The sequence below is a fragment of the Paramisgurnus dabryanus genome, chromosome 17 (genome assembly GCF_030506205.2).
Source record: "Paramisgurnus dabryanus chromosome 17, PD_genome_1.1, whole genome shotgun sequence".
Classification (NCBI taxonomy): Eukaryota; Metazoa; Chordata; class Actinopteri; order Cypriniformes; family Cobitidae; genus Paramisgurnus; species Paramisgurnus dabryanus.
In genome coordinates, this window is record NC_133353.1 from 30169027 (window position 1) to 30313205 (window position 144179).

A 144179-nucleotide genomic window follows, 5' to 3' on the forward strand; every position below is an offset into this window, starting at 1 on the left:
ATATGGTATTTTGAGCTAAAACTTCACGTACTCTGGGGACACCAACGATTTATTTTACAATACATCTTAAAAAAGTATTGTGAAATGTCCCCTTTAAAAGTAAGTTACCTGGTTGCCTGAACATTTTTAGTTAATTCAACCAATAAATATTAGTTAACTCAAAGTTGTGTAAAACTAATATTTTTAGTTAGGTAACTTGCTTTTTTTAAGTTGAACCAACTTTTTTACAGTGTAGGTACAGATATTTATACATTTGGTACCAAATATGTACTTTTGAGAGGCTAATATGTATCTTTTAGGGACCAGTATGTTTTCCTTGGTACCTATCTGTAGCTCTGAGGTACTAATATGAACTCTTTAGGTGCAAAGCTGTACTTTTTGAAAGGGAACTGCTACAGTGACAGCTGGGGTACATCTGAAAGTGGATAGTTCATTATACACATTATGAGACATTTACACTCACTTATGATGAAATAAAAGCAGAACGTTTCTTTACACAAATCAAACAGGTTTTGTATTGGAACATGTGCATATGGGGGAAATTTGCATAGATATTTGGTATATCTTTAAACTTGACTCGAGAGTTTGTGAAAACCAACAAATACAATACGATTCACTGAAGTGCAAAATTGTAACACGTTTACTACATTTACTAAATTTCTATTGATTATAGTTATAAAAGCAGGTCATTAAACGTGTCTTATTTATTAACACCACACTGTATGTAAGACCCTGATGTTCAAGGTGAGTTTGATTGTATTTTATTGTAAATTGATCAGCTTGTTTCCTTTCTACACTCCAGAAGGGTGCCAATATTTCCATATAGGCAACATAATTAATAATATATTTATAACTTTGGTCCTGACCTCCAAACATGACAGAAACTCAATGCTATTTTTAGGATGTCCTGTGAAGTGTGTTTCATTAAACCTTGTTCACCTCCAATCACCTTCTCCCACTGTAAATTAAGAAGACATCAAGGTCGAGTGTGTCAATCGAACACTTTTTAGTCACGTTAAAGAGCTGTTACAGTTTTTTTCTTTAATTATTGATGCTATTTTTACACTGTTAAACGTAGCTACATTTCTGTTTGTTGAGATTTGTTTATGGTGTATTTTATGCTTAAATGTGAAATGTGGGACTTTTACCAGCATCTAGTGGTAAGATTGTGAATTTCAACCAACCCTTCCTTTTTAAAACCACATAGTGAAGCCGCCACATGACAAACACGTCATTGTGTAAGCCAACGTAGTAACAAAACGCAATCTATAAAACAATTTGTCCGTTTAGTGCAGGGTTGTCCAAACTCGATCCTGGAGGGCTGGTGTCCTACAGAGTTTAGCTGAAACTTCCCACAATACACCTACCTGAAAGTTTTTAGTATGTCTAGTAAGACCTTGATTAGCTGGATCAGGTGTGTATGATTAGGGTTGGAGCAAAACTTTGCAGAGACACCGGCCCTCCAGGAGCAGGATTGGAGACCCCTGGTTTAAGGGTACATGACCACGCAAAATGGCGACTTCCATGTGAGGGGACCAGCTGTGTATGTACATACTTGCATATACAGCAAGGAAAATACGTATTTGACACATTAGCATTTTTATCAGTAAGGGGATTTCTAAGTGGGCTATTGACACAAAAGTTCCACCAGATATAGCCATTAACCAAATATTGAATTCATATAAAGAAATCAGAACATTTAACTATACAAGTTGAGTCATAATAAATAAAGTGAAATGACACAGGGAATAAGTATTGAACATATGAAGAGAACAAGGTGCAACATTTTAATGGGAATGGTTATAGGCGCATTTCCAGAATGCTGAATGTTCCTGTGAGCACTGTGGGGGCCATTATCCGGAAATGGAAAGAGCATCACTTCACCATAAACCGGCCACGATCAGGTGCTCCACGTAAGATCCCTGTCTGAGGAGACCTTACATCAGCAGGTACTGCTGTTTCAAAGAAAAATATAAGCAAGACAAAAAGCATGTTGAGGCTTGGTTAAAGTTTGTGAAAGAGCATTTGGAGAAGCCTGTGGATTATTAGGAGACTATAATATGGTCAGATGAAAGCAAAATTGAACTTTTTGGCAGAAATTCTACACACCATGTGTTGGAGAAGAAATGGCACTGCGTACCACCCCAAGAACACCATAATAACAGTTACGTTTGGGTTTGGAAGCATCGTGGTTTGGGGCTGCTTTTCAGCAAGGGGTACTGGCAAACTTCATATTATTGATGGCAGGATGAATGGAGAAATGTACTGGGACATTCTGGATAAAAATCTGCTGCCATCTACCAGAAAGTTGAAAATGAAAAGAGGGTGACATTTCAGCAAGACGATGATCCCAAACACAAGGCCAAGGAAACAATGAAGTGGTTTCAATGAAAGAAAATCAAGTTGCTTGAATGGTCCAGTGACAGAACTGAAGATCAAAGTTCATAAAAGAGGCCCAAGGAACCTTCAAGATTTAAAGACCACTTGTGTGGAAGAATGGGCCAGAATCACTCCTGAGCAATGCAGATGACTGGTCTCTCCATACAAGAGGCGTCTAGGAGCTGTAATCACTAACAAAAGCTTTTCTACAAAGTATTAAATAAAATGTGTTCAATACTTATTTCCTGTGTCATTTCACTTTATTTATTATGACTCAACTTGTATACTTAAATGTTCTGATTTCTTTGTATGAATTTTAATATTTGGTGAAAATTTTGTGTCACTTAGAAATCCCCTTACTGATAAAAATGCTGATGTGTAAAATACTTATTTTCCCCGCTATATTTAGCATTTGTATTGCAATATGCATATTTAATAATTGATAAATTAATTTAAATAATATAGAAATTACAAGTTTTTTCTTGTAAAAGTGTTTCCTACTTTTCTTACATCTTTATATCCTGAAATGCACTTGGAGGAGGTATAAAATGTCCAATTGAAGATAATTTACCAATTTATTTTTTCTGTCTATTGAATGTTTGTTTGCCATTGTACAAATCAACATGCCAAAAAAATCAACCCTTAAGCAATAAAGAATGGTTGAAAATAAAAGATCGCACAGTATTCCGTACATTCCGTTAAGCACTTGTAGCCAGTATTGGTAACAGATCCAGGTCAGCAGTACGTCATGCCACCAAGTCTCTCATATAACTCCCCTGGATTTAGAGGCAAGAAAGGACCGTATATTAATCATTCCTTACCTCAGTGATTGACTACTTTATACGCACTGGGATGCAAAGACAAATTTCTTTGCAATAGAAATGAGGATAGAGTGGTACCCAAGGAAACATTTCCATTAAAATGTGTAACCTCATGCCACTGGCAAGAAAAACCTTTGGGATCTTGATCAAATTTCATGAGAGTATAAACTGACATCATTGTCATGAGTGTTTGTGATGTGAGTATACTGGATCATGAGCCCCGTTTACTTCCATAGTAGGAAAAAAGAATATGAATTGGTTACAAGCATTCCTCAAAATATCGTCCTTCTTGTTCATTACAACAAAGAAATTTTACAGGTTTATAACAACCTAAGAGTAAGTAAACGATTTTTTTCATTTTTGGGTGATCTATCCCTTAGCATCATTGTATTTACGGTTAGGGATGTATTTACGGTGCCTGAGACCTACCTGTCTACTTAGCTCAATTCAAACTAGCCCTTTATCCAGTTTGAACTCTTTATTTTACAAACAGTTTAAGCTATCATCCACTTCTACAGAGAAAAGATCCTTGAACAGAGCTTTTGGCAATAGTCTACCTGTAGTGTGTTCACATCGCAGCGTAGACCTGTCAAAGGAGACGACAAGCCCCAAAACACAGGAAACAAAGCCATAAAATGTGACTCGGAGGCCACAATTTGTTTATGTGACATTTAGAAAAAGAGAACATCTCTGGCTTGTCTCTTTACATTGTATCTGAGCGGGCCAACTGCCAGATTGAGGAGAATCGCGGCGATGAAGGCAGACATTCTGGCTGTGACATTCTGTCCAACCCTGTCATCTCCTGCTGGACAGCACCTCGGCCTGGTGCCACCCTCTTTCCCCGGGCTATTGCGATCCACCAGGCCCGGTTTAGCCCTTAAGCTCTGTGCCCTGCTCACCCTGCCCAACACCCTTACGTTATCAGTCTGGCAGGAGCCTTCTCTCCCTTTCCGATTTCATTCACCACACATTGGGTAGATACCATATGAGTGCACTCTGGGGTCAAGCCTACTTACACCCTTATTAATACTCTTTCAGAGGGAATTTACATCACTTTGACTTCTTGTTGGATATCATGCGCACCGTGGGACTACATATTAAAATGTTTTTGAGACCCTGCAAAACCAAATGTCAGATCTCTTTAACAAATCTGATCTCAATGGTTTGTCATTAGATGGAGACTTTTGGTTAAATGGATATTTCTTCAGAAAATAAAAAGTGCACCCTGACAAAGGCCTGTTTGGGGTGAAACATTGTGGTGTTTTATATACAGCCCTATCCTAAAATAAAGACTCTTTCCCTTTTAAGTATGTGAGTGCCTGGATGTGGATTTTCTTGCCCACACCACTTATTATTTTGAATATTTTGTTCCCCTTCTGGAGCACCCATAGTTATGATTGTGAGTACCTGATGCACCCCTGTGTGATATATTTTTTTCATGCTTAATTTAACAATCTTCAATTCTGTACAATGAATTTACACAGAAATTTGTTCTGCTACTGTTTCATGAATAAGACCCATCACTGCCATTTTAATGAATGGCCTTCTTTAAAGGATCATCAGGCTTCCCGTAGCCCAAACTGTTGACTCTATTAAGCCGTGTTGTACCTGCTCTGCTGGCATGGGCTGCAGAAACACAAAGTGCTTACTCAAACACACTGAGGAGCCCGGGGAGGTGGAGAGTTACAGGAGCCGTCGAACCAGAGAGATGCCAAAGCACTTGGCGCGTGCCAAATCAGTTACATGTCTCCTACTTATCTCTCTCTTCAAATCTGTCTCTCCATCTCTCCTCCGAGATCCTCAATGCCAACCATCCTGCCAGTGCCATAGCGCTGATGCCAAGTAGAAATGACACCGACTCTCCCCACGGATTGACTTAATTAGACCGGCCGCGTCCCCCACGGTCTCACGGCAGCAGGGACAAAGGAAGTCTCTGTCATTTGGATGTGTGTGCATGTGTCTGTATGTGTTTGAATATCTCCAGCAGATGCTTCAAAGCATCCCATCTCTTTCATTGAGCTCCAGTATCATTAAAGTGTCATTGAGAAGTGACATCGCTTAATTTTAGCAGCTCCCAAAGCGCTGTGCCGCAGGAACGGCCTCGCAGGTGTATTTTTACATAGAGCTCGGCATTTTCATCAAACAAAGCAGTCGCATGGGAAGCCAAGGAAGGATTAGGTTCAAACCTTTGTCTCTTTTGATGTCTTGTTGGTATTTAATCTCCTAAACATGTAATAAAGGCATTTTTTGGTACATTGAGCAAAGTGGTGGCCTATGTGGACCTATTTTGGAATTTAGATCTCTCTGCGCCTGTACTCTGTTATTACAAAGTCTTAAGGCACGGTCCTTGACCTTGAACATCCTTCGGATCCTGTCTGATCCCGAGTCCCTGGGATATGAGATCTCACTAGGCATGTCAGAAAGCGCTAAACTTCTCCTTATAGGTATTAGAGCTCAAATGAGATGGATCTGTGCGAACAGCACAAGCAATTGACTAGCAATAAAACTTGACACAGTTTATTTATGAGCTATTCAGCGGGATGCCGAACGTATGCAAATTAGACTCCACCGGATGACTCGGCACACACCACTATGTACAGTGATGTCACAAAAATGACACAACGTGATGGGCACACGGTCTCTGTAAGACTGTCACACTTGAAGAGTGTGAGAACACCCTAATTGGGGTGTGACACGGACATCTGCATTGTCCAACTGTGCCATGACTTCCCCCAGAGCAGCGCTGCGTTCGATGAGGGTTTGGAGATTGACTGGCGGGACGTCTTCCTCATTTTAATTGCTCTCAACAAGTGAAAAGGACTAATTAAAAGATCATTTGACACACTGGATTTGGCAGCTAAGTTGCACAGACTATATTTGCGTTTCACAAGGCGTGTGATTTTAACAATAAGCACAGCAGGCTGTCATAAATGATGGATACAGAACAAGGACGTGATTTATACAATTAAAATGCTCTGATGTCAATAATCAATACAATCTTTCAACTATTTAAAAAAAAAGAAATAAAATTGTTTATCTTTATACTATATATTAAATGTTTATGCATTTGCCATTTTCACATGTTATCTAAAGTGAAATAAGTTTTACGTTTATGATAAGAATTGGAAGAAATTCTCTTTGTAATATTTATGCATTTATGCAAATGATGCAAGTACTTTCATTTGATCCCCTTTCATTATTGGACAATGATATTAAAGGTCCCGTTCTTTCTGTGTTTTTGATGCTTTGATTGTGTTAACAATGCGCAATTTAACATGTGTTCATGTTTCACGTGTAAAAAACGCAGTATTTTTCACACAATTTACTTATTTGTATAGCGCTGTTTTCACTGTCCTCAAAACATGCTGATGTCTTTCTTGTTCTATGAAGTCCCTCCTTCAGAAATGTGTATCGAGTTCTGATTGTGTAGCTTGTTTAGTGTGTTGTGATTCGATATCAGCTTAGCTTGCCGTTTGAGCTTAGCTGGCGACTGACGTATTCCTGTGGGCGGAGTTTAGTCAAAAAACTGTTCTACTGACGTCATTAAAGCAGGAAGTAGAGGGCTGTAGTCAGGGGCGTCATGCACCAATTTTTTTTAAGGGGGCACAGTGTGCAAAGCTCACAGAAATTTGCGCATACACATACATCAAACGAATTATATTATAGAGCTTTCAGTCTTTTCCATGGCACTTACATTTCTAACATTCTAAACGCCCCTGCCATTGTGCAAAAACCTCCAAAATAAAAGTGTTGACTAACTTTCATTTCAAATACTATTCAATCGGATTAATGACATATTGGCATCATATTTACATCTGAAACGGCATGTGTTCTATTTACGATTTGTTTAACGACTTGTTTAATTCTGTCATTAATGCATTTTGCACAACAACTGCATTATCCTATGAAATTAATGTAATTTACATCCATAAAGTATATAAACAACGAAAATGCCATAAGCTATAGCCACGTGATTGATTTTAATGTTCAATAATAATTTTAAAAAATATGTTTAGATACAATTATTAGAGGAACGGATTTTTGCATCAAATTTTACCTTATATGTGAACATGTGTGATTCCGCGCCCCCGTGAACTCTGGCGAACTTTGGCGTTGTGCCAAGAAGATGAATCTAGAAATCTCTACTAATCAGTGGCGGCGTTTCACGAAAACCTAGGCTATGGTATGGCAAAAATTCTTCGTACAAGAAGGCCATTCTCAAATAACTAATCTATAAAACCTCATATGTGTACATATTCCACCAACCTGTACAAAAGCATCCTACGACTGCACGGATGTACACTACTGACAACAATACGGAAGCAATACAAATGAAACAACAACAATAGAACAATAGAAATCATGATTATTTAAAATGCTTTTCAAATAATTCTTAACTAAGCACAACTCCAGCAACAGATAAACTAAAACAAGATAATATCAAAACAAAACATACTGTGACATCCCTTCACAAATCTTGTCACGACAACCGCCAAAACCACTTATAAACACACAATAAAGACTTTTAAATGATGTGATAGAGCACACATAGTTATCCAACACTAAATGAAAATTCTTAGTAAAACAGAGCTAAATGCAAAAACAAGTCTTACCTTTTGTCGTCGTGCAGTTTTTATTCCACAAGTGGCCATATTCAAAAATGCGCGCAAAAAAATAATACAATTCACTTCGGCTGCGTTACAATCCCCAGTGGAAGAGAACATATTTATTTATCCACAGAGCAAATCCAAAAAGGATTTTACTTGCGAAAATAAAGATTATAAAATCAGCGGTCATCATGAGACCTCCTGCAGCGCGAACCCCACTATAGATTGTGTTCGACTTCAAGCTGCGCTGTAAGAATGACAGACTGATGACGTCAAAGTACCGCGAGGGTGACTCGAGGAATCATCGGAAGAGTTTGAATTCAAACCGCTATCGCGGCACGTTGATGTCATCCGCTTGTTGGTTCCATAGCATGAAGTCGAACACACGTGTAAATGATACTTATTAGTGATGTACCAATGTTTAGATATGTTCTACTGAAAATATTTTAAATTATCTTTAATGAGCATCATTATAGCCTGTTGATTTCTGGTGTTTTGTCTGAATGCTAGGGTATGGCAACTGCCATACCCTGCCATACGCAAACGCCGCCCCTGCAAATAAGGTCGAGCAGCAACAGCTAAGCTCGTGAGCGCGCTCAGACGCTGACGTCTGCAGCTGCGCCGACTGCCGCCAGAATAAAGTAATGTACACGATCAAAACACTATCAAAACTCTGAAAAGTGACACGGATGCAGCATAAAATTGATAATTTGGGCATTTTAAACAGATTAAAAAGATTAATGGACGCTTTTTTTATTTTTGAGGTTGCTTGCAAAATCCATTTGGCTCAAAAATCCGAGGGGGCACGTGCCCCCTCAGTTTCAATGGGCATGACGCCTCTGGCTGTAGTCCAAACCGCCGTTCGCTGTAGGCTTTGAAAGGCGAATTCTGTTAAAGAAAATATATCGCCTGGCAGTGAACTTTGAGCTTTATCATTTTGCAGGTATTATTTATGCTATTATAGCAACATTACACACTAACAAGAGTTTAAAAAATGGGATCAGAAAGAATGTGACCTTTAAAGCCCTGCGATTTTAACAGTTCAACTTTTACCCTGCAAAAATGATTTTCAAGAAAAAAAACTTCTTAGTATTTTTGTCTTGTTTTCAGTAAAAATATCTAAAAGATCTTAAATTAAGATGCTTTTTCTTGATGAGCAAAACGACCCCAAAAAATAAGTCTAGTTTTTAGATCAAAAATATCAAATTTAAGTGGTTTTGTGCATAAAACAAGCAAAAAAATCTGCCAATAGGGTAAGCTAAATTTTATTGAATTTTTCTTGAATTTAGTGTTTAAGAAAAATTTTCAAGATTTTTTTGCTTACCCCATTGACAGATTTTTTTGCTTGTTTTATGCACAAAATCACTTAAATGTTACATTTTTGGTCTGAAAACTAGAAATTTTCTTGGGTCGTTTTGCTCGTCAAGAAAAAGCATTGATTTCTTAGATATTTTTACTGAAAGGAAGACGAAAATACTAATAATGTTTTTTCTTGAAAATAATTTTTTGCAGTTTATGCACATGATATGACATACATTTATTATATTTTAATAGTTTCTTTAAAATCTTGGGTTCACAGACACCCAGGGAAATATGTATGGCCATCAAAGTAGGTTTTAATTTTGATAATAATATTCTATTATGATTATTGCTAGTTACACACTTAACAGTTCAGAAATAATCAGGCACTTTTTTTTATCACCACTATTCTCATAATGGCTTTCGCCATGCAAAATTGTATTACACTGTAAAAGAATTCCGTAAAAATTGCAGCTGGGTTGCCGGTAACTTACCGTAGATTTAAATTTATGTTTTTTACTGGCAACATTTTGTTCAAAGTTAAATGAACATTTAACATTTACAAGTCTTTGTCTTTACAGAGTAAAACTAAAAAAAACAGCATCAAGCAAAACATTCTGGGAAACAAAATCTGAAGCAAAAAAACAGAAAAAGGTTGATGATGATTTCTGGTTCCCAGAATGCTTTGCATGAGGCTGTTATTGTATTGTTTTATTTTGTAAAGATAAAGACTTGTTAATATTTAAAATTTATTTAACTTTGAACAAACTCTTGCCAGTAAATAACATAAATGTAAATCTACGGTAAATTACCGGCAACCCAGCTGCAATAACATTGTAATTTCTACGGAATTTTTTTACAGTGTATGTATATATTTTAATAGGAGTATGGATATACAGAAATGGTCATCCTGTGCTTATTTCACACTACAATTTTTTTTTAAGTTAAGACCGCTTAAGACCGCATTTGGGGCGGCACAGTGGCTCAGGGGTAGCACTGTTGCCTCACAGCAAGAAGGTTCCTGGTTCGAGCCCCGGCTGGGGCAGGTGGCCTTTCTATGTGGAGTTTCTGCATGTTCTCCCTGTGTCAGTGTGGGTTTACTCCGGGTACTCCGGTTTCCTCCCACAGACCAAAAACATGCAAGTTAGGCTTTTTATTTTTTTCTTGTTTTGAGAACAAATATCTACATTTTTTCTCAATTAAGATGCATTTTCTTGATAAGCAAAATGACCTAAAAAAAAAGTCTAGTTTTTTGACAAAAAACATAAAATTTAAGTAAATTTGTGCTTAAAACAAGCAAACAAATCAGCCAATGGTGTAAACATTTTTGAAGAAATTTTTAACCTTTTTTTTAAATGCTTAATCCAAGAAAAATGTTCCTACCCTATTGGCAGATTTTAAGCACAAATTCAGTTAGATTGTATATTTTTGTTTAAAAACTACACTCAATTTCTTAGGTCATTTTGTTCATCAATAAAATAAATCATGATTTAAAATTTTTTAGATATTTGTGTACTAAAAACAAGAAAGTCATTTTTACAGTGAATACATTGGTAAAAAAATTCCAAAAATCATTAGGATATTAGGTAAAGATCATGTTTCATAAAGATATTTTGTAAATTTCCTGCAGTAAATACATATAAAAATGTATTTATCATTAGTTATATGTGTTGCTAAGGGCTTCCTTTGGACCACTTTACAGGCAAGTTATTCAATATTTCATTTTTTTTTTGCATATTTTTAAATAGTTGTATCTCGGCCAAAATTTGTTCTATCCTAAAAAAAACACACAACAATTCAGCTTACAAATGATGTATACATTTCAATTTAAAAAATTACCCTTATGACTGGTTTTGTGGTCCAGGGTCACATATATTGCAGAAATGCCAAAGCTTCATAACCTAAAGCTTTCTATCTTCCTCTTCCTTTCTGTAAAAGTTTGGTCTCAATGTGATGTGTCAAAGTCATTTTGCTAGTAATAATCTTGTGACCGTCAATTTTTTCCTCATTTTTTTTTTATTTTTGCGTGGGATTTAATTAATGAGCCAAAGACTTCTCCATTGTGATCTGAGCAAATGAATAATAAATCAAAAGGGGAGATTTGTCAGGGAAGGAACATCTGTTTCTTACAAGCGTTACAACATGACTGGCGCTGGCCTGCGTCGTGGCCGCTCGGAGACGGCAGGAGCCCTGTGCTCAGGAGCCTCTTCATTTGCTGCTCCAATGAAGGTGAACAAGAAGCTTTCTAATGGGCCTGTGATGTTAATAAAAAATGAAAAAAATGACTGCCACTCTCTCCTCCAATTTCACCGGAACCCCTTTCTCGCTTTTGGGTGTCACTGTCCTTACTCTATGGTTTGTTAGGCAGGGCACCCATACTGCTGTGTCAGTGCTTTACTGGATGATTAATGCAAGCGAATGCAATCATAAGACACGGACAATATGATCTCCTTTTCAGCAGAGTTGAACGGCGTACCCACTGTGTACATAAAGCCAAGCAGCCAGGCATAGGAGACCGGAGAGGAGGGGCCTTGCGCAGCGGTAAGTCATCAGGCCATTAACCGATGCTATTTCTCGTCTCCTGACGTCTCGGAGGTGCCAGGTTCGACAGCGGATGAGTCTTATTGTTAGAGGTTATTTTCAATTTCTCTCACCTGTGCTTTACTCTCATGTCCTGCTGGGGGGAAATAAAATGGGTCGCTAAAATGAGACATTAAAAATGTGCTTTCGTGTTATGCTAGGCTAAACAGACCCATATGCCGCCTGCGGATAATGCGCCGCGTGAGATGTCACACTCCGGTTGTGACTGAGAAAAGTACAGCCAAGCTGGTCTGGATTCAGTCAGGCTGAGAAAACTTTTGAAACGTATGCTTGTTATGTACAAGGGCAAAACCGTAGGTTCGGGGATAAAGTGTGACTAAATGCACCATGTAGCACTTCCTTGTAATATCTTAACCGCGAGCACTCGTGCCGTCCTTTGGCCTCTGCTCGAGAAGTGCCGTGCAACCACGAAGCAAAATAATTTTTTTTGCTTTAATCCCGGGATGTACTCTTTCAAGCTCCTTTTTACTCCAATGGAAGCTAATGTCCCCCAGCTCCCTTTCCATAGCTATTCATCAGCTTTCCAAGGGAGCGGGCATTGGTTCCACTCTCTGGTTTAATTGTTAATGCTAATTGCTATTTATTGGCTCAGATGCAAATGATAGGCCAGCCAAAGTGAAATTTTATGACGAGTGAACTCCCCCTTTCGCACAAATTGAAAAAGTGAAACAAGAGGAAGATGAAATGAGGCGAGAAGGGTCTTAATGGCGGCTTTTTAATGGGGAAGGCAAAATTAAGACTGATTTACGCGGCCGGATCCCCTGTTTTCCCTCATCAGCCCATTTGGCAAGAAAAATGGAAAAGTAATTGTTCGGCTTTTTGACGCAAGACCTCAAACCGTTATTTATTGACTGAAATTAATCGATGTTTATCCTGTGTTCGCACTGAATGAGCTCCATCAGCGTTATAAAGTTCAGCACCTCGTTTCACCACCTGCAATTTACTCAGGAGGAGGGCGGAGGCACTTTGAATTCTCCTGAAGCATGCCCTAATTTCCTAGATGAAGTGACTTGATACTGACCGTAAAGATGTAGAGTGTGTTATGCCACCTTAGCCATGCATCAGTTTAGTGCTCATTATAACATACAAAGAAAATGAATCATTCCAAGTCAACAAGCTGAACGACTTTTAAATCTATTTTAGGCTAACCTGTGGTTTGGGTAAGTCAGCCTCACTGAGATCGGAATGGACTAGACAACTCTTGAAAATGACTGTTTATTTTGCTTTTTTAAATGGGGTCTCCAAACATGCGCCAATAAGATTTAATTACTTTCTCCTTCAAAGATATCAGTTCGAGTGCCGTAATCACTTGCAGGTCGGTTTAGTACTGCATGAGCAAATGACCTAAATCAATAACATGTTTTATCTATCTATCCATCCATCTAGCTAGACTAGTTTGCCATTAAACAACCAAGTACTACCAAAACCTATCCATCCGGACTACTTTGCCATTAAACAACCAAATTCTACCAAAATCTATCCATCCGGACTACTTTGCCATTAGCTCTTTCCCCGCCAGCGTTTAAAAAAAAAAGTTGCCAGCCAGCGCCAGCATTTTTCATGATTTTCACAAAAGTTTAATGCCTTCCAGAACATGTTCTTCTTTAAATATATAAACAAACAATATATCAGATGAAAGAACAGACCCTTTGCTTTCAAACAAAAAAATAACGGTAATGCGGAAAGCTGGAAATTCTCGTCATTGGCGGGGAAGTGTTTTCTCTTAATTGACGAGATATCTCGTCAATGGCGGCGAAAAAGTTAAACAACCAAATTCTACCAAAATCTAACCATCCGGACTACTTTGCCATTAAACAACCAAATTCTACCAAAGTCTATCCAACCAACCATCCATCCATCTAACTGAGCTACTTTGCCATTAACTCTTTCCCCGCCATTGACGAGATATCTCGTCAATCTGCAATACCGCTATTATCCACCAGGCGCTCTTCCGCAACTTATAAAAACCGGAAGTATTGCCCTAGGGGAAACAGCTGTATCTCCGTGTATGTTTTAAAGATCGCTCTGCATCTGATCTCTATCAAAAGTCCTTCACAAAAATTTAATTATCTCAGCTTTTTGCTCAAAATGTGGTGTTTTTGATGAAACCTACACATATTTGAGAGGTGATAAAAACAGAACACATGAAGGTAGGATGAAACTGATTTTTTTGTTTGAAAGTAGAGAGTCTGTTCTTTTATTTAATATATATATATATATATATATATATATATATATATATATATATATATATATATATATATATATATATGTTTATATATTTAAAAAAGGAACATTTACTGGAAGGCATTAAACTTTTGTGAAAATCATGAAAAATGCTGGCGGTGAAAGAGTTAAACAACCAAATTCTACCAAAATCTATCCATCCAGACTACTTTGCCATTAAACAACCAAATTCTACCAAAATCTATCCATCCAGACTACTTTGCCATTAAACAACCAAATTCTACCAAAATCTATCCATCCAGACTACTTTGCCATTAAACAACCAAATTCTACCAAAATCTATCCATCCAGACTACTTTGCCATTAAACAACCAAATTCTACCAAAATCTATCCATCCAGACTACTTTGCCATTAAACAACCAAATTCTACCAGAATCTATCCATCCATCCATCCATCTGGACTACTTTGCCATTAAACAACCAAATTCTACCAAAATCTATCCATCCAGACTTCTTTGCCATTAAACAACCAAATTCTACCAAAATCTATCCATCCAGACTACTTTGCCATTAAACAACCAAATTCTACCAAAATCTATCCATCCAGACTACTTTGCCATTAAACAACCAAATTCTGCCAAAATCCATCCATCTGGACTACTTTGCCATTAAACAACCAAATTCTACCAAAATCTATCTATCTATCCATCCATCTAGCTGGACTTCTTTGCCATTAAACAACCAAATTCTACCAAAATCTATCCATCCAGACTACTTTGCCATTAAACAACCAAATTCTGCCAAAATCCATCCATCTGGACTACTTTGCCATTAAACAACCAAATTCTACCGAAATCTATCCATCCAGACTACTTTGCCATTAAACAACCAAATTCTACCAAAATCTATCTATCTATCCATCCATCTAGCTGGACTTCTTTGCCATTAAACAACCAAATTCTACCAAAATCTATCCATCAAGACTACTTTGCCATTAAACAACCAAATTCTACCAGAATCTATCTATCCATCCATCCATCCATCCATCTGGACTACTTTGCCATTAAACAACCAAATTCTACCAAAATCTATCCATCCAGACTACTTTGCCATTAAACAACCAAATTCTGACAAAATCTATCCATCCAGACTACTTTGCCATTAAACAACCAAATTCTACCAGAATCTATCTATCTATCCATCCATCTAGCTGGACTTCTTTGCCATTAAACAACCAAATTCTACCAAAATCTATCCATCCAGATTACTTTGCCATTAAACAACCAAATTCTGCCAAAATCCATCCATCTGGACTACTTTGCCATTAAACAACCAAATTCAACCAAAATCTATCTATCTATCCATCCATCTAGCTGGACTTCTTTGCCATTAAACAACCAAATTCTACCAAAATCTATCCATCCAGACTACTTTGCCATTAAACAACCAAATTCTACCAGAATCTATCTATCTATCTATCCATCCATCTAGCTGGACTACTTTGCCATTAAACAACCAAATTCTACCAAAATCTATCTATCTATCCATCCATCTAGCTGGACTTCTTTGCCATTAAACAACCAAATTCTACCAAAATCTATCCATCCAGACTACTTTGCCATTAAACAACCAAATTCTACCAAAATCTATCCATCCAGACTACTTTGCCATTAAACAACCAAATTCTGCCAAAATCCATCCATCTGGACTACTTTGCCATTAAACAACCAAATTCTACCAAAATCTATCTATCTATCCATCCATCTAGCTGGACTTCTTTGCCATTAAACAACCAAATTCTACCAAAATCTATCCATCCAGACTACTTTGCCATTAAACAACCAATTTCTGCCAAAATCCATCCATCTGGACTACTTTGCCATTAAACAACCAAATTCTACCAAAATCTATCCATCCAGACTACTTTGCCATTAAACAACCAAATTCTACCAAAATCTATCTATCTATCCATCCATCTAGCTGGACTACTTTGCCATTAAACAACCAAATTCTACCAAAATCTATCTATCTATCCATCCATCTAGCTGGACTTCTTTGCCATTAAACAACCAAATTCTACCAAAATCTATCCATCCAGACTACTTTGCCATTAAACAACCAAATTCTACCAGAATCTATCTATCTATCTATCCATCCATCTAGCTGGACTACTTTGCCATTAAACAACCAAATTCTACCAAAATCTATCTATCTATCCATCCATCTAGCTGGACTTCTTTGCCATTAAACAACCAAATTCTACCAAAATCTATCCATCCAGACTACTTTGCCATTAAACAACCAAATTCTACCAAAATCTATCCATCCAGACTACTTTGCCATTAAACAACCAAATTCTACCAAAATCTATCCATCCAGACTACTTTGCCATTAAACAACCAAATTCTGCCAAAATCCATCCATCTGGACTACTTTGCCATTAAACAACCAAATTCTACCAAAATCTATCTATCTATCCATCCATCTAGCTGGACTTCTTTGCCATTAAACAACCAAATTCTACCAAAATCTATCCATCCAGACTACTTTGCCATTAAACAACCAATTTCTGCCAAAATCCATCCATCTGGACTACTTTGCCATTAAACAACCAAATTCTACCAAAATCTATCCATCCAGACTACTTTGCCATTAAACAACCAAATTCTACCAAAATCTATCTATCTATCCATCCATCTAGCTGGACTACTTTGCCATTAAACAACCAAATTCTACCAAAATCTATCTATCTATCCATCCATCTAGCTGGACTTCTTTGCCATTAAACAACCAAATTCTACCAAAATCTATCCATCCAGACTACTTTGCCATTAAACAACCAAATTCTACCAAAATCTATCCATCCAGACTACTTTGCCATTAAACAACCAAATTCTGCCAAAATCCATCCATCTGGACTACTTTGCCATTAAACAACCAAATTCTACCAAAATCTATCCATCCAGACTACTTTGCCATTAAACAACCAAATTCTACCAAAATCTATCCATCCAGACTACTTTGCCATTAAACAACCAAATTCTGCCAAAATCCATCCATCTGGACTACTTTGCCATTAAACAACCAAATTCTACCAAAATCTATCTACAGTATCTATCCATCCATCTAGCTGGACTTCTTTGCCATTAAACAACCAAATTGTACCAAAATCTATCCATCCAGACTTCTTTGCCATTAAACAACCAAATTCTACCAAAATCTATCCATCCAGACTACTTTGCCATTAAACAACCAAATTCTGCCAAAATCCATCCATCTGGACTACTTTGCCATTAAACAACCAAATTCTACCAAAATCTATCTATCTATCCATCCATCTAGCTGGACTTCTTTGCCATTAAACAACCAAATTGTACCAAAATCTATCCATCCAGACTTCTTTGCCATTAAACAACCAAATTCTACCAAAATCTATCCATCCAGACTACTTTGCCATTAAACAACCAAATTCTGCCAAAATCCATCCATCTGGACTACTTTGCCATTAAACAACCAAATTCTACCAAAATCTATCTATCTATCCATCCATCTAGCTGGACTTCTTTGCCATTAAACAATCAAATTCTACCAAAATATATCCATCCATCCGACATCTATCTATCTATCTATCTATCTATCTATCTATCTATCTATCTATCTATCTATCTATCTATCTATCTATCTATCTATCTATCTATCTATCTATCTATCTGGACTACTTTGACATTAAGCAACTAAATTCCAAGCCTCACTAATCACAGTGATTTAAACGTTCATTTCCCATTCCCAGACGTGAGGACGTAACGCCCCTCCTGAATCGTGTCTCTAGGGAAGCTTTGCGTGCTATGCAGCATGAGCACAGATGCCCAACGGTTCGAGCATGCCAACACAACAGACCTATGAAAATGCAAACATGCACAAGCGAAAAGCAATTTTGGTTAAAGGCAAACCAAGCTGACCTTCCATAATCTAGCTACGACCCAACTGACCTTATCAGCTGTTACCTTTGTGTGTTTACCATATCTTTTCCTATCTCACCTTTCTGAAAGATTAAAATCTTCTCTGTGCTACTGCCAGGTGTACGCCTGACCAATTAAAATTCAATCCAATCGCGTGCTGCCCATAAAGGCCTCTGATTTGAGGAGAGAGAGCGTTTTGGGGGGGTTAATGCAGTTAGAGTTATTTCACAGTCCATTAAGAAGCTTATGTTGACCTCATGACCTCTGAGCCAACAACACCGAATCCATTATCATCACAATGGAATAGCTGCCGGTCCGGTTGACGTGACAATGGGCCCAGGAAATCCCACGTTAGCACTTAGCAATGGTGAAACGCAGACACCTCTCTCGCTCACTTCTCTCTGCTTTTGGGTTTGCCTATTAAAATAGCCAAACTGTAATTTGTATCATTATCATTCAAAAGGCACAAGGACAATACAATGGACATGCAAAGTGTCGAAAGCGCTGACGTACGGGGTTTCTGCAGCGTTTGATTCCATTAGGTGGAAAGCAAAGGCTGGTAAGTGTCGTACGTGACTGAGTGTGTGAATGTGACAGGACGGAGGCTTTGGCGTCGGATTTTAACAGCAGATGAAGTTATCATGTTCGGGGGGAAGTTGGTGACATGAACTTCCTGCTGCGTAATCTTGTTATGGTTGATGACAGCTCGGGGAGATGAAAAAGAATTGATTGAGGTCCATGCGGCCGAGAGCACTTTTAGGAAAAATTAATTGAGATATAAAAAGATTATCAACGAAAATGATATATGTTGTCACTTTACTGAAGGTGTTATTTTCAGTTTATGCCAGAAAACAAACCTGATAAAAAATGTATGAAATTTTTTTAATGTTGTATATTTTATAGATATACAAAATAATATTACTAAACATTCAGCATACCACTTAGCATAATAATACTATTTGATGAAAGTATTACTGATGAAAAATAATTAACAAAAATTATATTTGTGAAATGCAGCAAACTATTAAAACATTAAAAATGAAAAAAAAAACAATGCCCTTTTTCTTAAATTACAATACTGAAAACACCCAATTAAAATGTAATTTAATTAAAATTAAAATGAACTTTAATACATTTTTACTCTACTTTTATTGCTTTATCGTGTCAAAATCTTCACAATATTTATTATGAAATATTTAATTTTAATATTTAATATTTATTTAAAATAATTCATCTTTAACTTGTGGACAAAATGTTTTTAATTAATAATAATTTTATTTTATTCAGAATCTTCACAATATTTGTTATAAAATATTTATTTTTATAATATTTATTTAAAATAATACATCTTTAACTTGTGGACAAAATGTTTAGAATTTTTAATCATTTTATTTTATTCAGAATCTTCACAATATTTGTTATAAAATATTTATTTTATATTTAAAATATTTTTTTTAAATAATACATGTTGAACTTTTGGACAAATTGTATTATTTTATTTTATTAAAAAAAAAAATTCTGACATATACAAATTATTCACTGATCGATTTAGGCCTGTATTTGACAATGTTGCATAATCTTTCCAGTAACTAAAAGGGAGGAGGGTTGAATAAGTAATTTACGTTAATGCGGAGCAGTGGTGAAGCATTTTGTTTGCCTCCATAGAGCTCAAGCCTGTGACCATGACCTTTACCCTGGCCTCCATCCATACCTCTGCACATCTATTGATTGGCAGCAGGTGTAATGTCATATGTTGCTAACCAGACGGCGTATAAAGTTGATATGTGTTTCAGTACAATGGGGAAGTGGCCGCATGCCGAGATCACGCCACTGCAAATGTCGCCAACACTAAAGACTCCAGTATTAGCAACTACCATATTTAGCTCCAAGAGGGAGAAAAACACATTAACAAACTTCGCGTGAACCCGACCAGCCTTTCGAACCGCAAACCTGCCCCTCTCCCAATCCCCAGAGCCCTGATTGCCCCCACAAACCCCAGCAGAACTGCTGTATCCTCGCTCCCCTTCACCTCCTCCTTGGCGGTCTGCACTTCCACCAAACAGCACGAGAGGTTTGGGGTGGAGAGACAACGGCACGACAGCGAAATTGATATCCCCCCGTCCTCGTCCCAGGCAATATGTTGCCTTTCTCAGACTTATCAATGTGATTGATTGGAGGAGCAAGCAGCAGGAGGGACCCCTGCTTTAATCAAACCCACCACCCTCAACAAATTGGACAGTTGTGGACTAACAAGTCAGATACTAAGACCAAACCCCCCAACCCCCATTCTGGCTTCTACTGTTCGTAAAAGTTCTCCTTGGAAAAACTCCTGTGGCAGAAGGGATGGTGGGGAGAGATGAAAGATGAGAGGGGAAAGCATGAGTAAGCTACAGAACAAGACAAAAGATGGCAGCATGAGAACGGAGTAGCATCGTAAGCCTGAATCCGTAGGACACATTTGTCCTTATCAGAAAAACATAAACACAAAAGATAATTCTTAAAGTGACAGTTCAATTGAAAAATGAAGGATTTATTTATAATATTTTTTACTTCCCTCATGTCACTTCAAACACTAATGGCTTCCTAAACCACAAAAGATTTTGAAGCATCTTTTTGGATCCTACAATGAAAGTAAAGACTGCTAATATTTTGCCACCTCATTTTGTTTGTTTCAGGGAAAATTATACAGGTTTTGAAGTGAGTAAATGACGGCACAATTTTCAACTGTTCCTTTTAATTTAAATGTGAGTAATGCTTCCATAAACTGTCAAAATTATCCGATCCATGAATTATGACACATTTGTTTTTACATTAACTTTAACTTCAACTTGAATAGCAATTCATAGTCAACATTTAAAAGTTGAATTGCACACTGTAAATAATTTGCTGTAATTATGCAGCTTTTTGGCAGTAACTTACTGTAGAAGACATTTAACTTTGAACAAACGGTTGCCAGTAAATAACATAAACGTAAACTCTACAGTAAGTTACTGGCAATCTGCTGCCAGTAATACTGTAATTTCTACAGAAATTATTTACAGCTAGTGTACAGCCAATATTACTATGTAAAATTACAGAAAAAACTGTATTTTTGTAACACGGAAAATTTCTTTCATTTATTGTGCCCGTTATTTTATGGTATTTTCACAGCACCCCAGCTGCCGGAATTTTACTTTTTTTTTTCGGATTTTTACAGTGTACTTTATTCAAAGTGTATATTAGAGTTTCCATAACAAGCACTTAAAACACAGTAGTAACCGTCACTGAAAAATTATATGATCAGTAAGCAATTTCAACATATGTTTAACTCTATTTTATCTTATAAAATTACGTTTTAAATTGTTTTGTTATATTAACTCTTTATTAGGCAAACTTTAAAAAGGTAGGTTGAAATGATTTGCACAGCTGATTAAACCTAAAATTTAAGGCTGCAAGGATTTTTTTACAGTATTGAAAATGTAAGCTACATGAATAAACAAACTCTTTTTTTTATAAATTTTACAAAACAATTACACTTTTTTAAAATGTACAAATGTAAACAAATTGCGTACATATAATTATCCATAATTATTTTCATGTGTAAAAGTTGTTGGAAGTTGTTTAACTGTTTAAGAACCCCCCCACTGCCAAAGGTCCAGAATTTAAGTCGTTTTTTTCATGTGAATATTGTCAATATTGTTTTAATCAATGCTTGTGATAAATATTCTGGGTTGGTGTTTCAAATTAATATGATACATTATTGAAGATGGATGTGTGTGTGTGGGTGCTGCCTGTGCAATTCAGAGAGAGTTCTTGCAATACAATTTTCAAAGCAACGGTAAAGAGGCATCGCCTCTGAATGATGAGGGAAGGGGTTATATATATTTTTAGGGTTAGGTACATGAGGAAGCAATTTCACAACAATGCAGTAAATATTTTACGTGCACCAAATATTGTGCTTGTTAAGTTATCAGCAGACAAGATAATCCAGCACAAATTACTGAATAAAAGGTCACCAAAATGAAGTATTTGAACCTCATAATTAAATAAAAAAAAAATGCAAAAGGTCCACTTTTTGAAAAAAAGGTCCCCCCTTTCAATAGGCTGGCTATGGACCTGCATTACCTCATTTTAACTTGAAAAGCAAGCAGCAAAAAATGTATACGTATCTTTTTTACTGTTTAGTCAAAGACTCTTATGCATTTTAATCAAGATGAATCCACCCCTCACCTAAAACGTTACTATAAATGCATTTGCTAAGCATCATTCAAGAACAAATGACACTCAATATTTCCTAATATTCTGCACTTTTAATACTTTCCTCTGATGAAGTTACCCATTTACAGTAAATAATGTAAAATGTAGGCATGTTAATGTGACACCGCATCAGTGTGATAAATTAACAAAATGTACATAACATGATAAATCATTTGTCATTTTTCAGTTTGATACAGTAACCAGGCCTTGCCGGCATACGGCATAAAATGCATCTGTGCTTTGATGAAATGATTACGGAAACATCCATAATATTAATGATGTTACCGCAGCTGACACAGGGCTCCGTGTTTAAATTTGATTGTAAAGCGAGTCCATGGAGGGCTTTTCTTATTTAACTTCTCTCATTAATATTTCAGTAATATTGAAAATGTGTGAAAAATATTCACTTAGCTGGCGCCCCCGGGCATTTGATTTACTGCGGTACAACACCGGTCGCATTAGAATATTCATGCGTCTTTCTTCGGCTGTTGCGTTATTGCCGTCTGATTGTGTTGCTCTTTGAAAGCTCCATTCAGCTCTTCTCAATGCATGCTTGACACACACATCCGGATAGACAAGGTAACAAAGAGCAGGTAGTTTGTAATTCTCTCATTTGTCCTTCAACTGGCTCCCCATATTGACTTTGTCACAATCCCTTTTCCCTCGCTCTTATTTTCAAATTGTTGCTCGAACTGAACACAATTGCAAAGAAGACAGTTTTTCAATTCCTGCTCCAATCCGATTGATTACCAATAGCCTGACATACAATTCTGTATCATTCTGTTCTCTTCTTTGGACTGGGCTTGACAGCCATCTCTTTTGATTTAAGTATCTCACAGTTTTTTTCTTATTATCATAACAAACGGCAAAATCAATTAGATGCAAGACTTTGTTCTTGAGTGTGATATTATCTTTTAAAAATGATTTTTCTTCTGCTAGGAAGATTTTGTGCAAGGACATTTTCATGCTGCGTTCACACCAGCTGCAGTAGAGGCGGCAACGCGAGTGATTTCAATGTTTAGTCAACGTAAAGACGCGTTGAAGCGCGTCTGGAGGTCTCGTGCGCGAATGAGACGTTTAGTGCGGCACGAGGCGAACTAGACTTTAGAATGCCGCGAATTGAGCGTTGCTGCGGCAAACGCGCGAGTTGAAAAATTTGAATTTTGGCGGAAAAACGTGCCGTGTTAACCAATCAGGAGCTTGCTCTAGTAGTGACGTGATTACAGGAAGTGAGCGGAGTCGCAAAAGCCTATGGAAGACCCTCCCATGACGCAAATTTCTGCGTGAATGTCTCAATGACAAGAATTTCACACGCGAATGAAGCGAGTAAACTCAACATTTTCAAGCGGCAAACTAGATGGTGTAGACCTCAAACGTGGCTGGTGTGAACCCACGGTAAAAGATGTATAACAATAACAATTTTTGTTATTGTGGTCATCATTGCTCCTCTTGTCTAAAGGAATGCACCGATATATTGGCCTATAATTGGTATCGACAGATAAAAAAAAATTCCCCACTATCAGACATTGGCCAATTGTTAAAAAACAGCCGATGTTCAGGGCAGATTATGTCATGTACGGGTCAGGAGAGCATTAAATGCATGCATAAAATTGTATGCTCTTTACCTCCAGGATTTCACGGTGACGGTATCGGCACAGACATTTTGTCTATGGGTGCATCCCTGGTTTAAAGTACTTTTGAACATTCCCGAAAGTATATGTTGCGTAGCCGAATAGTAAATGTAATCAGCACAACAATTTCACAAAAAAGTCTCCTGCAGAAAATTTATACACATGTGGAATCTGGTTTAAGTAACAACTATTCAGCTGACCTAGCGGAGGTCACTTTATTCGCTTGGGAATTCGACCGCCCCTGCAGCTTTCGTCCGCAGATAGGCTTTGCTGGTGGTTAGATGGCAACATTTTTGTTTTCTCCTTCCCTGTCCATTTTCTCCTTGGTCACCATTTCCTGCAGTAAATAAATTAGAGGGGGAATGAGCGGAGAACTTTCCGGCGGCCGCCCCAGATGCCTACAGATGAGACCGGCTGCGGGTGACACGGGGTCTTTACACACTAACACGGGCCCCTCCGCACCTAACACACCGGCGGTATCTGAGGGAGCCGGGGCTCGACTAGATTGATGGGTACCTCCAACTTGGCCATTTCTGTGGAGAATGGCCGAGCTCCTTTGCCTAATGATGCCCCATCCATCCTGGGGTTGAGAGCTACAGAGGACCAGGGAAGATGGGTAACCTGCCTCTGATCACTCTTTATTTGGCAGTCAGCTCTCTGTTGAGTGGGAACCCTCCACAGCGCACATTAATATTATATATAGATACCCTTGTCAAGGATTTACATTCAGTGATCCGAAATCCAGCAGACAGGGAAATGTAAGGGGAGGGTGCTGATTGATTGTGTAGGACGTTGGAGACCAGAGGAAAGAAAAAAGAGGGAAAACACAGACTTAAATTTATCATGATGCTCCAAACATAATGTAAGCTGCTTCTCTTTGTTACTGTACGATAAAAAAGTTGTTTTATCTTTCTTTGCGGATAGACCGGCAGAATAATGTAGTTCCAGTATTTATTTAGGAAGAACAACAGATATTTTCAAGTATGTTGTTTCTATTATGTCAGACTGACATTGATCGTTTTTTGAAAATTTTAACTTTGAGTTTCAAACTTGGTTTGAAACTTCTATCTGTATCTTGTAATTTTATGTTATTAATTCAAAATATTTTAAACAGTGTAACAGTTGATTTGTATCGGCTATTGGACAGTAAATGTGACTCATCCAAATAGATTTCAAAAAAACTGTTTTCTAACAGCCATGCAACCATTAACATTTCAAAAGCTCTTATTTCTCCATTACATGGATTAATGATGTTGGGTTCTAACGTTAGTCTGACATTGGTATTTGACGTCACATTGATGTTAGATTCTGGCATCACATTGACATTGGGTTCTGACGTCACATTGAAGTTGAGTTCTGACATCACACTGACGCTGGGGTCTGACGTCACACTGACGTTGGGTTCTGACGTCAGTCCGACCTTGTGTTCAGACGTCAGGCCGACGTTGGGATCTGACGTCACATTGAGGTTGGGTTCTGACGTCAATCTTACGTTGGGTTTAGACGTCAGGCCGACGTTGGGATCTGACGTCACATTGAGGTTGGGTTCTGACGTCAATCTTACGTTGGGTTTAGACGTCAGGCCGACGTTGGGATCTGACGTCACATTGACGTTGGGTTCTGACCACAATCCGATGTTGGCTTCAGTAAATTGAACCCGACGTTGGGTTCTGATGTCACATTGACGATGGGTTCTGACGTCACATTGACGTTCTTCTGAAGTATATTTTCAAGTATGTTGTTTCCTTAATGTCAGAATGACAATGATCATTGTGATTGTGTTGAAATTCAAACGTTGATGCGCCTAATCTTATAGTTAGATTATGGGACTTTATCCTGGATTTCACAGACAGGGTTAAATATATGCAAATGTACTGTATTAAAAAGCAATCTGCTATAGTCTAACCTGAACATTTCACAACTTTAGATTTTAGTTTATTGAAAAAAGAAAATAGTAATAGTAATCAAGATGAAAAAGAGGAAATGCTCATTCTACCAATCATACATCTGTCATATAAATTGACTGGTTTTCTTAACCTGACTGGGCTTTGTATTGAATGGCATAATTCACCTTGAGGGGCATCTCTTTAAGTAATCTAATAATAAACTGAAGGTGTGAACAAGGAGGTGGAAAATCAATATTATTTGATGTTGAAAGACTTCTAACTACCTCCTGCAATTTTCTGCCTTGTTTGTGAGGACAATGTCATTCCTTATTTATGAATCGATTTTCATTTTACTTTCTCGAGATTCAGCGCGCTCGGTTAATGGATGTCTCCATCTTTCAATTAAGCCGGAACTTACCGCATCGCACGAACTGATAAAATGATATAAAGAAATGTGCTAAATGAATATAGCACTTAATTGTCCTCGGTCTTAAATGGCATTTTATTCAGGTCATTAAGCTACTTGCACAACTTCTCTTCCTGTTTCTATTCTTGTACTTCCTCAGCAAGGCGCTCGCCTCTCCGCGCCGGCAACCCCACCAGTGTGTGTGTTCGCCTCCTGCCAAGTTATTTCTTCCCAGCGAAAACATTCCCAACATTCCAGCCACCGGGAAGAGAAAGTAGGTGAAGTAGCCTGGCAGGCGCGCTGTGCTTCAATCAACCAATTAGATAATCAAGGGCTTTCACATTGAGCGGGCTGACAATCAACTCTGCCAATTAAAGACCCGTCTGTGCCGCTCGCAGCCCTACAGCACAACCCATTACCAAACATTCGCATTGGAGTGGGCCCGGCTGATCAAGAAAAATTATGCCCCTAATAACAGCGAAACGAAAGAAATTTGGACAAAACGACTCTCTGCATCACAGATTTTGTTTACTAGTGGGTAATTAATTCTCCACATATGTTGAGAACATCTGTCGCGATGACCTGCCATCGAATCAGCGAAACAACTGCTGTGCCGCTCCTCCTCAGGTCATTAGCACAACCATTCAAATTACTCTTCTGTCTCTGCCTTGTCCAAAAACGCTTCCAACTTTATTTTTAAAGAGCCACCATCCTTCACACTCAAAATCTTGCCTTCTGTTAGCCAAGTGGTTTTCAGATGCAGTGGTACCATCAAATGTTGGAAGATATGCTGAAAGATTGTGTGAGTTGGGAGGAGTGTCCCAGACGCCTTTATTCAAAGTGACCTACGCTGCATTTAGGCTATACATTTTAGTAGTAGTGTACATCTGACACTAGAGAGCAATATTCGTTTGAATGCAAAATACAATTTCACCACTAGATGGGGGAAAATTCTACTTATTGTCCCTTTAATAAACATATTCAATTGCAAAGTTTAATAAACTTACTTTCCTCACTTTAAAGGGTTAGTTCACCCCAAAAATACAATTGTATCATAAATCACTTACCCCTGTGCTATTCTAAACACAAAATTGTCTTTAAAACACAGGAGACGTCAGCAGCATGCGCCGTAGTCTGCTCGTGAACGCGCACTGAAGGACCAAGGAGGAGAACAAATTGTTGAATAAAATCGTTCGTTTTGTTTTCTTGGGCACAAAAGTGTTCACATCGCTTCATAATATTATTATTGATCTACTGATGAAACATGGATCTTTTTGGCAGGTTTTCATAGTTTTCTGGGAAAACCAAACTGCAGTCTACACTGAAAAAAAAGTATTCATTCAATTCACTAAATTTGTTTTAAGGTAAGTGGTTGCAATCAATTTATTTAAGCTACATTTAAACAATAGTTTTAAAAAATCTTTTTTTTTGTTTAATGTAGCTTAAATATACGGGTATGGGACAGTCACAAGCTTTAAAAATATCTAAAAATGTGTTCTGAAGACAATTAAAGGACTTTAAAACGACACAGGGGTAAGTGATTTATGATACAATAAAGCAATAAGCCCCAAGAAGCAGTGGGTTGTTAGGCAAGACGCGAAGCAGAGTTTTATAGCTGTTATAAAATGCACTGTAACCACACTGCTTTGCGGGGCTTATTGCTTTTATAAAACGGTTACTTCATATGCATAACGTTAGCAGGATTTCATCAAGTAAAACACAAATAAGTTGTAATTATATTAGTACAAATTTTAATCTTCCGCCAAACAAAGTAGTTCCTCAGAATCAAGAGTGGCTGAAACGGAGCGCAGTTCCCAACCAACACAGCCGCAGCAAAGACACAATGAAAATATGATTTAAGACTGTGGTGTTTATTTTTATAAATCAACAACATTCATCTAATTTATACATTAACATTTATATTGTGCAACTGTTGAAGTGATAATCAAATATGCGTGGAAGCATGCTTAACTTTAACTCTTTCCCCGTCAGCGTTTTTTTTTTTCAGTTGCCACCCAGTTTTAGTTGAATGGCTTCCAGAAAAATGATCTTCTTTAAAAAAACTAAAAATATATCAAAATTAGAACAGACGCTTCAAAAAAATAAAAAGTTTCATCCTACCTTCATTTGTCTTCTTATCACCTCTCAAATTTTCGTTAGGTTGTGATTTTACCTATGCTGGGTTGTTTAAACCCATTGTTGAGTCAAATATAAAAAAAAATTGTGTCAATTTAACTCAATTTGTCCCTTTTGACCATTTTTTTTTGCTGCTTTAACTGTTCATTTGCCAATCTAACATCATGTTCATATTATGATATGTAAACCAATGTGCATAATTTTGAAAAAATTATTTATTATTCTTTATTTTTGTGCAGTTTAGTCACATCAGACCTACACCTTTATGGTACGAGTCAAGAAACAAGGTAAGAGTAATTCTATAAGCAGCAACCAAAAACATTATTTTAAATATGGGGCCTTTCTTGACACCGTGACTTATGTTCAGGTCAATAAATCTATATATCAGAAAAAATGGAAAGTCAGCATAATCATGATCAAATAAGTGGCCGTGGATGAACGGGTCTTTCAGTGAAAAGATGCAGAGATAGAGTTTGTGTAGTGAAGAATGCACTGACAAGTGTTCAATTAAAGAAAATGGCTTTGATAGCTGACTGTAAAGTGACAGGTCTTGTGCCAAGAGGGGCTTTGAGCTCACAACTGAAGAAATAACAGCATTACAACACTGACCTTTCACATGGTGGGCCGCCCTCACGTGGGAATACGTTTTCTACCCATAAAGACTCATGAATTTCAGAAGCTTACGGTACAAGATTTTAAAATATTGTCATGAAGGAATAGCGAGTCTGGGAAATTGAGTCAATGAATTTTATTTTGTAAGCATATTGGACGGATTGAAGTGTGTTCTTTTATGTATTGATATTTGCTATACTGTGCCATACACATAAATGATTGGAAGAGGTGTATGATAACGTATAAAAGATATCAGACAAGTGAGCAATTTAACACCCTAGCAACCACCCAGAAACTGTAAAAAAAAATCCACCAATGCCCTAACAAACACCCAGAATACCCAACCATTTCTAGCAGTTCTGTACGGACAATCTCAAGACATTTCGTGCTATAGTCACAAAATACTTGATTTATTTATCCATGTTAATGGACACGATTTTCCTTTTTTCGTGTCACTCAGCACGAATTTCTATACTATATTGTTTTTTATTTGTTTTATTTTTTGTTTTGTGTCTTTTTGTATTGGTTTTTCTTTTTTTCTAGTTTTTTACCATTGTCGCTTGGGTTTGGAACCAAAACACTAACTCTAACCCCAGCCCCAAGCGACAATAGTTTAAAAATCAGAAGAACAAATAAAAAAACAAAAATAAAATGACATCCTAACCCAAACACCAAATCTAACCCCAATCCCAAGTGACAATGGTTAAAAAATAGAAAAAATGGAAAAACCAATACATGCTCGGGGACACGAAAAACAAAATACAAAAATGTGTGCTCCTTAACACGATAAAATAAGAAAATCGTGTTCAGTACCACGAATAAATAAATAAAATATTTTTGACTATAGCATGAGGGTCAATGACGTGACGTTAATAATTTTGTGTCCGTATGGTTAAATTAAATGTAAAAGTGTTAAAAATTCAAAATATATTTGCAGATTACTTGCATACATTCTCTTTTTTGAGGACCAAGTCAAAAATGTCTGGTTTTATTTCATTTTAAAAGATTATTTGGGGGATAATTGCAAAAATGTCAATGTGGTGTAACCAGTCTGTGTCAATTGGTGTAACTTATATTTTTTAAATAAAAATATAAATATATTCATAAAAAATGTGGAATAAAATATAATCTAGTTTAGTGTAATATGATTTTTTAACATACATTTTTACATCATTTGTCAAAGATTATTTAGAAAACAGAGCTGTTTTCAGCATATGTCAGGACAAATATAACAAAAACGCATTAAAATTTACATTTAGAAATAACTAATAAAGTTATATTTAATTTTTTTTTTTTTTGATGATTACGCTTACATGCCATCAAGCTGGATAAAATATTTAATATTTCCCATTCTTTGGCTCAATTGGCGGTTACACCATTTGACATTTTCAGGTCCAATCAGTCTTAACTTTCATAAAAATGGTGCAAATGTAATTTTTTATTGCATAAAATTAACATAAATACACTATGTGCATTGAAATAAACCTGATGCGTGCTTTTAAAACAAGTTTTTTAAAAAAGATTTTTGAATTTCTCATCTTTACAAACCCTTTTTGGCACTGACTCATGAAATACGTTTAGGTAGTATTGCATAATTCATATAGTGAATTCTAACATAAAATACCATGATTTTAATGCAAAATTTGCATTAAAGTGTGCATTTAAAGTGTAGAATACGGCAATAAAAACAATTCCTAATTCTGCGATATGAATCTAATCTCAGAACTACGAGTCTTAATAGTGTTTCTGATTTCTTGACCAACTCTTTGCTGAAATGTTTTAAGTGGCCATGAGATGTCATGGTGACAGGCAAGCGGGCCACTAGGCCGACACATATGGCCATTCCTGTACCGCGGGCCTGGCTGCCTGCTTAAGGGTGCATTTTAGAAGAGATTGAGAGAGAGGGAGATGGTGAGGTCATGATAAGTTCGGGTGGCGTTGTGCCGTAGGGAGGAGGGTTTGATTCCAGGCTGGAAACGAACACAGAGGTATCAGCGGTCAAGGTGAGATGTCACACATGATATCATCACCAGGTCCTGACAGCTGATGAACCAGTGACAGATAAATGAGCCATGAAAGAAACCTCTGTGTGATTATGGGCATGTGTCCCGTTTGCTTCGGATCACAGTTGAAGCTTGCATAGGGTAGAAACTCTAGATTACCATAGTGGGGTTTTTTGGACCACTTTTATTTTTTGCATCACTAAGAATATATTTTAGTCGGTTCCTCTTATAAGCTTTTATGATTCGTATGAACGAATTTATTGATACTTGACGGCTTGGCTTTTGGTGACTAACTATTTTGCTCAAAACTTCTTATTTGGCTCCCCCTGTGATGTCAGAAGGGGATAATACCGCCCCCGAATAGACATATTTAATAAACAAATGTGAGTGTAAAAGTGATTGAGGATAGTAAATAAAAACATTATTTAGTATTTCTTATCTTCTATTTATGCATTTAGCAGATGCTTTTATCTAAAAGAGACTTACTGTGCATTCCGTCTATACAATTTATCAGTATGTGTGATCCCTTGGATTAAACCCATGAGCTTTGCACTGTTAATGCAATACTACAACCTGTAAACTTCATACATCCACACCAACAGGTGTCAGTATAAAGTCAAATACAACAGGGAAGAAAAGAAGCCAGAAAGACATAAACAATAACAAACTGACCTTTAACAGCCAGATCCACGCAGTAATGAGTATCAAAGTGGATAGCCAAGTAGCACAACACGAATCAGAACCGCACGACGGAGGTTACAGTCATTAACCTTTCCTCCCCGAATCCTCGCAGACAGTGACAAACGCCCTCCTCTTTGTCACGCCTGCTCCCCGAAACATCCTAAGCCCCCCATCGAATAAACACACCAGCAGAGATGGCAGAAAAGTCTGGAGTTTACTAAGTGGCAACAGTATGCGTCCAAAATCTGTCCCCGCTAATTTTATGCGGAATCAATTAAATCGTTTTGGGGGCGGAGCAGAGGGGGAGAAATTCCCTCTACGTGATCTCATCTGTGCTTTAATGCAATTGTCCACTCGGAGCCGTGCCGCACAGCACATAATAAAGTAATAAGGCTAATCTTGTTTTTCTGTCGCCTCTCCGGATCGACACGGCAGTTATTGTATTAGATCCGTAATGAGATTCTGCACTCCATCAACACGATGGTGCGCCAAGGGGGTGGATGCCTCTTTACTCAGATAGAAATTTTGTCCATTTACATGCTATCATTAGTTTTATACAAATGTGCCCTTGAGCGCTATGCACCTCTGCACCGTGCTCGTTTGCAAACACTTTACTTTGGCAGCAAATAATCATCACCGGCTTTTCCACACACACACACAGATGTCTTTCTTTTGGGAGCTATAGGTAAGCAGGACGAAGAAGACAAGGGCAAACACGCTGTAGTTTGCTGTTCTACAGAGACAGCTTAATGTAATGTATGCCTACACATAGGCACGACACAGATATGTTGTCCGATGGGACACGCTCATCTGACATGATATAAAAAGCAAAACTTCAGGACGGATTGTCTCTGTCTTTGCATTGTTATATAACCTGACTTTAAGAGCAACTTAAATATACTGTCTAATAAAAGTTATTATTTGTACCTGAAGCTCGTTGATAGAGCATTGCATTAGAAATACAGTTGTGAGGTTGAATCCGGGAAACATACATATCGAAATAAAAAATGCATACCTTGAATGCACTGTAAGAGGCTTTGGATATGCATAAATGTAATGTAAATGTAAAGCAAATTTTAAATGGTATAGAGCACCGCAGGGATGACGTATTTTTGAAGCGAGTTAGCATTTTAGCCCTTCCGGTTTCATCGTCCCAAACCCATTGGGTTTTTTGAATGTGATTTTGGTTAAACGCCTCAAATAAGATCTTGGATTAACATAAACCCGAGATATTTGCACGTTTTATTCTGACACACCAGTAATACCCTCACACATGACTTTAAAAATGTAAAATAAATCTTTGGTGTCCCCAGAGTACATATGTAACATTCTAGCTCCAAATATCATATAGATAATTTATTATAGCATGTTAAAATTGCCACTTTGTAGGTGTGAGCCGTTTTTAAGGGTCTTTTTAAATGCAAATGAGCTGATCTCTGCACTAAATGGCAGTGCTGTGGTTGGATAGTGCAGATTAAGGGGCGGTATTATCCCCTTCTGACATCACAAGGGGAGCTAAATTTCAATGACCTGTTTTTTCACAGTTTTTTTTCAAAGAGATTGGTTTACCAAAACTAAGTTACTGGGTTGATCTTTTACACATTTTCTAGGTTGATAGAAGCACTGGGGACCCAATTATAGCACTTAAATATGGAAAAAGTCAGATTTTCATTATATGTTCCCGTTTAAATGTTGGTCATCACTCATCGAAGATCTTAAAAACAATGCAACATGGGCACAATTCCCAACAATGATTCATCCACAAAGTATTTCCTTAACAGGAAAAGTTTTTAAATGTTTTTAATAAAGTTTGAAAGAGCTGTCAGAAGAATTATCTTGTTGTACAAAACGTGTTAGCGTCATACACTTTTGTTAAACACAAAACTTATTTTTTTGTGATTATCCAAAAGTCTATGGGGAAAATAATTGTCTTCACTGCAAAAAATGGCTTTCTTACTTATTATTTTTGTCTGTTTTTCAGTAGAAATATCTAAAAATTCTTATATTAAGTCTATGATTTTTCTTGATGAGCAAAATGACCTAAGAAAATAAGTCTAGTTTTTAGACAAAAAATTTACAATTTAAGTAAATTTGTGCTTAAAACAACCAAAAATATCTGCCAATTAAGGTTTTTTCTTAAACAGTTATTTAATTTTTTCACCCCATTGGGGTTGGAATCACTTTCTGTTACATTTTAGACATCCTAACCCAAACCCCAACTCTTACCCAAACTCCAGGCAAGAATATTTTAAAAGCAGAAGAAAAAAATGTAGAAACCAATACATAAAAGTACATCCAAACTCCAAATCTAACCCCAACCGACAATGATTTAAAAATAGGAAAAAACTATGAGAAAACAATACATAAAATGACACGAAAAAGAAAGTCGTACCACGGACACGAAAAACTATTTATTTTAGAAATTTGTGCGAGTGTCATGAAAAAGACATTGGTGCTCAAGGCACAAAAAAGTTGAATTTCGTGCCATGGACGCAAATAAATTACTACATTTTGCGTGACAATATCACAACTTTCCGTGAGACCATGTTGTTTGTTTGAGTAGATTCAACTTTCACTTTTTACAGTGTAGAGAGTTTACTAAAACATTTATCTACCAGTGGGAGAAAAGATAAGAATAACAACAAAATCCCTCAAACATCATGCAAAAGATAATATTTCAAGGTAGTAATGTTAAATATGTAATTATGACTTTATTTGAACAAAACAAGATTGTACTTAATAAGCAAATTACCATGATAATAAACTGTCTGGACGGGAGCCAATCTGAATATATTTGGTGGAAACATCTTTACCCCCTGAAATAGGAAACTTAAAGCAAGAAATTTTCAAAGACACAATTATTGTTCTCTTTGAGCCACTGACAGATAAGAATCAGTGGAGGCAATGAGCATGATCATATAACAAACGTTAAATGCATCATGATCTTCTTATTGTGGGTTGAAAGCAGACTCAGGTGGTAGTGCTGATAACTTTGAAGTCATTTTTAAAGGAGAGTCAATACAAAAGTTGTTTGACACTTAACTGTAAATGAAGATGTGCAAATGAGATGCTGCCTCTTTAAGGTTTTGGAGAGGCGATAGATCATATCTAAAATAGAGTGTTTGCTCTTGGTGCAGATGCCATCATTACTAACTACTTACCGGGGATCCTTGAAAGCTAAATCGTTTTGCGATGCATCATTGAGCGTTTACTTGCCTCTCCAGCAGATGGGTCCTTGTGGTCCATCTGTTGGAAGAGATGTCTTCAACAAGCCCCCTTCAGCCGAAGTGATAAGAAGACGTTTGAATATTCATGCGATCGTACGGGCCTCCTGGTGGGACCGGGGTCAGTGATGCGGCCCTTCTTTTGGTCACCTCAGGTCACTAAACTTTGGACAATGAGTTAAGGGTCTCCCACCTGCTCCACCTGCCCATATGAAGCACGTATAGACTGTTTGTATTTACGGAGGAACAGGTGAATGTATTAGAATGAAAATAAAGAGAGCTTCAGCCATGCTCCGCCATCTCCCCTGGTAATAAAAGAGGCCGCATCTGTTAAAACATCACAGCTTAATGTGCTCATTAATTGTGTGCTATTTTAAAAAGTTCATCTGGTCCAGGAGGGCATATTTGACGCACAAAGACTTTGTTTAACTTTCATTCTGAGCTAAATATATTAACTCTTCATTTGATCAGGTAGCAGTACAATTAAGCTGATTTTATATGCAAATTTTATTTTAATGATATTTGCAGTTACAGTCCAGCTCTGCAGTTTGGTTATTTTTGATTATGATGCGTGTGCAACACGATAAAGGCCAAAGTTGGCAAATTTGTGGTTTGCATTTATGCTTTGGCAGATGCTTGCAACTGACTCCGGTCAGGATCCGGTGTGGATCCGCACCAGAGCTGCTCACTTTGGCGTGAATCCAACCCAGAGTCGTCTGCTGGGAATCGAATCCACAAACTTTGTACTGCTGCTCTACCAGTTAAGAAATATTTGTTTAAGCCATGTACTATAATAAAATGCTAATAATAATAAAATAATAATTTATTTACTTTTATATTGTATATTTCCTTACCAGTTAAAGTAAAACACCACCGTTTTTCAATGTTTTACTATTTTCTTACCTCAACTAAGACAAATTAATACATACCTATCTTTATTCAATGCGCGCACTTAATCTTTGTACAGCGCGTCATGACTTTGTTAGCATTTAGCCTAGCCCCATTCATTCCTTAGGATCCAAACAGGGATGAATTTAGAAGCCACCAAACACTTTCATGTTTTTCCTATTTAAAGACTGTTACATGAGTAGTTACACGAGTATGGTGGCACAAAATAAAATGTGGCGATTTTTTAAGTGGATAAAAATAAGAACTATATTGTATAGTGGAAGTTTGCAGCACTTCGACCTCGGCGGGCAGTAACATCACAACAGTAACATTTATCTGCTTAAAAATCCGTTTCATTTTATGCCACCATACTTACTCGTGTAACTACTCATGTAACGGTCTTTAAATAGGGAAAACATGGAAGTGTTTGGTGGCTTCTAAATTCATCCCTGTTTGGATCCTAAAGAATGAATGGGGCTAGGCTAAATGCTAAGACATTAACGACATGCTGTACAAAGATTAAGTGCACGCATTGAAAAAAGATAGGTATGTATTAATTAGTCTAAGTTGAGGTAAGAACATAGTAAAATATTGAAAACGGTGGTGTCTTCCTTTAAACCGTATTGGTATTACACACGAATGTGATTGTTAGTCGCTTCGTAGTCCTGGAATACCCGTGAATTAAAAAATGCCACGGTCCTCAAAGCAACACTGGAAAATGACTCTTTATGATCATATCCTTCTAGAGTGTCACTATTTGAAGTCTCATCATTTGTATGATTATAAAGCACTGACAATAGACTGACCGCACGACCCTAATTTTAAACAGCGTTGCATTATTCCCATCACAAGGCCTTTCAACTCTACTTCACTCTTTGGCTACAAATTGATTTCTGCATACACTACTCCTGCATTTCCATGTGGCATTACCCCGTGTCAAGATCTCGCTCCATATACATGCAATGTTTTACATAAGCCATTACCATGCGATGTCACTTGTGTTTATTTCCAACACACGTCTATGTTACATTGATATTTGACATGTACTTAGTAAAGGGAGAGGGGGCTCAGACTGGGACGCATCCTTTTCAGCTCCACCTGAACCGTCGTGTGGCCCACCGCCAATCTAATGGAGCTGTTACAGTGTGGAGACTGACAGGTTAATTATCTTTTATGAAAGTGGGACAAATTGAACTGTGTCTTTCCATCAGTTTTTGATAGATCAGAAGGCTGCTGGAGTTCCTCTGGCACTTCTGGAGTGAATCGAAAAGCTAATCCACTACAGTAGACACCACCCTCCCCTTCATGACACACCCTTACGAAAATTAACCATGGGTTTTCTACAGTTAAAAAAACAATGGTTACTGTAGTAAAACCATGGTTTTGCTAATAGAAATCAATCAACATGATCTCACGGAAAGTTGTGTTATAGTCACGAAAAATTTGATTAATTTATTCGTGTCCATGGCACGAAATTCTTTTTTCTTTTTCGTGTCAGTGGCACAACTTTCTTTTTCGTGTCATTTTATGTATTGTTTTCTCATTTTTTCCCCATTGTTGGTTGGGGTTAGATCTGGGGTTTGGGTTAGGATCATGTATTGGTTTTTTTCTACATATTTTTCTTCCGCTTTTAAAACTATACCGCCTGGAGTTGGGGTTAAAGTTGGGAGTTTGGGTTAGGATGTCTAAAAATGTAACAGTAAGTGAATCTAACCCCAACCCCAAGCGACAATGGTAAGAAAATGGGAAAAAACAATACATAAAATGAAACGAAAAAGAAAGTCGTGCAACGGACATGAACAACTATTTATAGAAAGTGACACGAAAAAGACATTCGTGCTCAAGGCATGAAAAAGCAGAATTTTGTGCCATGGACACGGATAAATTAATAAAATGTATGTGTCTTTCCCTTTTCCAAAATGTGTCCTGCGTGTGGAGAAATCCTGTGTGCATCACGTGTTTTGTCAAAATAAGTGCCTGCTGCAGATGCGTCAAAACCGTTTATGATAAAAGAGACGCTCACGTTCCCTAAATACATCATTAAAAATTTTCTCCAATTGTCGATTTTTTTGCAAAAAATAAACACGAACTAGTCCTAGGAGTTCAAATATGAAAAGTTATCAAAACATACGTTTTACTTTTGACTTACCATCGACACGCCATGCCCAAACGCCTGAGGTGCCCAAAGCTGCTTGGACTTGATTGGCTATGACTGGGGATATGAATGAGGTATCAACACCAAATATGGTACATAAATACATGGGCCTATTCTCGGGTCATGTGCAAAAAATGCGCTGACTGATCACTAGTTGGCGCTACTGCAGTGGCAAACGCGTTGATGCTCATAACTGCCACAGTTCGAGTCCAAATGTCAAGTGCTTTAAATCACTGGAATCCTTGGCTCAAGACGAACAAAATGTTTATTTCTAATTTCATTTCCGTCATGAAAGATTTTTCGGTGAACTATCCCTTTAAGGATAAGTCGCTTTGGATAGAAGCGTCTGCCAAATGCAGTAATACTTTACAGTATATCCTGATCCTTTGATGATATTTAAAGAATGTATACAATTAAAATAATATTTCCAGTGATGATCATTTTCATAAAATGATAAGACATATTTATGACAAGTTATGATGCAATCTTGAAGAGTTATATTTTCAAATTTGAATAAAAGAAAGAAATTGGGGCTTGTTTATATGATTCAAACGTACAAGTCGCCAAACATCATAGAGACATGCTGGTTGGTTTATATGATTCATACTGGGTGTCAAGATCCTAAATTCCTTGAACCCCGTTATACGCTGCTTGCAGCTATATTTACATATTTTTATGCTTGTTTGTTTTAAAAAAGGCCACATGGAGAGATAAGAATAAAAAATTGAAAAAAGGAATATTTGACTCTATCAAATAAATAACTCTATACATGTTTGTGTTACCTGCACTCTCAGATAAAAGGTACAAGAAGGTGCAAAAGTTGGGGCGGTACCTTTTCAAAAAGTACATATTTGTACCTCAAAGGTGTAGGACCGTCCCAGTGACACCTTTTGTACCCTTCTTTCTGAAAGTGTGGGAATCGAACCCATTACTTAAGTGTTGCTAGCACTATAATCTACCAGCTGAGGTACAGGAAACGGAATAAAACATAACATTGCTGTTTTATTATCATGGTTACATTGCAGTATAATTTCTTCACGTAGGGTGTACCAAAAAATATCTTGCTCCCTTCTGAGTTCTCTGCCCTCAAGAGTGAGTCGGGCACAGCAATGCTCACATTTCCAATCGAATTTGCCCTGTGATTTCTATTCCCCCTTCGTACAGTGTATCTGACCCCTACATCTCACTCCGATACCCCCTCCCTGTTTCTCTTTCCCAACACACAGGCTGTGTTTTGATGCCCATATGTTACCTGACAGGCCCGGCTCTGTAAATGATGGCTATATCTAAATGTTGATGAGAGAGAGAGAGAGAGATGCGGACAGCGACTGTGTTTGTAAATGGAGTGTTGTTTGTACGAGGAGGCTGGGGAGTTAGAAGCTAGCTGGCAGATGTCAAACAGCGGAGGAGAACGAGAGAGAGAGACACGCTCGCAAGACGACTTGACAACTCTCTCAGTGGAAAGCCAGTAGATGGGCACCGTGGAAGTGGCCTTTTACCTTTTCGCTGTGTGACACCTGACAGTGGAGTATTGGTTAGTCGACAGCCCGGAGACATCACTTAGTCTGATGCCCCAAATATGGTGGAAAATAGGAATATGTTAATGAATCGGTGGTCATGGGGTCAAATGGAGACACAGCCCGAGCCTTCCGGGGTTCCCAGTATGAATTTATAGACTGCTGATCATGCCTATTTAAAACAAGGTCATCAAGTGGGACTTTGATCGGTACATTTATCAGTCACATTTTTAGAAAGCCATTTGTGTTCAGACATAGATCATGAAGTCAAAATGAAACGTATACAGTATACCAAGTGAAAAGGCTTATGAGATGAAGAAAAAGGTGGGGCTTGACTTAAATTCATCCATCGTGAATTAATTAGATCTTTGGAAGTTGAGTCATGTTGCTATTTGCTGCAATTTTTTCCTGTGCCCGGCCCTCCTGCCATACCCCGTAACCGGAAGTAAAGCGAGATCGGCTGTGTCTCAATCCATTCCCGAGGTCATGAATCAGTATATCGTGTATGCAGGTTCAGGCACTGGTAAGGACCCTAGCTAGGTCACATGATTTTCAGTAAGGGAACGTAGGGACCATCAATGCTCACTGGTTTTTGCATTGCATTATGGGAATTTTTAGGGAACGAATGTTCCACTGCACTGGAAGGATTGTGCGATTGAGACAGCCCTTAAAATGTCCGACTCCCTGATCAGTGCCCAGACTACTGAACAAGGGAGCTGACTGAGACACAGCCATCGTTTCGAGGAGGGGAGGAGATTTGCAATTTTGATGAAAGATTATGAGGCCACATGAATTAAAAAAATAATAATAATGAAGCTCAGAGATAAGTCATGTGTAAATACCACAATATTCCCAAAAAATTTAGTTTTTAATTTAAATTTCATTGTGACTTTATAATAGTCGACCTTTACAAAAACTGTTCAAAATGGTCTCTAGTTGTCACTGTGGTGGCACCCTTCCAAAAAGTACATATTTGCATCTAGTTATATTAGTATAAAAGTACTTCAAAAATGCACAGTGCTTCCAAATGTATACATTTATGTACCTACATGGTACATATTGGGACCTTTTTAAAAGGGGTGTAGGGACTATTTTTGACCATTGCTTCTGACAAAGAAATGATGTATCAGACTTTGAAATCCAACATGACATTGAATGATTACAATAGTCATGTGCCATTGTATTTACATGGTATTGCCATGTCCAAAAAGCAAGTTATTGTCATCCATGGTGGTGAAAATGATGACCAGAGGTGACAAAAATTGCTCCAAATACTTTGTGCTCCAAAAATGTAACCACAAAATGTGCACCTATGTGCATCACGTGTCATGTCAAAAAAGGGTTCATGATAAAAGAGACGGTCACATCTCGCAAGACACTTACTTAACACTATAGTAGCGAAAAACTATGATTATACATTAAATTAAGTGAATATCTACAGTAGCAAACGTGAGCCTCTTTTTAATCATAAATCCTTACTGTGTGTTCACACCAGACACGGAAGAGGCAGCAAAAACCGTAGTTGGACGCTTGAAGATTTTGAGTTTACTCACTTCATTCTCACATAAAAGTCGTGCGTGAAATTCTAGTCATTTGAGACATTCACGTGTAAATTCGCGTCATGGGAGGGGCTTATATAGCTCAAATTGAGTAAATTTACCAGATTGTTCGACCTCCTCACCAAACAAGATCCTTTTAATTCCTGTAAAAGTACAAAGATGTCTCGTGTAACGATGATGATTGGCCTCCATTGTTGTTTTGTTTTTCTGCCTCCGCTTGCTTCCTGTAATCACGTCACTGCTAGAGCAAGCTCCTGATTGGTTAATGCAGCGCAAAAATCCACCAAAGTTCAGATTTTTTAACTCGCCCGGATCACGTGGCAACGCTCAATTTGCGCAGAATGCGGCATTCGCGCTTACCACGCCACAGGGTGCCTATTCATCTCTTTGCATTGACTTAACATGTAAATCACTTCCGCTTGCCGCCTCTTCCGCGTCTGGTGTGAACGCACCATTAGGAAACGTCTGTAGCAGGCACGCATTTTAACATAATGCGCAATTCACATAGGTTCACACGGAACACATATTTTGACATGATGATCCACACATGAGAGTGTTTTGAAGAGTTTTGCGTTCGTGCTTCCTCGGAAAAGAAGTCACGAGCCGGCACTGATAAAATCTGGACACAAGTAACACAGGACTATTCTGGGGTTTTTCTTGTTCAATTAAAATACAAACCACCAATGCTCAGTGAGTGCACATATTCAAAATTATACATTTATCTTTATAACCAGTAACACCGCACATCTGTTTGAGGTTTTTTAAACAAATGGAGGCAGGTCACAGACCAGACGGCAGCAGCCACTGTAAGACCGAGTTAGTTTTCTTTTTGTGTGTGAGAGAGTGTGATCGACTGGAAGGCCTATCTTTCCTCATAAGGGGGGCCGGAGTAGAAGCTCCGCACCTCAAGCTCATCGGACGCCCGTAGGCTGCGCAGGCATTAGCACCGTCGCCCAGGTGACCGATAGCGTCGCGCTAACCGAATGAGCCGCGCTTTTTACCTCTCGGACCATCTGGTCCCGCTGTCGGAGCGGCCTCCCCGCCTCCTCCCCGGTGGGCTTCTGTCTGAAAAGAAGAAGCAGGACGAGGGGCTGATGAGCGAGGCCTTGGGGCCCTCCATCACTCCTCGCCACCAGGAAGGCACCAGCTGTCTGCACTCATTTGCATTCTCCCCCCCCCAAAAATAATGAAATTAGCCACAAGTTTCCTGAGGTGATGCAAGACACAGACTTAGGCAGGACGTGTCAGTGGTTGGGAGGATGCGTGTGTGTGTGCTACGGGAGCCGGAGAGAAGAAGGTCATGGTGGCTCTGATAGTGAATGGGAGAGTATTGAGAGAACATGGATGATGGCGTGGTCCACCATAAGAGGCTATAGAGGTGTTTGTTGGTTGTGGCACTATCATAGACTATAACAGAAGCCTTTTTTTTTGGAAATCGCTGTATTTAGTGTTGTTACAGGTATAAAGCTTGTAAAAAGTGTAAAAAGCAGTGGAGAGAGTTGGGATTGAAATATGCTGGTTGTTGTGACCTCAGAGGTAGATTTTACATATTAGTACCTCAAATGTACATATTGGTTCCAAATGTATATCTGTACAGTGTCTAAATGGTAAATGGACAACCACGTAAAGTAAAAGTAAAGACTTTTTCTGTTGGGGTGGTTTCTTAGTGTTGGTAGCAGAAGCGAGCAGTGTCCCGGTGGGAGCGTCTCTCTTTGCCTCTCCGTAGCTGGACTGTCTGCTCAGGTTAGTCTCTGACAGCTGGGCTGATTGATTCTTTGAGCGGAGCCAGGCAGGGGCGCGGCCCTCGCAGTGAGCAGTACCTGTCCACCCCGCCAGAACACGGGGTCGCCTTAGGGCCTGGGGTCGCTCAGTCTGCTGACATTTCTCCATTGCTTATTAGCATCATCTTTATTTTTTGTTATGTCAGGTCTACCAGCTCAGCCAACTGGTGTATTCTGACCATTAGTAATCGACTGCTGTCATGCCAATGACTAGACAGACTATTATACGGTCAGGTTTAGTGCTTTGTCCATATTTAGGTTTCAAAGGTAGTTTCTTTGTTTATGTTCCCCCTCTTTGAAAGCACGTCAGCACATCCTATCTATCAATAACGCCTTGTCACTCAAATAGCTGACAATCGCCAGAGGTACAAATCTGTCAATACGGCTGTTTAAGATAGGCACCTGTCTCTTCGTGATGCAGCGGGCTGAACAAACGCTTGTCAATACCTCTTCTGATCGGTATTCATCATTGCCTTGCCTGTTGGATTTCATTTATATCCTAATGTGTGGAGAATTCCTGTTCATTTGGACTTTGAAAGTGAAAACAAAACAAAGGGCTTTTTGTGAGTGTCCTATACACAAAGACTATGTTGTGTGAGACATTTTTTGGGCCTTTTATTTTTAGTCATGTTCTCAGCCTTATATCTACATTTGTGCATAGTGTTATTGTATAGCATTTTTATGGTCAGTGGTTCTCAGGAAATAACAAGAAATCCTAGGGGGTAGTGGGCTGGAGTGGTGGGTAGGGTGGGTAGAGCAGGAACGGGAGCGGCAAAAGACACTGAGCCAGGATTCGGGTCTATGAAAGCATGTCTGCGCCATAGATTGTTAAAAATATGGACGTAATGTCCATGACGTCACCCATACAGTAGGGTCATGAAGAGCGAAGAGTTGGCGTAGCCTGCCGTCACCATCTTGGCAGCATGTTACCACGCATCACTTGCCAATAACCCATAATGGGTTAAGAGGCGGGACGTGGGTAAAGTTGAGGTGGCTGGTTGCTAAAACCACGCCTGCTTAGCGCGACTGTATAGTGACAGCAGTGGCAGTTCACCCGTCACTCAAGTGGCCACACCCTTAATTATGAAGAACTTTAAGGCTTAAAGGGATAGTTTGGCCAAAAATGATATTAAACCCACGATTTACTCACCCCAAGATGTCCGAGATGCATATGTCCATCATTTTTCAGACAAACACATTTTCAGTTATTTTAGAAAATGTTTAAGATCTTTCAGTAGATCAAATGTAAAGTCACAGGGTCCACGTCCTTCAAGTCCAAAAAATGTGCATCCATCCTTCACAAAATAAATCCAAACGGCTCCACGATGATAAACAAAGGCCTCTTGAGGGTAATCCGCGCCATTTTGTTGTAGAAATGGCAGCGTTACCGGAAGCTAGTTATTTTGGTTTATTAAGTTTTAAATGTGGATATTTCTACAACAGCACCGCATGGATTACCCTCAGGAGGCCTTTGTTTATCATCGTGGAGCGTTTGGATTTATTTTGTGAAGGATGGATGCACATTTTTTGGACTTAACTTTACATTTGATTAACTGAAAGATCTCAAACATTTTCTAAAATAACTGAAAATGTGTTTGTCTGAAAAATGATGGACATATGCATCTCGGACAGCTTGGGGGTGAGTAAATCATGGGTTTAATATCATTTTTGGCCGAACTATCCCTTTAATATAATTTAAATAGATGAGTAACAAAAAATTCACCCCCCCTACAGTTTTCATGAAGGATAAAATATAGACCAAAAAGTACCAGGCTGTAAAAATATTTATTTCTGCTGTAAAGTTGGAAATTTTTACATGGGGGTCTGTGGGAATTAACTCCCTTTTGGAGCCGGCCTCTAGTGGCCAGTCGATGAATTGCAGTTTAAGTCACTTCCGTGATGGCTTCACGATAGAGATTCGAAGGTTGCCCTTGGTCTGCGCTATACCAGAGGTTCCGATGGCTCCTTTATTTTTAACAGCGTAAGTGAAAATACCACAAAAACCAAAACGCAGATTGATCATAGACCACAAGCATCTGTTGCTGCTTGCAGCTGATGCTTTGTAACATATAAATCAATAGCATGATGTAAATCACACTCTCTCCTGTCACAATATTATGCATTAGTCTGAGGGAAGTCAAAGAGAGGCCGAGGCTTTCGGTGAAGCAGCATGAAATGCCTGCTCGTATCTGCATGCGAAATGTAATTATGGAATCACCCAAGTGAGCTGAGCCACACATCTGCCACGGCATCTGGCGGGGTTCTCATCTTGACTCGCCCGCTCCGTTCTGTACAATTCAAATTCCATGCCTACAAGCACATTAACGCAGATTACAAAGCGCTCAGCCTCTACTTAAGGTTCATTCTCTGCTCGGGGGACGATTGAGGAGATTTGTGTCTTTTAATTTTGCAGATTGCTGCGCATTAGTCTCAAATGAGATGCATTTGCATGAAAGGCTGCAAACTCTTTCCAGGTTTTGGAGAGATGGATGAAAGCTGACGCTTTGGTGTAGGTGGCAAGCACAGATTCTGGAACACTTAGCAGTGGATTGAAGCTGACAAAATCTCCTCAGAATCACAAATGCGTGACTGATTGTAAGTGTTAGTTAAAGCTTTTGAGTGACAGTATTTACTATGTACATTAGATGATTCACCCCCCTCCCCAAAGAATATTAATTCCGAAACATCAATATAGATTTCCAACAGATGGTATGGTACATTCTTAAAAATTAAGGTACTTAAAAGGTTTTTCACAGTAATAACATATATGCTACTGTAAAAAAAGTTTGTTAAATTTAAAGTAAGTTACCAGTTAAAATTTTTCAACTTAAAAATATTGTTGACACAATTTTTACACCACTTTTTGAGCCAACTAATATAGTAAAAAAGTCGAATAAACTCAAAATTTTAAGGCAACCAGGTAACTTACTTTTTTAAAGAACACCTATTGTCCAATTCACGTTTTTACACTTCCTTTGGTGTAAAAATTAACCTTTTTTCGACTTCAATTTTAACCTAAAGTGAAATTTTAAGTTGACTAAATGTAAACTTTTTAGGTGTTACAAATTGAAGTATTTTTTTAAGTTGATCCAACTATTGACTTTTTACAGTGTAGAAAAAGATTTTTATGTAAGGGATAATGTAGAGGCAGCCGGTAGTTATTGGGAAATAAGCCCCGACAGTGTGATCAGGACCCGACGCGAAGCGGAGGGTCTTGTATCACGCTGAAGGGGCTTATTTCCCAATAACTACCGGCTGCCTCTACATTATCCCGCTTATTACACGGCTACTTGCCACATAAGAAAAAAAACTGGACATGAATATGAATTTTAAACATTTTATTGGCATATTTGTTTTAAATTAACATTTTTATCCTTCCGCGAAACTTTGCACAGATGCATAAAATGATCGTAATACCTTATTAAGATCCTCTGCTTTATACTTGTCTGTCTTTGAGAAGTTTTAATCCACATTTTGTATTTTTGTGTGTGTTGGCTTCGTAGCTGTCATGCTCTATTTTGTCAAGTTCAGTCTCAGTAAGCTGTCTGTGTCTTGTCGTGGTTGTCCAGTGTTTGTCACAAGATGGCGCCAAACCGACAGTAATCTTTATTGATCTTTATTGGCGTGGAGCAATTTTACTCGTGCAAGTTGTCCGGCTATGCGTTATTAATTTGGAGCGGTTATTATTTGAAAAGAACGAACCTGCAAATGTCTCAACTGACCAATCAGAATCAAGCATTCCAAAGAGCCGTGTAATAAATATATATATATATATATATATATATATAAATAAGGGTGAGTTTTTAAATTTTGGTGAACGTTTCATTTTACCTAAGCAAAATTATCTTTCTTTTGATTTGGGGGTAAAATGACATGTTCTTGCTAGGTTTCATAAACATCACCCCTAAAGTTGAAATTTAAAAATCATACATGTATTTTGCAGTCAGGACAAACTCCAGGCTAATTACAATGTTACCGATTCTTTACATGAGTTAAAAAGCTATAAGGGTGGATGGACAGGTAGGAGGAGAGCCAGCGCGGGCAGTGAGCCCACAACTCTGACATGTCCTGCTGTGGCTCAGCAGTGAACTAAGACAGCCCATCACTTTACTGTCAGCACTCTGACCCTCTCTCTCTCTCCAGCTCCCCCACAAATATGAACCATTGGCCGGGAGTCTGAAAAGGAGGACTTCCCACCCTGTGTTTCCGGACCCCCCTTTTCAATGTGAGTGATGGTCTGAATGATGACTCTGACCCTAAACCTGGACCGACCCAGACGCTCACCGGCCTCACACGGTTCTCTCAAAGCCAGAAAGAGTGAATGATGGCTCTCGTATTTTAGAAATAACTTTCAAGGTACACTCTTAAAAATTATGGTGCCGTAGATGAACCATTTTTGGTGAAATGGTTCCATAAAGAACCTTTCTGTTTTTTTATCAGATTATAAAAAAGTTCTTTAAAGAACTTTTGACTGAATGGTTCTTTGAGTACGTTGGCTACGTTCTTTGAATGGTTCTTAGGTACTACAACACTGCAGAATAGTATATTGTACTCTGTCCAAGCATTAAAAAACCAAAGATGATATCTAAATTATGTATACGCTAAAGTGGCAAAAATAGTTTATACCGTTGTAAAATTATATGAAAAGGATATGAAGACTTTTTTCATATTTTCGCTGTCTCTACTCATTAGCAGGCTTTACCACTCTTCTCCATTCTCCCCCCACCTCAGCGGTGTGTCTTCTCTCTTGCATATGGCTTCACTCTGTGAAGAGGACGTCCCGCCGTCAGTGTGTCTCATTCTCATTCCTACATGTTGGCTGAGCTCCACTACAGAGCCGAAGCCAAGACCTGTCTAGATAGCCCATCAAAAAGCACTCTATGTACACCTAACTCCATGAGTACCGTTAGCGAGGTGGTACTTCTGTGGGCCTTGCTTCATTATCTAATAAAGAAATATCTAATTAACTTCATTATGTGTACAGGTCATGTTACGCGTCATTGAGGAAAAGAAGCGTGCCTTTAATACTGCAACAATCTCAGTATCACACTCTTCTTTGGCATAAGCAGAGGTTCCCAGAGGTGCATACAGGGCCGGCGTCATGGGGGGGCATTCGCGGGCAGTGCCCCCCCGAACAGGTTGTTGTGCCCCCCTACAAAGTTTTTAATTACTTTAAAATATATATAGAATAATAAAAATAAATTAAACATTGAATGTTTCATAATGTAATCAAATGAGGAAAATATAGTTGATATATGTTTTCTTTAATTAAAATAGACCAGTTTCTCTGATTGGATGTATTGCCCCGTCTCACCCATCTTACGTCTTTAGCATTTGTGACTTGATACTAGCAACGTGTTTTTTCGCGGCATTTTATGGATCGTGTAAAATATGGATATTAGAACATTTAGAATGAACCAGCACCGCCTGCTCCATCTTCATGCAAACACAGACTGGCTCAAACTCAGAGATTAGAGGTTGAGGTGGAATTTACAAATCTACAGGACACTTTTTTAAGGAAGTCTATTGTTCTTACACGCCGTCTTCAGCTATTTCAAAGGTAAGTTAGCGTTGTTTTAAATTACGTAAGCTTAATGTGAAGTGTGGCTATAGACCGTTAACTGCATTACGAAGTGATTATGGTAAAGCGGCTTTTTTTAAAGCTAGAATGAGAAACTCATTCATTTCAATGGCTTGCGCCGCGCGAGGGCGGTTTGTTGTTGCGTCGAGTGAGCGCGAGCGCAGCGGAGCTCAGCTTGCGCTCACGCCGCGGTCGAAGTTCAATAGTTTTGCGCATAGTTTGTGGTCTTACGGGAAATGAGCTGACAGTCTGTACCAGTTGTATGAGTGTGTGCTTGCTGTATTTGTTGTTTTAATGTCTTGTTTTTGCAAGTTATTGTTGCTATTGCGTGCCCCCCGTTGGAAGCCGAGTGCCCCCCTGTTAGTTATGGTCTGGCGCCGGCTCTGGGTGCATAGCAGTAAATTTGAAGGAACTTTATTGATGGTAGGTGTTATTTATTTATTTAGCCATAATCTTTATAATGTAGCATCATGCTAAAAAATGACCAAAGAGTTTTGATATTTTTCCTATTTAAAACTCAACTCTTCTGTAGTTACATCGTGTACTGAGACAGACGGAAAATTAAAAGTTGCGATTTTGGCAGCAGCCGTATCTTTCAATAGCAGGGGACTATTTTCGGGCACTACGTAATATCATTGCGCCTCCTATAGCCATGTTAAGGCAGCAAAGTCCTTGATTATTACGCCAGAATGAGAGTATAGTTCCTAGACATATCTGTCTAGAAAACCGCAACTTTTAATTTTCGGTCGGTCTTAGTACACGATGTAACTACAGAAGAGTTTTAAATACGAAAAATATCGAAACTCTTTGGTTACTTTTACCGCAATGCTAATGGTTGAATCAGATTCTATGGATTATGCTAAGCTATGCTAAAAGTTGTACCGCCAGAACCGAGATCAGCTGAATGGATTCCAAAAAGGTAAAAATCGAATGTTTAACTTTAGGGGAGCTGGAAAATGAGCATATTTTTAAAACAAGTGCATTTCAATGTGTTGTATACCCATAAAGGTAAAAAAATAAACTTTTGCGCATACCACCCCAGCGACAGAAAAGGTACAGTTGTGTAGCTTTTTTCTGTAAAGTGTATCATGTAGTTCATAGCCAGGTGTTATCATCAGCTGATAATCTAAGTAAAAGCTTTTTTGCTGAATAATACATCATCATTTTACACCGACCATCCTTTGCTTTCACGGCTAACACAGGAGTCAGCTCTGTGACGACACCGCGCGCCCCGGTAGCCGCGTAGTATGCGACTTTCTTTCCAAAGGGTCGAAGTTAGCGCAAAAACAGGAAGTAATCAGATCAGGGAACTAGGGCTTTTTTAATCGCACTGATGGAAAAGCGTCAGTGTTTGGAGATGGGAGTCAGCAGGGTGTTGAGTTATTGTGAAGTGATGAACTACCTCAGACCAGGAGCAATCAAAGAGATAGCCCCTGCATCTCCAAATTACTGCCACTGGCCTCAGATTCATCACGCGGGCGCGGGTGGGAATGCCGGTCAGCTGGCTACGTACAGCTGTAGGCCCACACACCCCAACACACACACCCACCCAAACACACACACATGATAGAACAAAGCACTCAGAATTATTTGTGAAAATGAAACTGCTGTAGCAAAGCACTGGATCAGTTCCTCACCTTTCCCACTCACTGAAATGAAATGACATTTATTTCTGATGGCAACAATGCATGGGAAATGCTTAAAAATAGGGGATGATGCAATGAGGGGGGGCCCGCCTGCTCGGTCTGCATATGCTGATTAAAGAAAGTGATGTACAGTAAGAATCCACATGTGACATCTGTAAGTGTGTAAACTAATGGAGGAATTTCATTAAGTCTCTTCTGGAGGATCAGAATTGTTGCTCTCGAGTTCTCTAAAAGAGTTTTTTCATCAACACAGTGGATATTGACTACAAAAAGCAATCGAATGTAATACAAATAGCATGTAATTAAGTTAAGAGGATGAGATGTTTTTACTCTGAAAGCTTTGTTGAATGTGAAATCGTTTGCTTCACCTTCGCATTTTCCGAACCAGACTAACAAATGATGCATCATTGGATATATTTTATTTTCATTTATTTATTGATTTTGTCTGTTTTCCACTCAGCCACCTCATACAATATTACCAGCGTTGGAGTACAGTCGTCCAAACTTGTCAAAGATGTGGCAGGTGGTAAAGACGGTCTTGAAGGGCTGAAAAGATAAGCACATTGATTGGATGTCAGGAATGTGAAAAGCGGTGTTTTACACAGCAGTGCAATTATTTCAGTTTTCCTCTCTCTCTCTCTCTCTCTCTCTCGCTCTCTCTCTCTCTCTCTCTCTCATACACACCCACACAGTTGACAGTACCCATCGACTTCCATAATATGAATAATAAACAAATACTATTGAAGTGTATGGGTATTGTTAACTCTTTCCCCACCATTGACGAGAACATTTGCATAAAAAACGTGTTCCTGATTAGGTTTTATGTTAATCTGTAATTCCGCGATTATCCACTAATAGCTTACAAATTTATAAAAAACTGAATCTATAAAAAAAATTATTTTTTAGAAGAAAAATACCCATATTTAAGAGTTTATAAGCAGAGAAAAAATATAGGATGAAAAGTTTTTTCACATTTTGTTTGTTTGTTTATTGTTTGTTTAAAAGCAGAGGGTCTGTTCTTTCATTTAATATATATGTGTTATTATATATTTTTAGAAGAAACTTTTGTGAAAATTACAAAAAACTTTTTAAAAATTACTGGCGGGGGATGAGTTAACTATGTGCTTATCATCATCTATCAAAATATTTTGTGTTAAACAGTTAAAAAAAATCTTATGGTTTTAAAACAACATGAAGGTGAGTAAATGATAAGGTTAAATTAAAACCAGGGACAATTTTCTAGTTCAATGGTCAAAATATCATTAAAATATCATTTGTTGTTATCTTGTATGACTTAAAAAATGGGGACAAAACGTTTTTTCAAAGTATTCTTCTTTTTATTGTTGTGGGTTTACTGCAAAAAAAATTACTTACTTAGTTAATTTGTCTTCTTTTCAGTACAAATATCTAAAAATTCTTAAATCAAGATGCATTTTCTTGATAAGCAAAATCCCCTTAGACAAAAATGTAACTTTAAGACAAAAAATATTACATTGAAGTGAATTTGTGCTTAAAACAGGAAAAATCTGCCAATGGGGTAAGACAATTTTTTCTTGAATTAAGTTTTGGCAGATTAGGCACAAATGTGATTTTTTTGGTCTAAAAAACTTATTTTCAAGATTTTTTTTAACATTTGTACTAAGAACAAGAGAAAAATACTAATAAGAAAGTCATTTTTGCAGTGTTTCTAATTCAATTAATTGAACATTTCTGCATTGCAAAAAATTATTTTCAAGAAAAAAATGTCTTGTTTTCAGTAAAATTATCAAAAAATTCTTAAATAAGATGCTTTTTCTTGATGAGCAAAACGACCCAAGAAAATAATAGCCAAAAATATAAAATGTAAGTGATTTTGTGTATAAAACAAGCAAAAAAATCTGCCAATGGGGTAAGCAATTTTTTCTTTAATTTTCTTGAATTTAGTGTTTAAGAAAAATTTTAAAGATTTTTTGCTTACTCTATTGGCAGATTTTTTTTGCTTGTTTTATGCACAAAATCACTTACATTTGATATTTTTGGTCTAAAAACTAGACTTATTTTCTTGGGTCATCTTGCTCATCAAGAAAAAGCATCTTAATTTAAGAATTTTTTGATATTTTTTTCTGAAAACAAGACAAAAATACTAAGAATTTTTTTTCTTGAAAATAATTTTTTGCAGTGTATACTTAAATCAATTTTCCCCTTTTTTATACAATGCACAGAGACATCAAAATTACTTCTAAGGAACTACTTCAGCTGATTTCATAGCATTGTAAACATGAAACGTCCTCTCCACTAATAAGCTGGTGTGTGGTGGGCATTCTGGCGCAATATTGCTGCCGTCGCATCATCCAGGTGGATGCTGCACATTGGTGGTGGTTGAGGAGATTCCCCCGTTCATATGTAAAGCGCTTTGAGTACTGAGAAAAGCGCTATATAAATGTAATGAATTATTAATTATTATTATATGAAGAACAGAAGGAATAATGCAAAATGTAAACATATTTAGCCTACACGAAACAAATGCTCAATATCATGCTGTGATCAGTTCACTTTATTGGTTTATTCCTTTAATTTAACATGAGTAGTTAGTACCTTAACCCGTGATAACTTTGACTGTTTTATATCTTATGATAACTTGATTATGCTTGCTCATGTCTCGTAGTAAATTCTACTTCGCTAAATAAGTAGCGCGCAACTAAGAAATCAGTGTAGCTCGCGGCCCCCTCTGTTGGTAAAAATAATCATTACATGATTGCTCCGGTCTGGTGCCACAAACACTACATGTTGATCGGGTTTTTCAGTGTATTTGCTGGTTGTTTTGGATGTGCTGTAAAACGGGGACATTTCCGGGGACAGCTCCAGTCGGGGACAGAACACCAAAAAACGGGAACGTCCGGTCATCTTAGTAAATGATGACAGAATTTAGATTTTTGGGTGAAGTATCCTTTTAATTTTGTCCTCCCACCACAGCACTATGAATTATGTGTGTCTTTTTTTTCGGACACCCCTAGTTTAGTTCAAGAGAGCATCATTGAATCCTGCTACCGCACACGCTCACTTTCTCTATTCTCTTCTCTTAATTCATGGACAACCACCTTAACCTCACAATACAGCACTGCCTCTTCATCATTGCTATAATACATCAACCACTTAATGATAAATACATGAGCCACAACAAATCCTGCCCTCTTTCTTTGCAGTACTGCACAAAAAATCTGCGTCAGGTATTTTTAGTTGGACTGGATACAGATCCTGCATGTGGCCTAGTTGCTACAGCAGCACACTGGCACTCAGTATCGCCCCCTAGAGGCCGACCTGGCCTAAAACACCTTCTTATCGCTTCATATATGAGCATGTGAGGAGCACTGCTGTTTTAAAAGAACTAATGTGGGTATGAATTAAGAATGGCATGCGGAGGGGGTGAGGCTTGGGGAGGCGATTTATTTATATATTTTATTTTTTAAAGACTAAAATAAGCTGAAGTTGAGCAAGGACAAAGTAATGTCAAAGACTGGGGCGCTGACTGTTTCCCTTTGGCAGGCATGCATGTGATCTCTCTGTCAGTCAGCGTATGCAACCATGACAATCATCTGCGCGCTTTAGCCGCAGGAAAAGCTGCAGTTTGCTGTCTTTATAAACAGCACTCCACACTAACTCTGACAAGTGCAGGAAACACAAAAGGACGCTGTTTGGAGGAAAATAAATTAATTTGCGACATTCGCATTTAATGGATGAATGAGATTTATAGGACAAACTTTGGTTTTAGTCGGTGAAAAAAAGTTTAGTCATGACTCGATGCATAAACAGATGATTTGTGGATATAGATAGATGGTTTAATATTAATATTAACTCGTGATGACTAAGTTTAATCTAACACTAGAGAGTGGAGGGAGGGTTTAGATACTATGCAAAAGAAAGAAGAAATAGAAAATGAATCAAATCTTTCATTCATCCTGACTGGAGATACAGCAGAGGTATAGAGAATATATTTACTGTATTCATAAGTTCATAAAAATTTATATAAAATGTATTTTTGTATTTAAAGAATTTTTGTAGCTTTTTTAAAAATCTAAACATGCTCTTAATTGATCCAATACAGTACTGTAAATACACAAAGTTACAATAAACATTAGGAAATGTTAGACTTTTTTTAATGAGCCAGCAGACTTCGTTAATGTGATTATAAAATGTTTAGACCTTAACTAATTTCCAGCTCTGTAAAACACAACGAAACACAAAAAAAAATGAAAGAGGATTTTCTGTAGCATGACATAATAATATAATAATAATAATACGTTTATTTTATATAGCGCCTTTCTCAAACCCAAGGTCGCTTTACATTGAAATAGAAACACACAGTCAGATAAACATTACACATGAAACAAAGAAATTGAATACAACTAACAAAACAACAAACATTTAGTTAACAGACTATGAAATGTGTGGAGAGAAGTGTTCGTTAAACAGAAATGTCTTGAGATGGGTTTTAAAGAAAGGAAGAGAAGTACTGTCACGTAGAGGTTGTGGGAGGGAGTTCCGGAGTTTTGGTGCCTGGGCGCTGAAAGACCTACCACCAACGGTGGAAAGTCTAGTGCGGGGAATGAGAAGGAGGTTTTGGTCAGATGATCTGAGCAAGCGGGGGGGAGTGTAAGAAGTTAAGAGGTTGCAAATGTATGGAGGAGCAAGGTTATGGAGGGCTTTGAAGGTGAGTAGTAGTACTTTGTATGTGATCCGGGATGAAACTGGTAGCCAGTGAAGCTGATGGAGAATGGGGGTGATATGGGCAGATCTTTTTGTTTGTGTAAGTAGCCTGGCTGCAGAGTTTTGAATATATTGCAATCTTTGAAGGGATTTGGTGGGGAGACCGAGGAAAAGTGAATTACAGTAGTCTAAGCGGGACATGACGAAGGAGTGAACCAGGGTCTGTGCATCACTGACAGGAAGGAAGGGTCGAAGGCGGGCAATGTTACGGAGGTGAAAGAAGGCAGTTTTAGAGACTGATTTGATATGATGGTCAAAACTGAGAGTGGAGTCAAATGTAATCCCAAGGTTTTTGACAGTCGCGGTAGAGTGAACAGGTGAATCATCAATATTAAGGGTGAAGGTGTATGGTTTGGTGAGCATGCTTTTAGGGCCAACCAGCAGAATTTCAGTTTTATCTGTGTTTAGTTTAAGAAAGTTGTTTTGCATCCATGTTTTTAAATCAGAAAGACAGTCAGTGAGTGAGTGCGGGGGGGGGATCAGAGGGTGAAGTGGTGGTAAGATACAGTTGAATGTCATCTGCATAGCAGTGGAAATTTAGACCGTGGCTGCGAATAATCTGACCAATAGGGAAGATGTATATGAGAAAAAGGAGTGGTCCGAGAACAGAACCCTGAGGGACACCACGAGTGACTGAGGACTGTGAAGACTTATGTGAACCAAGTGCAACAAATTGCTTTCTGTTTGTGAGGTATGATTGGAACCAATTTAGGGCTTTGCCAGAAACACCAATAGCAGACAGACGGGAGATTAAGACATTGTGATTTATTGTGTCAAATGCAGCACTAAGATCGAGAAGGATGAGAATATTAAGTGAGCCGGAGTCCACAGACAGAAGAAGATCGTTGACTATGCGTAGTAGGGCAGTCTCTGGGCTATGACACGGGCGGAAACCAGATTGAAAAGGCTCGTACAGGACATCTTGTTTGAAAGCAGATAGAAGGCACTGACACACATTTACAAAGCCAAAGAGAGCTCACAAATAGAGGAAAATGTGTTCCTGCTTTAGAAAAGATGACATTTACTTTATAAATTTACCTTATGAAAAGTTCAGATGCAAAACCCTCTAAGTGCATCTGACATGTTTTCTTGTAAATAAGCATTTTTGTAATCACTCTTTATAGATTCTGCCAACAAACCAGTATTTTTGAATGTCGTTCAATAAGTAAAGATATTCTAAAACAGTGTTTTTTGTACACAAAATTCAGTTGTCATATCAATAATTTGTGTTTTTTGTGCACCAATACTGTTGTTCAAATATTACTAAATATTACTAAAAAAAGCGCACATTTAATAGCACAGGCGCAACAGCTGATTTCCATAATTACCAACGCAATCTACTAAGACCAGCGCATATAAGTTCAGGGTCGCAAATAAGCAGAGATGATTTTGAGTTCAGCAACACGGACATCGCAGCGGAAAATTTGAGGTGTGTAATCCCAGCTAATTAAGCCATAGGACACTGAAAAGAACCAGAGGACAAAAAAATGAAGGTTTACAAGAAGTTTTAAAACGTCTGGTATTTTTTTAGCAATAACTTTTTTTTTTAGCAATAAGACATTTCAAGCACAAAGTAATTTAAGACATGCTTTTTTCTGCATTAAATTCGTCATAACACATGCACAAACATTAGTAAATCGTGTTGCGTGAATCATTTAAATAATCTCCTCCCATAAATTTTGCGTCTGAAAGGGAAACTCCTAGAAATGCACACGCAACAAGGTCGCAAAAATATTTAGACCACAACTTTTCAGAGCTAATTATACACTGCTTATCCAAGTCTTTAGTAAATCCCGACAGTCGTTATTTAATAATAAAAAGATAGTTTGCGCTGGCCCAGGCTGATAGTAAACCTGGCCCATAGTTTGTAAACAGAATTAGGGGCGATTCACATTTCGCATCTTTTGGACACTCAAGTTCGTTATTTCAAATGTAGGCACGTGGTATGCCCGTTCATAATGGAAGTGACGCGTACGCGATGTGCACGCTGTGTGAGGCGCTATTTTTTTCCTGGCGCGTAAAAATTTTGCATCGCATTGAGTTAAAAACATCTCAACTTTTCAGAATACCGCAAGCACGCTGCAGGTCATGTGACAAGAACCAACCGACGGTTGCGTTTTCCGTGCGGTTTCAGACGCGAAATGTGAAACGCCCCTTAAAGTGCTGTTTTTTTAAAGTGAGCATGCGTGCTACCCTACAGGCTTTAAGATCCTGAGGAATACCTGGGAGGAGTGAAGTAAGTGGAAACTTGCAACCAACCGACGGTCGCGTTTTCCACGTTGTTTAAGACGTGAAATGTGAACCGCCCCTTAAAGTGCTGTTTTTGAAATGTGTGCATGCGTGCGACCCTACAGGCTTTAAGACCCTGAGGAATCCCTGGGAGGAGTGATGTAAGTGGAAACTTGCAACCAACCGACAGTCGCGTTTTCCGCGCAGTTTAAGATGCGAAATGTGAACCGCCCCTTGTGTTTTTGAATAGTGCGCATGCGTATGACCCTACAGGTTTTAAGACCCTGAGGAATCCCTAGGAGCAATGCATATCTGATGCAGTGTACGTTACTTACAGCAATAATCTGACATTAAATCGATCTACACAGACTAATTAGTACTCCACCTCCCACATTACATCATCAACTATATTGTTGGACCCATAGATATGTATAAAGGCTAGATGTCTTGTCCAATGATGCAGGTACTTTTAAATGACCATAACTTGCTTAATTTTTACCGATTTTCAAACGGTTTGGTTTGTTATAAACGTCAAAGATGTACCTATGGCACTGCATACCTATACTAAAAATAAATAAAAAATTCATGAAACATGTTAAAGCATCCAGAATTATAGCCATGTTAATAATGTTTGTAAAAAACCAAACCGTTTGAAAATCGGTAGAAAATTGAGCAAGATATGGTCATTTAAAAGTATCTGCACCATTAAACTCAATGCTACGAGTGAGCGAGCGCCCTGTGGTAAGATGGCCGCCAGCTGATGCCGTTAGGGACTCGGCGGTAAGATATCTAGCCTTTATACATATCTACGGTTGGACCAACATGGTTCAGATGACGAATGTGCGACAAAATCTTGACTAGGTAGTCTCCAACTATGCATTGTACTATGGTGATTCAGCATCGAGTTATGTCGTTGTTTGGAAAATAACACACCCCTGGCTAGTGGCTAAACTGACCTCTGGAACAAATACCTTGTCGGAAAAAAAATTGGTTTCCTAAAGACGAGGGGAGAAATGGCGATCATGGGTCACTGCTGTGCGGAGACAAGTTTGGCACTTGGCACCCAGGCAAGAATTCAAGGATCTGTAGCTAACATTTTATACAATCATTTACACAGTAATGTTAGCTCAGTGTAGTAGTTGATACGCTTTAGCTATGATTTGAACTAAGGTCATTTATTTTGCTTGTTTTTTTGTTTTCTTTATCTACTCTATAATGGGACTCGTTATTGATTCTTTGCAGGAAGTCTTCCGGAAGTTAAGGTAGTTTGGGCCACAAAAGCCATTTGTTTATGTTGTTACTGTCAGTAGACACATTTACCATTAGTCTTTGGGAATTTACAAAATGAATCTCTCTTCTAACTGATGTTGTATTTGTCAGCTTTAGCTTCAGTCTATGTTCTTGGTTATCTTTCACCTGAGTGTGTGCTACATTTAACAGCTACATAACAACAGTGAAACAACAGCTGACTTCAGATGAGCACTCAAGGCACTTAGACACTTTTTAGCCCCTGGAACCCATATTTTAACCAAGCATTTGTTGTCTCTCTCTCCAGCATCACCCAATAAAAACAGACAAGGGATAAAAAATATGAGATTGATTTATTTGCTCCAACGTTCTTCGGAATGAAGCTTTTCTATTTTTTTCCGGCACAACTGAAACCAATTAGCACGGCTAGCACTTGTAGTGCAGAAGGTAGGTCAGCACGGAGTAATAAAAAAGTATTGACTTTTCTTTGACTGTATGCAGCCTGAAAGGGGTGCCGCGGCCTTGTCGTACATGAAAAGAGCTCCATTAATTTCACTTATTTCAAGAAGGGCCCCTGTCAAGTCCTAATGCGTCCAATGCACTTTTCGCATTCATACGCGATGACATCTTAGCTGGGCCTTGGCCGAAATGAGTTTACATTATTTTAGCTAGTGAGAAGTTGACGGAGTAATTCCCAATGTGCAGCTCCATGCAAGCCAGCGGGGAAATCGCAGAACGCTCTTTCATACATGGCTAGTTTTTGACTCTTGAGTGATTCGGACCCTTAACACTTTTTGTATTCGGTTGCTTGAATGTTAAAGTGTTTGTTTTTTTGAGGACTGACATTAAAACATTAGCATAAAAATGTTATTTGAGATTTGAAAATAAAAACAGGATAGGTATAAAAAACGAAAAATAAACTGCAATGGCAATGTACATGGCAAAGTACAATAAATACGTATATAGTTGCAGTTATGCGTACATTTAGCCTTATCATAAGACATATAGTTGCATATAGATTTGAAAAATTGATAATTGTACAGTATTGTTCCAAATTATTAAGCAGATGAAATTTAAAGGAAAACACCACCGTTTTTTAATATTTTACTATGTTCTTCTTACCTCAACTTAGATGAATTAATACATACCTATATTTTTTCAGTGCGTACACTTAATCTTTGTTACATGAGTAGTTACACAAGTAAGTATGGTGGCACAAAATAAAATATGGCGATTTTTTAAGTGGATAAAAATGAGAACTATATTGTATGGCGGAAGAGCACTTAGTTTGCAAAACTTTGACCGTGTCATGAGCAATTCGGTCCCCCCGGGCAATTCGGTCTCCCCTAGGACCCGATTGGTACCTAGCACTAATGCCTGCTCAAAAATGTGTCATTGCGATATCTCGTCTGCGTAAGCGGTCTAGAAAGCTAATTACATTGTACAGAAGCATACAATTTTTTTTAAATAAAAGTTAACGAAAAAATAATATAATAAACTAATATTCATGTTGCAGACACGTCAGTACTTTTGTGTCATCATCTGCTTTACAAAAACAATACTTTTATTTTTGTAAATTATTTACATACCTTACAGAATATTTTTTTTTAAATTATAATTTAAATGTGTGATTCAACTATGTAGTAATCATGTTTTGTATAAGTTATTAATGAGAAAGTAATTGTATAAGTAGACAGTAAAAAGTGGAAATGGTACCGTATATAATATCTAAATAATATGACACAAGCAATGTGTAGATCTCCCACCTATAGCCTCATTTATATACTAATGAAACATATCATTTAAAAGACATCAATTGTAATTTTAACAATGTTCTAACTACATAAATCATAACGCGATTTTGTAGGAATTGTAATATGGCGCTAAGAAAACTACCCATGAGGAGTTTTTCCAGCCAATGGAATCACGCGGGGGTCCAAGGGGAGACCGAATTGCCCGGGGGAACCGAATTGCTCATGTCAACGGAAGTTTGGGCAAGAGGGGAAGTAGTCAGGAGTGATGATATTACTGCGCGCCGAGTTCAAAAGTTCAGCAAACTAAGTGCTCTTCCGCCATACAATATAGTTCTCATTTTTATCCGCTTAAAAAATCCCCACATTTTATTTTATGCCACCATACTTACTTTAGTAATATTTGTTAAGATTAACTGACAATCAGTGTTGGGGAAATTTACTTTTTTTAAAGTAATGTATTACAATATTAAGTTACTCCCCAAAAAAGTAACTAATTGCGTTACTTAGTTATTTTTCATATAAAGTAATGCTTACGTTACTTTTGCGCTGCATTTTGCGTTACTTTTTCTTACTTGGCTGAGGCTTGATCTCTTTCAAGCCTTGCCGGTGTTTTTTATGATCGCAAAAATGTCAAGCTCTGGCCTGCCATCTCCGTTTCTGACTCAAACTGTTCCCGCTCAGGCGCACAGAGTGCGTAATTCTATGTTAATATGTTCAGTTTAATTCAGTACATTATTTTATTTTTAAATAGAATTAATTAAACTGAAAAGTAACTCACATTACTTTTTTTTAAAATGTAACTCAAATATTAATGTGTACATTTATATAGCAATGTGTTACTTTACCTGTAACTTAATGCACGTTACTTGTAATGCGTTACCCCCAACACTGCTGACAATACCAACACAATGTAATTTTTGCACAATTATATTGTGTGGCAATCATAGTCCTTTTGTTTCTATTGAGGGGACTAGTACATGCCATCTAAATGAGATTTTGCTACACTGTGCAAGGTATTACTTCAGTTTATTAATTCAACCATGCTTAGAAGGGAGAAACGCCTTTCGTATTTGAATAAACGAGTTCAGAAAAAACACAGAGGTTAACATGTGGAAAGTGTTCGATATTTTTTTATCAACGTTCGGTTTGTGATACTATTTTATAACAGCTTTTACATTGAGTTGCATTGTGTTTTTACTAAATAATAAAGTGTGTTAAATATGTTTATAGTTTATGCATGTTTTTTTTTCATAAAATGCACAGCAGGAAATAAAAATAATTGAAAGAAATTTAAGAAACAAACACTACATATCTATAAAGAAGTATATGTAACTTATTACAGTATACCAGATCTATAAAAACATTATTTTTCACATTTCTTAACTTTTATAGTCATTCACGATTGAAATTGTTAAACTATGTATATTTTATGTTAAAGGCCATTTTGAATCATTTGCCACATTATATATTTATTTACTTTTTATATGAATGATGGTAAAACTGAAAATGCTGACATAATAGACGAAGGTGTAAAGTTAATTGATACACGTGTAACAAAAAAGTGAGAGGCACGTCAGGTGAATTGTTTATTACATGCCAAATGAAGGGGCCAAGGGCTTTTATATGCCTATAAAATGGATATGGTGAATCACCCAGAGGGTCTTGGGCACTAATGTAGTCCAGTCTAGAATATGACTATGTGTGTGCGTGTAATAGAAACACTTACATGCCATTTACTGGACTTAAAGCAGGTTGTCCTACATTTATTTTACCCATTTATTGCACATTATGAATATCATTCGCATTTAAACACGCCTCATATATCATGCATACGGTGTGTGATATTATATGCATGATGCATGATTTGAGAAATGATTAAGCTACTAACAAAACATAATTTTACCCTAAATATTCTAACTGCTGTCTGTGTTATAACAATAATAAAAAATCCAGTTGTGCTTAAAGGCAATATTGGGGGCATTGGAGTGGGGGGTCTGGTAAAGGAGGTTTGGAAAAGCAATTACTAAAGCAACATTAAAATAAAATAGGATGAAAATAACTGTGGGTCCCGGCAGTCTGCCGGTATTCGGCTGTTAAGATATAACAGTTTAAAAACGTGATTGATGAAAGCCTAATGCAAGGCGATGGGGAGGTTTTTGAGCGGAGGCAATGCCATTGCCTGCACTGTATTAGCCTCTGTAATTAGCCCTGCTGGTTTCATTTGTTAGCGTTGGTGATGATGCAAACATCAAAACACAGGGTTGGCATGTCAGCGGCCACCGTACGGCCCAAACAAGGGTCATCTTAGTCAAGGGGCTATTAACTAATGCACTAATTACAGATGAGAGGAAAAAGCCCTTTCTGTCTGTCAGCATCACTCCTAGGGCGCACTCACGTTTGGCACGGCTGCCTTGAACCATGCCCGAGCGCGACTGTCCCCCCTTCCACTCACCCACAAGCTTGAATTCGCACTGTTTTTTTTTGTTCAAGACCTAGCATGCTTTCATCATTAGGATGCGATTGTTTTGTGAAGAATAATACAGGAAGTAAAGCGCTCTCTCAGACCAATGGAGCACAAGTAATGTGAAATTTGTGGCTTTTTATTTGGATGCGGTGATACACAGCCCTCTAACATGCCTAACCCAGTGATTAGTCGATCTATCGCTTATGCCGCTCAGACATTAACACGTAACTGCACTGCGCACATCAGAAGGTTTATACATACTTTAGGCGGATGATATTGAATGACTGTCACGCAACTAACGTCTTGCCTTTTGAAGTTCGCTTTTGAAATTTGCGTTCACAATGTGTGTTCTGCGCTCAAGCCCAAGTGAACCACACCCGAGCCCACCTCTGCAACCAAGCCAGGGCGCGATAAACCAAACTACATCTAGGCACAGTAAAGAGCAATCACACAAGTCAAACTAACCGGGCTTTCGGGGTCAAACATGCTTGGTTTGCAAGTTTGGAATAGTGTGAGTGCGCCCCCTAATCTTCAACTTTGCTGTGCACCATCTTCAAAAGCTTAAATCATTGTAATGCAGCAATTTAAAGTTTTTTTTTCAACTAAGGGCACCTTTGGCATTTTAGAAATTAACTCTTTCTCTGCCATTGACGAGTTTTTACAGCAATCGCAAATTTTCGCTATTATCCACTAGACTTATCCAACTCACATATCGTGTATTTTTCGCGCTCAAGTTCATTATTTCAAATATATGCGTGTGACATGTGCGTTTGTGTTTTTACTTCCGGAATCGTTGTAACTTAATGTACTGTAATGTCATCTATATTTCAAATCACTGTTTGTTTTGTGGTGGGACTAACATTTCGAACAGTCTTAATACTTTGTCTTGCTCATGCTGTTTTTATATTGTTTACATTTTAAGTGAATTAAATATATGATTTAAAAAAAAATTTGATTTGGAAATTATTATTTGTTTTAAAATGATATACAGCTCGACCGTGAGTTTACCTTGTTTTCTTTACCCTGTATTTTTCAAACATACATTACTGAGTGCTGTCTTACTGGTAAACAAAAAGCTGGCAACTTTTACAGAAATGTAAAAAAATATAATCTATAATTTTCACACAAATTGTTGGTTTATTATTTCCCTAGTTTACCAAAGTTTCTGAGCAATTCCAGTGTATGGATGTGACATTTCAGTCAAAAGTTAAAGTATATTTTTGTATTTCCTATTTATTGAATCATCTGTTTGTGTTTAAATTAGGGATGCTAAACAATTAATCGCGATTAATCGTTAGCAGAATAAAAGTTTTTGTTTACATCACATATGTGTGTAAACTGTGTATAATAAATAAATAAATAAATAAATAAATAAATAAATAAATAAATAAATAAATATATATATATATATATATATATATATATATATATATATATATATATATATATATATATATATATATATATATATATATATATATATATATATATATATATATATATATAAATATGAACACATTCATGTATAATTTTAAGAAAAAAAATGTATATACTAAGTATTTATATTTATATATAATATAAATTATACATAAATATACAATTGTATATACACATGTAAACATTTCTAAAACATATACATGCATGTGTGTACATTTATTTATACAAAGTTATTATACACACACATATATGATGTAAACAAAAACTTTTATTCTGCTAACGATTAATCACGATTAATCGTTAAGCATCCCTAGTTTAAATTATTAGTCCAGACATCAGAAAAATATCAGTCTATGTATGCGTTTTCTTTTTAGATGAGGGAAATACACATGTGTTATGGATGTGACAAAAAAGTTTTCAGAAGCCATTATAATTTGTAGGAATTCTGTGAATTAAAATGCACAAACCAGAACCAGTAATACTCAACAAATGGAGAAGGGCTGGCTCTTCAAATAACAAAAAACATTTATTTTATTTTAATTTTTGTGTGCGCATTTACGAGAAAAAAACAGCGTAATGTATGTGACATTTTTCTGTTATGGACGTGACCATTCTGAAAGCTGTGCTTACCTAACCTAACTATAAAAATGAATTACATTTTTTTACAAAATGTAAATGAAGACTTGGTTACTTGCTTGATTATTTTAACCACCAAATGTTGACATCTGATATACCAGTATGGTTAAAACTTTTTTCATGGTTGGTTGATATTTGCATGGAATTGCTCTTCTGCAACAATATTTAAATAGTAAAAACGGAAAAAAATCCCTGCTGTTCCATTAATTGATTAAATAAAATAGAAAAGTTGGACAATCACAACAGATTTTAGCATTCGTCGTAACAGTTACATTCAACTGATTCTGTTTTTTATTTTTGTTTCCTATTAAATGAACTTCAGTGCTTTAAAGAAAAAGATGTGTCAGGCCTTCGACGAGCCTTAGAAACACCAGATTCAAATATCAGAGGTAAAGTTCATTAGTTATGTATCTGAGCGTGTCCGAAGCCTCTGTAATCCTTCCTGCATCACATCCTTTTTATCTCCACAAATGAGATAAATCACAGAGCACTGCTTTCAGGTGAAGACATGTTAATCTGGGAAATAACATATTTAAAAGTGTGGGTCCTATGAAGGGTGGGGTGAAGAAATGAGCGAAGAAGAAAGAAAAAAGGAAGTGACTATAATTTAATCAGAAATGCACTTGGAAATTACCATATCCATCATTATCTTCTCACGAGTCAATGCACGAGAAAAACTGAGAGGAGATTCATTTAAAAAAAAAAGGTTTGTGTGCAAGGTATTTCTCATTGGTAGCCGTCAGAGGTAGGCAAACGTGGGACATTTATCAAGCCGCAGACAAATGACACTGGGTTACTAGTTAGACAGTGTAATAAGTGCCATCTAATTTCCTCTTTAGAATCAATTTATGTTTTAAAGCGCGGCATCGTCATCAAGGGACAAAGCTTTTTCCTCTGAGAAATTCCGAGTTGAAAATAATCTCTAATCTCATCACTTATCTGACACTCTATAACTAGTGCAATATACATTTTCACGGGAAAACAAAACAATATAAATAATACAATACTTTTTTTGCGCAAAAAGAAATTATTAAATTATTTAGCATACAATATTTATTGAAAATGTAAAACATATTATAAAGCTAAAAAGTAATTTTTAATGCTTCGTAATGATAAGATACAAAGACCTCAATAATCCTATTTAGTTGTGTGACATAGAGATGCAGAATCCAACGGTTCTAAGTGAACAGTTTGCATAAATCTAATATCAGAATCAAACCTATTGAGAGCAGTGCCTCCAGCTCCTGGGTCTCTATCTGACCCGGGTTAAATGGAGGGCATCTTCTGGAGTACATTACACACGTACATCTTTAATGTATTTTGATTAATCAAAACAAGCTCTGCGGTTGAACTCTTTAGAGGAGGTAAATAAATAAATAAAAACAATTAGACAAGCAAGGCATACCCATCACCCCCAGTGCTGGAGGAATGGATGGGCTTCTTGATGATGATGATGAGGTCGGGGAGAGAATGAGAGAGTTTGTCTAGATAACTCATAAGACTTGTGTTGAGGCGGAATGAATAATCCATTCAAAGCAATAACATTGCCTATGTGCTCGATGTGCTAGCTGCATTAATTACAACCATTGAAGCGGCTTTAGGAGTTAATGAGACTGGCGTGGTCCACTTTACTTTACTTTACTTTACTTTACTTTAGGTTTGCCTGATGATAAGCACTTTATGTACATCTAAGGGGGCATGTGCACCAAGGAACTTAAACCAAAGACTGTAAAAAATATTTTTTGAAGCTGATACAGTAGTAGGCGGCACCTGCCATCGCTATCTTGAACGTGCGTCACCGTGAATTACTCGCGGATAACCGAAAATGGGTAAAGAGGCGGGACGTGGCTAAAGTTGAGATGGCTGGTTGCTGAAACCACGCCCGCCTAGCTCGACTCTAGTGACTTTGGTTGCTATGATACTTGTGGCATTGACGAGCTGAGCGTTTCACTAAAAATTTAAAATTTTTCAGTGCTAAGCTCGAAAAAAAAAAAAAAACGTAGAGCGTTGACGCGCAACATGTACAAAAAGTGTTTTATTGAGTGCTAGTAGCGCTTTCGCAGATATTCTATTAATGCAGATATTTTATTAATCTTGTGTACATTTACGTTCATATTTCTAAATGAATTTGAAGGTGCTTGGTTTATTGGCGAGTTAAATTGCATTAAAACTCCTCTGGGTGGGAAACGGCCCCTGAGGCTGAAGGGTTGTCTGCTGTTTAGCTGTGGATCAGTGATAATCCTTATTATGGCCTCTGCCACATCAATTATGTTGATCATAGGCACGCTGGTTACGCTGAGTCTTCATTAACGGCAGATGCCATGGGCACCAGCCTTACGGTACACATCAGACATACTGGTCTACTTTTCAAAAGAATCAGAGAGACACGTAGCACATCTTTTTATACATTTGACGTTTAATGGAATAAGGTCAACCATGCGTCTAAAAGAGAAAGTTCCCCTGTTGTGTTCTGGTAATGACCTGATGAGTTCTGTTCTTTGTGAAAAAAAGAGCCCAAAATTCGTAAGCTGCACGGATAATGCAATAATTAAACGCTAAGCGGAACACATCCAGTGGCAACCAAGCATACATGAGCCGTGTCAGCAGTAGGGGCAGTCTTATTTATTTCATTCCGGAGGAGGTATTTCCGGGCAATTGCGCTGGATGTAGAGGGTAGTGCCTGCTGGTAAGGGCCAATAAAGAACTCTCATCCATGAAAGGCCTTCAGCAGAGACACAGTCAATTACCTAATGTGAAGACTTTGGTTCAGGGGGGAGAGAAAGCCTTTTCTCCTCATTTACTTGTGGGTATTTATTAAACTGCTGTCAAATTTGACAAATTTGTGATGCTCAAGATGGAGGTTGTTTTGGGGAGGTGGGATGATTCAGAATGGTACCCCCTCCCAACACCATCAGCAACCCCATCTCTTTTCCCGATTCATGCCAGACTATAATGCATTTTCTAGGTGTGCATGCTGGCGAGAAGTGTACCTTTTTCCCCTGGAGGTCCTCCTTTTGTTCCTCTCGAAAATGTTTGATCCCGTATCCCACCTGTTCGAAGGGGGTGCTGGTGTGCATCAGGCCCTCGTACCTCTTTTTTGGGGATGCATTTAAGAATGGAAGGAAACTGTGTGCCAAAGAAACAGAATAAAGAAGCAAAAAATTGGATTAAAAGGCAAAAACAATTTGACATTTACTGTAAATGTACTTAACAGTAATCCTTTGTTTTGTTCATATTAAGGGATTACATTTGGGCTGTCAAAAAATGTATCGCGAGTAATTGCATACAAAATAAAAGTTAGTTTTTGCATAATATATGGGTGTGCACTGTGTGTAATTATTTTGTATATATAAATACACACACATGCATGTATGTATTTAAGAAACATTTACATATATATTTTTAATATACATTTTTAAAAGTGTTATTTATGTATGTATATATATATATATATATATATATATATATATATATATATATATATATATATATATATATGTATATGTATATATATGTATATGTATATATATATATATATATGTATATATATATATATATATATGTATATATGTATATATATATATATATATATATATATATATATATATATATATATATATATATATATTTATATTTATATTTATATATTTATATTTATATATAAAACACTTTTAAAAATGTTTGACATTTTCTTAGACATTTATATGTGTGTATTTATATATTCATAATAATTACACACAATAGACATACAAATATATTATGCAAACACAAACTTTTATTTTGTATGCGATTAATCGCAATTAATTTTTTGACAGCCCTACTTAAGACATTTAGATTTTATTGTACTTTTGTAACAAAAAACAACGACAAAACATATTAAGTCATAAAAAAGAAAGGTTTTAGCACCATTCAAGAGGTGTATGTATACTTTAACGATGTAAACCGATATATTTTATATAGGGCTGTGAAAAGATTAATCGCGATTAATCACATTCAAAATAAAAGTTTGTGTTTGCATAATGTATTTGTGTGTGTATTGTGTGTATTATTATGTATATATAAATACACACATACATGTATAAGTTTAAGAAAAATTTTATTCATGTATTTTTTATATATAATATAAAATATATCAAAATGTAAATAAATACATATTTTCATGTGAATGTTTCTTAAATACATACATGCATGTGTGTGTATTTATATATTCATAATAATTACAAACATTACACACACAAATATATTATGCAAACACAAACTTTTATTTTGTATGCGATTAATCGCAATTAATCTTTTGACAGCCCTACTTAAGACATTTAGATTTTATTGTAATTTTGCAACAAAAACAACGACAAAACATATTAAGTCTTTAAAAAGAAAGGTTTTAGCACCATACAAGAGGTGTATGTATACTTTAACGATGTAAACAGATATATTTTATCTAGGGCTGTCAAAAGATTAATGCCCATTAATCACATTCAAATTAAAAGTCTGTGTTTGCATAATGTATTTATATGTGTATTGTGTGTAATTATTATGTAAGGGATAATGTAGAGGCAGCCGGTAGTTATTGGGAAATAAGCCCCGACAGTGTGATCAGGACCCGACGCGAAGCGGAGGGTCTTGTATCACACTGAAGTGGCTTATTTCCCAATAACTACCGGCTGCCTCTACATTATCCCGCTTATTACACGGCTACTTGCCACATAAGAAAAAAAAATGGACATGAATATGAATTTTAAACATTTTATTGGCATATTTGTTTTAAATTAACATTTTTATCCTTCCGCGAAACTTTGCACAGATGCATAAAATGATCGTAATACCTTATTAAGATCCTCTGCTTCATACTTGTCTGTCTCCATTTTTTTCTCTTTAACCAGTCTTTGAGAAGTTTTAATGCCCATTCTGTATTTTTGTGTGTGTTGGCTTCGTAGCTGTCATGCTCTATTTTGTCAAGTTCAGTCTCAGTAAGCTGTCTGTGTCTTGTCGTGGTTGTCGAGTGTTTGTCAGAAGATGGCGCCAAACAGACAGTAATCTTTATTGATCTTTATTGGCGCGGAGCGATTTTACTCGTGCAAGTAGTCCGGCTATGCGTTATTATTTTGGAGCGGTTATTATTTGAAAAGAACGAACCTGCTAATGTCTCAACTGACCAATCAGAATCAAGCATTCTAGAGAGCCGTGTAATAAGTATATATAAATACACACATACCTGTACATGTATACATTTAACTCTTTCCCTGCCATTGACGAGATACATAGTAAAATATTGAAAAACGGTGGTGTTTTCCTTTAAATTTCATCAGCTTAAGAAATTTTTTATTTATGTATATTCTATTTATTTATTTATATATATATAATATAAAATATATCAAAATTTAAATAAATACATATTTACATGTGAAAATTTAAATACATAAATGCATGTGTGTATTTATATATACAAATAATTACACACAGTGCACACACATATATTATGCAAAAAAAAAAACTTTTATTTGTATGAGATTAATCGCAATTAATCTTTTGACAGCCCTAATTTTATATAGTAAAGATGGCTTAAATGGGTGAAATGTGTAATCCAAGGATACATTTTTTTTCTACAAAACAGGATAATCACAAATAGCAAAAGTTTTAGATTTTCATTTACATTCACACGGCACTACTTGTTCATTTCAGAAGCCCTTGATTTTTTTCGGCAACTTTCTATTCATTTTGGGAATACTGTATTCTGTTAACAGCTTTAACATCTGAAAAGTGATTAAAAAGACATTTGTGTCTGTTGTATTAGACCTCATAAAGCACAGGAAGAGCACAGTCTAATTTTTCGACCCATTACTGGCCTCTGGTCCTGGCAAACGCTCCCACTAAACACCGAATGCTTCTGTTAGTTTCCCAAGCCAGCACGTGTTACTTATGTATCACCACACAGCCTCATCTCTCCCTCGCAGGCACTTTTCATTCCAGTCCAGATCATTTCCAAACCCAAATAGCTTCTTAATTGTTGTGATGTCTTGTGGTAGTTTCTGCACATGCTGTGTGTTTGCTGGGCACACGATCAGCGCAAATAGCAGTTACTTAGGAAAAATGCCAGATGTTAATTACAGCGAGGTTGATTTTGTAAATTGTACCCAAGACACTTTGCCTGGAGAAGATTTATCCAGCGTGGTACAAGAGGTGTCTGCACAGAGGCCTGGTAAACGTCCGCTGGGCATTGGCTTGGCTTGTCACAAAACAAACAAATAACCAACAATCTTGGCACTTTCTATGAACACAATCTGCAAAGAAAGATTTTTATTCCCAGTGGTTGTTTAGTTGCGTGTTATGATGATGATGAAACTCGAAGTGCAGGTTGTCTGTTGTTTTAAATGAAATTAAAACAGACAAACACGGAAATTAGACAATAATGGTTCCACCTGGCAATGGGAAATTTACTGTGCTGAAAAAAAACAGATGGCATCCTTTTAACAGACATTAGATGTGTTTTTTTCCAAAAGCCTTCTTATAGTTGTATACATTTATGCCTACTGAAACATCTGTTTGGCGCAATTCTACATTCTGATTGGCTGAGCTGAACGCACCAGACACGTGCACCTGTGATCGCACATTATATATAAATGCAATGACATTGCTATGCTTCTTGCTTATTGACCCTAATCATACTTGGTGATGGTATTTATACCAATAATTGTGAAAAATAAATGTAGCTCTTTATTAAACACTGGCATCATTTATTATAACGCTGTTATAAAATCAAACTGGCTACGTCATAATATGCAAAAGTTCAACTTTCTGCATACCATCCTAAAAACAAGATCATTATTTATTAGAGGGCTTTGTGTCACGCAAGTACCACGTAAGCAATAATGCTCGCTAACGCTTTGATGGTGCAAGGCAAAAACAGAGGTTGACATCAACACTGCACTGGCCCTTTAAATAATGGCCCTATCTCCCACAGCCATCCTTATCCACCAGAGACACCAGCCTCCCTACAAGACAGATTACAGTGCAACCCATGCTAATGTGCACATGGGACGGACATCACAGAGCAAAAATTAATGTGGCCCCAATGTCCCAGAATACACAATGCTTCTGCTGCTTGCCGGCTGTTTCACTTACTGCTTTCATTGCCACCGAATTGCATTTTAATAGGGTAGTTTTTATTCATTGAAAGCCATTAAGGAAAGTTTGACTTCTCACAGGGGATCTTTTGGCAGTGCAGACCAATGCCCAGCAGTGACAACATCATAGGAGGCCACCGAAACGGATGTAGGAGGAGACTAAGAGGGAAAGGAATAAAACAAGATACAGCAATATGTTGAGATGTTGTGTTTACCCTATCTTGGAGATGAGTAAATCTGCAGACTAATGTATAATAGCAAAAAATCTGCTTATACTGTACCAAAGTTAAGGCTAAAATGTTGTATACATATATCAATATCTGTATGAAACAAGAAATGTATAAGGGGTGCACAATTTATATGCAACATTGACCGCGTTTACATGCACCCTAATAATGCGATTATAATGGGATTTTGTCAATACTGCGATTATACTTTACCTCATGTAAACGCAATAATTCGATAAAAATAATGCGATTAAGCTCATAATCGCAATAAGTAAAGTCGCATTAAAAGAGGTGGCGTACGCCGTTTATAATCGCAGTATGCGTCCATGTAAACGCTTTAATCGCATTTATACCGCACTAATTAAGTGCACGTGTGTTTTAGTCACGCACCTTAAGCACAAATTCATTTTAATCTTGACATTAGGAAGTTTTACATGAACTCTGCCAACACGACTCGCTGTCAGCAGTCTGCCTTCATTCAGAAACAGCTCAAATAACACGACAGCAGTGTATAAAACCTTTAAATGACATTATAACGATAATTATAACGATAAATATATTAGTGACCACATCATAATGATAACTTCATGCTAATTCGATAAAACGAGCGCGGCATTACCTAATATTGGATATTTCTTGTAATAAAAACTTTTTTTGCAATTGTTTACATGTCACTGAATATGTACATATGCTGTTCTTGTTGCATTTACACAGCGGGAAACCAGCAGATGTCCTCAACTGAATGAATGTAGTAGTTTGTGTAATAATATCATACCTTTTGGCGTAGTCAGTGTGGTAGAAAAATTTCACAGCATCAGCGCTGGATACCTGAGGTAATTTTATGTTATAAACCTCAGCAATGAATGAGCTTTCTGCTGCATTTTAACTCTTTCCCCGCCATTGACGAGATATCTCGTCAATTAAGAGAAAACGCTTCCCCGCCAATGACGAGATTTTCCGTCTTTCCGCAATACCGCTATTATCCACCAGGTGGCGCCCTTCCGCAACTTTTTAAAACCGGAAGTATTGCCCTATGGCAAGCTGCTGCATGTCCGTGTCTGTTTTAAAGATCGCTCTGAATGGGATCTCTATGAAAAGTCCGTCACAAATATGGAATTATTTTTGCTTTTTGCTCAAAATATGGTGTTTTTGCAAAAACCTACCCATATTCAAAAGCTGATTGCAAAAGAACCACTAAAGGTAGGATGAAACGGTTTTTTTTGTTTGAAAGCAGAGGGTCTGTTCTTTCATTTGGTATATTGTATGTTTATTTATTTAAAGAAGAACATTTTCTGGAAGGCATTAAACTTTGGTGAAAATCATGAAAAACGCTGGCGCTGGCTGGCAACTTTTTTTAAAAACGCTGGCGGTGAAAGAGTTAAGTGCGCGTGCACTTCAAGTTCAAATAGATTTGATTGGCTGTCAATGGTTTATCGTTCATCATGTGCCAAAATCGCTATCGTTATAGTTGTTGTGTGAGCTCTGCTATTATCTTTAATATAAAACGATTTTTAAAACTATATTTTTATGTGAACGCCCTTTACAGGCACTGTCATATTTATATCTTCATCACGGCACCGGATAATGAAATACATCTATTATAACAACGTGTTTGTCATTTAACGTAAGTAAATTAAAACAGTGGACCATATATGTGAGTTCATCATTTGTGCTCTGCATTGAACTTTGTGTGAATAATCCGAAAATAAAAACTGCATGTAAAACGGAGTGAAGAGGTTAGCTCCAGTCATGTAAACATCTTACTGCGATTAAGACCTTACTCGCATTATTGGAAATAATCGCATTTTTGGTGTGCATGTAAACGTGGTCAATGTTAGCTAATAATAGTTTTTTTATAAAGCCAGTATTAAAATTAACTTTTAGATTTTTCCTTTGTGTTCAGCAGAACAAAGAAATTTATACAGGTTTGGAACAACTTGAGCCCGAGTAAATGATGAAACAATTTTCATTTTTGGGTGAACTATCATGCACAAAAAAATCTAATCTAAGCTAATGTTTCCCAGTTAGAAAGCCAACAGGACGACAGCAATTTAATAAGGGTCAATAACGTGACGTCAATTATTTTGTGTTTAATTAAATGTAAAAGGGTTAAAATTTCTAAATAAATGTGCAGATTACTTGCATACATTCTCTTTTTTGAGGACCAAATCTAAAATTTCTGGTTTTAATTCATTTGAAAAAGAATATTTGGAGGATAATTGCAAAAATGTCAATGTGGTGTAACCGGTCTGTGTCAATTGGTGTAACTTGTATTTTTTTAAATGATAAAAATGTGGAATAAAATATAATCATCTAGTTTAGTGTAATATGATGTTTTTACATACATTTTTACATCATTTGTCAAAGATTATTTAAAAAACAGAGCTGTTTTCAGCATATGTCAGGACAAATATTACAAAAACGCATTAAAATTTACATTTAGAAATAACTCTTAATAAAATTTTTTTTTTTTGATGATTACGCTTACATGCCATCAAGGTGGATAAAATATTTAATATTTCTCATTCTTTGGCACAATTGGCAGTTACACCATTTGACATTTTCAGGTCCATTCAGTCTTAACTTTCATAAAAATTGTGCAAATGTAATTTTTTATTGCATAAAATTAACATAAATACACTGTGTGCATTGAAATAAACATTTACATTTAGAAATACTCATACATTTTTTTTTATGATTACGCTTACATGCCATCAAGGTGGATAAAATATTTAATATTTCTCATTCTTTGGCACAATTGGCGGTTACTCCATTTGACATTTTTAGGTCCAGTCAGTCTTAACTTTCATAATAATGGTGCAAATGTAATTTTTTTTGCATAAAATTAACATAAATATAATATGTGCATTGAAATACACATTTACATTTAGAAATAACTCATAAAATTATTATTATTATTATTATTTTGATGATTACGCTTACATGCCATCAAGGTGGATAAAATATTTAATATTTCTCATTCTTTGGCACAATTGGCGGTTACTCCATTTGACATTTTTAGGTCCAGTCAGTCTTAACTTTCATAATAATGGTGCAAATGTAATTTTTTTTGCATAAAATTAACATAAATATAATATGTGCATTGAAATACACATTTACATTTAGAAATAACTCATAAAATTATTATTATTATTATTATTTTGATGATTACGCTTACATGCCATCAAGGTGGATAAAATATTTAATATTTCTCATTCTTTGCCACAATTGGCGGTTACACCATTTGACATTTTTAGGTCCATTCAGGCTTAACTTTCATAAATATGGTGCAAATGTAATTTTTTATTGCATAAAATGTACATAAATACACTATGAATCAATCAGAAATAAACCTTGTGCATGCTTTAAAAACAAGTTTTTTAAAAAGATTTTTGAATTTCTCATCTTGCCAAACCGTTTTTGTCACTGACCCGTAAACCAAAAACTCCAATGATGTTTAAATAGAGATTATATTAATATACTATTATTTTATATAGTATTTATTAAATTAAATATATATTAATATTTAGATGAAGCGTGTCCAATTCCAGACTGTAGCTTTAAATGTTTTTGTATATACACAAATCACGTTTCTGAGTTCAGAATCATACAATGCCCGTTAAGCCATTCGCCAAATAGTTTAGTTCATTATAAAAGCTGTTTGTTCCTCAATATCATGGTAATCCATCCCAGCATTATCTGCAATGGAGGCTGAACAGACATCACTAGGACTGAAATTAAGCTTGCGATAGAGAAAAGAAGCGGCAACGTTCCGGCGTCTCTTTGAAACATTCCGGAGGAAATTAGCAGGAAACCGAGAGTGAGATCCCGGATCAAAAAGACTCTAATCATGCTTCGCCATGCCCTGCAGACACCACATGTATAATACGATTTACACAGTAACCACCTCTTCTATTACAGAGAGTTTGGGGTGCTCTGTGTTAATGGGGTTAACTAATTTACTGTTTAAAGTCAAAGCAAAAGAAAAAATATCTGTGATTAATAAAAGTTGCGCATTGAGCTTGTAATTAAAATAAAAAGCTAGGGTTGCACAAAGATGGCACAGCTAAAGTAACATAATATGATATTATAGTAATCCTCTGCAATAATCTTATACTGGAGTTAAGTTAATAATATCTTGGCAAAGATGAAATACAGTACGGTTGCACGGATTAAAGGATATTAATGGTTATAAAGTATTTTGGCCAGCATTACTGTTGTTTCTTAATTTCACTTGAGATCTGGTTTAAACTTAAACTTGGAGAATATAATGCGAGGCTTCTCTTATTGTGTGAATAAAAAACATCTACACAATGTCATGTAAAGCATGCAATGCCTAAAGACTCAAAATAATGTTTTGCGGGATGATGCTGTAAATTGTTATGCTAATATTAACAACTTAATTTTACGACCTTATGTGACACTATGTTATCAAATACTGACTATATTTATACTTATATATATATTCAGCTCAGAATTAATACGCTACATGTTTTTCACAGTGTGGTTTCGAGCACTTGTGTGTAACTTACGGCTGGTCGATGACGCGAGTCCTCCACTCCTGGCGTCTGAGCTCCTCTCTGGCCTCCTCCAGGGCAGTGATGGATGTGGCCACGCGCAGGCTCGGCTCCAGGGGCCGGTACCGTTGCTGCTGCACCTCCAGAGATGAACGAAAGGGCCCCTGACAGGTAAGGGGGATAAGGTAAATGTTTTATTGCCCAAACTAGCCTGCCACGTTATTGATGACGCCCCTGTGGATGGCCAGCTGGACCCCTGAAAGCCAGACTCTTCTCATATAAGACATTAACACACCTGATGGTGGTTAGACGGCCATACAGTGATGATGGCCTATATAGGGTACAATGTTACAGACTTCACATGGATAGCGTGATTGTTGACTTGGCATGCATAAGTTATAGGTTTGTTGCTTTTAGTTTAAATGTGACCTTCAGACATTGCTGTTTTTAATTCATGCCGGCACAACACTCTCTGTCCTTGATACTATCAAGACCAGATCAGCACCTGGCACTGACCAATCCCCTCACTTCCCTTAACAATACACATAATCAATCTATCACTCGCAGATGCTTATCACACAGGGAGCGATGTATGGGGGGCCACAAATAATTGGGAGATAGAGAGAGATGGTATGAAGGGGGGGCTTATTCTGGGGTCTTTGTAAGGGCAAAATGTAGATAAATAATGCATCATCATCTATTGCGTATTGTGCAAAAGATGTGGCAGTTTTTTTTAAATGAATTCTCGCTAACTGGACCCAGCTGGAGTGAAATGCCGGGCCAGGGAGAAGAACTCAGGCTCTAATAAAACGAAACGACTCACGCTTCATTTCTGCTCACTTATGTTTTACATTAATAGAAACCAATAATAAGAACCAGTTACCATAAAAGTCACGGACCGTAAATAACACAAATGGCAAATACGTATCATCGAATCTCTCTCACAGCTGGACAAGATGACATGCTAGATTTGGAAGTACTTAAAGATATTCTTTATCGGGGAGCCTTTACATGTAGCGGTATTCCCTCGCTGAGAGTTGCTTAATGGGATCCATGGAAAAAAGCGGCTTGGGTTGACAGGCGTGCTTATCACCGGTTATCTGACTGTCTAAAAGCTTCTGCGGTATCCAGATGAGATGAGAGTAATATTAAATGACATTATTATGTTTTCATGGCAAGTTTTTCAAAATGATGTCATGGTGATGATAAATCCTGGCTTTTAAATAGAGTTATCTTGAAATCTCTTCTGTTAATTGTTACTATGTTGTGTCATCGCTTTAAGGTTTTTTCATTGCTCTATGAAAGAGTCTAATGCTGCGTTCAAACTAGCCACGGTAGAGGCATCAAGTGCAAGTGATTTCAATGTTAAGTCAATGTAAAGACGCGTTGACTGGCATCTGGAGGTCTCGCGGCGCGAATGAGGCGTTAAGCGCGGTAGACACGATTCCGCCTCATTTGCGCGTCTAGTTCGCGTGAATGGCTTGAATTGAGCGTGGCCGCGGGAAACACAAGTGTTGAAAAATTTAAACTTTGGCGTAAAACGGGCCGCGTTAACTAATCAGGAGCTTGGTCTAGTAGTGACGTGATTACAGAAAGCGAGCAGAGTCGCAGAAGCCCCACCCATGACGCGATTTTCCGCGTGAATGTCTCCTTAACTCTTTCACCGCCAGCGTTTTTAAAAAAAGTTGCCAGCCAGCGCCAGCATTTTTCATGATTTTCACCAAAGTTTAATGCCTTCCAGAAAATGTTCTTCTTTAAATATATAAACATACAATATACCAAATGAAAGAACAGACCCTCTGCTTTCAAACAAAAAAAAAACGTTTCTTCCTACCTTCAGTGGTTCTTTTGTAATCAGCTTTTGAATATGGGTAGGTTTCTGCAAAAACACCACATTTTGAGCAAAAAGCAGAGATAATTCAATTTTTGTGACGGACTTTTCATAGAGATCCCATTCAGAGCGATCTTTAAAACAGACACGGACATGCAGCCGCTTCCTATAGGGCAATACTTCCGGGTTTAAAAAGTTGCGGAAGGGAAATCTCGTCATTGGCGGGGAAGCGTTTTCTCTTAATTGACGAGATATCTCGTCAATGGCGGGGAAAGAGATAACTACAATTTCACACGCGGCTTTCAAGCAAGTAAACTCAAAATGTTCAAGCGGCAAACTAGACGCGCTAGACGCGAATTTGACGCCTCAAACGCGGCTGGTGTGAACCCACAGTAAAGCCGCATTCAGACAGCCAGCGACGTTATCGCTGTGTGTCGCCCATCTCTTTCAATGAGGTGTTTCTAAATCTGATTGTCATAAATAAATGAGTACCGTCCACTTCAGTAACTGACAAGAGAATGATGACGTGAACTCCACTGCTTTGTTCTCATTGGTAGTCGCTCCCGAAATTCGCTAAACATTTGCATAAATGAAACTTTTCTTAACTTTCTCGCGTCGCTGGACACGCCCATACGGCCGCCAACGGTCACTTTCGCTCGTGCCGCCGGAAGTCGCCAGGTTACCATTGAAATTAATGAGATTACGTCGCTCTGCTACTGCTTGTCACTGGCTGTCTGAATGGGGCGTAAGAGTTGATAAACCCCCGATGCATCTTAAAGCATTAAAGTTTTAGAGTAGCATGAGCGAATAAATGATCCAATAGCAACATTACATTAAACACACTATAACAAACTATTTATCTATGACAGTTCTATCAAGCAGCATTATATCAGCTTGTATACATTTCTTTGTTCTGCTGAACTCAAATTAAGACATTTTAAACAAAAATGCAGATTTGGGGCACCATTGACTTCCATGGTATAAATTATTCCTACTATGGAAGTCAATGGTACTATCCCTTTAAAAGTTGATTCAGGGATATCCCGAAATTGAAGATCAATTAAAATCTGAGAATCAATATTTTCCCCACCCCAATAAAATATTATTCAAATATTAAATAAAACAAGACATAACCAGGCAACCTGTGGCTTTTGGTGTATGGGTGGAAGACGATCTCTGTTTGGGGTCAGGTTGAAGAGATCAGGGGGTATTTTAGGGGTCTTCCTCTCTTTAGGAGCTGATCGTGGTTTAACTCGTCTCAGTCTCAGCTCCATCTCATCAGGCTCTGTCTTAAACGGTGAGTTGTAAACACCGGGACACTAAAATTAGCAAAATATAAAAAAATAAATAAAACAATTTGCATAAGAATCAGCTAAAAAGAACATAAATATGGTTCAAGTATTCGGTCCCTCCAGAAAAATGATTTAACGCATAATCACCCAAAGTCCGCATATTTACGCGGGGGGGGGGGGGTATTCGCATTTTTTCAAATACGCCACACTTTCGCAGCATAAATTGCAGATTTTCAAGCACAAAATATGCGGGGCTTGCATAATTTCATAATCCCCATATTTTCGCAGCAAAAATCACATATATCTTAGCAGAAAAAAAAGTTGCATTAAAATTGCATAAATATCCCGCATATTCCATTGCATTTTTTAAGAAAACGTGCGCAAGATCAAGGATTTTTGGCCGCAACAATCACAAAAAAACTGCGTTTTTCTGGAAGGACTGAGAATTTAATCATAAGGCCGACCCAAAATAAAAAATCACCATTAACTTCTTGATTTCTGCTTGTTCTGTTATAATAACAATAGATATCTATAAAAAAATTAAAATATAATAGTCCTATAGTATCACTCTTTGTAGATAAGCTGAGGCCCTCTAGTGGGCCCCGGTCCCTTGTTTAGAACCACTGTGATACAGATAACCAATCCCGCTCTCTGATTCAGTTAGCATGAAGTCCCTACTCTAAATGACTACCCTTTCCATCAAACCCCATTGAGGAGCATCCAAACACATCCACATACAACTTCAATAACTTATTTGCTATTTATGGACTTCCCCCCTCATCTGACTGCTAACGCCTCCCATTGCACGTCTCATTACAGGTATCCATGCAAAACCCACAGGAAAAGAATCCCACTTTATTCGGTCGACCACAACAAAACAATTATACTTGTCACCTCCCCCGAATGGACACCAATCCATCACTCTGACATCTGTCACGTCTGCTAGCGTAAATGTCTGCCGGGTAACTATGTGCTGTCTGATGTTACCGTAGCACTTCAGTGAGTCTTGGTTTGTCCTGCGAAATAATGAGTCGCTGATCAGACACCTCCTCATTTTTGCTTCATTAGCAGTGGAGGCGTTTGCAACAGTACATGCTGATAATGCAGGTAATACACCCCAGTTGGGCTTCGGGTGTCACATGGTGGGGGGTACGCCGCAAACTCCCAACTTGCCTCAGACTTACAGGAAAAGAGCAATGATGTTGACCCTCGTACTGAGGAACTACATCTATGTCAGCGCAGCCACTTTTATCCAGCGGAATTTTCTCTGGTTAACGATGAACCATGGGAGACCCATCCATTTTCTGGAGACAAGGTCAGTCTGTGGGAACATAAGTTGCCCAGCGAAGTAACACACACACAGCGTGTGCGAGCGAGAGAGAGAGAGCAGGGAGGGGGAGTGAGAGAGGAAGACTACTGAGGACTCGGAAGCGGCTTGAAGCTTTCCAGTGCCGACAAGCACTTAATTCTACATTTATGGTTTGCGGCTTAAATGATTGACCATAAGATGCACCATCAGGGCTGAATAATGTGCACAGTCATGTGTGCTGTATCAAGCCTTTTCAACCTTTACCGTCCCAGGGATGGCCACACGCAGCCTTTCTGCTATATAAAAAAGCTGACGTTTTCTCCCATGACCGACAACATTTTATTATATAACAACATTTAATTTATATATCTGTCTACTAACAAATACTTTAAAAAAGCACAAAAAAAAGTGGATGGTATCTCTTAAGTTTGACTGAACCAGCCATGTTCAATGCCATTTTAAAATAGCCCAATACCCACACAGTTTATATTGTACATCCCCTGCAGTTGCAATATTAAAATGCATTTTCTAAACAGTGGGATATATGGCAAAAATAATGGCATAAATAGGTCAAAATAAATTGTGACGTACACAGTAACCGAAAAACAGAAAAAATCCTCTGCATCTTTTAACTAGCATGTGGTCCCTCGCATCTGTTGTCCATTAGCCATTAGCTGATGTGTATTATTTCTTGATTTCCTCCGTCAGACTGCAGGCAGCTGGCAGTGATGTCCTTTTGCCCTGTCTGTGCTGTGGTTGGCACAGAGCGTCCAGTGAACATGCACGAACATGGGCATGAGCCGTGGTGGCAGAGACGGGAGGAGGGCCACAGGAGGCCATGAAGACCATAAAAGCATGAAGGAGAGGCCACAAAATGACATATCTGATCACCCTGCAGTGTTGCTGAATCAACAACGGCCAAAGCACCATTATAATTATCAAGAAACATTATAGCCATTATAGTCTGAGGTGCTTTGAACTTCATACAGATTTTGAGCCTTAAACAAATGCACATGTACAATACAGTTTACAAAGGATATATCTCGGGGTTGGGCAAAATTCAGAAGTTAACACTTTAATTTAAATTCTAGTATATAAAGTGCTCATATAAAGTGCGACAATGGTCCATAACATTTTTTTTTACAGGTATGGATTATTTAAACATGATAATTAAATATATTTAAATTACTATACATTTCTAATATCATTGTAGACCATTTTGGATTATCAATACCAGCTAAGGTGGTGTGCACACCAAATATTTTAAACGGACGCCCAATGCCAGCTGTATTTTTTTTTTTTGAAAATATACGCCGGCGCAAAACAAGCTTTGGTGTGCACACCCCCTGTTTTTAGAAATTTCCTGAAACTTGCTTATAATGTTATAATGTTCATGGGCAATTTATATTATAGCAATTCCATGCAAATGTCAATCCTACCATGAAAAAAGTTTTTACCAAAAAGTTAAAACTTACCTATACGTTTTTTAAAATCTTTTTTGTTTTAATCATTTTCATAGTTAGGTAGGTGCAGCTTTCAGAATTGTCACATCAATAACATAGAAATATCACATAAATAACGAATTTTTTTCCTCAAAAATGTGCACACAAAAATTAAAAATTATAATTTTTTTGTTCTTGCTCTCAATTTTTTGAGTATTATTGGTTTTGGTTTGTTCATTTTAATTCATAGAATTCTTACAAAGTATGTACATAATTGTACTTGTGTCCTTTTCTGTTACATCCATAACAATTTCCGTCATCTAAAATAGAAAAGACATGCAACATTCTCTTAGAAATTATATTGACATTTTTTACTTAAAATATGACATCCATGTCGGAGCCGATGGTGTAGTGGGCAGCGCTCCGACATGTGGTGCTTTCGCACTTTTGGCGACCCGAGTTCGATTCCCAGCTCGTGGCAGAGATGCTCACAAGTCTCTGAGCTCGAGTCCGAGTCAAGTCTGAAGACTTTGAGCTCGAGTCCAAGTCAAGTCTGAAGTCTTTGAGCTTGAATCCAAGTCAAGTCTGAAGTCTCGTTGTAACAAGTAAAACTCTAATAACAAATAAAGAAATTATAAACATTTATAAAAAAGAACAAAGTTGCACATTAAGTAAGGTCTAAATTAGCATTAGGTACAGAAATTAAATTAAATGGATAATAACACTGTCTTTATTGTACAAATGAAATATTATTATTATTATTTTTGAGCAATAGAAGGGATTTTCTGTTTGTCTGGGGTTGTTTGATTAACATAAATGACACAGACTTAAGTAGGTTAATTGAGGTTACTGTCTCTTTATAAAGAACAAATAAGCCCAGACTGGTTTCTGACTGATTTCTTAAGACATAAACAAAAATGTTTTTATTAGAAAAAGAATACTGTGAGATCATTTTGTGTGTATGTGCCCTGTCAAGAAAAGAAAGATTTTATGTTGGCTTAACTTTTGAAACACTTCTCTCTGTATGTGCACTACTGAGGGCACTTAAACGCATGCTCAAACACAGGCAGAGTGCGAATTCCAAACAGCGCTTCAGGAAGAAGATGCAGCAGCCGCTTCCCATAAAAACGTTACGTTGTTTTTCATTGCTCTATTCAGCAAATGTATGTTAATGGACTACACTACAGTATGACACAAAGTAGCACAACTCTGGACCTGACTGGAGCTGGACCGGACACATTTAAACGCATGTGCGTACAGAAATCTGCTCACTTGAGCGCCTTTTTGCGGTTAAATTGTTTAACCATTTAAACAATTGCAAGCCTTAGAAACACGTTAATGATAAACTTACCCGCAAGCCTTAGAAAAACGTTAATGATAAACTTACCCTATTTAAATTGCATATTAATCCACGAATCGCATGCGAGCCGAACCGCGGATCCGTCACAGCACTACCCAAAGCTTCAGATGAATGGCACAGCTGCAGCCGGTGCAGTCGACATGTATGTTCGCGGCCGCGCGCGCGGAGCAGATACGTCACGTGTTACGTCGTGGGCAAGTTGTAGGTAACGGAGGGAGGGGTATGACAGCGAGCTCATCAGACGTTTCCTAAAAATAAACATTGTTCACGAGTCGCGGTGCTCGAGTCCGAGTCGAGTCTGAAGTCTTTGAGGGTCGAGTCTCAAGTCGAGTCTGAAGTCACTGTGTGTGCGACTTAAGTCGCACTCGAGTCCGAGTCTCAAACTCGAGTCCCCACCTCTGGCTCGTGGTCATTTGCCTATCCCATAACCCTGTCTTCTCCCTGTACTTTCCGGTCCTCTCCTAACCTCACTGTTTAATAAAGGCAAAAATTCGTCAAAAAAAATAACTTACAAAAAAATATGACATCCATAATGCTGGAATTGCTCAGTAATGAAAGATATGTGCTTAAAAACTACACTTATGCTACGTACACACAGTAAGCGAATTTAATTATTTGCGCGAGTACATACAAAGCCAATGCAAAGATGCAAATAGATGTGAATTCGCGCACGACGATGCGAGTGACGCGAATTCAGCACGACTGTCACAAACACTTTTTAAATGCATCTTCTGTGCAAATTGTTAATATAATTAACTCAGGTTAAATCCTGTGAGAAATCTAGAGCGAGGGATGCGATGCTTCACGTTTGGTGTGTAAGCAGCGGCAGTTGGGACCAGTTTTGTGAATCTCACTTCATTATCGAATTACAATTCTGCATCGTGTTTACTGCCTTCACTAAGAAACTGATTAAAATTTAAAAACATTCTTCAATTAATTCTGAATACAGCCCGGATATATGTCCAAATTCACCTCACTGTTTCTGCTTGTACCTGTTTGGTGCTGAGGAGAAAGTGGAGTCTTTGAGCCTGGATGTTTTTCTCCCGCTCCTCTTTCTCCAGAGTGATCCGTTCTCGCTCTCTTCTCTGGAGCTCTGCAAATTCTTCCAGATCTCTCCTGGGAGACAAAGAACAGTACACATAAACCTACAGTTTTTCCAAACCAGACAGCAGTAAACTCTGGTATCAGTCCCAAGACATTTACTGCACAGACAATGTTCAAAACTCTTGTGAATTGTTCAAGAGAACAGCAGTACTGGCAAAATTACATTTTGGATTCCTGTGATCTTTGTAAAATATGAACAGTAAGTGGTACAAAAGTGGTCACTGGGATGGTAACCTTTAAACCATTTAGGAACAGATTTGTATACATTTGGTACCGATGTGTACCTTTGAGGTACTAATATGAAATCTTTAAGTACATAGGTATACTTTTCGGAAGGGTACCACCCCACTGAAAGCTTTTGTACCTTTTTCTGAGAGTGGATTGACTATAGTATTTGGGTGTGTTTTGTTATTGTAGTCCGAGGTTGAACTTTCAACTATTCTCTGATCAGACCTGGTTTCTTAACTTGTCTTTGTGACCTTTGCTAACCTATATCTCCCACTTTATTATTAATTGCACTGTAGTGGACAAAAGCCAAATAGATTTGTAACCATGGAAGGGGATCTCGATCTGTGTCGAAGAGAAGGCTGGGGTAACACATAAACCTCATTAGTGCTGATGGGCCGGTAGGGAGACACGGGAGCAGCTAACTCAGATGACCTTTGTGTGTCCTTACACGACACACAGCCATAAGCGGCCTGAGCCCACTGAATTGCACCCACTTACTGTGAAACTAACCAGGTGATAATCACCCACAGCTATCAACAAATATGTAGCATTTTAAATCATGTATTGTTAAAAACGCAAGCCATTTATGGGAGCAGATTATCAGTTATGATAACAATTATTGTATAACTTGGTGGTTACAGTAACATCTTTTTGATTTGAAAAGTTACTGTTTGCTGATGGTGGTTTAACATCAAAGTAACTAAATATGTAAAGAAAAGCAGGCAAGGCAACATTTAGAAAAAAGTTAAAAGCATTTTGGCATTGGTCATCATAAAAAAATATGTATCTATTAAACCGAAACAGAGTGTCAAATTTACACTTTCAGAAAAAATGTCAAAAATGGGCAGTACTCTCTTTAAAAGGTCCTAATAATCCATCATGCTTATAAAACCAATATGGTACCAAATACCTCTGTGGTACTTATATGAACAAATAGGGCCCTATTTTAATGATCTAAGCGCATGGTCTAAAACGCGCGGTGCACAGTCTAAAAGGTTGTGTCCGAATCCACTTTTGCTAATTTAATGACAGGAAAAATGGTTTGTGCGCCTAGTGCACAGTCTAAAAGGGTTGTTCCTATTCTTGTAATGAATAATGGGTGTGTTTTGGGGGTAATGTGCAATAAACCAATGAGAGTCTTATCTCTTATCCCCGTTAAAAGCCAGTTGCGGAAAATAACGGAATTTATAAACTGAAAAACTAAGTGAAGGAAGAAGACCACCAGTTTAGGATTGATGTTAAAAACATTGCTTTGTTTTATTTGTATTTTTTTTTTAAATTAAATCTTTGGTTTCTTAAAAAAGTAGTTTTCTTTCAATCATGAAAGTAAAAATAGCAGGCTTTTAATTGCTGTAAATGTATGGATAGCCTACATGATCAGTGTAATCTCAAATAATAATTTACAAATATGCAAGAAAAGGTTGGTACTCTAAAAATACTTTATTTGTAACAAACAGGAGATAAAGAATTTACAAACGTGTGGAGAGCCGAAATAATTCAGCACTCGGAGAGCGGCTTGAGAGTTTTAAAAAACGGTTCTAAAAAAGGTTCTAATCTCACCATACAGTATCCAGAGGTACAAAGTTATCATATACAATAAATTCATGGGGTAGCATTTACTGTAAAAAAACACATTTTGTTTAAAGCAAAACATTCAATTACTTACCAGGCTACAGGTGAAGCAGCTCTTTACACCTTCTAACGTCTCTTATTCAGTCGTCATTTATGTCCAAGAGACTCAGTAATAACTTTTAATCCTTTAATTTTTATATTTAAAAACGTTTGTGTGCTCTCCATGTGTGTAAGTAAACTTGCATTGCTGTCTCGTTTATAGGTGCATATTACTAATGTGCTCTTTAAATAATAAAAACAGTATTGCGCCATTCACTTTAAACTTTAGACCAGGTTTTTATTTAGGTCAATGGCGTAGTCTATTTTAGTTGCCTCAAAATAGCAACGCGCCAACAATGCGCCTGAACACACCTCGTTTTTTAGACCAGCACACTCATGAGCGCACAAATGGGCGCAAATGCATTTCCTATTTAAACAACGTGCCGCTAAACGTGAAAATTTAAAGGGGACATATTATGAGATTTTTTTTAAGATGTAAACTAAGTCTAAAATAGGTCTGAGCAAAAGTGTGCCGTTTTGGGTGTGTCATTTAAAATGCAAATGAGCGGATGAAGTGCAACCACTGATCACAATGATGGTGGTTTGTTGCAATTGAAACTCAATTGTGCTGTGAAATATTTTATCTCTCTCTTTCTCTCCATACTAAATGGTTGTGCTTTGGTTGGATAGTGCAGATAAAGGGGGCGGTATTACCTTATTCTGACATCACAATAAGGGCCAAATTACAATGACCTATTTTTCACATGCTTGCAGAAAATGGTTTACCAAAACTAAGTTATTGGGTTGATCTTTTTAACATTTTCTAGGTTGATAGAAGCACTGGGGACACAATTATAGCACTTAAACATGGAAAAAGTCAGATTTTCATAATATGTCCCCTTTAAACTGCACTGTGCTGAAATTGCAAAGCACTAGCGTCGCGCATTTCGCTAGGTGTATGATAGGGCCCTTAAAGTGCAAATGTGTACTTTTTGAAAGGGTACAGCCCTGGTGACAGCTTGGGACCATTTTTGACCATTTTATCGGACAGTGTAGTACAAATGGTAGAGCATTGCATTCACAGCTTAAAGGTCATGGGTTCAAACCCAGGGATCACACACTGATACATTTTATAAGTTGTAATGCACTACAAGTCGCTTTAGATAAAAGCATCCACGTAATGCACATAATGTGCATTCATGTCTTAAGTAGCACGGGTATATTTGTAGCAAAAGCTAAAAAAACATTGTATGGGTCAAAATTATCGATTTTCTTTTATGCCAAAACCATTAGGATATTATGTAAAGATCATGTTCAATTAATATATTACAATTTTATTTTTGTGAGTTTATGCAGTTGCTAATGACTTAATCTGGACAACTTTAAAGGCGATTTTCTCAATATTTAGATTTTTTGCACCCTCAGATTCCAGATTTTCAAAAAGTTGTTTCTCTCTAAATATTGTACAAACCATACATCAGTGGAATGCTTATTTATTCAACTTTCAGATGATGTATACATTTCAATAAAAAATATTTTACCTGTATGACAGATTTTGTGGTCCAGGCCAGGTCACATATGTAAATGAAAATAACATGTCAAATACCTACATAAACAAACAAACAAAAAAGTCTGCACACTACTAGTTGTTTTTCTTAAAAAAGCTGATTAATTAGAAAAGCCAAATGTTTTTAAGGTAAAAAAGAGATCAATTTACCCATAAAACTGGATTTGGTTCATTCTCTGTAATGAATGCAGCAATTTGCGTGATTAAGCGTATGCATACCATGCCCTGTGTATTTTGGAGTCTAGCATTGATAAAAGACCTGCCCTAAATATTATGAAATGTTTATAATGAAAAAACTTAAATAAGGCCTGCAGTTAAGAAGTTAGTTTCACAGATGTCCTTGAAAGGGACACGGGAGCATGAAACAGTAGCCTAAGCGATTGGAGTCCATAAATTCCCCCCTTCTTCCAAAGAGTTAAAGATTTGCCATGCTCAAACATTACAGAGAGAAATTTATCTGATTATGGCAGTAATAATTACCCAGCTGTTTATTACAGATAGAGAAATAATTCATGCAGGCAATAGGCCATGGTGGCAATGACACTCCACATTTAGTAAATATGCAAGCCGCTCGCTTCTAATTACTCAAGCCCAGAGGAAGCTCTTATTAAGTGCTGGAACTTTAAGTGTCTTCCTGACAAGTGATAAATTGTTACATTGCACAAACTCTTGCTGTGGAATTGCTGCGGCGAACCCGGGTCTTGACTTCATTAAGGTATGCAAAGAAGGATAGTTGAATGAAGATGGACACTGGAACATAGCGGGCCTTGTCGTCAGGCTAGAGCTAATGAAACGACATGGAGCGTGCGGAGGGTGGGGGGATCCTTCATCGTTGGCAGGGAGAGAGGATGGGAGAGAGGATGAGAGAGGGGTTGCCCTGACCCGGGCAGTCGCTGGCCTCCTATCATTGGCATGCCAGACTGGTCGGTCCGTGCTAAATGGAAACCATTAGGAAAATTCTAATAATTTATTCAAGCGCCGGAGCCGTACAGATTAAAATCCTGGCGCCGAGACCTTCGAGGGGTGACTAATCAGTCAGTGGGTGATCCTGAGCCCAACGTGGAACAGATTGTCAGAATCAGCACGGTGATCTTTCACTTCGCATCTTTGACTGATTGATCGTGACCTCAGAAGCGTTACATAAACAAGTCATTAATGCACTAACAGATAGCATCTACCGAAAGGTAGATGAGAGACAAAATGGACAAACAGAAAGGGGACGTCACTGCTCGAGAGACACTGAAAACGCACTAGTAAAATTTTTATGCATGTTTGTCTTTGTGCATTACTTTTTTACCACTCTGCTATCTAGATATTGGCATCTGCATTGGCTATTGAAAACCATACATCTGACGACCACTACTACCAGGAACTCAGAAACACAGAGAAATACAGTACCAGTTTCCAACTTTATCTCACAAATTTCCATGAAATAGTCAAGTAGTATTTTGCTCAGTTTTGCATGACATTGTCACGTATTTCCCCCATTTTACGTGCCCCTGCCACGACTGTCTTTTCCGTGTCAGTTTCAGGTATTGGTTACTCAACCGTTTTTCCTATTTTTAAACAATTGTAGCTACGGTTTGGAGTTAGATTTGCTGTTTTTGTTAGTATGTCACTAAGTATTGGTATATAATATTTTTTCGTATGCTTTTTAAACCATTGTCGCCTGACCTTAGGGTTAAAGTTGGGTTTGGGTGAGGATGTCATTTTATGTAACAGAAAGTCGTTCTAACCCCCCCAAAAAAGCGACAATTGTAAGAAAATAGGAAAAACAGTTACCAATACGTGAAACTGACACGGAAAAGAAAGTCGTGGCACTGGCACGTAAAATGGTGGAAGTACATGACAATTCCACGCAAACTTAGCAAAATAATGCGTGACTATTTCACGTATTTTGTGAGATCAGGCTGTGCAGAACACAATGTCTCAGTGTTTTCTATTAAACATTACAATGTGTTGGCATGATTCATAGGTGAAAACCCCCTTTAAAAGTGAACATTCCCACTTAAAGTGAGATTGGGGGTGTTGTCGGGAGTCAGCGATCCAAGGAGCACTTAACAGATTTACATTTAATTTTAGCAAGACCCTTAAGATATTTTCCAACAAAATATATTGGCCACATTAATAAAAGTGACTTCGTTTTTATCAAAAGTAAAAGAATATGCATCTTCCTTGTGCCCGAAGCAGGGTTTTTTATAAATGTGGGGGTATGCACAAATCAGAGGCTCATTTTGAATTTCATAAAAAGTAACCAGAGGCCATTTATGCATAATTTGCTGCTAATGTAGCTACATGTCTTAAACATGCTGTTAATGCATGACATTCCTTTGTCTTTGTTTAAAATGCGGATGGTGGTCATTTCTATATAATTTAATGATGTCTTTAAAATGATGTCAATTTATCTGGAAATTTAGGTCCACATCAATCAAAGAGACAGAATTATAATAATGATGAAATTGTAACAAATGTGAAGTTGTGTTTTTTATTGTAAAACTTTAAATAAAAGCTTCTGCTTAATAAAGGAAAAAAATCCCACCTGATTTGATTATTCTTCCTTGTCAATCCTTCCAAATATCTCTTGCGTGCATAATAATTGTGTATGTACTTTCTAACATAATAGCCCCGCCATCTCTTCTGAATCTGCAGAAAAGGGTACATTTTGATTATAATTGCCTGATTCAGTCCCACAGAAAAATCACAAAACATATTTTTTATAATCGGAAAAGTAAAAGTTACGTTTTTGAAAGTCAAATCAAAGGCAGAGACAATTCAGTCACTGTCGCTTTAAGGCTGGCACTCATTGTCACTACATGAAGAATGAGGGTGCTGGTTAGTGTCACTATGACAACACTACTGAGGGCCCAAACCTAAGAGGACACTTGTCCTTCAGACTCATTAGGTGTTTGAAACAATAGCAAGTTAAAACAATAAGAAGGTAAAAACAAAACAAAACAAGAATTACCACTGATCAGTAGTCAATAGATAATTTTAAATAAAGTAATTGCAAGCTTGGATTTTGAGTTCTTCGTGACCTCTTAGACTAGTAAAATCAATGATGCATATTGCACAATTAGATCTAATACAAATCGGGACCCCCTTGTAAACACTGATTTCTATTAAAAGGCTAACACAGTGGCCTTTAGTAACGAGCGTGATGAACACATTATAAGAAAACCAAATGACTAAACAGAGTTTTTGAGTTCTCTATTCATTACACCCTGAAAATACACAAGTGACTACTTGACCGGTGACCTTGAATATATCTACTATGAGTAGTATATTTTTAAGTACTATGATATTAATTACCAAACATAATGGATGATGCAAACTTTCCCATGTAGCTTTCCAAACTCAAAGAGACAAATAACAGTCTATTTTATTTATCCAAAACACCCAAACTGTGCCTAAAACCGATCCTTTCTTAAATAACTGTTCACAGTCAACTTTGCTGTTTTCTCTTCTGCAAATTTTTATATTACTTCATCTTTCTGGACATAGCACAATCTTTTGACAAAGGCCTATAAAAGCTGTCTATCCTGTTAAACAGCTTCTGCTTGTGTCTAAGTGCTGACGGGACCTTTAGTCTCATATTCTGTGACCCCTTAAAAGAGGTCAGGATTCATTTTTCAAATTATACTCGCATAACAGAACTGAATGAGGAATACTGGGTGGGCTCTAGATTTAACACAAAAGATCTGCGTATAAATCACTTCCTCGGTTCACATTTTTTGTGATGTCCAAACATCACAGCGGTAATATGCAATCCTCTGTAGAAATACAACATTTTTCCAGCTATGAAATTTTGTAAGACTTATAAAATTCTTCACCTCAGGGAAAAACAATTGTAAAACTAAACTTTCAATGCATACCAATAGGTCTATAAAAGTGCCAATGTATCACTGATGTATGGGCTGTGAAACACAGCACGTTGAACACATAGTGCTACTATTTTACACAAACCATATGGAGCAGTTTGCCGGACAGGGCTTAAGTTTAGTCTCTGACTTTGAGGTTGCACTGACATACCTTAAATTATGTCAGTAATGTTATTTTGTAAAGTATGTTTGTAGAAAATACTTAAATGTCCTAATATTTCTAAGGCCTAGCCATGGATTAATTTAAACCCTGTCCTGGACAACCAACTTTAAAACTCATTGGAGAAAATATTGTTGCAAATTCTTGCTTATTTAGACAAATACTTCTGAATACTTAAAGGGACATATCATGAAAATCTGACTTTTCATGTTTTAAGGAACACGCCGACTTTTTGGGATTTTAGCTTATTCACCGTATCCTAGTTGGATAAGTGCATAAATACCCTTTTCTTCTCCGTGCGGCCCGTGACTCTGTCTGACGCACCCACCGCTAGCCTAGCTTAGCACAAAGACTTTAAGTAAATGGCTCCAGCTAGCATACTACACCCAATAAGTGACAAAATAACGCCAACATTTTCCTATTATAGCGCAACTCTGAGCGAACTCTCTGCTTCTCACCATGGGGCTTCTCGGGTGCAAATCACTCCGCCTAAGAATCAGTGCTTCGCCTTCTGAGAATATAGTTCCCAGTATGTATACGGTTAAAAGATGACTGTGTCTCATATGACCTTGTTTTTTGTACACAAAGTGACTATAAAAACCACAACATATAAATAGGAAAATGTTGGCGTTATTTAGTCACTTATTGGTAGCAGTTTGCTAGCTGGAGCTATTTAATTCCAGTCTTTGTGCCAAGCTTAGCTAGCGGTGTGTGCGTCAGACAGAGTTACGGCACGCAAGGAGATGAAAAAGGTATGTATGGACTTATCTAACTCTGGGGGATACGGTGAATAAGCTAAAAAAAAAAAAAATCACAAAAAGTCAGCGTGTCCCTTTAAGTGCAATAATTGGGTCCCCAGTGCTTCTATCACTTAGAAAATGTGAAATGTAAAAAAAGAACAACCCAGTAACTTAGTTTTAGTAAACCATTCCCTGCAAGCATCTGTTGATCTGGGATCATCTTATAATAATAATGCCTCTTAATCTGCACTGTCTAACCACAGCACTGCCATTTGGTGCAGAGTTCAGCTCATTTGCATTTAAAAGGACACACCTAAAACCGGCACATTTTTGCTCACCCCTACAAAGTAGCAATTTTAACATTTTACATTTTAAAAAAGTCTTGTGAAATGTCCCCTTTACATCCCCTTTATGCTAGTATGCATGATTTTTTAAATTAATATTAATAATATTATTATATAGATGTATTGTAATTTTAACTTTATCTAAAAAAGAATCAATGTCAATTTTGATGCAGTTATTAAGCAGCAGTAAAATCTGTTTACAGATTTCCTCCAAATCAAATTTTCACACACTAAATAACATGAGTAATATTTACCTTGACAGCCATCTTTTTGTAGAAATGTATCTTCATGATAAAATATGCTGCCTGTGAAGAAAGGAAGATAGCATTACACTACAACCACTGCGACTGGGCCCTCTGATGTGTTCTCAACAAGCGAGGAACAAAACCCTCTTTATACATAATACATAAAAGTCATAGAGACACAGCAGTAGATAAGAGGGTGGAGTGGCAAGTCATACTTTGTATTGAAAGGAAGTGCCTGCTTTTAATATGTAATGCAGACATGGCTGGGAAAATCTATGGAAGCAATGCCGGTAACTAATGGAGATGTATGATGGTAAAATGCTCTTGCTGAGTTTGATAATCAATAGAATTCCACTGAGGATGGACCGAGTGACCATGGCGGAAAATATTCATAACACAAGACTATGATTTACTTGAAAGTGTTAAATGATAATGAGAATAAAAGACCTTACTTACAAATGACAAAAAACCCAAACCCTTTTGTTTTTTAAATCGATTCCATAAAGTTACTTTATTCTTCAGATCTCAGTTCCACTTCATATAATGCAACATTTTTTATATTGAACATATGGTAACTTCTATAATACGACATAGTATTGTAAAAAACAAAAACAATGCACTAAGGCTGCATGATATTGAAGAAAACATGATATGCAGTGCTAAATGATATGATAAACTATATGCAATACAATAATGCTTTCAATTTGTAAAATCTATTTAAAGTTATTAACATATGTTTAAATACTGAAAATCGAATAACAAACATACGTTTCACATTCTTTCTGATTGTTGACCCTCTTCCACACATTAGAGCACACACAAGCACTCATGTTTCCTAAAAATTTTGACTATTGAAGAAGAATTTAAATTATTCAGTTAAAGACACACTATGCAGTTATTTTACCTTAATATAACAGCTTCAAAGTTATTTCGGTGGTAAACAAAGTCATAGTAAGGCGAATCATCCTCCTGTTGAAGCTCGGGGAGGACGCCGCTTCCAAAACCAGCAATGCAAGCTTGAGAGAACCGCCCCTGACAAATCTCGCGAGAAGCACGACTTGCTTTACGGCAACGACGTCACACACGTTAGGCTTGTTCGACTTCATGTGGCGCTGCAAGAACCGACCGCCGGATGACGTCAAAGTACCGCGAGAATGATCCGAGACGGCACTTTGACGTCATCCGGCGGTCGGTTCTTGCAGCGCTGCATGAAGTCAATCAAGCCTATAACAACAACTGCACGCGCGAATTTGAGACGTGAGGCTAAACGATTTAAAAGTTAAGAAAGCGCGTTCGGAAGCGAGTAGGAAAAGATAATCTGACCGCGTTAGGAACCGGACAAGAGTCCCACTCGGTCAGGTTTTTACTTGTTGGCGTGAGCTAAAAGACAGCACTGGATGGGATGCTGATCTGGCGATCTTGTTGATGGACTAGTAAGTAAATCTCTCATTTGTAAACTTGTTTGCGGTCTATGTTGTATGTTGTTGCGCTTGCTTGTAGTATGTCATGCGATTATCATGACAACAGTTGTCAATATCTCACATAATTATCAGGACATAAATAAGCCTAGAGGTTGTAAATAGTGTGAACATGCACAATTTGCAAACTATTATGATAAATAGCAATAATCATGTATAGTGACATTATAACGAACAATGTTATGAAATAATGCAACGTACACAATTAACTTTGTCATGGCATTTTGTAATGTTTAATTGTGATTTAGCTGCAATCATGTTAAAACATTATAAGCTAGCAAACGCGGTATTTTATTATTATATGCACTCTACACTTGGAATAAACTTCTTATTATCCGCCTATTACCATCATCTGTAGTTTAGTAGACTATGCAGTAGCCTAATATTTGTATGAAATTGTGAAACATTACCTGGTCATTATCTTTGGAGTACTAGAGTGGGAAATTACGACAGTTGCAAGTATTCTCCAGCGACTCTAGGGGTCGCAGTTTGACAAAAACGCCGAATTGCATAGAGCGGCTTTAATGCAAACTATTTCAATATGCATACTGCCATATGCACATTTGCGCAATCATTTCGATATATATTGCGCACCCCTACAATGCACATTTTAGGAAGACATAAAATATTACGTCTAATGCAGGTCAAGTAGGAAAATACACCATTACGCGGCATGAGGCTAAACAATTAGCCGTAATGTATCTATTACGTGCCCCACTTAGTTTTTATTAATTAGAAAAACTAGCCCTTAGTTGTTGACCCCTGTAAAACATGGGTAAGATAAAAGCATCTTATCAAAAATCAATATGATTTGTCAAACTACAAACTTACAGTATGTCAGATAAATGTAAGTCATGGCATGCCTGTTAACCGCTTAATGTTAATGAGGACTGCCATAACCTAATCAATAATACATGTTACCACAACTTACCTTTAGTCTGTGTCTGAACAGCTTCCGTGCAATGAACCCTCTCCATATTTTCTGTATTGATGTTGCATTTTTATGCAGATGACTGAAAAAATATTTGAAGCAACAGTGAATAAGCTTCCATTTCAACACTAGACATCTAAGACTTCTAAGAGAAGATTAAGTTCAAAAGTAATCCTTTTAGGGAATAACTCTCTAACCCCTTTTTTCTTCTGCCTGCCTGTGGTGGGTCATTTTTCGACATCTCTACATTTGCATTTATCATTAACCCCCCTCTTAATGCATGTCTATGGCAACTCTGAACTTAACATGGCCATCAATTTCCAAAAGGCCATATATAACTCCCAAAAAATCAATGCGTGTAGGACGGTGGCCACCCTGGAGCTGCACTCAAGAAGTCTAGATTGCGCCTAATTAGCCACTTAACACATTGATCAATTAACTAAAGAAATCTAAATTAACCTACTGTCTGGGAGTTTGTCTGCCAATGCACAGAAATATGCTGAGGTCACACACTGTAGCACCCTGTCATTATTTACGCACTCTCATGTTGTTACAATCCTGAATACATGTCTTTGTTCTGATGAACACTTATGCTACGTACACACCAAACGCGGGGCATCACACTACTCACTCTAGATTTCTTGTGAGATTTAACTTCGTGTCATGCGAATTTTTCGCTCGAGTTGAATATTTTCAACTTGGGCAAAGCATGTTAAGGGGGTCGCACACGGCCGTGTCGCGTCTAGGACAACTCGGAAGTATCGTAAACCGGAAGTGCACATTAAATAGCGCAAGCTTTGTCAGATAGCGTCTACTTCAAAATGCAAAATATACAGTACGTTAGCCGCCAATGTTAACCGTTAATGATTTGGGACAAATATGATGTTAATTAATGTTAAACTATGTGAGTGCCGCTCTGTGGCACGACAGGGATTTGAGCAACTTCCTGAGTCGTAGCCGGGCCGGGTGGACAGGCGCCACCTGTCGGCGGTGTGCGTATACTCATAGAAAGCAATGTGTTCGAGTTTTTTAGAACGGCATGGCACTGAGCTGCGCATCCTGTATGCGTGTCTTTTCGCGTCAAAGCGCCGTCCATATCGCGTCATTCGCATAGCCCCGCGCGAGGACGCATCTGATCGCGTCTTTGCATTGACTTTGTATGTAATCTATTCGCGCAAAACGTTGAACTCGCGTTTGGTGTGTATGCCCCATTATGCTACCTACACACCAAACGCAAGGCATCGCGTTACTCGTTCTAGATTACTCGCGGGACTCAACTTTGTGTCATGCAAATTTTTCGCTCATGTTGAATATTTTCAACTTGGGCACAGACACGTTTGAGGTGAATATCGCGTGTTTTCGCAGCAAACGCGCCACAAATATTGCATCATTCGCATCGCCCCATGCGAGGACGTCTTTGCATTGACTTTGTATGTAATCTACTCGCGCAAATCGTTGAACTCGCATTTGGTGTGTATGTTTGTTTCCAAACCGTTCATGAGCCCCATTCCATAGTAGGAAAAACAATACTATGGAAGTAAATAGGGCTTATGAACAGTTTGGTTACAAACATTGCTCAAAATATCTTCCTTTGTGTTTATCAGAACAAAGAAATTTATACAGTATTGTAACAACATGAGAGTGTGTAAATAATGACAGAATTTTCATTTTTGGATGAACTATCCCTTAAGGAGCCACATATGCAGAGAATGTACAAATAATGCTTTGTTCTTATTAATAGATTTATCGAATATATACATTAATCTGTAGTAACATTAGTAATTTATGACAACAGTTACATCATTGTACTTCCTGAAGTATGAATAACAAAAAAACAACGTAAAAAAGCTCTTACCTCAGGTATCCTCTCACCTGGCAGCCTCTGAACCAGCTCTGAATTTTGACAGCCGCCTGATTCTCTCTCTTCCTGTGTTCCTCAGCAATCCTGTAACATTTAAAGCTTTACTTAAACTACTGGACTGCTCATGAATGCTTTCTTATTCCGACCTGACATGAAGCACGCTAAGAAGTTAACATGGTATGGAGAGGAAACTTGTTGACATTGCATTTACGCGTAGATTAATTTAAACCACAAAAATATTCTCAGCTGTAACGAATTTAACACGTTTCAATATATTTAGTATCGATTTTATTACCTGTTTCTGATAAAATACTGCTCTTTGATTTGCTCAAGCTGACTGTAAAGTTTCACAAGCGTCGCCATGCTTTCAGCGTTTGAGGGTTTCCATGACGACGGAAGAGACCATCGGTACAATTGGTGTGGTGCTGGCGCGTGCTGGAAAGTGAAGTGAAAGTTTAACTGACACGCAAGTTGCTATATATCATATTTATGACTGCTTATTACTGATTAAAAAAAGACTTTTTGATTTGTCAAGTTTTACAAGTGTCGCCATGTTTGCAGCGTTTGACCGTGTCGTTGACAAAGCATGCAAGCGTCCATCAGCACACTGCGGGGCGCTGACGCAGGCAAGGACGCGAAATGTTGCCAGATCATATTTCGAAAGTTATGACATGAACCAAAAATAAACGCGAATCAAATTCAAATCATGTCTTTTAATAATTAAACAAAAAGTACTAACCCTTATCCGCATTTCATCTTTATTTATTTCCTAAAGTGCGCCTAATAGGTGGAATTAAACATGCCCAAATACGTAAATTATACCAGGACCAGGCTTATACGCGGATGCATTACACCAAGTGGGGAGATTTCGGATGCAGAGGTATGCAGTCTATTCTTGTAAACAATTAACTTTGGTTATTAATTTACAGTTTTATTTCAGTATTTTAAGCATGTCAATGGGTAAAAGTTTGACAGTGTAGCAAATAAAATCAATATAACTAGTTTTTGGACAACCCTTCTAATACTAACCGTATGTTTATGTGTCCAGAAGGAACCATAAGTAAAATTTCATGATAATATGATACATTCTGCAAATATTAACATGAGTTTATATTTATTAATTTATTTATATTTATATAGATACCATTATCCGCTTGTGTTTTTAAACAAAACTGTAATATCAATCTTTAAAGAGGATATTCTCTCCCTTTTTTGATATTCTGTCTGGTTGTGATAGAGGCATATGCAGTACAAGGCGTCCTACAAGTTCTCGACAATACAGATAACCACTGACAGACGCCAGCCAATTTGCTGTCCCGCTGCACCAGAGCAAAGCGCTAGAAATATGGGCAGAGGAGTGACCCTTTGGCTGTGTCGCCCATCCATCCGAACCCGGTGGTGGGATGGCCACCGTGGTAATTGCCTGCGAAACAGTGTTTTGACAAGCCAGACGGGTGTAAGCCATCATTCTAGCAGCACGGTGATGAGGTGTCACCTGAAGAGAGCTGTTGAGAGCCCACATGTTTACATGCAGCCAGGTGACCCAGTTTTGCCCTGCATGCGACCACTACTGCATTTTTTACACCGACTTTACAGTACAGTAAATCGCACCTTGCTGATTATGTGAATACCTTGTATTGGGTGGTTGTCGGGGCCCAATGTCCATTTTAGATGATCTGCAAAAGTAAAAATTTATTCTGCACCACAACAAGTACATGCAACTATTATTTTCACTATGCAATGGCACAGTCAGTATAATTGCAATTATTGCCTTTATTGCTTTGGGATGATTTCACATCCCCCCTTTGTTTTTATTAAAGGATAAAGGTGTGACTGTTCCGGTGCAAGAGAAAATCATATTTTTATCAGCTGGCCTTTATCTGGGGAAAACGTAATGAATTGAGTATTGTGCATGATGGTTTAATCCAGAGGTGTTTTATCATTATTTGCAGTGTGGTTCCATAGAGACAGCAGTAATCCATTAAGAAGGGGGCTGATCCTGCGAGGGGTTTGATGAAGTTGAGGCTCCTCTGCCCCATGCAGAAGGGCATTTAGTGCTGCCGGCCCCACTGCTTTTGTGCAGGGATACATCACCTGCATGCTCCTCCATGCTGTTTCATCATAGCTCCTCCTCTTCAAACAATTTCAAATGCCTCCAACTGGGCTGAGGCTGACCACCAGAAAAGTAATCTCTCTTTCTTTTCCTATCACAATATAATAGAGATGTATGTATGTATACAAAATTTCTGTGCGGATATAAGATTACTTAGAATGACATCTACTGATACAGATATAAAAGCTTTTTACTAAAAATATATTATCTTATGAAATCTTGGAAGTGCAGAGCTTACAAACTGCAATTCTGTTGTCATTGTCAACCAATACAAAATAATCACAATAATCCGCCCCTTATGATTGCTCGGATGTAATCTGCCATGATCATTGGCCGTTTTAAAATAATCAGACAATAGTGGGAAAAAAGCTTTATCTGCTGATACCAATTGTAGGCCAATATATCGGTGCATGCCTAGTATAGACGGTTTCAGGAATAACAACATAAACAAGCGGGTGTCGTGGTCCACACGTAACTTCCTGTAAACTCCGCTGAGAAAGAATAAATAACAACAAAGTTCTTTAAACGTAGTTTATTTATATAACAAGCAAAAAAAAAACAACACATAGATTATGTAGGAAACCAAAACATTTGTTATTTTCGAGGAAGGCATTTGTTCAAGAAACCAGTTTATCAACTAGTCGGACTATTAATAAAACGAAACCAGAATTAAAGTTGGGATCCAGACGTGTATCGTGTCAGCGCACGTGCGTACGATGAAATCGTCTATATATATATATATATATATATATATATATATACATACATATATATATATACACACACTCACCTAAAGGATTATTAGGAACACCATACTAATACTGTGTTTGCCCCCCTTTCGCCTTCAGAACTGCCTTAATTCTCTGTGGCATTGATTCAAGAAGGTGCTGAAAGCATTCTTTAGAAATGTAGGCCCTTATTGATATGAAAGCATCTTGCAGTTGATGGAGATTTGTGGAATGCACATCCAGGGCACAATCTCCCGTTCCACCACATGCCAAAGATGCCCTATTGGGTTGAGATCTGGTGACTGTGGGGGCCATTTTAGTACAGTGAACTCATTGTCATTTTCAATAAACCAATTTGAAATGATTCGAGCTTTGTGACATGGTGCATTATTCTGCTGGAAGTAGCCATCAGAGGATGGGTACATGGTGGTCAAAGGGATGGACATGGTCAGAAACAATGCTCAGGTAGGCTGTGGTTTTTTGCACTAAGGGGCCTAAATTGTGCCAAGAAAACTTCCCCCACACCATTAAACCACCACCACCAGCCTGCACAGTGGTAACAAGTCATGATTGATCCATGTTCTCATTCTGTTTACGCCAAATTCTGACTCTACCATCTGAATGTCTCAACAGAAATCGAGACTCATCAGACCAGGCAAAATTTTTCCAGTCTTCAACTATCCAATTTTGGTGAACTCGTGCAAATTGTAGCCTCTTTTCCCTGTTTGTAGTGGAGATGAGTGGTACCCGGTGGGGTCTTCTACTGTTGTAGCCCATCCGCCTCAAGGTTGTGCACGTTGTGGCTTTACAAATGCTTTGCTGCATACTTCGGTTGTAACGAGTGGATATTTCAGTCAAAGTTGCTCTTCTATCAGCTTGAATCTGTCGGCCCATTTTCCTCTGACCTCTAGCATCAACAAGGCATTTTCGCCTACAGGACTGCCGCATACTGGATGTTTTTCCCTTTTCACACCATTCTTTGTAAACCCTAGAAATGGTTGTGCGTGAAAATCCCAGTAACTGAGCAGATTGTGAAATACTCAGATCGGCCCGTCTGGCAACCAACAACTATGACACGCTCAAAATTGCTTAAATCACATTTCTTTCCCATTCTGACATTCAGTTTGGAGTTCAGGATATTGTCCTGACCAGGACCACAACCCTAAATGCATTAAAGCAACTGCCATGTGATTGGTTGATTAGATCATTGCATTAATGAGAAATTGAACAGCAGGTGTATAACGTATAAAATGTATACAATACATAACACAATAAAATGTATAGAACAAGTAATAATTTTTATATATTTTGTATAAATATAGTAAAAGGATCATCCACTATATAGAAACACTAGCATGCCTAACAGGACTATCATGCAAGCTATACCTCAAGTATTGCATGTACATCAACTGCTTATTATTCATCATCTAGTAACTCGTGTTATTTTCCATCCTCCCTCTGTTTTGCATTTCCTTTCTTGTCTCTTCATCTTCTTCCTTTCTCTCTGGCAACATAATATCAGCTAGAGGAGAGCTCTTTTTCATGTCCTGAAGAAAGGCTTAGCTGATGTTTGATTGAGGTCTCTCCCGTCTCACACAGACGCTGTGTTTGTGGATACCGCGCCAAAGAAGCAGATGCAAGGGCCTATTTGATGGAGGCAAATAATAAAACGTATCATTTGCGTTCCCAGTTTCTCTGCCGCAGTATCAGGCGCACAGATGCTTTTGCACGGTTTTATTTGCCAAAAATCATATGGACTGTAGTTAATGGAAAGGGGGGTGTTCGCCATCCAATTTTGAAGAGAGAATAAATCAAGCCATGTTGTTTTCTGTTATCTCTCTCTCTCTCTCTCTCTCTCTCTCTCTCTCTCTTTGGCTGTGAATGTCCACAGTGAGCGCAAACTTGCTTCTTTTTATCATCTTACCATTCATCTCTCTGTTACGTTTCATTTCTCCATCGAGTCTGACTGTTTTTATGTTGCGGCTGTTGTGTTGTTGTTGTAGTTATCGCCTGGGGCCATGAAACAACCTAGTGAAGTCCTCCCGGGCATCGCTACTTTACAGTCGTATTTCTGTAGTGTTTGCTTTTAACTCATAGGACTCGAAACCATTTGTCAAATGCGGAGTCGGTCTGTATTGCCAAGATTAAGCCTGACTTTGATTTCTGGAGCAGTGCCATATTTACTGTGCTGTTGTTAATAACAGCGGTTTGAGATTGAATAAGACTACAAGTCTCCTGGGATATGCTTGTCACCGGGTCGCTTGGATTTGTGAATTTTATTCTCAAGCAAATCCTTTGGTAAGCACGTCTTTTGTCTGTGGAGTATCTAAAACCGAAAATGACATTTCCCTCCTGCTGGGAGCATCTTTCAGATTATGAAAACATGACAGTGCGTTTATTCAAACACAGCCGGTAATCATAGGTGATGACTTTGGTTATGACTTTGGCTTGGATTATTTCCATTTCTGTAAGGCTAAATGATACAACTGGATTGACGGTTTACCTGACTAGAATTATATGTGGTTTTATACAGATACTTTATTAAAACATGTATCTCACTCAGCCAGTACAGGTCAGGGACTTTTTATTGTGCATTCAAGGATTTGGTTACTCAAGTTTACATTTTAAATAGATCATGTGCTGACTTTATTTATAGATTGGTGATTTATGTAAGTCAAATAATCAATTAAATAATTTAAAGGACCACTGACATTGCTAAGACATTCTCTGGTGGTTATATTAAGACATTTGACAGGTCAGGTGTGCGAATATCGAAAAATAATGTATACCCGTGGAACATTTCTCAACCAATCAGAATAAAGCATTCAGCAGCTCATAATGAGTTTAAAATTGTTTGTAATTTTTGACAATTTCATTCAGTCTAAGTTAACAGTGTGTACAAAGCTATCCATCTTTTAGATGAGAGACAGCATGGAGGAGGGGCGAGGGCAGCTCTCATAAAGACCTTGACCTATGAACTATGGCCTATTTTAGTCACGGTCCAATGTGCCCCATCCCATTTCTACCTTTCAGTTTGCTTCATCGCCCACCTGAGCCGAGCAAAGTATTTGTCACCTATTTACTTGCCTCCATTTCAATGGCTCTGTCCACTTTTATAGGAGCTATTACTAGTGAAAGATTAGTTTTCATGGGCCTGATGACATGGAACTTCAGTAAGTTGTGGGTTTAAAACACTGTTTGACACCTTAAAGTTATCCACTTTCATTATAAAATCAGGCGAGTAAGTGGAGCATAGTGGCTAAACACAGGTACTTTTGGAACTAAATAGATTTATGTTCAGAGAGACCTTGGTGGGGGCTTTATCGTTATTGTAGACTAAACTAATATGGTTTTGTGATCAGTTTAAGGCATAGAAGCCTAGCAAATATCTGTGCATTGAGGAATGCTTACTGTTAAGAAGGCACTGCTTATATGTATATTTTTTTTAAACTCTTTGTAGAACTATTTTACTTTTTCTGCATTATTTGCATTGACATGGTTAGTAGGGCTGTCACAATGATTAAATAATCATCTCATCGCAATTGTTTGACCTCATCACGATGATTTCAGATCACCGCAATGATTGCACATCTCTTAGAAAAACACAAGGGGGAGCCGCAGCGCCTATATAAATGAGACTGATCACATGGCGCTCCTTAACTGACAGTGTAACGCGATACATTGCAAAGCCATTCAATACAGTGGAAAAAACTGCATTTAAAAAATGCTGCAAAACTTTGATAAGCAGTATGAACTGCCAGGTGAAACATACATTTTCAAAAGATTTAATTGTTTTAATAATCACAACAATGTGTGAAAATTATTTCATGAACAAACAAAAACATTATGAGAATTAAATGTCAAAGCAATAAAACAGACAATTAATCGTCATAACCGTCAAAGCCCTAAACAGGCAATTAATCGTCATTAAAATTTTATAATTGTGACAGCCCTAATTGTTAGAATGTAATGCATACACTAAAAAAATGCTGGGTTATATGCAACCCAGCGTTGGGTCTGAAATAGGATGAAACTAACACACTGGGTTGTAATTTAACTATGCTGGGTTGTTTCAACCCAAAATGCTGGATTGTTTTCAAATATAAACATTTTCTGGGTTAATTTAACCCAATGGCTATGTTTGTCCCTTTTTGAACCAATGCTGGGTTTTAGTGCATGATAATTGTTTATTAAAAAATCCAGCAATTATTAGCTATAAAAATTCATATTTTAAAAATAATCTTTCTTTTATGCGTACCATGTCTTACTCTATTTCTGTCCTTCTCTCTTTTTTCTCCATCTCTTTCAGAGTCATTATTGCTACAAAATCACTCTTTAAATTACCCCGCTATCATTTAAAGAGTTAACTACTGCCAAGATATTAAGCTGCAAAGGTCAGACTTGTTTCAAAAGGATTATCCTTGTTAAGGAGTCGGAAAACACTAAATATTTCTAATCCTACGTTATTTGCCGCTTGGCTGGTTAAAAGCTACTTTAAGCCTCATAAAATTAAAACAGAGCGTTCCCTCAGCTGTGGCGGCCATCGAATTTGGAGGAAGAGGTGCAGAGCCAAAATGTTGCGAGAGAATTAAATGTCAGGAATCTTCTCAAGTTGTAGATATATTGTTCACACCGGATGATTTTGATTAATACATTTAATCTAAATCATGTGAGGGTTCCTCCTCCTTTTATCCATAAAATGCAATAGGACACAAATCAGTTTTACTGTAGCTTGATAACAATTGGAAAATAATGCATTTTCCCACCCAATAAATTGTTGCTTACACCCCTAACCAAAATCAATTCATCTCCCTCGAATTTATTAAAATCCCAGCCATAAATCTTCCACAATGTTTGTTCATCTGTTTTTGTGATACGTTTCTATCACGTTTGTTCTGGTCTAATGTTTTCCCTGTCGCTCCGGCGTAAAATGGAAAAATCTATTTGGAACCAATTGAATAGTTAAAGCAGCGCAATCCTGGTGAGGTGCTGTAAATAGAATCGATAAAGATGGCAGTCTGCGGTGAAGATAGCACCTTTCCCCTTGAGTTTTTGATTAACCCATCCTACAGTGAACCTGACAGCAATATACCAGCGCCGTGTACGGGTGGTATTCCCTCGGGCCCTCTTTTTGTCTTTTCATAAACCGTTCTAGACATGTTTGAAAGCAGTTTTTATACGCCTGTGTGTGCGCACATGTATGGTTGTCTGAATGTTTTTCTCTTTTTTAACAAAGCTGGGTTACAGAAACACCACAGCTCAGGCCTTAACAACTGTGTATGTTAGCAAATAATTTACACCGTTTCATGTTACCTGAGGCTATGAATTGATTGGCTCGTTGTGGCCTGTCGTGTAAAAAGTTCGAGGACAGGCGTACAGCAGGCGAACCTCATCTTTATTGCTGCCATTTGTTCGCTCGAAGATTTTAGAAGTTACCATCTCGTGCCAAGATTTTATTTAGCAAAGAGAGAGTCCTCAATCCATCTGTGCTCTCAGACTAATGATTTGGGTGTGCTTCAAAGACGAGGATACAATACGCCTCATTGCTGCGCATTGTCCAATTTACTCTTGATCAATTACCCATTCTACACCGGCAGGGTCAGTCGAGAGAAGCGAGGCTTTGTGATTTATTCTAGGTGTTAAAAAATAATTTGTTTGGATTGATTAATGTTAATTAATTATGCTAATTATATGGGATGAAAACAGATGTTTTCCCCCCTCAAAGACTTTAATTACTGGTGCTTGCTTTACCTAGAAAATAATAGCAAAGTAGTTACGGCACTTTTAAGATCTTGCATCTACTTAAAGGGATAGTTCACCCAAAATGAAAATTTTCAATCATTTACTCAGCCTCAAGTTGTTCAAAACCTGTTCCAAACTGTAAAAAGTGAAAGTTGGATTAACTTATTAAAAAATTACTTTAATTGGTAAAACCTGAAAAAAAATCTAATAAAAAAGGTAAAGTATTTTATGAAGTTTTTTTTTACATTTTCCTTTTTAATTACCAATTGAATTTTAAAGTTGATCCAACTTTCACTTTTTACAGTATATAAATTTATTTGTTCTGCTGAACACAAAGGAAGATATTTGTAAATCAAGCGGGAAGCAGGAGCACCATTGACTTCAATAGCAGAAAACACACTTACCTAAAGGATTATTAGGAACACCATACTAATAATGTGTTTGACCCGTTTTCGCCTTCAGAACTGCCTTAATTCTACATGGCATTGATTCAACAAAGTGCTGAAAGCATTCTTTAGAAATGTTGGCCCATATTGATAGGATAGCTTCTTGCAGTTGATGGAGATTTGTGGGATGCACATCCAGCGCACGAAGCTCCCGTTCCACCACATCCCAAAGATGCTCTATTGGGTTGAGATCTGGTGACTGCGGCGGCCATTTTAGTACAGTGAACTCATTGTCATGTTCAAGAACCCAATTTGAAATGATTTGAGCTGTGTGCCATGGTGCATTATCCTACTGGAAGTAGCCATCAGAGGATGGGTACATGGTGGTCATAAAGGAATGGACATGGTCAGAAACAATGCTCAGGGAGGCTGTGGCATTTAAACTATGCCCAATTAGCACTAACGGGCCTAAAGTGTGCCAAGAAAGCATCCCCCACACCATTACACCATTCCATAAATGAGAAATTGGTGTTCCTAATAATCCTTTAGGTGTGTGTAAATACTATACAAGTGAATGGTGCCCCAAAATCTGTTTGGTTACAAACATTGCTCTTCCTTTGTGCTCTGCAAAACAATGATCTCATACAGGTTTAAAACAACATTTGACAGAAATTTCATTTTTGGGTTAATATCCCTTTACCAACGGTGTAAAATCCTCATTTAGCAGTTAGTGTAGCAAAGCAACTTGAAAGAAATGCAAATATATCTCTAAAAGAAATAAAACTTTATACAGCAGCTGTAAAAACTTCTGTTATAGTATTTAAATGTTCTTATTTCTCATACTATTTTTATTTTAATCTCTACTGTACGGTGTTGTATGCGTGATAGGACTGTCCTCTTCCATCGACAGAAGCTGTCATCATTACACGCCAATCATTCTGTCCTCATGTCAGGCTTTGATATGGTAATTCACCCTGACTGACTGCAATAATGACCAGTCTTCTGGGTGTGATTAAGTGCATAGCTCTTCTGTCTGGACCCTGTAATGCAGAGGGCCATCCTGACCCTTGTGTGACTGCCTGGAGGGCCCTGCTGTCAGTCCCGCATTCGACTTAAACATATCACAGACTGAATCTTTATGCAGCAGAGTTGTAGTAAACATTGTGCCTGATTTGACATAGAACAGATCTTTAATATTTGTATGTGTTTGTATCGGTATAATATTTAGTGTAATATGTTTTACGCTCTGATTTGCATGTCTGCTTTTAATTTGTGACCTTGTAAAATCCGAAAATATGAGAAAGTTTAATTTCAATAATTTCAATCTTTGACATGACCCTACTCAGTCAATATTAAAGATATCAATGTCATATTTTCACAAAATGTTCCTTATATTATGTAGGATGATTTTTTTATAGAAAACAGTAAATCAGAAAAAAAATACATTACTGTAGCTGGATTTTACAGACTGGGTCACATAGTACAGTGCTTTAAACAAATTGCTCTCTTAACAAAGGCCTAATAAGTGTTAATTGCAGTTTAACGTGACTCACGGCAAGCTCATAAATGATGCACAAACATTGCTAATTGCTTGTGAATAATGCACATAATGGCTGCGTTTCATTATCCAACGCTGTACGTTAGCACTACCATTAGTACAAACATGAAAGCAAATTATGCTTCAAGACATTCTGCATTTGTATTTATTATCATAATTACATTCACAATTAAAGTTTACAGTCTTAAGGGTATACTTTACAGTCTTAGTAAGAGAAATACATTTGTGCATCTTTATCCAGTTATGGAGGCAACTAACATGTTAACATTCTCAGGAATTTAATGATATAGTTGTTGAAACTCGGAGCAAGTGATTCCCTGCATGCGGAGCCGGAAAGAGGAACTGTAGATAAAGAGACGCAAGCTGTCCGCTGTGATGTAGTTAAACTGTTATCGATAGCAAGGAGGAGACATAGATCATTCAGGATGTGTATTTTCGTGTACACTCGGTGAGCGTGAGGCCGTTTCTCACATTTCTCTGCTCAATGTCATTTAGCGTCTATGTCAGAGAGGTGTGGCTACAAGCACAACAAGATGTTTACTATCTTAACATTTACAGTTAACTAAAATTAGTAACCTGGTAGCAGTTTTATGTGTGTGTATACACCACAACCCCCCCATAAGACATGGTCTGCATTTATAATATGGTGACAACAAACATTTAATCATTGTAAAGTAACACTTCTTAAAAATGATGTACATGCTACAACTATAATTTATATAATTTTTGTTTAGCTTTTGTATGCAGTTGTGTTAGTTTAGAAGCTTGGATTTTAGATGTGAATATGCCTAGCATTTAATTAACACAAAGCAATTTGCTAAACAGGCCTGTGTGACTTTGTCCTGAACCACAGGTTAAAAGTCACTCTAGCCAGTCTATATCAGCTGACAGGAAATGTCACGCTGGAGGAGGCTGATCCAGGATCTGATCTACAGTAAATTTCTATCCCATACACCCGTGTCCCTTTCCCTCCTCCCATCCACACCCACAACAGCTTAACTGCATGGATTTGCTGCTGAAGTTTGAGCAGTTTGAAATTAAAATGTATTGCTCATTCTCAATGTATTGATTCACACCTTGCCGTGTCAATATTAACTGCAGCTAGTTTTTCAATACGAAGTAAAGATCTGCCGAGCGGGCAGAGTCTCTCTGTATTTCTCTCTCGGTCTTTCTCCCTCTATAGTTGTATGAATTTAGTTGTCACAAGTTTTACTATAGCAGTTTCAATTCAAATATAGTATTAGCAACAGAAATATGTTCAACCATATTTGAATTCATACAAAGTGAATTGTAGAAGCGATTATTAGATATAGCGATAATGATACTCCACCTGAAAGGTCTTTTCCAAACATTGAAAGTCAGGGATTTTTTTTGTCAAAGTCATGGAATATCAGTGATTTTTGTTTGTTGCTTTAAATTTTAGTTTCCATTTATCAAAATGTAATCCGCTTGTTAACTTGTGATTTAAGGTATGCCATTTCCGGGTCCAAGCATCTATTGACTACAATTTAAAGGAACACGCTCACATTTTGGTAATTTAGCTTATTCACCATATCCCGCAGAGTTAGATAAGTCCATACATACCTTTCTCATCTCCGTGCATGCTGTAACTCTGTCTGCGCAGCCCCCGCTAGCTTAGCTTAGCACAAAGACTGAAAGTGAATGGCTCCAACAAGCAAACTGCTCCCAACAAGTGACAGAATAAAGTTTTTTTTTCCCTGTTAATGTGTTGTGATTTGTAAAGTCCAGTGGCGAACCGTGGGTACTTCAGCTGGGCCTTCAAAATATGCAATGAAGTGCAAATGCCTCTCCATCCATAATACTAGGCTATTCGTATTTCGTTAAATCGTAGTGAACGTGTAAAAATTCTGAGCACGCAAAGTTAAATTACAGATTGGGCACTGTCTGCCTTTAAATGCAGTTTTAAAGTTTAAAATTACTTTAATCTAACTGATAAACACAAATACAGATTCTGCTGCTCTGTAATGACAGGGGCTCGGTAAATTAGCATTTAACAAGCTTAAATTAATTAAAAAATATTATTAATTTTTTAATATTAATATTTTAATATTATTTGGAAATATATATTTAGCTGTAGGATACCTTGTTAATCTTTTTCATAAGGGGAAATATAGCACCCTGCGTTCTCAGTGCACCTCCTTGTGGCTTATAACTGTTGTTATAAGATATCCAGTGCTCGCAAAATCGCTAGCCCGAGCCCCGAGGTCCCGGGGCTATTGCGAATTCTTGTCGGGCTACCAAAATGTATTTCCGCCCTGCCCATCGGGTATAGCGAGGTAAAAAATATTTGAATGTTTTCGCATTCTCTCAGATAAAGTTAGGAAATTATATTATATGTAATTCGGTGTCGTCTGTCAGTCATTACTATCCTCACGTAACAAGTGAAACTGTCAGGAAGTAAAAGTATAATTAAACCCATTATTTTTCTCGTGTTCGCATCATATGCACAGGCTCCTCTGCACGCGCTTCTCCCGGCTGTGCTCTTCACGAGTACCCGCTTAAGTAATTTCGTTTTTACCTCAGCCCTATCAAGCTAGCCACAACGTCAATCAAGTTTTCCGCCATTTACTTCAACCACTCTCACTGCAGAAATTCGGGCCATTAGACTGTATTAATATTAACGGTCTATGATCTTCGTCTTTGGTGTTTTACGGCAGCTTGCATCCAGTTTGTTGCATGATTAGGACTTCATGAAGGCTTACAATGTTTTGTTTTTTACTCGCCCATTTGAAATCAAAACGTGATTGGTCGATTTGCCCGTCACTCTCCACACCAAGAGAGAGTGTGGAGAGTGGCCTTCCCTGGGATTCATGATTCATGAAGTCCTAACCAATGAATGAGCCAGATAACCGGGCCTTAATAGAGACAGACGATTCTGATTGGATTAGATGTTTTCATGACATGAACCTGACAGTAAGCTTAACGTTAGAACATAGATGAGAGAAAATATATTACATGTATTATATTAAATTGAATTAAATAGAAATTTAAAAATGTAAAAACATATTTTTATTGAATACTATATTATTTATTTGTATTATTATAATAAAAAATCTTTTTATTAATTTTTTTAGGCCTTCTCTGAAGGCGTAGAAGGCCCTGAAGGTTCCCCACTGGTAAAGTCACACCATGTACAAATAACAAGGTCATATGAGACATAGCCATCTTTTAACAGTATACATACAGGGAACTATATTCTCTGAAGGTGAAGCACTGCCACATGGGCGGAGTGATTTGCACAACTCTGACCGAACTCTCTGCTCCTCACCAGGGGCTTCTCGGGTGCTGTGAGCAAATCACTCCGAGTAGCAGTGCTTAGCCTTTTGAGAATATAGTTCCCAGTATGTATACTGTTAAAAGTTTGCTGTGTCTCATATGACCTTGTTATTTGTTCAAGGTATGACTTTACACATCACAACATATAAATAGGAAAATGTGTTATTTTGTCACTTATTGGGAGCAGTTTGCTAGCTGGAGCCATTCACTTCCAGTCTTTGTGCTAAGCTAAGCTAGCGGGGGCTGCGTCAGACAGAGTTACAGCACAGAGATGAAAAAGGTATGTTTGGACTTATCTAACTCTGGGAGATACGGTGAATAAGCTAAAAATGTGAGCGTCTTCCTTTAAACAGCTTTTTATTCAGCTGTTTATTCATTTCACGCATTTAAACTACATTTTTATAAACTCACAGTGTACGCTACATTATCCAGGCTCACGGATCCACGACATAGGTCATGGAAATGTAGCTTTTCAGTCAGTTAAAGTTAGGGAAAAGTCAGGGAATTTGGCATTTTGCTAAGAGTGGGAACCCTGTTACTTACACACTGTAAGCCGTAAGAGGGCCATTTACGTTTCGCGTCTTTTGCGCGCACAGGTTTGTTATTTCAAACATAGACGAGTGACAAGCGCGCTCAAATGGAGAGTGAAACATGCGACATACTCATTTTTTAAGGAGCACCTATTTCATTGCTAAAAACAACTTTATTTTGTGTTGTTTATTGCTCAAAAACACATTATTTTCCACAGTCCGTACATTTTTGTACCTCCAGATATTCTGCCTTCCTCAAACGCATTGATTTTGTAGAAAACTCATCAATCTGAAAAGCGCTCTGTTCCTGATTGGCCAGCTAATTTGTATGTTGTGATTGGCCTGAATACCTCTGACATCAGCTGGAAATATGCCGCTCCTTACCATGTTTGAAAGATTCGCTCACAATGCAATGCTAACAGGAGTTAACTTACAGGCTGTGAGTCAGTAGTGGGAGGAATTATGATATTGTCGGTCTTGTCTACATCACAAATCCCAGGAAGTAAACTGTTGCCTACAATCCGTGTGTTTGTTGTAGTCCAAGAAAAGAGATTTACGTTGGAAACAATAACTCGCATCATTGTTTACTTTGGGTGTATGTACCTTTTGCATATCATTAACATGTACTAATACACACTTACACACCAAAGGAAATGTAAAATCGTGAATCGGACAATAGTTGCTCTTTAAAATTTTACAAACAACAGTTAAGCCTTTACTTAATTTTTTACAGACTTTTTTCTTCAAAATAATCAACTTGTTGATTGTTAAATCACCTAAAACTTGTTCCAGCAATTAGCCAAACTTATTAATTCCAGCAAGTATAATGGACCAGCAAGATGAAGTTTATGGCATTCTTTAGCTGTAGCAGAATTGGAATATTCTTTCTTTCTCTCTCTCTCTCTCTCTCTCTCTCTCTCTCTCTCTCTCTCTCTTTCGTCTCAGTGCAGTGGCGCTGTCAACCTAATCCCATTCCTCCTCTCATTGTCAATACCCATCTAATTCTACTTTAACAACAGTAATTGTCTGGTAGAGTAGAGGCTATAGATTTGCTTTCCTGATGACTCCTTGACTTTTTTCCATTGGTAATACTAATAGAATTCCAAATCCTCGTCACTGTGATCGTGTCATGAGTAGGTCAACAGTTATGTCAAGGTCCTATTGGAAACTACACATCTAACATCTTAATTTAGACGTAGCAATCTTTTTTCCACTCATGCTCTCTCTCTCGTTCCATCTCTCTAGTCATGTATGAGAATTTGTGAGCTGCGCTTTCAAGCCGTGGCGCTCGTTCCATTATTATAGTATTCATTTAATTCTGCGACATTCAATTCTTGCATGTGAATTATTTGGCCTGGGCCATTATTGGATGCGTTCCTGTCGGCAGTTGAAGGATTATAGATTTGATTTCCATACAGCTGGCACCTTCTGGGAGGTACCGGGTGACTACCGCTCATTTATTTTTATTTATAGACTTTTGAATTGAATTTCTGATCAATGAGGGAGGACGGTTTGTGCTCGCACACCCTAAGTCTAAACTGAAACAAAGATCGGAGGAGAGAACTCGGAGGAGCGCAGAATTTATCGTGTCTTCGTGCAGGGCTAGGTTTCGGAGGATGGTGTACCCAGCCAGTACGGTCCCGATTTAGCAGAGCCACGGCTAGACTCATGAGGGTGCGGTTACCTTGTGAGGACTGTGAAGGGCAAGAGGCCGTACGTTTGGTGCTAGATGTTCACGTTGTGTACTGAAATTGGCCTCCTTTGGGAAGTGGATTGTTAATGTCAGAACAGAATAAGTCTGTATTGTGCGATTTGCTCAGCTTTCTTTGAACACATTTACTCTCTGGAGTATTACTTTTAGACGACTTAGCTAATGAGCATGTTCCATCGATCATGAGGTTTCATGATCACCTACAGTATTATTAGTACATTATTGTATGGACTACATATTTAATTTAGCTAAGATGGTGTGGCATGGAGCTTGCAAAGCCAATGTCCTGGATTTGATGCCCAGAAAAAACATAAAAACTGATTAAATATATACCTTGAATGCACTTTAAATGGCTTTGGATAAAAGTCTCATAATCTAATTTGAAATTAAGAGCATCAAAGTTTGGATTCACTCCGATTTTACTTTTATTTCAATCGTTTGACATGGTCTTACTTAGTTAATGTTAAAGATTTTCAAGGTCACATTATTTTCACAGAATGTTATTTACATTATGTAGGATGATACATATTAAAAATCTTTTCATGCGGATTTCCCACTTCTGACAACAAAATCTGACAACAGCCTGACAACTCCAGAAGAGAATAAGGAAATTTGTGATGTAGCAGTACAACGTAAAAGTTTTCTTTTGTTGCCTTATCAAGATATAAAAAATATCCTTTGTGTTAGGGCCGTGCAATATTAAAGAAAAATGCAATATGTGCTAAAATACTGAATACTGCTGTATTCTATATGCAATGCGGTATTTTTTCTTTAAAAACACAAGTAATCCAATTCACGATTTTACATTTCCTTTGATGTGTAAGTGTGTATTAGTACGTTAACGATCTGCAAAAGGTACAAATCCCAAAGTAAATGATGACGCGAGTTATCGTTTCCAACTCTTTTCTTCGCTGAAAAAATATTTATTCAATTTACTCAATTTTTTTAAGGTAAGTGGTTGCAATCAATTTATTTAAGCTACATTTAAACAAAAGTTTTTTTGTTTTGTTTTGTTTTTCAAATTTTTTTTGTTTAAATGTAGCTTAAATAAATTGATTGTGACCACTTACCTTAAAAAAATGAGTAGATTGAATGAATTATTTTTTTCAGTGTTGAACTACAAACACACGAATTGTAGGCAACAGTTTACTTCCTCGGCCTGTTGACGTGAACACAACGGTCATTATCATAATTTCGCCCGCTTCTGAGTCAAAGCCTGTGAGTAGTCCATGTTTTCATTTAAAGAATTTACTACAGACTAAACACGACTTAAACACGAATTTTGTGCAGTGCAGAGTAGCGCTTGTTGTTTGTCATTTCTACGATCAAAAATACAGACATGGTTTTAATGTTTTAGTGTCCTTACCTTATCGATCTTTTACTTCCTGCTCAAGCCATGCTGGCAAAGTTGATCGATTAACTTCATCTGAATTTTCTGGATCAGATTTGGCTCGTATTGATAAGATAGTAAAGACGATATTAACTCCTGATAGTACTGCATTGTGAGCTAATCTTCAAAACATGGTAAGGAGCGCCACATTTCCGGCTAACGTCAGAGGTATTAAGGCCAATCACAACGTACTGGTGGTAAGCTCCAAAACGATGGTAAGCTGGCAAATCGGGGACACAGCACTTTTCAGAGCGGTTGAGGAAGGCAGGGATATCTGGAGCAAGTGCTGGAAACTAAGTGCTCTTTCGCCATATTATTTGGTTTTCATTTTTTTTTTCGCTTCAAAAATAGCCACGTTTTATTTTGTGCCACCATATTTACTCATGTAACGACTCATGTAACAGTCTTTAAATAGGGAAAACATGGAAGTGTTTGGTGGCTTCTAAATTCATACCTGTTTGGATCCTAAGGAATGAATGGGGCTAGGCTAAATGCTAACACATTCACGACGCTCTGTACAAAGATTAAGTGCACGCATTGAAAAAAAATAGGTATGTATTAATTTGTCTAAGTTGAGGTAAGAACATAGTATAATATTGAAAAACGTTGGTGTTTTCCTTTAAAATAAAATCGCTCATTTAATGCAAACCATTGCATTATGCTTATAACGGAATAAACATTTGCGCTACTACGGTATATTATGCAGCCCTACTTTGCGCTGTGTTTTTTCTTTCCTATCTGCTTCTTAAGTTTAATGTCATGCACCACTTCCGGGTCCAACCTCTCACAGATGCCATAGGGAAATTGCCAAAAAAGCGAATATAGTAACCCCCGATCCTAATTTTTATCTCCATAACAAAATCTGAGATGACCAGACATGGACTCATTAAGAATTTTTTAAGAATGATTAATATATTGCTGTTTATGATTTTGTGAGACTGCATACACTGTGAGTTTAAAAAAGTTCAGCTCAAATGTGTAATATGAATAAATAGTGCTCATAAATGGCTGTTTAAATAGTATCCTCAATTAAAATGACTAGAGGCTTGGACCTGGAAATAGTATCCTTATGTCATGACGGATGGTCACAGGACAAAAGCCTCAATCAGTTGATTTATTTTGATAGCGTTATTCTTGGTTTATTGCAACTTTCTCCACCAACATTCTGTCCACGCCACAGTACATAGACCTCTGCTTCTGTGAAATATCTTAGCTTGATTGTACACGTGTAGCACCTCAAACCTCCATGTTCACCAGCCATCATATTACGATACATCTACTCCCTATCCGGACCCACCATCTCAATACAAGGCCAAACCAAACCACGTACGGTAACAAGGTCAGTAACAAGGTAACAAGGCTTCACAGACTGGGATTAATTTTCCTTTTTACAGTTGCTTTTTATGGTTGCCTGTCTTTTGTTTCATGTGCTCTGTCAGTGCGGAGCTGTCCTAAGTAGGCAGCACTTCATTAGGTCAGCCTGCAGGCGTGAAGGTTCCACTCATTACTGCACACTGTACCTCCAGCGCCCCGGCTCTGATGGAGCTTAATGGGATTGAGCGTGGACTTAAGGACCTGATTGAGGCCATTTTCCAATTCCTCGATAATTAATATAGTCAGACATTTCGAAAATATTATTGGTCTTGAGTCAGTGGTCTTCAGGAGGAACTTCTGCTGACCAAGCAGTCTTCTCTCTTTGTCTACTTCCTGTCTGCAAGTCTCTCAGCATCTCTCTATCAAATTTTCTCACTCACATACTCACCCTTCTTCAAGCATTTCAGAACCGGGAAGAACGCATAGACGAGCGGGGTGAAAAGGTAAATTAGGTTGTCATGCTAATTTAGTGTCAGGTGACTGTGTAATTGAATGCATAAGGGAGGCAGTGGAAGCAGGTTGAACTTGACCCAGCTAAAACGAGCTGACCTTGAACCTCCCTCCCCCTTTTGCCACTCCTCGCAGACCCACTTGCACCGTCGGTTGCCGATCCACGCTCACGTTGGCCTCGAGATCCACGAGCTAGAGGTCAGCAAATTAAGCCAATAAATCTCTCCGCCTCTCTGCGGCTGTAGACATCGCTTACATTAAAATGGGCCGTTTGCACACTTTGACTCGTCTTAATGTAAATGCAGCAAGAGTTTCTTAAAGATTGGGTTAAATGAAATCAAGTGTTTCATTTTCTAATGCAATAAAAATGTAGCAGGGACTCAAATACTGTATGATTTAAGGCTGTCTTTCTTAACCAGGGCGCCGGGGCCCATAGAGGGACCTCAACAGATTTCCAACGGCCTCAAGATGACTTCAAAAACAAGCATTATAATAAGCTTAACAACATATTTTCTTTAATTTGGTTATTTTTGCAAAAAATTTACATTGCCCTGTCATTCAAAGCTCTAGTCTATTTTATTTTGTAGAAAATATTGCTGTGGACAATAGGGGGGCCTTAAAGTAAAAAAGGTTGAAAACCCTGATTTAAAGCAGTGGTTCTCAAACTGCCCTTGGGGGGCGCGAGATGGTGCCAGACGGGCCCGGTGTTATATAATTTTATAAAATACAGAAATATAGCTACCAAAGGGTTGCACCACAAGGGGGGTGCATGCCGAAAAGTTTGAGAGCCACTGATTTAGAGGAATTGAAACAGCACAGTAAAGTGTAGACTACAAAATTTTTGGAGTAACTGGAATTTAGGCCCATTTTAACACACAGATAACAGTTGGATTAGTTTAAAGATGTTTAGCATGTTTTAATGCGGAACATAAACTTATTTTGTTTTACACATCTATAGTTATGCTGTACTTTTATAAAAAAAATAAGATGTTATGTTAACAATTTACAATAGGGTTGTATTTGTTTACATTGGTTAATGTATTAGCTAACATGAAATAACTCTGATCAATACTTCTACAGCATTTGTTAATCATAGTTTATGTTAATTTCAGCATTTACCAATACATTTTTTAAATCAAAAAGTGTAATTATACACTAAAAAATGATTCATTCACCTTACTCATTTTTTTAAGGTAAGTGGTTGAAATCAATTTATTTACGCTACATTTAAACAAAAGTTTTTTTTCTTTTCTTGTTTAAATGTAGCTTAAATAAATTGATTGCGACCACTTACCTTAAAACATTGAGTAAATTGAATGAATAATTTTTATCAGTGTAAATGCCGAAAAACTGTATTGCTTATTGTTAGTTTATGTTAGCTAATGCATTTATGTTAACAAATACAACCTTATTGTAAAGCGTTACCAATGTAATTTTTATTAAAATATATGCTTTTTAAGTTAAATTAATTAAATTATTTGTATTTTTTTTATTTTATTGTTTGTTTGTCTTTACACAAATAATTATTTGAATTAGTTTCAATGAAAGATCAGTTAAGGAAAACGTGGGATCATTGCATCTCTTACTTTTAATATCAACAAAATTTTTCCACCACCCAGTGATGTTATAACTTCTATGCATGTTTTTTCATAGGTGTATGCCATTTTCGCGGACATAATTCATAGTCCATAATTCATGTGTTCAGACAAACTTTGTTTTACACATTCTGTACAGTTTTTTTTATCAAAGTGAAATGAAAATGTTTTTCTAAAGCTCTTGTCTTGTTTGCATTAGGAACAGATCCTTCCCGTCGCATCTCGAAATGTCTTTTAAATAATTCACAACACAATCACACCTGTTTTCCCCTCCATCAAAAGATGGATATCACAGGTCATCCATTCTTCCCGATAAAAGTGACCTCTCCTTTCTCCTTTTAAAAGACCTGTGATCGCACCTCCGTTCGGCTATCTGAAAGCACCCTTGCTCTAAGGAAAACACAACTTTTACATTGTACTGTTTTGCATCCAGGCCTGGTGACCTTCTGCTTACTGTGCGTGAGATTTATTGCTTTAAACGCAACTTCTTCTATGCATGGGGAAACAATGTGCTGCCTGTGTCATTAGGAGAAAGAGAAAAGCAGGAGTGTGTGTGAGGTGTGTGTGTCTGTGTGTGTGTGTGTGCGTTTTGAGGTATAGGATTTAATCAGAGACACAATGAGGGGACGGAAAAAGGAGAGGACATCTAAGGGATAAGGGCACAATGAGATGCCAGAGATTGAAAGTAGCAGAGTATTCCGGCGTGTGTGCTTGCATGGAGTGTGTGTGTGTGTAGATGTGTGACACACACACAGCACTGAGAATTCATTAGCATGAGGGAACGGCAAGAGAAAAGGCTTTGAAGGACAGCAGTGGTCTGTCTGTCCGCGTGTAAACTTTATGAAAGTGATGTCAGATGAAAGCTTGTTTAAAGATTGTATTGTCTGTATTGATCTGTTATGATATAATACAGTGTGGTCTAAACAGACCTAAAGAGAAATTTCCCAACAAGTAATTTTGCGTTTAAAAGACGTCTTATAGCCGTCCAAGCACAGCCCAGATGTATAGGCTAAAAAAGCCAAAAATTGGACCGTTGACTTTGCTTAAATGATGGAAAAATTTTTTTTATTATAAGTTAGGTAAAAATGACAAGTAACTAAATTCAAGTTTATTTTGGCTAAAAGTGCTTGGTTCAAATTAAAAATGTAAGTTACCTGATTGCCTTAAAATTTGAGTTAATTCAACAAAAAAAAAATGTAATTAACCTCTTCAACCCTGAGGACCCTGTCCCGGGTCCAAAATTTCGTATTTTGACTTAATATAAAAGATTCTTTTAATCTTTAATGCTCCGTCATGGACCCCAGTAACACATATGAGATACTGTTTGAAAGCTTAGAGTCTCTACTTTCTGCAGATATGCATCACTTTGACATATCTTTTACTGTAAGAAAGTTATTTACACTTAATTTACACTATCACCCCCCCAATATTTTTTGATATCATATAATATTCACATATTTCATATTTTTCAAAAATGACAAACATGGGCAAGTCTTATATCAAATGAAAGCTCTCACTCTCAGGAATAAGGCTACAGCGTTATTTTTGTTCTAATATCAACACATATCCAACAATCATCGAATGAATAATAAGGTAAAAAATGGTCTTTTGTAAACATATGTGAAACTTGAGTGTGAACTGCCTCAGATAGCACAGAGAGCCACAAATGATACACCATCTTTTATTTTAGGTCCTACTCTAAACAATGAGTCCATTCACAGCATTTTCTTTGGTTGTGTGCATATATAATCCCTTGCTATTTATTATATGTGCAAAACAAAAAATTAATATTTTTATGAAAAATGTATTTCCGCACCCTTCAGTAAAATAAGAATATCTTTTGAATGCGAAATGCTAAAGAGTTCATTCTTTTTTTGGGTGTTTACTGTCTGCTGCTGCTAACAACCAGAACTGTCTGCAGTCTGCTAGAGCACACAGAACCAGAGTTATACACTATCAAAGACAGTATTTACAACATAAAAAGGAAAATTTGGTGTTTTATCATATGAAAAACAACATAAATAACAATATTTGTCACAAACAGCAGCTTTTTATGTAACTTCAAAGGGTTTTCTTTAAAATGATATAAAGAAATTGCATTTATTCCACTGTATGTGGTTATGGTAGCACTTCAAATGTTTTTTGGCAGAAATTGTACACCATAAGCGTATTATTCCTCCCATCAGTTGGAGTAAAATAACTTTTGCATATATTATGATAGAGAAAAAATTCCTTTTTCCTCTGTAAGCTGACAATTGCTGGAATCAAACAAAACTGTCTGCAGGGACCTGAGATACCCAGGACCAGAGTTATATACTTTCAAATAAAAACTTTAGAAAAAAAACATAAAAAGCGCCTATTTATTTTTGTGTTTATTAGAGGCCTGACATCACATACAACCATGTTTAGCACTTTCAACAGTGTTTTATGTAATTTCAAAGGGTTTCCTGTAAAATGATACCAAACTTTTGTATGTAAACCTCTGCATGTGGGTATGGGAAGCTTTTGAAATTGGGTAGGCCAAATCCAGGCGAAAATCCCCAAAATAGCTTCAGGGTGGAAGAAGTTAAAAACGAATATTTTTAAATCTCATTAAACTCAAAATGTACCTTACTTTTTTATTTTGAACAAACAAATCTGTTTTACAGTTAAGCCAGACTATATCGGATCTATAGTTAAAGGGACACTCCACTTTTTTTTTTTTGAAAATATGCTCATTTTCCAGCTCCCCTATTGGAGTCCATTCAGTTGATCTCTGGGTCTGGTGGTACCACTTTTAGCATAGCTTAGCGTAATCCATTGAATCTGATTAGATCATTAGCATTGCGCTAAAAAATAACCAAAGAGTTTGGATATTTTTCCTATTTAAAACTTGACTCTTCTGTAGTTACATCGTGTACTAAGGAAAATTACAAGTTTCGATTTTCTAGGCCGATATGACTAGGAATTATACTCTCATTCTTGCATAATAATCAAGGACTTTGCTTCCGTAACATGGCTGCAGGAGGTGCAATGATATTACGCAGTGTTGTCGAAAATAGTGCCCTGCTATTGAAAGTTACCAAGCTATTGAAAGAATTTGCCTAGAAAATCGCAACTTTTAATTTTCTGTCGGTCTTAGTACACAATGTAACTACAGAAGAGTCAAGTTTTAAATAGGAAAAATATCCAAACTCTTTGCTTATTTTTTAGCGCAATGCTAATGGTCTAATCAGATTCAATGGATTATGCTAAGCTATGCTAAAAGTTGGTTGCATAACCACAACCCAACATAGGGTCATTTTTAACCCACCATTGGGTCATTTTTAACCCAGCATGTGTTCTGTCCAATATTTACCCATTATGGGTCAAAAATAAGTGTGTAGGAAGATTTATTTTAAAGATTATCGAGCATTTGATGAAAAAGAACGTTAAACCTACAAGGGCCTTTGTTAATATCTTGTAAGTATCAAAATAAAAAATCTTTTTCAGATATAGATTATTTTAAATATTAACATACTTAGTTAAAATCAGCTTTTTACTGTTTTTGGTTATATCAGTTATTTGTGTACTTTATTTACTGGTGATTAAGTGTAGTTGCTGTGCCGGCACCAGCAGTGCACTGATGAGGGGGCGTCTGAAATGCAGAAAAAAGAGGGGGCGATCACATGAATGCATATAATTCTTCCGTCTAGAAAATACTTACGACTTTGCGTTCCTTAAGTTTTAACGCATTTTAAACAAACATCTCAGTAATACAACCACAAAAAAACTGCAGCTATAATGAGCAACGTACACAACTCTGAACAATCTTACTATATACAACAACAACGTAATGTTTTACATAATGTTTTTAGGGTGGGGGAACACGCTTAGTCAAGCAACCAATCAAAATTCGACCTTGCCTCACAGACCGTCCTTAACTAAAATATTGCTATTTTAGCTTATTATTCACTCTAGGAAGACAATACACTAGACAGATGTGATATAAATATAAATAGCACATTTTATCATTCAAATCTCATTCAACATTAATGGTGATCTGAGGGGATAGTGCCGGTGAGGTGCTGCTGGCTCTGTTGTACTGTATTTGTTATTGGCTATAATTATTCATGCTTTAATAAGAAAAGTCTATATGTATAGATTTAAGCTTAAATGTAGTAGTTATAGTCCTAAATCTGAACTTTATATCTTCCCAGGTAAATTAATTGTAGTTTAGTTTTAAGATAAATAAACTACTTTTTCGAATAAGTATCTTGACTATAGTTCAACATTAAATATTAAAATATAGATTTATAAAATATAAAATATATATTTATAAGTAGATTGTTGTTTTTTCATAGGCCAATGATAAGCAAGGTTAATTGCGTCCACTTGAAGTTTCTGCGCTAGATGTCTCCGTTCCAAACCGACAATATGGATTGAGCAGTTTTAGAGATGATGGTTCCTAAGAGCAGTTAGGTGCTGGATATGACAGGCGGTCTGTTTCAGGCGCTCTCACTGGTTTCTGTGTTATCGTCTTGAGCTGTGGAGCAGCGTGGAGATGGATGGAGCCATGTGGGTGAAGCTGTTTCACTTTCCCACTGCTGGTGCCTGCCTGTCACACCAACTCTCCCTAGACCAATTAATTATGATGGCCTACTTATGATGTTTAATTGTGATGATTTATAGAGTAAATAAATATGTTTGCGAGGACAGCAGCTGTTCTGTTGGGACGTAAAGGTGCTGCTTTATTTCGGCTGTTGTTTTTGGCTTGATCGTTTATTCCAAAAAATAGGACACAAACATGAAATATGAAAAATTAGACATGGTCATTAGTATAGGTGCTGCTATGAAGAAAAAATGAAAAATTATTTAAAATGCATATTTCTAAGTAGCAAGAAGTAACATACAGATATGCAAAGAAATGGTGGTGTAAAATGAAAGGGGTCTTCTGTATAGCTCAGTGTTAGAGCATTGCGTTACCTTAAAGGTCATGGGTTTAAACCCAGGTAACATACATAGTAGGGAGGTACTTATTTTTCAACGTTTAAAAGTTCATGCTCTCACCAATATATCTGAATAAAAAAATAAAAAAATTGTACAACAATTTTTCAATATTAATTAAAATTTTGAGGTTTATCAAGACCTTTGAAGTTTAACACATTTGCGTATTATGTGATACTTTGTGCTAGCATGTATAATTGTCTAATAATATATTATGGCAGTAATGGACTTATTTGCCCATGCTACATGCAATTAAAACTCCTGTTTTAGTTGTGATATGTCTTTCAAAGCAAGAAAGCTTCAATGTGAATGAAGCACAATAGACACTGTACACTGAGACAATGGCTGAAGCAACACGCAAGTCCGCTATACACTGAAAAAAATGATTCATTCAATTTACTTAATTTTTTTAAGGTAAGTGGTTGCAATCAATTTATTTAAGCTACATTTAAACAAAAAAGATTAGTATAGTAAAATAAAAAATTTTTTTTGTTTAAATATAGCTTAAATAAATTGATTGCAACCACTTACCTTAAAAAAATTAAGTAAATTGAATGAATCATTTTTTTCAGTGTATATGGTTACTTAGATATAACACTAAAATAACTAAGTCCACAGAACAATGCTACAATTTTCAACAAAAAAAAAATCTAATAGACTTTAACGAAACAATTAAAATAAATCTAACTTAAACAGTAACATTTACTTAATTATTTAACATATGTTTTTCATGCATTATTAAGTAGATTTTATTTTATTTTAGTAGGTAAGTTGTACTTAAAAAAGCAATACATTTTACTTAAAAATGTTTGTGCAAATTGTTACAAGGATTTTTTTAAGTACATTTTAGGGATGCCCCGATACCGATACTGGTATCGGGTATCGGCCTCGATACCACATTTTCTAAAGTACTCGTACTCGTTAAAAGTCCCCCGATACCTGGAATCCATACCAGTCTTAGAAATGTCTATGTTTGAGCGGCGTGTAAGGGGTTAATGCCTCTTGTGTTGTCCAAAAAGGCATAGTTTACAACAAACTGGAAAACTAGTCCTTTGTTTTTTTTGTTAAATTATATGACTAAAGCTGTTACCTGTAAATTTACTCGTACTCGTACTCGTATTCCAAAAAAGTGGTATCGGTGCATCCCTAGTAAATTTTACAAGTTGTTTTTTTCAGTGTAGCTGATCTATAAATCTTAAGTCATTTTGTTTAAACAAGAAATGAAAAGAGCACCAGATTACAGCGGCTAAATGTCTAAAGGGCTCGTTATAGTGGTCCGTGGGTCCTACGGCGTAGCCGCGACGGCGTAGGTTCCGGGTCGGTTTTCATTTATACTTTTGCGTTGTCGTCCGCGTCGACGTGCAAACACACGCACAGACCGCTGGTAGGGAGTATCCATGTACGAACCACAGTATCAGCATGACCGTTGAAGAAGAAGCAGCTTGGCAAGTTAACCCATGCACAAATGAAGAAGAATACAGCAACTTTTGTGTATGATTTGAGAAGCCCAGCAATGATGGAAGTAAATAAACAGCGACTTTTGTTGCAGTTTAAGTAGATTAATACTCCTCAACTTAGCTCATCTTTGTTCTCACCGTCGCAAACGGAAATACCTATGACGCAGTTTTTTTACCTGACAGGAGGGGTTCCGGTGGACCAATCACAGTGCTTGCGGTCCGTGTAGAACTGACGCGCTGTTAAAATTTTTGCAAGGTGCACTTCAGGCTATGCAGAGCTACGCACCGGCTACGGATAAGCTACGGCATAGAGCTTACGCACGGGTCTGGGTCATTTAAATTAATTTCAGAACTCATTTTGGTTTTTGCAATTTCTCTACATCCATGAGATAAATAAAACATTGACATATATTGTTAAATCTAATGACATCCCTAGTTTTATGTGATTAGGATGTTTTTTTGTGTGTGTCGTTCAAAATAATTATTTTGTAAAAATACTAAAATATCATAATACTGATACTGAAGAAAATTTAAACTTTTGGTTTATCCATCCTTAGTATAGGTAGATGTGAAAAATGTTGTTTATGGTTTCTTTTACAGCTTTAGCCCGATAAAAATATATAGAGTAGTTATTAGGATTCATTTATTAGCCTTTAGCAATGCTTGTGTCTCAGTTTTGAAGTTTTTCGTGTATTAAGTGTGTGTGCATTCCGAAGTTCACGCACGCACGAGCCGAGCAGAACCCCCTGGTGAGAAGGGCCGGGTGGGACAGGGGCTTGACCCTTCATCCGACCCCTCATCATTTCCGCCGGCAGGTGACGCTGGCAATTATAGCCTCGACTGCTGGCCGCATCCGAGTGCTTCTGCACGGCCAGTGATGAATTGCAAATGGCTGGCACCCAGCGCACAACTCCAAACTCAAATAAATCTTCAGCGTGTAATAATGACAGGAGTAGGGAGAAGACTGGCAGCTATAACAAGGCAGCCAGTGTCACCCACTTACACCAGGCTTTCAAAATCCATCATTACCTGCCAGGCCCCACGCTAAGGTGAGCCGGACATGCGGGCCCAAAAGAAAGATGTGTTGTTTGCAGTGGAGCATCCAGCCAGTCCCATCTGGCATGCTGCAAATGGGATTTTTTCTCCCGTTTTACCTACCCAGTCGGACTGAAGCTGTCTGTCACCTCAGGTTGGAATCGGACACCCAGTCTGGACAAGAAAGACTAGGTTGTGCGTTCCAGTTGCTAGCTAAGGTTTCTGGGAATCAACCCATTATGTTGATGTTGCAAGCGCCATGCTTTGCAAAAGCCACATTGTTTATTATAAAACAGCCTGTTTGGGTCCTTCATTCTGATTGGTTGAAACACGTTCTAAGCCATGATAAAATATCCCGGTAACACCACTGTTCAGACCACATTACATAAGTATTACTACGCCACTGTTTCTACATACTGATTTATGAAAATAAACAGTCTTTAATAATATTTTAAATTATGACGATATCCAAATAAATGTCAATAAATATTGTTGAGTCATCTCGTAAAAAAAGAGAAAACACTTTCCTGAGGAGTTCTTCAACCTCAAATTCATATTTCCACTATTATCCACTAGGTGGCGATCTTACCCAACTTAAACATAGACAGGGAAAGAGTTAAGCACACTTCCAAGCATATTTGATCATCACTTCAACAGTTGCACGATATAAATGTTAATGTTCATTTTAGATGAATGTTGATTTATAAAAATAAACATCACAGTTTTTTAATTTGTGTTGCAGCAAAACTTGATTCTGAGGAACTACTTTGTTTGGCGGAAGAGTAATATTTGTACTAATATAATTACAACTTATTTGTGTTTTATTTTATGACATCTTGCTATGCATATGAAGTAATCGTTTTATAAAAGCAATAAGCCCCGCGAAGCAGTGGGGTTACAGTGCATTTTATAACAGCTAAGGGGCGTTGTTAGGCACGACACAAAAGTTTTGCATTAAATACAACATTGCTTAGCAGATGCAGCTTTGCATTGTATAGACTTGTGCTGAATTTAAGAGGTTGACTCAGCACAATAATTCTAATAATAAAACTGAATTTGTTATTAACCTTTTGTAATGATAAACCAAGTATGTAATGATAAAATCCATTTCCTATTATGAATTGTTTTCATTACATTAATATATTGTTCTGAATTAATTTTTGCACAGTGAAAGACCAGAATTATTCTCTCATACAGTAAACATTAACTGTTTACAAATATCTTGAGTCAATTCTTCCTGTTAGTAATAAACTTGAGCCATAGACAGGCAGAACAGCTTGCTGTACTGATCCTGTCTATGGCTCATCAGTGACCTATGAGTATTAGACCCAGACCCTGAGAATCCCCTCTCGTCTTTGTATTGCATGCGGTGATAAATCTTTAGCTCCCTGAGAGGTGCTGGACTGATGCAGATGGGTGTGTGGGGTGAGAGGGTGATGAAGCAAGACCTAACCATGCCCCCCCCCCTCTCCCTCTCTCTCTCTCTCTCTCTCTCTCTCTCTCTCTCTCTCTCTCTCTCTCTCTCTCTCTCTCTCTCTCTTGACTCTGATTGCTGTATAAACAGGGGTGTCAGGAGCTGCAGATATCACAAAGTGAAATTTAGGCAATTTGTTTCCACCCAGTCAAAGGCTGTTCTGTGGCCTATTTTTGGAGGCCCCTTTGGTGGCCTTACCATACGTTTCCACATAATTTATGGTGGCACTGTAACATATGGACTTTTCATCACTGTCCGGGCCCAAACTCCCCCTTCAATGTTATATTCTCAGCATTGATGCTGCTCTCTCCCTCTCTTTCTGGCTCGCTCGCTTACACTCTCTCACACACACAACAGACGGTGAACTTGAGAATTGTTATTTTCTTATTTTTCTTTTTTGCTTATTTGAACTGCCTTTGAGTTTTATTACTACAGAAAGACACACATTTCATAATAATTGTATGTTGTTATACAGTTACACCATTTCAGTGTCATCATATGTAGGGGGAGACTAGTAGGGGGTTAGTTGTCACAGTTTTCACTCCAGTGAAAAGTAGGGTAGGCTTTGTTTTTGATAGCTACAGTAGTTGACATTTTTCCTGTTATACAGTTTCAGCACAATTTTTGACTGTAAAATATTAACACAAATGTATTTTGCTGTCTGAAACAAAGAGAAAAAATAATTTTCGGCCAAGAAATTAATTATTTAATAAATATAAAGCAATGTTTATATTTATAAAATCGTGACACCACAGTTCAGTTTGTTTAAAATGTTATCTTGTGTGGTCAGTTTTCTGTTGTTTACCAAACAGTTATAGCAAAAAATGTGATGATATTGATTTTTTTGCGAGGAGGACAGTGGCGGCTCGTGACTTATTCAAAATAAGTGTTCGGAGTGTCATGTGTGTGGTTCCCTTTTCCAGAATAATTGTTCTGCGTGTCGAGAGATCCTGTGTGCATCACGTGTTTTGTCAAAATAAGTGCCTGCTGCACACACGTCAAAACCGTTTGTGATAAAAGAGAATTAATAAATTAATAATGTTTTGATTTTGGGCTGCATAACGATTAATCAGGATTAATCTATTATAGAATAAAAGTTTTTGTTTACATTATATATGTGTGTGTGTGTGTGTGTGTGTGTGTGTGTGTGTGTGTGTGTGTGTGTGTGTGTGTGTGTGTGTGTGTGTGTGTGTGTGTGTGTGTGTGTGTGTGTGTGAACTGTGAATAATAATTATGTATATATAAATATGCACAGTCATGTATAATTTTTAAGAAATATATATATTTATAAATTAAGTATTTAAATATAATATAAATGATACATAAATATACAAATACACATGTAAACATTTCTTAAATATGCACATGCATGTGTATGTATTTATCTATACAAAGTTATTATACACAGTACACACACTCACGCACACACATATGATGTAAACAAAAACTTTTATTCTGCAATAGAATAATCGCGATTAATCGTTATGCAGCCATTTGACTTAAAACTAGTCGATTCAGATGTTATAACATTACGTCACTTGATTTTTTTTTACATTAGAAGGTGCCTAAACAGCAGGATGTGTTTCTCATGCTATTAAGTTAACACAGACTGGTAATTAAGCAGTGACCAGCGCACATTAGATCCATCACTGTAATGTTGACTGGTAATTTGCTGGCGTTTACATGGCTGATGTCTCTGAGTGCTCTGATGATGGCATGAAAGAGGAGTGATGGATGTCTAACTGATACTCGCCGTCCCAAGGACTGTATGTTCTGTGTATGTTAAATAGATACCTGCTTTATACCAGCTAACAGCTGTGACATGTTTATGTGTTTTCACCGCATTTCCTACTGAGATGCATGTTGTGTTTTTATTACATTTCATTATAAATTGATCTTGACTTATCATTACTCATCAACAGTATAAAAGTATTTGCATCACTGAAATGTAAAATTTTAATGTAAAAAATAGTGTGAATGTTGGCAATATTTTCACCTTACCTTAATAATAATATTAATGGTATAAATCACTTAAATAAATTCCCAACTATTTTAGTTTTGATGTTAATATACATTTTTACACAATTTATTGAAAATTAGTATAAAAAAGATAATACATTTTACTCTATTTTAAATGTTTTGTGACTGTAGAGAAAAATTTGGTGCATTTAAACTGTCATATTTGATATTTTGGTGTTAAGACACATGACTGGTACTTTTTGTGCTAAGCGGCAGTCGTTTCAGTTAAGGGATGAGACATGTTACTGATGTCTCTCCTTGTGACGTGTAGGGGCCGTAACCATTGTGTTTCTGACTCATCTCCTCTATATTTATGAACATCAGAATCAAAGCTACGGCTTCCCAGTAAAAGTGGAAAATCCTTGTCCTCGGATACACACTGAAATCTGATTGTGTCACATGACTCTGTTCATTTGAGGTCAACACACTGTCACCTCAGCATCTGCTGTACTCATTTTCTGCAGGTTAAGAGAGACAAACGTGTTGTTTCTTAATCTTTCGGAGACACTAATGCTAAATACATGACAGTTTTAATTCATCTTTCTTACAAAAAGATTTTAATACCCCAGCTTATACATTTTAGTGACAACTGAGAGCTAATTTGCACTTGAAGAATTTTAGTATGTTTGTAGTTTTTTGTCTGTTTTTATGTAATATTTAAAATGACCAAAATTGTACTTTCAAAAAGTTTTACTCATTCCCAACAAATCTCAGATAAAAATGCATTTAAAAGTCCTTCCAATTTTTGTTTAAATTTAGAAAAGTGGCAAAGCAATGATACAGCTTGGATCACAACACTTTATCATTGATCCTTTTTAACTTTTTATGTACGGTATATACATAAATACATATTATTTACTTTTTTGAAATAGAATAGGTTCTTCCAAGAATAGGCTTTTACAAAAAATATATTATCTTTTTTAAATTGCTTTATTTAAATTTCCCTTTACAAAAAATTACATTCTTAATCTATACAGTATTTACTATTTAAATGATAAAAAATGGCATTATATATTACATTAAAGATAATATTCTCTTTTGCTTATTTTTAATAAATAAATACCCCTAAAACTGCACAATAACTGTCAAAAAGAGTTAAAAAATAAAAGACATACCAAGTAATTATTTCCACACTAAATTTATAAGAAGCAGCTTTGGCTTTTGTTTTAGAGGAATAAATTATTTTTCTGGGATTGAGATAATTACGGTTATTTAAAGGGATAGTTCACCCAAAAATAAAGATTTTGTCATCATTTACCCACCCTTATGTTGTTTTAAACCTGTATGAGTTTCTTTATAAAACACAAAGAAATATATTTTGATAAATGATGGTAAGCACACAGTTGGCGGTACCCATTATGGGAAAAACAAATACTAAATTTACAAAAAAAATTTAAGGTACGTGGTTGCAATAAATTTAAGCTACATTTAAACAAAAAAAAAATTGTGTGTGTTTTTTCTACATCAAAAAATGAGTAAGTTAAATTAATAATTATTTTTCAGTGTACCACCAACTTTGTGTTCACCATCATTTATCAAAATATCTTCTTTATCTTTGTGTTCTACACAAACATGAGGGTGAGTATATGATGACATTCATTTTTGGGTAAACTCCCCAAATCAACTCCCCATTAAAACACTGAAAGCACATTTTTGCAATGCCTCTCAAATATGAAGAGAGAGAAAGGGAGTCAAAAGCCAGCTTCTGATAAATCTTCCCACTGTGCCGTGCTATTGATTATTTCTGCTGAAAAGCTCCCCGAGGACCCCCTCGGCGTTCATAGCACCATTCGTTCACATCAATATATCTATCCAGTATTACCGTGGCACTGTTCAAAAAGGTGTCTCTTATAAAGTCACCGCGTGACCATGTACATCTGTCCAGCCGTCTCTTAAAAGCCCAACCTCATGTAACTTCAAACAATAGCATCATAACAATCTCTACCATGAAGGCCTTTTAAGAAGTTAGACTTTTTCTCTTTGTGAGTATATGGGGAATGCATGAACACGTGGAGGTGCGTAATAGCTTGAGAAGTGCAGGGGCAACATGAGGGGTGAACAATAGACATTATATTGGCCCTGTTCCAGCCTGCTGCCTCTCATATTATCAGAGGCTTTGTTTCAGTGAAGTCTAATACAACAGTAGTCTCATAGATGAGGTTTTGCTGTGTGTGTCTGTGTGTGCACGTGTGTGTGTGTGTGTCTGTGTGAGATTGCCGGGATGCTGCTCTGTGACTTATGTTGCCCTGAGTTAGCCAGCAGAGGCCACTCACAGCATATCATACAGCTGACAGTCAGATGCTGTACTCGCATCTGACTGCCTTCACTAATACACACATGCGTACGCATACACACACACACACACACACACACACACACACACACACACACACACACACACACACACACACACATAGTCATCAGCATGCTTTAAATACAAGCACAAAGCATTCTCTTTCATATTTTAATAAAACACTTTTGCATTCTGCTTACTGTCATTTAGACCAATACTCAGTCCCATTTAAAATTTACATTCATGCATTTGTCAGACGCTTTTATCCAAAGGACTTCCAGTGCATTTAAGCTATATTATCAGTATGTGTGTTTCCTAGGAATCGACCCCATGCTACAGGAACAGTATATTTTTGTCTGTTAATAAATTTAGATTTTATAGACATGATTCTGGCAAAAAATCACAAACTGTATTTATTTATGTAAATATGCATCAAGGCTTTTGTGCAGGTTTAAACAAACAGTTTCAGTAAGCTTTGTGGGATGCTCCGATGCAGAAAATCATCAGTCAGTTGCTCGTAAAAACTGATAAATGATTTATCCATGAAAAATATTAACTGGAGTCTGGACAATTGATCGGCTGATGATGAATGTGAGGCATGTGGATTACAGGGGAGAGCCGAAAGGCTGTAAATACAGGTGTCATTTTGGAGAAGCGCACCATGTTACGCTGCCATCACAGGGCACTAAAATCACCTCAGAGTGTCATCTCATAGATTCATCACACGATCACATATGGCTTTTTATCCTTTTGTATTTATTCCATGATATTGCAGTCCTGTGAAAGAATTTGTGAGTCTTTATTTTGTAACACTTCACAATATAGATCTATTATTTAACATGAAGTAATAATGTGCAGTGCCTTTAAAGCTTTTGTTATCCCTTGTAAAGAGTAATTTCCACATTTACTAATACATACAGTATTTAAATGTAACAAATGTGTCAACACAATGAATCTGTATGAATAAACAGGTGTATGGACATTAGCTGACCTTAACAGAAAATAATACTATAAATTCTGTAAAAACATGTTGCTCATTGTTACCATAGTTAATGTAAATTAATGCATTAACTAATATTCATGAATGTAACCTTAAGTGTTACAGTTTATTCAGACTGATCATATAAAAATTTGTACGTATTTCATGAGATGGCTAATTCGTATAAAGTGAATCGTAAAAATATGTATTATAATTATAAAAAAACATAATGAAACACCACCCCTAACCCCAACATCACATGGGCAAAAGAAAACCGTACAACAAAGTACAAATGTGGTTGTACGAATTAATACAAATTAGACCTCGTAAAATACGTACACATTTTTATTAGATATACACACAAATTCATACGTATTTTATCAGTTGGCTTATTTGTAAAAAAAATTATAAAGTTAATCATAAAAATATTCACGACTATTACAAAAAACTTATAAAAATACAAAAAAGTATGATTGTGGTTGTACGAATGAATACGAAATTAGCCACCCTGTAAAATACGTGCAACTTTTTATGAGATTGTGTTGGTTTATTTTCTATTATGATCACATGGGAATTCATATGTGTTTTATAATTGACTAATTCGTATGAATTTGTATGAAGTGAATCGTACAAATATTTACAATTATTATAAAAAAGCAATAATGAAACCCCACCCCTAACTCCAACGTCAAGTGGGTGAAAACAAACTGTACAAAAAGTACGAATGTGGTTGTACGAATTAGCCACCCCATAAAACCCGTACGACTTTTTATGAGATTTTGTTGGTTTATTTTGTATTATGATCACAAAGGAATTCATATGTATTTTATAAGTTGACTAATTCGTATGAATTTGTATGAAGTGAATCGTACAAATATTTACGATTATTATTAAAAACAATAATAAAACCCCACCCCTATCTCCAACATCACGTGGGTGAAAGCAAACCATACAAAACATACGAATGTGGTTGTACGAATTAATACGAAATAGCCACCCCGTAAAATCCGTATGACTTTTAGTGCGAGATTGTGTTGGTTTATTTTGTATTATGATCACACGGGAATTCATACGTATTTTTAAGTTGAATAATTCGTATGAATTTATATAAAGTGAATCGTACAAATATTTACGATTAATATAAAATAACAATAATAAAACCCCACCCCTATCTTCAACGTCAAGTGGGTGAAAGCAAACCATACAAAACATACGAATGTGGTTGTACGAATTAATACGAATTAGCCACCCCGTAAAATACGTATGACTTTTTGTGTGAGATTGTGTTGGTTTATTTTGTATTTTGATCACACAGGAAGTCTTACGTATTTTATAAGTTAATTTATTTGCATGAATTTGTATTAAGTGAATTGTACAAATATTTATGATTATTATAAACAACAATAATAAAACCCCACCTCTAACTCCAATGTCAAGTGGGCGAAAACAAACTGTACACAGAAGTACGAATGTGATTGTACGAATGAATACGAATTAGCCAGCCCATAAAATCCGTATTTTATAAGTTGACTAATTTGTATGAAGTGAATCGTACAAATATGATTATTATAAAAAAACAACAACAATGAAACCCCACCCCTACCCCAAACATTACATGGACGAAGGCAAACCGTAAAAAAAGTATGAATATGGTTGTACAAATTAATATGAATTAGCCACCTCGTAAAATACGTACGAATTGCCATGATACTGTCTTGTTTTTTTCATATCATACACTTTTAAAAATGGAAATAGGTTTTACAGAATTACTGTATGTTGAAAAACCTTCATTGTTGTAGGTTTACAATTGCATGCATCTTTATTTGATAAATAAGTTTAGTTTTTTTCTTTATAAGTGATCAGAAAGACAATATTTATTCAGTTGGGGAGTGGATGGGAACTTAATCAAGAAACTTTATCAAGCTTAATCCTATTCTTTAAAAACTGCCTAGAGTTTTGATGAGAAACGCACCTCCCGTTTCCCCGCTCAACCCAACGGCTCATCCTGTCATACAGAAGCGTGCGCTACGCCGTGATCCGCCTGAGAAATTAAAAAAGGGAAGTGTTTCTGTCAGCCTAAGCCCGGGATTCACGACCCAATCCACCACGGAGGACTAATGAAATCATTCTAATCCTACCAGCTCCCCTTGCCCTCCTAATGCTCATTCATTCACTCTTCTATCCTTACCATGGAAAAGGGAAGCCGAATCAATATAGTCCACAGCTTTGAAACCATCGGGATATAAAGAGTGCGAGGAAATAAAGCCTTAGAAATGAAGACATATGTGCTGCTTTCATGCATTGCGAGTCTCATTCCGCATGCTTTCTTCGATTTGTGGCAGGTAATGTAAATATCAAACTGATGAAGGCGTAGAAGAGAATAAACCTAATCATTCTCTTTATATGTCTCTCTCCCTTGCTCTCTCTCTCTCTCTGTACAGAAGATTCCAGCCTTCGGAATGAATCTTTTCCTGTAATCGGTCCCTGAGGCTGTGTCGTAATTCTGTATACAGTAACACGGTAATGACATTCCAATAATCATACGCATCATAAACTCAGGCTCTCAGGTTCGCAGACTGGGGACGATCAGACGGTCGGTGTCATGCGTGTGACCTGTAATGTGGCAATGATGTGATTGGGCGTAATTCACCAGTATTACATTTTTTTCACAGATACCGATATAGCTGATTATTATATCTGCCGATACTGATAGTTTGGTGGTTTATTTGCTTGCATTAACTGAATTATGAAGATTATTATATCAATTATTGTCCGATATATCCGTGCATCTCTATAAATCAATAAATGTTCATTCTTATTTACTGTAGTACCATTAGGATTACTTAGGAAACTATGTTTGAAGTGTACAGAAAAAAAACACGTGTTAAACAAACGTTAAAGGATTATTCAATTTTCTTAAAAAAAATCCAGATAATTTACTCACCACCATGTCATCCAAAATGTTGATGTCTTTCTTTGTTCAGTCGAGAAGAAATGATGTTTTTTGAGGAAAACATTCCAGGATTTTTCTCATTTTAATGGACTTTGATGGACCCCAACACGTAACAGTTTTAATGCAGTTTAAAATTGCAGTTTCAAAGGACTCTAAATGATTTCAAACGAGGCATAAGGGTCTTATCTAGCAAAAAGATTGTCATTTTTGGCAAGAAAAATTTAAAATATGCACTTTTAACCGACAACTTCTCTTCTTCCTCCGGCTGTGTGACAAGCCAGTGCAACCTCACGTAATTGCGTAATGACGTCGAAAGGTCACGTGTTTCATATATGAAACGCACATTTGCGGACCATTTTAAACAAAAATTTATTTGTATCATTCGACATACAACAACGTCGGAACGGTCCTCTTTCTCCACACTTGTAAACACTGGGGCGTAGTTTCGATACATCATCCGTGACCTCTTGACGTCATTACGTGAGGTCGCACTGGCGCATCAATGGCCGGACGGAAGAAGAGAAGTTGTGGGTTAAAAGTGCATTTTTTTTTATTTTCTTGCCAAAAATGACAATCGTTTCGCTAGATAAGACCCTTATGCCTCGTTTGGGATTGTTTAGAGTCCTTTTAGGCGGCCTTGAAAATTTAATTTTAAACTGCATTAAAACTGTTTAGTATTGGGGTCCATTAAAATATGAAAAATCCTGGAATGTTTTCCTCAAAAAACATAATTTCTTCTCGACTGAACAAAGAAAGACATCAACATTTTGGATGACATGGTGGTGAGTAAATTATCTGGGTTTTTTTTTTAAGAAAATTGACTAATCCTTTAAAGCTGAAGTTTTCGAATTTTAGAATTGTAAAAATAATAGTTTTCACTACATTGTTCCGTCAAAATCAAATTGTCCTGTACCAAACTTTTGCTATTGGATGAATCACTGATGTGATGCCTTACTGGTTGGGACACCTAATCCCAAGGTGACACAGAGCCACGTTTCAGCTTTTTGGCGGCTGGTTCTTTCTTAAAGAAATATAAAGAAATGTCTTACATCAGTCTTAAAGTTATTGACACCCAAAAAAGTATATTTTATTTACCATTGTAGATCCTCACATTATTTATCCTTCATTTCTCATATATGGCTAATGTTACAATTGCACCTTGCACTTTCTCCCGCTTCTCAAAACACCACTTTCTTAAAGCCACAGGTAGTAAACAACCAATTTTATTCTCAAGAATAGCCTCGGCTTCCATCAACCTCATGTTTATTTTCTAGCGGTGTGAGGGAGAGAGCCCGGCGCAGAACGGTATTGTGATATTTGCGCTACGATAAGTCCATAAATAAGATTAATACGGCGTAGAGGAGGTTGTCGGCAGGCCGGGCTAAAGGAAATAAGTTGGCTGTGAACAGAGAATACTGTAAACTGAATGAATCAGTGGGGTCTAGGGCCAGATAATGTGATCACGAGTCCATGTAACTCAGCATGACAATGGGCGCAGGCTCCTCTGCCTCCATGCCTCACTGTTGAGAATGGATTACAGAGCTCCAGTGGCACGCTGTAGACCCATTTTCAACCTGCCACTGAGATAGCAGCCAGATTAAAGTGCACACACACAGGTAGCCGGCCCAAAAAAAACGCAACACTTACACGACCCATGTGCACCGCCTACAGACATTTTTGACATACAGTACACAAGCATGAACAGAAGCTGTATATCTGCTTATTAAAGGCCTCCTAATGCCTGACAAGTGCTGTTGTTATTGTATTTCCTGTTGAAACAGGAAGTTGGCTGTTTAGCTTTCAATAACTAGTGGAATTTGCTTGAAGGAATAGTATGGTGACCATACGTGCCGCTCTTCCCGCAGGCATCCTAGCCAGGATTTTGGGAACCTTGATGGCGTGTGCGGTCAAAAAAATACTTTTTTTTTTACTTTAGGAAGACACACCCAAAATCCTGGCCGGGACGCATCCGGGTGATTCTCGAGAAATTAGACTTATGAGGTTTTATGAAACATTTTGATAATAAAAGTGAATGCTATCAAAATAAGAAGCATACAGTTACAAACATCTCTTCATGTACTATTTTGCACATGATTTCAAATGGCATCATACAAACAATTTTTTTTTTCACATTTAAGGGAAAATTTTCATTACCGCATCGTGTTCATGACTGGATTTGGGTTCTTTGACATGGAAATATTTATAATTAAAAAATCAAAAAAAATAAAAGCTTCAGTGCATGTTATACTATAAACATTTACAGTAAAGAAAAATGTGGTATTTGGTGATCATTGGTAAATGTAGAGACAATAATAAGGAATATAAATGTCTCCAAGACCAACTTTCTCATCCTCCGCAACAATTTTCAATAATTGTTTAAGCCCTCAAGGAACTTACATTTTCAAAAAAAATAGTTGGAAGGGACATAATTGACTGTGACACTCAAGATGGCTACCTAGTACTTAGACATCTTTTTAGTTCTCATTACCGAAACATGAGTTTTGTAAATGCATATATTTAATGTAATATCATGTTGCGGTAATGATCATTTTTGATAATGATAATATAAAAAATGTAAATAATTCTATAGAAATATTTTTTTAAATCCTCTAAAAATAATGGTTATAGTAAGTTCAAACTTTAATCTTATATGTGCAAAAAAAAAAAAATGGCTTCAATGGCTTTTTAAAAATTCTGATGCTGGACACCTTCTAAATCTGGATTTCGTGAGAATCACCCATCCGAGAAGAATGGCATGTATGGTCAGGAATAGTTCACCTAAAAAATAAAAATTTGCCCATATTTTAAAAGTACCAAAAAGCACATCCATCCATCAATAGCTAATCCATACTGTTATTAAATGTTACACAATATATTTGAGTTTATGGTGTTATTAGAGCTCACAGATTTGAAACTGAAGCACACTTTGTATTTTTACACACACACATACAAAGTTTTAAAATGCAAATCAATCCCTAAAATGCTAATATGCTTGTACTTCGATAATCTGCAAGCCACATACACACAGCAATGTGTGAAACACGTGCACAATCCCTGCATCTGACAAGTTTTCATTGGCCTGTTGTATGGATTGGTATATTCACAGAAGTAATCCTTATTACCCACAGCCCTCAGGGACCCATTTACATCGATTTCTCTTCCTCCCTCATTTTTTTTTCACTTTTATTCCATGAATCATTTGCCTTTCTCACACGTGGATTACCAACATTTTTATTCCTTCTCTTTCCCATCCATATAGAGAAAGAGAGAGCAAACCTCATATGTTTTTATCGCCATATTGTCGCGCCTCCCAGAGCCCGGCGGTGATTTCTGTAAGTTGCGGGTTTGACTATTATTTAAATCACTCAAAGCAGAATGACACATAACAATAACAACAACGAATTACTATACAGTCGGTCTCTGGTGCAATTAGGTTAAAGTATGATTAAATACGAATGCCGTCTGCCTGCCGGTATGTAATTTGAGCCTGGCGGGAGGTTGCGGGAGGCCAAGATGATAAGAGTTTGTGTGCACGTGTGTGTTTGCGTCGACTGCCAGTGGACCACTTCATTACTGGTGTGTGTACACTCGGTGCACGGTGGGAGGGAGATAGCCTCCCTGAGGAAGAGCGCACTGCATCTTCCCCCTGCTGACAGCCCCGCATACATCACCACCCTCCTTCCAGTCAGATGCACTTCTACCTCCGCACTCTCCCTTTATTATCCATTTATTCCCTGTGCTCTTTATGTCTCTTTTCCTCTCTTTTGCTCGCCCACCCCCTTTTTGTCCCCACTTTGGACTCCCTGTTTCGTGCACTTGAGGAGGTAGGAAATCATCGTGTGTTATTATTACCGCGGCGAATCATTAACGTTCATTATTGGTCTTAGTGTTTTGGTTAAACTGCTACACCAGTGTCTGCTTGAACTTTTTTACGTCTTTTACAAGATACTGTAAAGATTAAAAGTTATATCATTTGATATTTTATATTTATAATATCACAATTAGGACATAGGGTGAAATTTTAAGTAATTTTATTATTTTGCACTTCCAAAAAGAAAATCTTGCAAGTTAATGTACCCATTTTAAGAAATGCTTTTTTAAATCACAGCATAGTATTTTTTTAATTTATTTAAGTTTAGTTATCTTTTGTTCAGCTATCTCTCCTGTCTTTTCATATGGTTAGCTAATTTCAAGTGGATGCTGCCCAGATGACTCAAATTTAAGCTTTTCATTTCACCCTTTTCCCCACTTTTTTGCTTAATGTGTTGCACCATCAAGGCAATCAATACCATAATGGCAAATATTGATATCAGATATTTCCCAGACTATGAAGCAGTATCCCGTCGAATGCATAGATTACCACGCTTTGTTTTTTTCCTGTTGCTTTGCGCTAAGCAGTCACAGCAGGCATGTTATCACGCCAGAGAAGAACTTAATGATATGAAAGAGAATTGATTTTCCAGAAAGAGATTCAACTTTGATAAGGTATTAGTACAAGAGAGAAAATGCCGTGAATCTTCATTACGGCACTTTGATATGCACCAGCACCATCATTAATACAGAAAAAAGAATGAAAAATGAATCATGAAATAGATTCCCACATTCGAGAGGGAGATAAAAATTAGATGTCAAGATAGGGAAGTCAGCAGTCGGACGGGTTGTAAGTTCTAATGATACGATTTCCTTAAAGATAAAGATAAAATTAGGTGGAAATTGTGGGAAAAGTACATCATACTATATTATCTTTAAGGTGCTTTGGCTCAGTTTTTAACCTACTGTTAATGCAGAGCAAACAATAAGACACCAAAGGAATGATGAAGTTGAGATGGAATTTGCTGACTTGACTATTCATAATTCAGGAGTATTACTACAGATCAGATCTAGGAGTTAGTGGATCAGTAAGACTTTACTTTAGAATTGCTGATCCTTTCTTTCTTTCTTTCTCTTTAATTTTTTATTTGGGTGTGGTTAAAAGTTTGGCTTGATGACGCACCGAAGCCACCGAGCATGGCCCTGCCCCTTTTTTTGCATGTTTGTCACACTTAAATGTTTCAGATCATGAAACAAATTAAAATATTAATCAAAAATAGCACAAGTAAACAAAACATGCAATTTGTAAATTAAGGTTTTTATTATGAAAAAAAACTAAATCCAAACACACATGGCCCTGTGTGAAAAAGTGTTTGCCCCCTAAACCTAATCACTGGTTGGGCCACCCTTAGCAGCAACAACTGCAATCAAGCATTTGCAATAACTTGCAATGAGTCTGTTACAGCGCTGTGGAGGAATTTTGGCCCACTCTTCTTTGCAGCATTGTTGTAATTTAGCCACATTGGAGGGTTTTCGAACATGAACCACCTTTTTAAGGTCATGCCACAGCATCTCAATAGTATTGAGGTCAGAATTTTGACTAGGCCACTCCAAAGTCTTCATTTTGTTTTTTATCAGCCATTCAGAGGTGGACTTTCTGGTGTGTTTTGGATCATTGTCCTGCTTCAGTTCGCTTTAGCTTGAGGTCATGAAAAGATGGCCGGACAATGGGTCTCATTCACTAAGCATGCGTACGCACAAATTTGTGCGTGAGATGTGCTTACGGATGTTTTCACAAACAAATCATGATTCAACAGAAACGTATCAAAGAAAACCTAAATCCACTCTTACGCAATAATCACATACAAATACTAGGCTATAATTATAATGTTTATAATAATGTTGATCTATAAAATTTACATGACTATATTTTATATTATAATATTTTCTGTATTATATATTATTATACATGATCTATATTATTATAATTATTATATACATTATATTATATATTATTAAAGGACAAGTTCGGTATTTTAGACTTAAAGCCCTGTTTTCAGATTGTTTATGGTGAAATAGAATGGTTTTGACTGAAATTTCGACATTTTCGGCTGCCCTGAGAATTTTCGCGTGTTTGTGTTTCAGCTCAGACCTCTACAATGGGTTTAATGGTGCACTGGAACAATCCTTCCTAAAATCCATTAAACTTTCGTTTACAAAGACGTGAAACTCACCGAGTGGTCAGGGTGTTCACTGGTATGCTCACACAAAAATCGCTCCAAAAGACGCATTCCAACAGGTTTTATCGTAGTTTTTACCAACTCCATTGACCTGTATTAGTTGTGCTTGTGAGGTACGGTATTACTCCGCGCCGGGAACTTTGTTTCTATTCTTGCAATTGGCAAAGGCGGATTAGCGCCACCACCTGGGCTGGAGTGTCTATTATTCAAGCTCTAAGCGGAAGAATGTACGGGTGTGAGGCGTTTGGAAAAATAGGTCCACAAGTTAACAACGAATGCTAAAACAGCTGTTGGAAAGCATCTTTTGTAGCGATTTTTGTGTGAGCATACCAGTGAACACCCCTGACCACTCGGTGAGTTTCACGTCTTTGTAAACGAAAGTTTAATGGATTTTAGGAAGGATTGTTCCAGTGCACCTATAAACCCATTGTAAAGGTCTGAGCTGAAACACAAACACGCGAAAATTCTCAGGGCAGCCGAAAATGTCGAAATTTCAGTCAAAACCATTCTATTTCACCATAAACAATCTGAAAACAGGGCTTTAAGTCTAAAATACCGAACTTGTCCTTTAAAGCCAACTTATTTTTTCTAAACATATAAAGAAGATGCGCTTAATAACAAATCTTCACGCTTTCCTTCCTCGCTTTTTAAATCTCTATATTAAAGCGTCTGCTTAATGCCTAATGTAAACGTCATGTAAATGTAATGAGAAGTCCAACCGTCAATCACTTGATCTCCTGTCTGTTTTATTTTAGATACCGATGCGCATTCATATTATTGACATTATACACTTGTTGTGAATTAGGCGGAAAGTTTCATGAGAAGTTCAAGTGTTCAAGTGTGCGAATAAATACAATAAACGTACGCAATTATTAGTGAATGAGACCCATTATCCTTCAAGATTTTTTGGTAGACAGCAGAATACATGGTTTCATTTATCACAGCAAGTCTTCCATTCATCACCTAAGTGACAATGGTTTAAAAAAACAGAAAACAAAAGAGAAACCAATAAATAAAACGACACGAAAAGATGCGCCATATAAGCGAACGGGAAGCACTGGCATATCATATGCACGTAAAGTTGGAATTTGGCATATGTATTGCACAATATTCACACTGCGTGCTATTTATACGCATTTTTGATGAGAATAGGTTGGTCGCGACTGGCATTCCAACGAGTTTGTAATAATGCAAAATAAAAAACACAACATACATAGACAGCACATCCAGTTTTTACTTGGACTCATTTTATTGATTTCTTATAAATCTTTATGTCAAATTAGGTTTGTGTTTACTGCATATTATACTGCACAACATATAATTTGCTACATGATGTGTTACTGGTGTATGTGCATGTGTGTGTGTCCATCAGAAGTGCCACGCTCATTAAAAACTGCCAGCAGGTAAAAGCTCTTTCCTCTTGTACTCATCTGCTTCTCATCCCTCTCTCCCTTCATCTTTCAGTCACCCTTGCTGATCCTGTCCTGACTCAACAGTGTTTGAAATGCATTATGTGACTGTCAATCATAAAGTATACTGTCTTCAGTGAAAACAGCATACGGGTACAATGTTGATGATGCTCTGATGTTGTGCACTTTGTATAAGGAAAATATATTTTGGCTTTGGGGGGCCATTAGAGGCATCTCAAATCAGGTAAAGTGACCAATTAAAAGCATTTATTTATTTTATTCATTCATGCATCCTAACAGAGCAATTTATAAACAGCTGCTTAATTAAAATGGATTGCTTACAGGACACAGAATAATTTTTTTACAAAACAGCCTTTGGATAGATTTGCCCTGACACAGTGAACCAAACTACACAACCTCAAGTCTCAAATCTGTGTAAGGTGCCAACTTCCTCAGACCCAATGACTTATGCTCAAACAGAGGTAGGACAGGTGCTGGCCATTGAGGGATTGTTTCATTTACAACACTGAGGCCTTTCCCGATGTTCATCAGTGGATACAAATCACTGCTTTTTATCACTCTGGCCCAACAAAGCAAATTAGTCAGCTGTTATTTATCTTCAAGAACAACTTGATGAAACCCCACCCTTGACAATCACAGGTCTATCATTCAGTTAATGAAGGTTTATTTTATTTGTTGCTCTTTGACACAAAGTTCGAGTTCATTTGGAGATCTGGGGTGTGTTTGTGGTGATTGATTCTACCGATTATCCATCTTGCCTTAAATGTTTAATAAGAAAAAGGTGTTTTTAAATCTAAAACCACAAAATTTCAAACATATATTGATATCTTGGGTCCTCAAATCGCAGAATGGCTACATTACTGACACCCCAGCTACACACTAAAAAATACTAGATTATTTTCAACACAGCGTTAGGTCAAAAAGGGACAAACCCAACCTGTTTGGTTGTAATTTAACCCATGTTTGATTGTTTTAAACCAAAATGCTGTTTTAAACTATTGTTGGGTCAAAAATAATTACACATTTTTGTGTGTTAATTTAACCCCTAACTGCTGGGTTTGTCCCTTTTTGACCCAGCACTGGGTTTAAAATAA

At 37.2% G+C, this 144179-nt stretch overlaps 1 protein-coding gene across 1 annotated transcript; it reads right to left on the bottom strand.

Annotated features, from left to right (window-relative positions):
- Positions 1 to 50217: 50217 nt before the first annotated feature.
- On the bottom strand, positions 50218 to 97929 carry spata17 (spermatogenesis associated 17). Its single transcript, XM_065288791.2, has 10 exons — positions 97852 to 97929; positions 97551 to 97640; positions 95696 to 95777; positions 93296 to 93346; positions 90459 to 90562; positions 84402 to 84525; positions 79149 to 79325; positions 76191 to 76339; positions 67298 to 67433; positions 50218 to 50342 (listed from the first exon to the last, which is right to left on the bottom strand). The coding sequence occupies exons 1-10, from the start codon at positions 97917 to 97919 to the stop codon at positions 50262 to 50264; spliced, it is 1062 nt and encodes a 353-aa protein (XP_065144863.2). The 5' UTR covers positions 97920 to 97929; the 3' UTR covers positions 50218 to 50261.
- Between the last annotated feature and the right edge of the window lie 46250 nt (positions 97930 to 144179).

What these genes read in the sequence shown, in the direction of transcription:
- spata17 (XM_065288791.2), bottom strand. Translation starts at nt 97,919, where the DNA reads ATGGCGACGCTTGTGAAACTTTACAGTCAGCTTGAGCAAATCAAAGAG. An exon ending in CCATACACCAAAAGCCACAG is followed by an intron (nt 76,340 to 79,148) that starts GTTGCCTGGTTA and finishes CTTACCTGTCAG; the next exon opens with GGGCCCTTTCGTTCATCTCT. An exon ending in ACTCGCGTCATCGACCAGCC is followed by an intron (nt 67,434 to 76,190) that starts GTAAGTTACACA and finishes TTTGGCACACAG; the next exon opens with TTTCCTTCCATTCTTAAATG.